Source organism: Hemicordylus capensis, chromosome 1, assembly GCF_027244095.1.
Source record: "Hemicordylus capensis ecotype Gifberg chromosome 1, rHemCap1.1.pri, whole genome shotgun sequence".
Taxonomy (NCBI): Eukaryota; Metazoa; Chordata; class Lepidosauria; order Squamata; family Cordylidae; genus Hemicordylus; species Hemicordylus capensis.
In genome coordinates this window covers 21,557,693-21,701,871 of record NC_069657.1, presented here as the reverse complement: position 1 = coordinate 21,701,871, position 144,179 = coordinate 21,557,693, and the positions used below count along the sequence as shown (strand labels likewise).

General features: G+C 46.1%; 2 long non-coding RNA genes across 8 annotated transcripts; one reads left to right on the top strand and one right to left on the bottom strand.

Annotated features, from left to right (window-relative positions):
- The first annotated feature begins 50,984 nt into the window (after positions 1-50,984).
- On the top strand, positions 50,985-140,948 carry LOC128332970 (uncharacterized). Of its 7 annotated transcripts, XR_008310798.1 has the most exons (6): positions 65,607-65,621; positions 66,084-66,147; positions 97,922-98,028; positions 120,173-120,270; positions 134,291-134,483; positions 140,396-140,948. It is a non-coding gene; the product is annotated as an uncharacterized LOC128332970 (long non-coding RNA). The 7 variants fall into 7 exon arrangements; XR_008310796.1 differs by lacking the exons at positions 65,607-65,621; positions 66,084-66,147 and adding an exon at positions 50,985-51,444; XR_008310819.1 differs by lacking the exons at positions 65,607-65,621; positions 66,084-66,147 and adding an exon at positions 51,990-52,009.
- LOC128332983 (uncharacterized) lies at positions 101,563-104,979 on the bottom strand. Its single transcript, XR_008310820.1, has 2 exons — positions 104,655-104,979; positions 101,563-101,710 (listed from the first exon to the last, which is right to left on the bottom strand). It is a non-coding gene; the product is annotated as an uncharacterized LOC128332983 (long non-coding RNA).
- Positions 140,949-144,179: the final 3,231 nt, after the last annotated feature.

Genomic DNA, 144,179 nt, shown 5'->3' with positions numbered 1-144,179 from the left:
AGAGCTGCTTCTGGCTGGTGCTGCGAATGCAGCGCCAGCCTAAGTTTAGTTCCCGAAGGGGCCGCACAGCCCCCACTCAGGAGCTAAACTACCGCCTCCGCGTCTGATGTCAGACGCGGGGTGTGTGTTGGGGCCGCTCTCGCGGCCCCTGATTGGTCAGCGGCCTGGGTTCTTTGAACCCGTTGGCCCAATGGTGGCTCCGCCCCTGGTTGAGAGACAGGAAACAGAGGGTAAGAATAAATGGACAGTTTTCACAATGGAGGGAAGTAAGAAGTGGTGTCCCCCAGGGATCTGTACTGGGACCAATGCTCTTTAACTTGTTCATAAATGATCTAGGAGTTGGGGTAAGCAGTGAAGTGGCCAAATGTGCAGATTGCACTAAACTATTCAGGGTAGTGAAATCCAAAAAAGATAGTAAGGAGCTCCAAAATGATCTCTCCAAACTGAGGGAGCAGGCGACAAAATGGCAAATGCAGGTCAATGGAAACAAGTGTAAAGTAATGCATATCACTTTAAAAAGCAACTTCACATAAACACCAATGGGGTGAGCTGTCACTGACTGACCAGGAGAAAGATCTTAGGGTCATGGTGGACAGCTCGTTCAAAGTGTCGACTCAGTGCGTCGCAGCTGTGAAAAAGGCAAGTTCCATGCTAGGTTTCATTAGGAAGGGGATTAAAAATAAAAATGCTAATATTATAATGCCGTTATACAAATCAGTGGTGCAGCTACATTTGGAATACTGCGTGCAGTTCTAGTCACCATATCTTAAGAAGGATATTGTAGGACTGGAAAAGGTGCAGAAGAGGGCAACCGAGATGATCAGAGGCCAGGAACACCTTCCTTATGAGACAAGGCTACAGCTTCTGGGGCTTTTTAGTTCGGAAAAGAGGTGACTAAGGGGAGACATGATAGAGGTATATAAAAATATGGGAATAGAGAGTGGACAGAGATAGATTTTTCTCCCCTTCTCACAACACTAGAACCAGGGGTCATCCCATGAAATTGATTGCCAGGAAATTTAGGACCAACAAAAGGAAGCACCTTTTCACACAGCACACAGTTAATCTATGGAATTCTCTGCCATGGGATGTGGTGATGGCGACTAGCTTGAATAGCTTTAAAAGGGGCTTAGACAAATTCACAGAGGAAGGTCTCTATCAGTGGCTACTAGTCTGGTGGCGATAAGCCACCTCCAGCCTCAGAGGCAAGATGCCTCTAAAGACCAGTTGCAGGGGAGCAACAGCAAGAGAGGGGGCATGCCCTCAGCTCTTGCCTGTGGACTTCTCAGAGGCATCTGGTTGGCCAGTGTATGAAACAGGATGCTGAACTGGATGGCTCTGGGCCTGATCCAGCAGCATGGGCATAGCATCCGTTGGACAAGCAGGGACAAAGGTCCCTGGGGCCAATGGGTCATGGGGGCCCAAAGAGGCCCCCAAAGAGACCACCCCACAGCCACAGACACCTCTGCCCTGTCCTGCACCGCCTCTGCCCCACCACTGCTCCCCCTGCCCTGCCACCACTTCTTAGCTTGGCCTCCGGGGGATGGGGGCTGATCAGAGCAGGGCAGGCCACCCCCACCCCCATGGCAGCGATGGGTGCAGCGGTGGTGGGCCTCTCTTCTCTCGCTGAACTGCACGCCTGCGCAATTCGACTATGGTAGACGTTGCATGCCTGTGACATCACAGGCATGCGATGTCCCCCCTAGTCAAATTGTGTTGGTGCTCAGTTCGGCCAGAGGAGAGTGACCCGCTGCCACACTCACTGCTGCTATGGGGGTTGGCCTGTCCCACTTGGCATCCCCCGGAAGTCAAGCTAAGTAGCAGCGGTGAGGCAGGGGGAGCGGGGGCGGGCAGGCAGGATGGGGGTGGCAGCGAGATGCTTGTTGCCCCACCCGTTGCATCTGACATCAGATGCAGGGGGCATGGCTTGGGGTGTGGGGGCACATGCACAAAACGTGCGTGATGGGGGCCCCCCACCCAGGTTTTGTCCCCTGGCCCCCAGAGGTCTTCCTATGCCCCGGTCCAGCAGAGCTATTCTTATGTTCTTATGGACTCCATGTGGAGCTTGAGCTTGGCAGTGGTGTGGGGTAGCAGGCAGGGGTGGTCTCATGGACCTTTAAAGGTATAATCAGTTTTCATTTCCACCCCTCCACCCCAGCCATGGGACACCAGAGTCATACTTCTCCTAGGATGCCCAAAAATCCTAGGGCCAGCCCTGTAGCTACACTGTAGCTATTTTTAAAGGTGGGAGAGAGAAAGGGTGATGGGGCAGCATCGTACTCTAGTCTAGAACATGGCTACTCAACTTTAGCCCTCCTGCAGATGTTAGGAACATAGGAAACTGCCATATACCGTATCAGACCTTTGGTCTATCTAGCTCAGTATTGTCTTCACAGACTGGCAGCGGCTTCTCCCAGGTTGCGGGCAGGAATATCTCTCAGCCCTATCTTGGAGATGCCAGGCAGGGAACTTGGAACCTAGATACTCTCCCCAGAGTGGCTCCATCCCCTAAGGGGAATATCTTACAGTGCTCACATGTAGTCTCCCATCCAAATGCAACCAGGGTGGACCCTGCTTTGCTAAGGGGACAAATCATCCTTGCTACCGTAAGACCAGCTCTCCTCTCTGTTGGCCTACAATTCCTGTGCTTTGTCACTCATGCTTTGCTAACATCCAGATTGGACTACTATAATGCACTCTGCATGGGGCTACCCTTGGAGACAGTTCGGAAGCTCCAGCTGGTCTAGAATGCAGCCACAAGGAGGCTTGTGGGTGCAAGTCACTTCACGGGTATCACACCCATCCTGCGGCCGCTTCATTGGTTACCAGTCCACTTCCGGGCTAGATTCAAAGTGCTGACCTTTAAAGCTCACTCTGAAGCAATAGTGCTCTTGCTGTCCTTGTCTCCAGCCTCCCTTGTGTCTGAACCCAGCCAGTAGCAGAGGCTTTTGAGCGTCCGCTTGTGCCCCCTGTTATTTCCTGCAGCTTTGGTCCTGTTTCTACCCGGTACCAGGCTCCCAGGCCCTGCTACCGCTGCCCAGTATCTGCCTTCAGCAGTCGTCCTTCTTGAACCTCCACTCTGCCCTGACCTGAGTCCTAATCCGGCAGCCTTAATATTGTGATCTCGCTCATGCATAGTAAACTGTGAGTGAGCACTCCTGGCTGAGCAGAGGCTTCACCAGCTTGCCAGGGCAGGTGCACATTATCTTAGAAGGACTTCACACAAGATGAAAACAAGTTGCCAACAGCAAGGTCAAAATAAACGGATGGCAAGCACCGAGCGAGCCACAATACATGGCCAGTGGGCAGCGTTCTGCTCTGTGGGCTGTAAGTCATGCTTATCTGATGTATGACAATGGAACCTTCATGCAGCACAAACACATTTCGATTGAGCAAAATGTGACTAATATGATGCTAAAAGCCCGCTGGGAGTGGAGACGGCAGCTTGTCAGAAATGAGTGGAGATTCTAAAATTTCCGAACAATAACATGATGCACAAAACAGCATCTCTGTGAAATTGGCACTCGCCCTTTCAGGCACTAATGGATCTATTGAAAGAACGTTAGCAGGGCAGGGAGACATTTGGATTCCAAAGCAACCACAAACTGTCAGCAGATCCTGCAAAGTGATGATTGGGGTTAAGGTCTGTGTTGGTGATAATTGTAGTGAGTTCTAAAAAATAACGTTGATGGCATAAAATAGCATCTTCAGGGAAGGAAGAAGAAGAAAAATGCACACTTCCCCTCCCTGTGCCTCAAAACAACCTACGTCTAGGGCTGTTCCTCTCCTCCCCACTATTCCTGCCTTTTCTGGTTGTGAGTTGGCTTCAGAAAAATTCTGGAGCTGTAGTTAAGGGATAAGTGGAATTGTATTGCACTGAAGCATTCCCACACTATGTTCCTGTGGGTGTTACAAATTGCTAAGCAGATTTCAAGTGTTCTTTTGAGTTGTGAGCTGCCGAATTTCTGCACATACTGATTAACATTTTTCCCCTCCCCACAAAGCACCATGGGCATGATCCTACAATTGTTGGTCCTATTAAAAATCAGGGTGAGGGGAATTTCCCCCCACCCCTTGATGAGGGTTGTAGGATTAGCCCCAATTAGCTGTGTTATAGGATGTAATTTGACGAATCTACTGAGTGCCACCACCTCTTGCTTGCAAAGGGATCAGGCATCAGGGAATAGAAAGAGACAATGGAGGCACCATTCAAACTGCCCACACAATACATACACAATGCAAGCCAGAGAACTCCATCTGACATTGTGCATTTAAGTACAACCATGATGTGAGCTAAAGTGGAGATGGAAGCCTAACTCCACTATAACACCTGTTTACACTGCCATGAAAACATCTCCTAGCTGAGCGCAGCATAGAAATAGAACCTCCGTTCTAATCACACCCATCCCATGTGTTGGGATTCAGCTCAGAGCAAAGGTATGGGTTTTTTCTGCCCAGACTTGCAATGCAGGTATCCTGTACTGTAGTTGTGCAGTAGTGTTACTCTGCCCCACCACAGAGAGGGGGGAAATTACTAGAGTAATCCATATTGTCTGGATAGGGAACTTTTGGGTTTACATGGAAACCATTCCCTCACCCCAGGCCAGAAGTAGGAGCTATCTGCAGAACTCAATGGAGAAATCAAGAATTTTTGTGTGGCTGTGATTGTGCGCAGTGTTTTCAGCTAGGAACAGAAGACAGCAGTAAAGGCAGGTTTTTTGGCTTACGGCCGCAAATAAAATGATTGATTGATTGAGTAAAGGCAGGAGTTAATATTTTTATTAACTTAGGTTTTATTTTGGGTAGAAAATGTGGAGTTTGTTTTTTTTAATTATACATTTTTTTAAAAAATGTCCTGCCAAGGTCAGTAGAGTGTGTTATCTCCGTATTTCAAGTTAAAAGGGTAGAGGTGTCCCATGGGGTGGGGCTGGGGCAATTTGGGATTATTTTATATCTTAAACTGATGGTGCATGTTTTGATATAATTTGTAATGTCGTAATTCAACGAAATTGTTACAAAATAAACATTTTTTAAAATTACAATTTAGAGGTTGTGCTGAGGCTTGTTTGGATTCCCAGCCAGAAATCCCACCCCCACAAAAAGTCCCTCAGGTTGCAACAGTCTGCTTCAGTTGTTTCCTCAGACTCCCTCCCAGCCCAAATCTCGCACTCGCAAGACAGAAGCCTTGCACGCCACTGATCTGCATGCAGACGGGTTGAGCTTTTGCATGTTTAAACAATTCAAAGTAAGGACTTTGTGATAACTCTTTTCAAACTCTGAAGGTTGGAGCCATGTGATATGAGGACAGCTGGCTGTTTAGTAGTGAGCATGAATTGTCCCATCTACTAAGCAGGGCCTGCCCTGGTTTGCATTTGGATGGGTGACTACTTCTGAGCACTGCCTGCTACGAGAGATTCCCTTTAAGGCAGGGCTGCCCAGCTTCAGTTCCTCAGCTGTTTTGGGGCTACAACTCCCACCACCCCCAACTACAGAGGTCAATAGGGATTATGGGGATTGTAGTCCAGCATCAGCAAAGGGGCAAAGTTGTGCAGCTACGGATGGGGCCGTAGCTTAATGGTAGGGCAGCTGCTTTGCATACAGAAGGTCCTAGGTTCCCTCCCTGACATCTCCAGATAGGGCTGGGAGAGACTCCTGCCTGCAATCTTGGAGAGCTGCTGCCAGTCAACATGGACAGTACTGAGCTGGATGGAACAATGGTCTGACACAATATAAGGCTGCCATATACTGAGTCAGACCATAGGTCCATCTAGCTCAGGATTGTCTACACAGACTGGCAGCGGCTTCTCCTAGGTTGCAAGTAGGAGTCTCTCTAAGTCCTATCTTGGAGAGGTCAGGGAGGGAACTTGGAACCTTCTGCTCTTTCCAGAGTCGCTCCATCCCCTAAGGGGAATATCTTACAGTGCTCACAATCAAGTCTCCTTTTCATATGTAACCAGGGCAGACCCTGCTTAGCTAAGGGGACAAGTCATGCTTGCTACCAGAAGACTAGCTCTCTTCCTTGTATGTGTATATATATATTCTGAATTATGAGATATAAAGAACGCTTTAAAGGCTGCCACCTCTCATATGAGCCTGGCTGGGCCCTCTGATCATCTTCAGAAATCCTCCTTTGAGTCCCCCTGCTGCTTTTTGAAGTTTGCAGGGTGGTGGGAGAAAAGAGAGTTCGTCCCTTCGAAGCCAAGGTGACTGATCTGGAAAAGTTCAGAGAGCCAGAAGTGCATGGACAAGACCTTCAGGGATGTGATGGAGGCATCACACTCCCAGGCTGATGGTGTCATGGAGATTCTCTGCTGTCATGGAGAATGGAGATCTTGGGGAAGGAGGACATCATTCAGAGGAAGAGAGAAACCCTCCCTTAGAAGGGACTATTTCCATGGATGATGAGCCTATATCCTCCTGCACAGGGGATACTTCTCTGGAAGGTGAAGGCCTTCTAGTAGTGGGTGGTTCAATCATTAGGAGTATAGAGATATGGGTCTGTGACCCAAGTATAGACCACATGATGACTTGCCTGTGGGGTGAGGACATCACACAGTGTCTAGATAGGTTGTTAGGCAGCACTGGGGAGGAGTCAGCTGTTTTGGTGTACGTCAACACCAGCGATGTTGGAAAATGTGGTTGGGAGGTCCTGGAAGAAACGTTTAGGCTGCTAGATTCTTTGCAAACAAGATCTCCTGTATTCGGGCCGACTTGGACTCCACTATTTCTGCAAGGTCTATGGAGGAGTTGTCCAGAAATCCTTCTTGCAGTATTAGGTTGGATCAGTTTCAATCTGTGACTCCTGAGGATGTGGACAAGCTGCTTGGGGCTGTGCGGCGTACCACCTGTTCTCTGGATCCTTGCCCAACTTGGCTGCTTCTATCTATCAGGGAGATTGTTGGAGGTGGTCTAGTTAATATCATAAATGCATCGCTGAGGGAGGGTAAGGTGCCTCCTTGTCTGAAGGAGGCAATGGTTAGACTACTTCTTAAGCCTTCCCTGGACCCTTTAGCGATGGGCCAATCTCCAATCTCCCTTGGTTGGGCAAGGTGATTGAGAGGGTGGTGGCCGACCAGCTCCAGGCAGTTTTGGAGGAAACTGATTAGCTAGACCCATTTCAAACTGGCTTTAGGGTTGGCTATGGGGTTGAGACAGTCTTTGTCGGCCTGATGGATGACCTTTACTGGGGAACCGACAGAGGGAGTGTGACTCTGCTGGTTCTTCTAGATCTCTCGGTGGTGTTTGATATCATTAACCATGGTATCCTTCTGGGTCGCCTGGGGGAGTTAGGGATAGGCAGCATTGCTTTGCTGTGGTTCCACTCCTATCTCTCGGGTAGATTCCAGTTGGTGAAGCTTGGTGACAGTTGCTCCTCAAAATGGGATATGGAGTCCCCCAGGGATCCATTCTGTCACCAATGCTTTTCAATATCTACATGAAGCTGCTGGGTTAGGTCATCAGGAGGTTTGGTGCTGGGTGTTATCAGTATGCTGATGACACCCAAATCTACATCTCCTTTTCATCTTCAAGAAATGGCACTCATTCTCTAAATGCCTGCCTATAGGCAGTAATGGGCTGGATGAGGGATAACAAATTGAAGCTGAATCCAAGCAAGACGGAGGTGCTCATTGTTGGGGCTCAGAATCTGAAGGGTGAGTTAGATCTTCCTGTGCTGGTTGGGGTTACACTCTCCCAGAAGGAACAGGTGCACAGCTTGGGGGTACTCCTGGACCCAGGCCTCACCTTGGTATCTCAGATGGAGGCCATGGCCAGGAGTGCTTTCTATCAGCTCCAGCTGATTCAACCGCTGCGCCCATTCCTTGAAGAAGATGACCTCAAAACAGTGGTGCATCAGCTGGTAACCTCCCGGCCTGACTATTGCAATGTACTCTAGGTGGGGCTGCCTTTGTGTGTAGTTTGGAAACTTCAGTTAGTTCAAAATGCGCAGCCAGGTTGGTCTCTGGGGTAACCTGGAGAGACCATATTATGCCTGTCTTGAAACAGTTAAACTGGCTGCCAATATGTTTCCAGGCAAAATACAAAGTGCTAGTTATTACCTTTAAAGCCCTGAATGGCTTAGGTCCGAGTTATCTTAGAAGGCTCCTTCTTCTGCATGATCCCCACCACATGTTAAGGTCATCTGAGGAGGTCCGTTTCCATTTACCACCAGTTCTTCTGGTGGCGACTCAAAGATGGGCCTTCTCTGTAGCTGCTCCTGGCCTATGGAATGCACTCCTAGCAGAAACCCGTAATTTGAGTTCATTACTGTCTTTCCAAAGAGCCCTTAAAACCTATCTGTTTGGCCTGGCCTTCTTAAAATGTTTTGAATTGTTTTGAATGGGTGCCCTGGTTTTCCAGGGTTTTGGGCTCTTTGAATGTTTAATTGGTTTTATTCTGTTTTTATAGTTTTGATTTTAATTGTTAACTGGTTTTAGTTGTTTTTATTCTGTTGTGGACCGCCCTGAGCCATTTTGGAAGGGTGGTACATAAATCGAATACATAAATAAATAGATAGATAGATAGGTAGCATATTGAAGTCTGAGACACCCAAGGTAGCAGTCTCAGAAATTCTACCTGCTCCTCGCACAGGGCCAGCAACACAGGTGGAGCTGAGGGGTTTCAATGTGTGGATGAGATGGTGGTGCCAGGAAGAAAGGTTTAGCTATGTCAGGCACTGGGATACGTTTTAGGACAAGATGAGCCTGTACAAAAGGGATGGACTCCACCTGAACCAAGATGGAATCAGACTTCTGGCACTTAAAACCCAAAAGCTTTTTAAAATGACACCTGGGGGATAGCGGATAGGAGCTGGGCAGGATCCGGTTGGGCAAATGCCATCCCTCAAGGTGCAAGGGTGTAAATGCTTCAGATAAACCAGAAGGGGATAGAGTAGAACCAGATAAAGAGCAGGCAAAAGGATATGCACGCTGTTCAAAGAGATCAATTGGCCATAAGAAAGACAGCACACACCAAGTAAGAGATTCAGCATATAAATGTTTATATGCCAATGCCAAAAGCCTCCAAGCCAAGATGGGTGAGCTGGACTGCTTGGTTGTTAATGAAAACATAGATTTAGTGGGCATAACAGAAACATGGTGGAACAGTGAGAACCGGTGGGAGACTGTTATTCCTGGATATAAACTCTGTAGAAAGGACAGAGAAGGGCAGATTGGGGATAGAGTAGCACTGTATGTTAAAGAAGGAATAGAATCTAACAAGCTAGAAAACCTAGGAGGACTGGAGTTCTCCACAGAAACTCTGTGGGTGACAATATGAGGCCTGAAAGGAAATGTGCTACTAGGAATGTGCTATCACCCTCCTGATCAAACTGCTGACAGTGACTGGGATTTGCAGAACTAGGGAGGTGTCAAAGAGAAACAGAGCTGTAATAATGGGTGGCTTCAATTACTCACACAGAGACTGGGTAAATTCTCATTCAATTAATGACAGAGGCCAAATTTCTAGACATGCTGAATGACTGTGCCCTAGAACAGCTGGTCATGGAACCAACCAGAGAGAAAGGCAACCTTGGAATTAATCCTGAGTGGTGCCCAGGACCTGGTGTGAGATGCCAGTGTTGAGGAACCTTTAAGGAACAGTGACCACAGTTTCATCAAATTCAGCATATATGAGAGGAAAGAATTGCCAAGGAAGACACTTCTCTAAAATTAGGAGTTTGGTGAAAATAAAATTGAGGTTTTCTAGTAAGAACTAATCTGCCAACTTTCCTTTCACTATTCCTACAACTGGACTACCTTTGGTCCAAATTGGTTAGGCAGTTCACAAGTTAGCTCACATATGCCTAAAATATTCATGCTTCCGCCATCTTGAATTGGGGTGGATGACATCATCACATACTATGTGTTTGAGGTGTCCCTATGTGTCCCTGCCCCTGTAGCAAATTCAGTTCAAATAAGTAGGCGGGTCACAAGTTAGCCCAATTGCGACTCAAATGTTCACATGTCCGCCATCTTGAATTGGGGTGCATGACATCTTCACAAAACACACTGTTGAGGTATCTCTGTGTGTCACTCACTACAACTGTACCAAATTTGGCTCAAATCAGTTAGGCGGTCTACAAGTTAGCCTCTTGCACCTCAAATGTTCATGCATCTGCCGTCTTGGATCGGGGTGGATGACATCATTACAAACTACATCATTGAGGTGTTCCTATGTGTAACTCACTACAGCGGTACCGAATTTGGTTCAAATCTTGAATTGGGGTGGATGGCATGGTCATCACAAACCATGCCATTGAGGTGTCCATGTGTGTCACTCACTACAACTGTAGCAAATTTGGTTCAAATAGTTTGGACAGTCCACAAGTTAGCCCACTTGCACCTCAAAGGTTGGGGTGGATGATGTCATCACAAACTATGCTGTTGAGGTGTCCTTATGTGTCCCTACTGTACTGTATCTGATTTGGTTCATATTGGTCCAGGCATTGTGAAGTTGAATGGGACACACACACACACACTGCCAAGTGATCTCATAAGCCTACAGGAAAGTAGGCTAAAAATCAAGAGAGTCACTTTGTTCCAGAATGCATGGAGTTTACTTAAAACCACAATAATAGAATCCCAGTTAGAATGGATACCAAAAGGAGGAAAGGTACCACCAAGTCCAGAAGGATGTCAGTATGGCTAACAAGTACATTTAAGGAAGCTATAAAGAGGAAGAAAAAATCCTTTAGAAACTGGAAAGCCTGCCCAAATGAAGAAAACAGAAAAGAACACAAACCTTGGCAAAAGAAATGCAAGGAGACAATAAGGGAGGTGAAAAGAGAGTTTGAGGAACATTTAGCTAAAAGCATCAAGGTGAATAAAAAACCTTCTTTAAATACATCAGAAGCAGGAAACCTGTCAAGCAGGCAGTTGGTCTGTTATATGATGAGGGAGAGAAAGGGATTATTAAGGAGGATATAGAGACTGCATAGAAGCTAAACGAGTTCTTTGCATCTGTCTTCATGGCAGAGGATAATGAATATACCTATGCCTGAACCGAGCTTCTCAGGGATCAGAGGCTAAAGAAGTGAGTCAGATAGATTTGATGAGAGATAACATTCTAAACTGTCTGGAAAAATAAAAAAATTAACAAATCACCAGGGCCAGATAACATCCACTCAAGAGTCCTTAAAGAATTCAAATGTGACATTGCTGACCTCCTTGCAAAAATATGTAACTTATCCCTACAATCAGGCTCCGTTTCAGAGGACTGGAGAGTAGCCACTCTAATACTAATTTTCAAAAAGGGATTGCGCGGGGATGGGAGGAGATCCGGGAAATTACAGGTTGGTTAGTTTAATGTCTGTGCCAGACAAATTGATGGAAAGCATTATCAAAAATAATATTGTTAAGCATGTAAAAGAACAGGCCCTGCTGAAGGAGAACCGGCATGGCTTCTGCAAAGGTAAATTTTGCCTCACCAAACTTTTGGAGTTCTTTGAAAGTGGACCTGGTCTCATGATCAGTGAGACCCGGTTTGGGGCAGTGAGTGGGGAGAGCAGGCTAAGCCCGCTCTCCCCACACACGAGTGGAGAGGGAGCCCTGGGTGGCCGGATTGGCCTCCCACACGATTGCCAGCTCTGTGAAGGAGCCGGCAGGGGCTGTGGGGAGTGGGGGCCGCAAGCTCCAGCATGCCCTGTGTGAGCGCGCAGGGCATGCTGGTGAGACCCCCAGAGCCGGGAGGAGGCTTTGCGCCTCCTCTCCAGGGGTCTCCTCGTGAGTAGGCACGGCGCGAAGCCGCGCCGCGGCTACTCATGATCTTCAAAACCAGGTTTGCAGAGCACTCACTCCGCAAATCTGGTTTTAGGGCAGGGGTTCTTGAGCGGGTTACCCGCTCTAGAACCACCAGGCTCGCAGCTGAGCCCAGTGGTTCTCACAATCGAAGAAAATTGGGCTAGCGGAGTCTAGCCTGATTTTCTTCGATCGTGAGAATAGACCCAATGTCAACAGGCATTTGGAAAAAGGTGATCCAGTTGACATAGTATACCTGGATTTTCAAAAAGCTTTCAACAAAGTTCCTTATCAAAGACTCTTGAGAACTTCGCAATCATGGGATAAAGGGACAGTTTCGTGTGTGGATTGGTAACTAGCTGAAGAACAGGAAACAGAGGATAGGTATAAATGGAAGAAATTAAGAAGTGGGGTCCCCCAGGGATCTGTACTGGGACCAGTGCTTTTTAATTTATTAATAAATGACCTAGAAGTTGGGGTAAGCAGTGAGGTGGCCAAATTAGCTGATGACACCAAACTATTCAGGGTAGTGAAATGCAAAAGGAACTCCAAAAGGTTCTCTCCAAACTGGGGGAAGTGGGCAACAAAATGCAGAGGTGTAACTATAGGGGGGGGCAGGGGGGGCACGTGCCCTGGGCGCCATCTTTTCTGGTCACGTGGGGGGCGCCGCCATGACCATTTTTTAAAAAAAAATTTTAAAAATTTTTGTTAATACAAATATTTCCTGCTCAGTGCTGCAGTGCTGCAGCAGTCAAGGGAGCGCATCAGTGCCCCCTTCCCCACGAGCGGTCCCTTCCGCACTGCCTGCACCCCCCCCCCATTGCTTTGCTGGCACCTGGCAGCCAGTCAGTGGCCTAGCTTGGCGGCGGCGGCGGGCGCTTGTGAGGAAAAACCTAAGTATAATGTGGTACGTTGGGGGGGGCAGGGGGGCACATGGGGGGGCGCCATTTCAGTGCTTGCCCCGGGCACCGTTTTCCCTAGTTACGCCTCTGACAAAATGGCAAATGTGGTTCAATGTTAGCAAGTGAATGCATATTGCATATTGTGGCAACGCCTCCCCCCTCCCCCCCCCCCAACTTCACTTATATGCTGATGAGGTCTGAGCTGTCAGTGACTGACCAGGGGAGAGATCTTGGGGTCGTGGTGGACAGCTCATAAGAAATATTGACACAATGTGCAGAGCTGTGAAAAAGGCCAATTCCCTGTTTGGAATCATTAGTAAGGGGGCTGAAAATAAAACTGCTAATATTATAATGCCCTTATACAAATCTAGGACGTGGCCACTTTTGAAGTACTGTGTACAGTTCTGGTCACCATACCTCAGAAAGGACACCATAGAACTGGAGAAAGTGCAGAAGCAGGCAACCAAGATGATCAGGGGTCTCTAGAGCACCTTCCTTATGAAGTAAGGCTACAACACCTGCGGCTTTTTAGTTTAGAAAAAAGATGACTGAAGGGTGACATGATACAGGCCTATAAAATTAGGCATAGTGTGGAGAGAGTGCAGAGAGAGAAAATTTTCTCCTTCTGCATAACACTAGAACCAATGTTCATCCCATGAAACTGATTGCCAAGAAATTTAGTACTGACAAAAGGAAGTACTTTTTCGCACAGTGCAGAATTAACCTATGGAATTCTCTGCCACAAGATGTGGTGACAGCCACCAGCCTGGATGGCTTTAAGAAGGGCTTAGATAAATTCATGGTGGACAAGTCTATCAATGGCTTCTATGAGGGCTATAGGCCATCTCCAGCCTAAAAGGCAAGGTGCCTCTAAATACCAGTTGCAGGGGAGCAATAGCAGGAGAGGGCATTGTTTTATAGGCTTCCCTCACAAATACAAAGTAATCTTATAATTGTTTAACTAAGGCTTTATTCCAGAAATAACTCCATTTTCTCCTTCTACTTTGCCTCCTTTTTGTTTTTGATTCTACCCCCCAGCTCTCTAAACTCTCTTTAAAGAGTCCCCACTTGGATGAAGTTCTAATCAACAAACCATAAGGACTACTAGATAGAACACAACAGGCATGCCCTCAGCTCTAACCTGTGGGTTCCCAGAGGCATCTGGTGGGCCACTGTGTGAAACAGGCTGCTGGACTACATAGAACTTGGGCCTGATCCAGCAGGGCTGTTCTTATGTGCTTAGGGAAGGCTTTCTCTGCTGTGGCACCCTTTATCTGGAATGCCCTTCCCAGGGAGGCTTACCTGGCACCATATCTGATATCTTTAATTTTCTGTGCCAGACAAAGACCTTTCTCTTTGCCCATGTTTTCTGGCATGTCTGTACTTTTTTTTTAATGTAATAGTTTTAATTAGACTTGCAGGATTTTGTTTTGTTGCTTTGTTGTTCCGGTAGTTTTAAATTGTTTAGAACACTTTTAAAATTACATTGTATTTATCATGTTTGTTCACCATCCTTCACGTTTTTAACCGAAGGGGGAGTTTAACTTTTTGAACAAATGAATGAAAGAAAACACCACAGAAATTAAAAGCGGAATTGTTTTCAAGTCCCAAGCAAAAGGGACCCATTGGCACTCTAGTGGCAGAGGAGACCGCGGTCTGTGCAAGTTCATACTACAAAATATTCTGGAGTTATATCATGCATGTTTGAGACTGATTAAATGCAGGGGCAACCCAAGACATTTTGCTGCTGGAGGCAAAGGAAATATGACTCCTCCACCACCAATTCTATGGACAGCTGCTCAGCATTCTCTGGCCAGTGGCGGCAGTCTGTGACTACTCTCAGACTATGCCCTCAAGCCAGACCGTGGTGGCAGGGGGCAGGGGCATAGGGAGCTTTGCAGAGCCTGGGGAACAAAATCAAACTGGTGGCTCCCCTGCCCCCCTGGGTATTCCTTTGCGCACACAAAGTGGGGCTCTTACAGCCCCGGCAGAGTTTCATTTCCCCTGTCAGCGGCTGGTGGAATCGCTGAAAGGGAGCTCCTTTCTTCTCCCTTTCAGCAATTCCACCAACGGCTGATGGGGGGAATGAAACTGTGCCATGGCTGTGACAGCCCTGTTCTCGGCACTGACACTGCCCCCTTGTGTCTGATGTTAGATGCAGGGGAGGGGTCAATGTCTGGGAGGAAAGTCCATCCCTCCCCAGCCAGTATTTCATTGAAATGCTGTCTGGAGAGGAGAGGGGCATGCCTCATGCTTCTCGACGGCGCTTTGCTTGCCAGCTGGGTGCAAGAGGGGGCAAGGGGTGCCCTGGTTGAGGGTGAGGGTGAGCCTAGGGGGGCGCCCAGACCCTTTGGTCCTGGGGACAATTGTACTCCCTTGCTCAGTGGTCACCACACCCCTGGCAGGGGTGTTCCTATCTCATGTTGGGTTAGGTATGCCCAGCAGTACAATGAAGGGAAAATGAACTTCCTCATGACCCAGTGGGCTGAGGAAGGAGAGTGGCAGCAGAGAGGCTGAGGGGCAGAACTATAATTGTGTGGCCGCGTGCCTTGAACATCGGCCACCAGGGGTCCCCATTATCAGCAGAGCTGCCATTGGGCTCTGTCACCACTGGGGGTGCTGCTGCCGCCGCCACCGGCCTACACTCACCCTGGGCCCTCCCGTATACTGCCTATGCCAAGTGGCAATGCCATTATACTGTACCAGCCGGCAATAGAAAGCTGGCTAGCCAATATGGGCAGCTTAGGAGGCTCAGGGTGAGTGGGTGCTGGCTGCTGCGGGTGGGTGGGTGGGCATATGACGGGGGCTGCCAGTGGTTGAGACTGCCAGTAGTGGGTTCCCCCCAAACTGACGGGCCCCCCATTTCTCTTCTTTTGAGCACAGGCCCCTTGAGAGATTGTTATGCCACTGGGGAGGCCTGCGGTGTTGGAGACGTGGCCCTTGTCACCCCTCATGCCTCTTGTATCCACTCCTGAGGTGACCGCCTCACCCTGCCTCATGGAAGGGCCATTCCGACTAAACGTTATTTCTATAGCCTAATTGTGTGTGTTTTCTGTTTCGATATCCAAATATTCTCCTTGGATGGAGCTCCTCTTGGGACCATAGACTGGAACCCTTCCAAACTGCTCTGAAATTTCTCTGTGGATATGCAGGAGGATATTTTTAAATTATTATTATTTATTTTTAAATGGTTGTGTGTCAGAATGATGATCCACCGAGATAATGGCTTGCCACTACATATATATCATGTTGAGAACAATGATAATGAGGTGAGGTGAAGGTCTGCAGGAGAAACAATACTCTGAGTTAAATGCTTGTTCTGTGCCCACACGTAGCTGTAGGATGGATGAACTGAATTCCCGTCCTGTTACTAAGCAGCTATCGCACAGTGTTGAATGCTAAGATAAGGTGATCCAATCCTGCACTTGAGAGAGAAAGCCGATCACAGCAGGGGTCAGGAAGCTTGTTTCTTTCCTCTCTTGCACCACATCTACCATTGCAAAACGGACTAGAAAAACAGAGAGGCCTTTTCTCTTCTTTCTGAAGTATCAGTTAGTACTGACAGAGAACTCAGGGCTTAGTGAATCGGAAGCACAACACCCACAAAAATAAATCCCACTTTCAAAAATGCTTCTTGTGAAAATTGCAGGTAGCCATGCGAGTCCATTAAAAAAAGTAACAATAGAGTACTAGCTTTATTCAGACCCACCAAAAGGTCACAAGAGAGCAAGCTCGTTTTTGACTGCATCATCACTCTTGATCAGAGTGAATGCTAAGCCAAAGAAAGAAAGAAAGTACAATTGTCTGGAGGGAGAAAAAGGGATTGCTATGCAAAATGAAGATGATTTGGGGAGGAGCCATAGTTCTGTGACAGAGCAACTGCTCTGCATACAGTGTCCCAAGTTCAATCCCTGAAATCTCCAGGTAGGGCTGGGAAAGACCCCTGCCTGAAACCCTGGGAAGCTGCTGCCAGTCAGTGTAGGATAATCCTGAGCTAGATGGACCAATGGCCAGACCCAGTACAAGGTAAATTCCTATGTCGCTTTTGGGAATGGGGCTGTAGCACAATGGCAGACCATCTGTTTTGCATGCAGAAGCTGAGAAAGACTCCTGTCTGAGACCCTGGAGACCCCCTACCAATGAGAGTCGACAAGGCTGTAATGGATAGTCTGATACAATAGAAGGCGATTGTATTCACGTGTGAATAGAGGCTATTCACACGTGAGTGCAAAACTGGGCTAAGGGAGCCCAGCCCAGTTTTGCATGCGCAGGTCAACCTCTGGGATCACATCCGATCCTGGCGACACCATGGCGGCAAACCCGCTTGTGGATCTTGCCCTCAAAATGGGGTTAGGAGAGTGAGCGTTGTGGGTCTGACTCGGAGGGGAGAGGGGATCCCAATAATGGGATCCCAATAATGCACCAGCGGGGTGGGGTGTCCCGATGCCCCAACCCTTGAAGCTACCGGCAGGAGCCAGTGCTTTGCTGGGCAGGCAATCTGCCCACCCAAGGAAGAAGGACTGCCATCTGCGGAGAAGGTAGGTTGAACCAGCCTTCCCCACAGCCTGGGACTTCCAGGGGCCAGGCAGCCCCCGATCCCCACAACCCCAACCGGCTCCATGACAGAGCCAGTAGTTGTGTGGGCAGCTGATTCAGCCACCCAGGGACAGCTCCCTGCTTGGGTGCATGGAAAGTGGGCTAAGCCTGCTCTCGCCGCACACCACCTTGAGGCGCTTCACTTTGATCGTGTGAAGCGCTTCACAGTTACCTGAGGGAAGGTCTCACTGGACACAGTGGGACTTCCTTCCTTCCAACTCAGCATATATAGTACTCTGCTGTTATTTGAGTTAGACCAGGCCTGCTCAACTTCGGCCCTCCTGCAGATGCTGGCCTACAACTCCCATTATTTAGCTATTATGGCTAAACCGATTATGGCTAAACCGCCTTGAGCCATTTTTGGAAGGGCAGTATAGAAATTACCGTCCTTGAAATAATAATAATAATAATAATAATAATAATAATAATAATAATACCCCGAGTGAGGCACTACCTTGGCGTGGTTGTGGGGCTTGTGTGCTCTGAGGAAGATGAGAGCTATGCCAGAGGTCCAACCATACTGGACAGGTCTCACCAGAGGAGCCAGACAAAGAGTGCCTCTCTCATCAACAATATGGTGAGACGTAACTTTAATAAATCTATACTGGATCGGCCGTTGCCCGGGTCAACAAGGACCGCGCCAGGTGCTATAGTCCCTGGACATCTGGTGGCAAGTGGGCAACAGGACTCAGGATCTTCAGTTGAGCAACCAGGACTGGAGACTGCAGGGTTACTGGAAGAAACGTCACTTAACCGAAAAAAATATACAAAAAATGCCAACAAGGAAATAATGATCTGCTATTACAAGTCTAGTCCAACTAGAAGAGGTTATTTAAAAAGAATGTACCAAATTTGGAAAGAGAAGCATCAAGATACAGAAATAACAGAACAAAGGCTAGCAGACCAGAGAAGATACATAATAAGAAATAAAGTATTCACAGGAGTTGAGCTGGAAGAATTGCAAAGAGCAACACAGGCTCAAGATATAAAAGAAGAATTACCACCAACTGAAGCAGATGCTCAGGCTCAGGTGGAGGAAGTGTTGGAAATACCTCCATGCCACTGTTATGCCACTGTTACTGAACTGTTTCAAAATCAAAACCATAATTTCCCCCAGAATTGCACTGTTTCTTCTTTATTTGGTGTTTCTCTGTTTCTTGCAGTTTCTCCTTCTATGCTTTGGTAGAAACGTCTCTGATTCGACTGGAATTGGAGATTCTGCCTGTGTTGTGTAATTCTGGCTTCATACCTGCTAATCTTCTTTGACACTGCTGTTATTTGATGCTTTATTATTTCCAGGACTTCTCTAATTTTCCTTGAATCTAGGTGGCATTTTTGGATCAGATACTGTTTGGTGTTTTCATTCTTCAGCTTCTTGTCTTTCATATCTTTCAATTTACTAGCATCTGATCTAAGCCTGGAGATTTTATTTTCTAATTGAATCTTCCATTTAGGTGATTTACTGCTTTCTTTTTTGACAGGTCCACTGATCTTATATCCGAGCTCTTGTGTTGTTATTGTTGCTGCACTGTACATTAGTTGGTTTGTTTCTTGCAAATTCTTGGTTGTTATCTCTGCAAGTGCAGCATTGACATCTTTTAATGCCTGAGCAAGTTGTTTTTTGGCAACTGTTTTTAGAGCTGGAAGTCAAACCCTGGTGGTTGTTTGGTTCATGTGCTCAGTTATTTTTTGCTTTAGTTCTTGTTACTTTTCTGTTAAACAGCATTTGGGTTTTTGAGGTGAAGGCAAAGGGCAGGTTGCCTGGTTTTGATTTTGAAACAGTTCAGCAACAGTGGCATGCTCGATTTCGAACTATTATTATTATTATTATTATTATTTCAATTTCTATACCGCCCTTCCAAAAATGGCTCAGGGCGGTTTAGCCATAATCAGTTTAGCCATAATAGCCATAATCCCTGGCTATTGGCCACTGTGGCTGGGGATTATGGGAGTTGTAGTCCATAAACAGCTGGGGGGGATGGCAACGTTGAGCAGGCCTAGGTTAGACCAAGGTTTCCTAAGCTTGGGTTTCCAGATGTTGCTTGACTACAACTTCCATCACCCTCAGCTGATGGGAGCCGAAGTCCAACATCTGGGGCCCCAAGACTGATATGAACACATGGTTGCTTCCACGTTAGCCCCATTTCTCAGGAATTGCTGTCCCTTGCTCGCTCACTTTTTGCAGCAAATCTACATGATGTTGCCTTCAACTATTGCTTTCTTGTGTCTCCTGTGTTATCCTCCCTCCCCGCCCTCTCCAGATCTGATTGGTGTTACTTTAGGTTTAGTCACACAACAGTTAACTGGGTAGAACCAGCATCCTACCAAATTTTGGGAACTGTGTACCCTCTAGATTTTTGGTGGTGTGTTTATAAAAAGCAAGATGGGAGGTGAGGAGTGTGATTGTCTGCACTCTGCAAGCCTTATCTGCATAGGATGTTGTTTCTTCCTATCTTCTTTAGAAGTTGGGGATGGAGATGGAGAAGTTGGGGATGGATGGAGCTGCTCTGGGAAGAGCATCTAGGTTCCAAGTTCCCTCCCTGGCAGCATCTCCAAGATAGGGCTGAGAAAGGTTCCTGCCTGCAACCTTGGAGAAGCTGCTGCCAGTCTGTGTAGACAATACTGAGCTAGACGGACCAATGGTCTGACTCAGTATATGGCAGCTTCCTATTTTTCCTATGTTTCTAACAAGCACACAGCAAAAATTGGGAGCATGCACAGCTCCTGAAACATTTCTTACCCAGTTAATGATCATGTGAATAAGCCTTTTATATGAGTTTGATTTTCTTGGCTATACAGTGCAATTACAGCAGCAGCCTTTCTAGTGTGGCCGACAGGCAAACTGCTCTTAAAGCTTTGGTGGGACACGGTTCCTTCAACAGTAACCAGGACCTTTGCTGATTGGCACTTACTTGCGAGTAGACAGTTATAGAAGGATCTTGACCCTGGGGAGGGCATCGCTGGTTAACACAGCATTATGCACTATGAGGAACCTCCTTTTCAATCCCACTTCCAGCTAATTGAAGAAAAGCAATGTGTCAACAGCACGAAAGGGTTTGAGTATGGATGCAACTTATTTGCCATGGGGGAAAGAACGGCTCATTCTTCCATGAGATTTATGTAACTGTCCCATGTCCCTATTTACCAGTTGCAGTGCAAATAGAAATACCCTGTCCATTCAATCGGCACAGTGTACCTGTTTAATTGGTGAAATACCTTTCCTTTTATGATGTGTTCCATTTGATATGGTGCCAAATTTTTTCTCATCCATTTCCACTTGGTGGAAGTAGGGAATTTCCTCTATTTTAGTGTGTGCATGAAGAAAGGGATGAAGAAAGGGAGAGAATGGAGGGGAAGAAGCTGAGATGTGCTGCTTGACAATGGACCTACTTGGATCGGGGAGTGTGAGTCTGACCTTGACTTAGTCAATGGAACAGGGCATGCATTCTGGTCACTGTTCATCTTGTGCCAGTTCAGACAAGTGTCTGGGGACTCATGTAAGAATATAGGAAGCTGCCTTATACTGAGCCAGACCATCGGTCCATCTAGCTCAGTATTTGTCTACACTGACTGGCTGCAGCTCTCCAAGGTTTCAGGCAGGATTATTTCCCAGGCCGACCTGGAGATGCTGCCAGGGATTGAACCTGGGACCTTCTGCATGCAAAGCAGATGCTCTGCCTCTGAGCTATGGCCCCATCCCTGTTTAAACAGGGTATTGTGGCATGTGTAGAAGGGTGATCCAGATGAATGCGACTCTGACACAATTAAATGGCATCCCAACAGTATGTCAGCATGTCCTTTATTAGCTGCCGGGGCGGGCATGTTCTCATTGCATCCCCACCCGCAATATGTGAGCCTCTGGACACTCATCCGAACCGGCTCATGTTTGGACAATGCCTTGTTCTTTTAGGTACTTAGAAATTATTATTCTGTTTTTTGCACTCAAGCCACTGATATAAGAGGCCTTGAGCAGGAGATCTGGGTATGGCTCTCTGGGTCATCAGGTGTTACCCTTATCCATAAGTAAGTATCAATATGACTTCATTCCCTGATTGTGCAGAACACATACCTCCGAGGGCATTCCAGGTTAAACTCTCAGGGGTATGTGTTCCATATTGAAAAAGAGGACTCAGTGATTCACCTGAATGAATCACCAGCCTATTTAGCTCTTCAGGCTGGCAGGTGGTAAGACATAGCTCTGAATGAAAAAGGCATTTGGCGATTCACTTGAATATTTCCCTATATTCATCACAAAGGGCCAGTGGAAATGGTCTTGGGTTTCTTTTTTAAAAAACATCTTTTGATAGGCTTTGACCCAAGTTATGCTGCTGCTCTCCAAAGGGAGAAATGAAGCACAGCTTCCTCTTGAAGCTCATAGAAGGACAGTAGAGGTATCCAGGCAACATTCTTGCTTTGGAATTCCGAGGAGAGGATGCGTATCGAGAAATATTTGCCAACTAGCCAACCCCGCACAGAGCATCTGTACGCTCTTTGGGGCCGGTGTTTACCTCTCCCCCCTCCCCCGCTTCTGTCCCAGTCTCCGCTTCTGGGCCCAGCCGCCTCTCCTCCCCACCTGCCCCCGCACTTTCTTTCCCTCCTCTTGGGCCTTGCCTCCATGGCCGGGCCGAGCCTGCCACCACTCTGGCCTCCGCAACCAGGCCCGCCGCGGCGGCAACCAATCCTCCTGGGTGCACGTCAGCCAATCAGGCGCATCCACCGCCCAGCCAATCAGCTGGGCTCTGGGACACACATTCCAAGGCACACTCAGGAGAATTAATATAATAGATGTCCAAAGATTTCAGGGGGTAAGGAGACTCCCCCCCTTTCCATTATTTCTCTGGTTCACTCTGTCCCACCGTCCCACTTCTCCTGACTTCTGGTTTAATTTTCCCCCTTTCCATTATTTCTCAGGTTCACTCTGTCGCCCTGTCCCACTTCTCCTGACTTCTGGTTTATTTTTAAACTTCTGGTTTAACCCCTGCTAATTAAGGAAAGAGACATCTTTTAAAGTGGTGATTCTCTTCTATTTATCGGGGGGAGAGCAACTGGTCATATCCAACCCCAGCACAGCATCCGTCCAGTGGCTGTTGCTGGTATCTACCTTATGTTTCTTTTTAGATTGTGAGCCCTTTGGGGACAGGGAACCATCTGATTCATGTATTATTTATTTTTCTATGTAAACCACTTTGAGAATTTTGTTGAAAAGCGGTATATAAATATTCATAGTAGTAATTTGTAAAACCAATTCTGGAACTGGTGCACAAGCACTTTCCTCCAGCAGTGAGTTCCTTCTGTTCACTTGCCGCTTTCTTTCCCCCTCTCCGTTGTCAATGAGCACACATTTAGTGATGAAATGCAGCAAAAAAAAAGCAATCTGGATGTGATCGTAGATATGAGAGTAAAGTTGTGTGTGCTGACTCAAATTTTGCTGCTTGAAGCAAAGCGTCAAATGGCCCTTCTCTGTCCATCCTTCCACTTTATCCCCCCCCCCATTAAAATCACACACCCAATTAATTCCTTCTTTCAAATCTTCCCTTTCTCTGGAAAAGGAAGGGGGAAGAGAGAAAAAGCAGCATGGTCCCATTTGGCCTTCCTTCCTTCGTAGACCATCCATGGAGGTTGTTGGGCAGGCTGCCTAGCCACCCTGAGAACTGGCCCACAATCCAACCCCGGAAGCAGCCTGTGTCAACCTGCCACATAGTAGGAACATAGGAACATAGGAAGCTGCCATATACTGAGTCAGACCATTGGTCTATCTAGCTCAGTATTGTCTTCACAGACTGGCAGCGGCTTCTCCAAGGCTGCAGGCAGGGAGAAAGGCCGGCCCTGCCAGGTAGCCTCTGTTATGGCTGGTAACATTACAAAGCAAAAGCAGCTCTGTTTACCTCTCCTAGGATGAGATCACGGTGCCCCCCCCCCACCAAGAAAAAAGATTAACTTGTCAACTGCTTCTCTTGTTCCGAGTGGCATTCAAGGGCTGCTGGTTGAAATAAAGGTGGCACACACATGCACACACACTCCAAGGCAACCACATCTACCAGTGGGAGGGGCTTTCTTTCTTTTCCTTTCCAGAATCTTTGAAGTATATTAAACCTTCTTTTGTCTGTAGTGAATTTGAGGAAGGGGGAGAGAAGGGCTTAAAGCTCTATTTAAGAGGGCATGAAAAACACTTGGTGGGAAAAGACACTGTATCCAAATTAGACTATTACAGAGGCATTAAGCAGCAAGACAAAAAGGCTACGCTTGCATCTGTTCATTGGTAAAGCTGTAAATCATGCGGTCTCCTCTGGTGGTTGGTGGAGTTCATTGTTTGTTGGGTAATTATTGTCCTGTGTTAGAAGCTAAGCTGCTAAATAGAATTTAAAAAGAAATAAGAAAAGAAAGGAACCACGCATACATAAATCATCCACCATGAGCAGTAGAAAGCCACCCAAGATGAGTAGCTGAGAACATAAACCTATGGAGATTCCATAACAGAAATTTAGCATTAGAAAATTAGGAAATTTTTACAACACCTTTTCACTGGCTATCGGCAATTTTACAGCCTTCCTCATTGGCTATTTATCATGGCTAGTTTGAGGTTTCATCAAGAATAAACGGCTAATAGCTCAATCCCGTGAACAGCTAAGGACTGCCAGGGCCGCACCAGAGCAGGATCAGGGCCGCACCAGAGCAGGATCAGGCCAGAGGGAGAAGCCAGAAGGACCTGTTGGTGTTGGTGGTGGGGTGTTGGGAGAAGTCCAGTGCGTTATGAGAGGAACTTTTCAGAATCTCCAAGTAATTTGGGAAAGCCAGGGGTACATACAGAGGGAAACCTTGAGGAATAACTCCTCACTTCAATGTTTTGTTTTTTCCCAGGGGGTGGAAAAACACTTTTGGAGGGAGAAAAAATATGTTTTGTGGGAAGAGTTCAATAAACGGAGGTGGGGAGGAAATCCTCGAATGCATAGGGGGGAGTTGCATTCCTGGAGGAAGACATGATGGGCTCTAAGCTACCCGGTGCAGCAGGGGCAGCCCTTTCATGAGGCAAGGTGAGACAGTAGCCTCAGGCGGCAGATTTCTGGGGCACCAGCAGGGCAGTGAGATGCTCTCAGCTGTTGCCATCTGTGGAGCTCTTTGGGACTGATTTGATCCCTGCAAACTTTGCAAGGAATGTCTCTTCTCAGTTGCTCTATTTAAGAGTTATACCTTTAGGTACCCCAGGTAGAGAGGATCAGCTGTGTGCCAACTAGCCATGCTTTTGGGGGGCACAATTTATCCCTGTGGGGAATCAGCCCCCACTGGACAGTCTTTGGTGGGGCTCTAGCCCCCACCACCCCCATGCTTCCAATACCCCTGCATTTCTGTGCATATATTCAGAAAAGGAAAACATTTCCTGGACTCTGTCACTTCAAGCTGTATGTGAATATTCAGAGAGAGAGAGACTGATTGACCATTAAAAAGTTAGCATTTCAAGAAGAATGGTTAACTTAACCTTCTCTCTACCATGATAGTTTTCCCCAGGCAAGGTGGAGTTTGTTAACTCTTACTTGCAGTCTGCAGTGGTGGCAGAGTCCAGGCAAAGCTTCACCGCTTGATGCTGCTGAGCATATAAACTAGGCCTTATAGTCTCTGAGGTTTCCTATCATTTTGTGTGTGTACATGGGTATAAACTTTATTGTTGATGAACATAACAGAAATACAATGGGCAAGGTTCCATAAAGGCTAGAGACGGCCCTGATGATGAGCTCCAAGGCCATTCCCTCTCCTCTGTGTGGATTCAGAATGTGTCTGTAGAGACAAGGACAGAATCCAAGAACATGAACTGAATCCCAGAACAATGGCTGGGTTTTCAGAAGGCAAGGAGAACGAACATCTCTCTGCGCTTGCCTCTGCAGACAAAAATGCATAATTCAGGGGGAGCAGGTGGTGTAGCCATGGACTAGGTTCACCCCGAGGGACCTGGTGAATTGGCACCTTCCCTCTGTTTCTGGGTACTCAGTACCTCAAAGTATAACACCTGAATAGGGCTTGTGTCAAATCTAATTGTGCCTTGAACTATCAGCCTGAAGTCAAACAGAAGGGTGAGGGGGGCGGGGGAAAACGTTTTTAAAAAATCTTCTTAATCCACAATGTTTTGTGAACATTGGCTTCAGAACAGACTAGAATAGCTACAATAGTACAAGCAGCAACAGAACAAAACTGTGCGCAGATAACATCAGATGTTATCTTAATTTGTAGAAATTCTGTTTCTGGCTATAGCCATGCCTAAACAGAGGGAAACTCGGGAGTTTAAAGAAATCTCGAGGCTATTCCCACGATCGCCCAAAAGCGGGCTAAGGGAGCCCAGCCCGCTTTGGGGCGATCGTATGCTGCCATGAGAGCCAAGCGGCTCCCAGCAGCTAGCCATAATAAATCCTCCTCCCTTTAAATGAGGTTAACGGAGTGATGGCTCTGTGAACCTTGTTGTTGTACTCGTGTGTCGCCGTGGCACATGGCCATGGCACAAGCAGCCTCCTGGGCTCGGGGGTCTCTCCAGGATGGGGAGTCTCCATTGGCGTCTCTTGGGGCTGCCCCCGCTCCCCGCAGCCCCCATTGGCTATGTGACAGAGCCGGCAGCCCCGGGGGCGGCCGATTTGGCCGCCCAGCTACGAGCGGCTGCTTGTCTGCGGGGAGTGTGGGCTAAGCCCATTCTCCCCACAGAACCCTGTCAGGCATTTCAGGCATTTCAACATGTGAAGCGCCTCCTCGTGTTTCCAGAAGAGCAGGCCTGCTCAACTAACCTACTTCACAGGGTTGTTGTGAGGAGAAACTCAAGTATGTAGCACACCGCTTTGGGCTCCTTGGAGGAAGAGCGGGATATAAATGTAAAAATAAATAAATAAATAGATAAATAGATAAATAAACTTAGGCCCCCCCAGCTGTTTTTGGACTACAACTCCCATAATTCTCAGCCACAGCAGCCAATAGCCAGGAATTATGGGAATTGTAGGCCAACATCTGCAGGAGGGGTGAAGTTGAGCAGGCCTGCAGAAGAGTAACCATATTAGCCTATTATTAGGTGCAAGAAGGCAAAAAAGAGTAGTGCAGCAATAAATTAATTAGTCCAGTTTATCTTGAGGGTTATTGTAGTTGTTGTTTTTGAACCTTTATTCAGGGACCCTACAGGTGAAACTCGGAAAATTAGAATATCGTGCAAAAGTCCATTAATTTCAGTAATGCAAATTAAAAGGTGAAACTGATATATGAGACAGACACATTACATGCAAAGCGAGATAAGTCAAGCCTTAATTTGTTATAATTGTGATGATCATGGCGTACAGCTCATGAAAACCCCAAATCCACAATCTCAGAAAATTAGAATATTACATGGAACCAAGAAGACAAGGATTGAAGAATAGAACAATATCGGACCTCTGAAAAGTATACAGTGTACTGTGCTTGATTGGCCAGCAAACTCGCCTGACCTGACCCCATAGAGAATCTATGGGGCATTGCCAAGAGAAGGATGAGAGACATGAGAACAAACAATGCAGAATTGCTGAAGGCCGCTAATGAAGCATCCTGGTCTTCCATAATACCTCATCAGTGCCACAGGCTGATAGAATCCATGCCATGCCGCATTAAGGCAGTAATTGCTGCAAAAGGGGCCCAAACCAAGTACTGAATACATATGCATGCTTATACTTTTCAGAGGTCCGATATTGTTCTATTCTACAATCCTTGTCTTCTTGATTCCATGTAATATTCTAATTTTCTGAGATTGTGGATTTGGGGTTTTCATGAGCTGTACGCCATGATCATCACAGTTATAACAAATTAAGGCTTGACTTATCTCGCTTTGCATGTAATGCGTCTGTCTCATACATCAGTTTCACCTTTTAATTTGCATTACTGAAATTAATGGACTTTTGCACGATATTCTAATTTTCCGAGTTTCACCTGTAGAAGTGTTTTCAAAGTGTGGGGGCTCAAGGGAGAGTATGTTAGCCGCTTAAGACAACTGATCCGTTCCCGCCATCTGTAAGCTGGGGAAGGCGGAAGAGGAGGCAGCAGGTAATGAAGTGGGAGAAGCAAATCTACTGCCCCCGAATCTGTTGACTGAGGGAGTACCTCAGCTGCTTCATGCACAGCCTTTTGTAATTGGGGAGAAATAACAATAACCTTTAGGTAGGACAAGAGGAGGGGAGAAGATTATGGGGTCATTCACACAATCAAAAACTGGTTTGGGAGCTGTGTCTGCTGGGCAGACGTGACTGTGTGGTAGCAAGTTAGAAGGGAAAGCTACCTTTTCCTCCTATCTTGCTTCCACACAACCAGAAACTGGGAGCACACACAGCTCCCAACCCCAGGTAAAACACAGTTTTTTGATCGTGAGAATGACCTCTCTATATCTGTTTCTGTTTATTCACCTTCCTCGCTTCCCTCCCATCACAGCATAATTTCCCCAGAAATGATTGAGGCCTGCACAGCCAGTGAACTGCAACCCCATGCACACTTTCTGAGGAGGAAGCCCTTCTGAATTCTATGGCACTTACTTCTGAGTAAATATGCATACAACTGACAGTTGGGATGAAATCTGCTCTGCTTCCAGGGGTGGTGCCACCATTGCGCTGGGTGTGTGTGTGTTCAAAGAACTCGGGCCGCTGTGTTCAAGGGCCGCGCTTGGTGCCCCACCCCTGCATCTGACATCAGATGCAGGGGGCGTGGCCATGTTAGTAAATAGGGCCATACGCCCTGTTTGCAAGTAAATTTAGGCCAGTGATGCGTTCATAGTGTGGCCGGGAGCAGTTCTCCCTGCTTGCACTAATGCGGCGCTGGCCAAAATTTACTTGCAAATGGGTCACGTGGCCCTGTTTGCAAACGTGGCCACTCCCCCTGCATCCAATGACAGATGCACATGAGCCTGACATCAGATGCAGGGGGTGTGGCTGGGGTGGTGGGGGCCACCACTGGCAAGCTGGACAGGGGCTGCAGGAATCCTCACTCTGCTCGTGTCTTCTTCAGAAGGTCAGGGCAACTTGTGCAGGCTGCAAATGGGTCCAGTTAAATTACAAACTACGTTGAAAGGTTATCTCAGTCAGCTGCACTGAAAAGACAATCAGCTTATGAAAGTTAACAGAAGAGTAGCACTGGACGCTTACTGCACTGTATTCCATGCGCTAGGCCCATGAATTTTTACCGTCAGTGTCATCTGGGTGTGGGTGTGTGTAAATGCTCACTGTGATTTTTAGCAACCTCTACCCCCCCCCCCCCGCCCCAGAGATGGAAAATAGGCGACAGTCCTGTTGCACCTACAGCTTTCTCTGTAGGTGCCCTTTCTTTATCCCTACTTCCAAACAATTCGGGTAAAATTGCAGTCATTGTTGCAGAGAGGTTAGGGTCAGGGTTAGGTTAACGATGAACAAGTTGTCCTCTCCCCATGGAGTAATCTTTGGAAGTCATTCTTGCCCATTTTCATTTCCATTCCTCTGACATCAATGAAATGTTATAGTAGTTTTTATGTTTGTTTGTTTGTTTGTTTAACACCATTGCAAATTTGGCTGCTGCAGATTCAATGAATGGTCAGGACAATGACACACTGAAAGCTGGAAGTCCTGCAGTACTATCACCTATTTTCCATCTCTCGGGGGGGCAGACCTTGTGAAAAACCAGAATGAGCACTTGATAGCCCCCCCCCCCATGGCAATACAGTAGGTCTCTAAATCTGACTTCAGGTTAGCTGAACTCCTCCCTTCACAGCTAAGCTCTGCTCTGCTCTACCTCTGCTCCTAGCCAAAGGAAGCAAGGCAGTCAGCTGCTGGGTCCTAGAGAGAATGAATTGCTCATCTCCTTGATCAGTTATTCAGCCATCCTTGGCTACAGGTGATTCCCCGCCCTCCCCGCTTCTGCTTAATTATCCCTCCGCCCCCACTGACCAGTCTTTGGAGCAGCTCTACTCCCATTGCTTCCGTGCACCTGGTGTTGAGGGGTGTGAGGAGAAACATTAAAGTCCTCACACAGCAGAGTATGCTCTGGTGGTAAAGAAGTTCAGCCCAAGAGACTATCTGGAAACATTAGGTTATATCCAGAAAAACAAATAAAGATTTTTTAAAAAAAGAAATTAAAACGTCGCATACTGAGAGAGACAGAGAACAATATGTCCAAACAGGCACTAGCCTTTAACAACAACTGGGCAATTCTAACTGACTCCTAATTGACCAAGAGAGACCTCATGTCTCTAGTGGCCAGAAGAGGTCACTGCAGTGCTAAGAGCAATGCTTTAGAAGTCTCACTTCTGACACCAGGACATGTTTCACACGGGGCTTTTGAAGCCCTTTAACTCGCATCTCCTCCTGAATGGAGGGGGTGTGTCCACATATTTCCCCCAAAGTCCCTGTGAGTCATCAGGGAGCAGTTCACACACAATTTGGGTTTTTCACTGTGCATTAGAGTGTAGCCCGATTTATATCCGGGGTAAAAAAATACATTATTTTCATCAGATTTGGGGGGACAACTTTGAATTCATAGTAAAGCCTCCCAGTAAACTTGTGGTAAGGTTTGCTGTGTGTAAAAGTTCCTGGGACCCCTGAATTTAAATGCATAAGTACAGAAGAATCACAGAAATGCTATTCCTGGACTCTGTCACTTCAAGCTGTAGGTGGCATGTTTGTATAATTGATTGCTCTGTTACGGAAAAAAAAGAGACTACACCAAAAACCTAGCATTTCAAGCAGAGCAGTTTAGCTCATCCTTCTCCCTGTTGCAGTAATTTTCTCAATGCAAAGTGGAGTTTTTCTAACCCTACTGGCAGCCTGAAGTGAGAGAGTCCGTTCAGAGAAAGCTTTACCACTTGATGCTGCTGAGTGTATAAACTGGGCCTGAAAGTTTCTAAGGTTCCCTATCACTTCTTATACGTGAGTGTTTGTGTGTGTATTTTTCCATATTGCATGCTGGAAGGAAAAGAAAAGGTCAACAGGCTCCCATGTATTTGCCAGCGCTGAACGGCAAGCTGTTGGGATGTGGTGTGATTTCGAACACGTTAATCCCAGCCTCCAGCACCACCCACAAGGAAATGGGCTGGCAGAGAGAGCAGTACAGATTGCTTCGAGAACTGTATGGCTAAAAAAAGTCACACCAATTTGCTGGGAACTGCAAGGTGACACCCACATCCCGTTGCCATTGTAAGTTCGGTTTGGCTTCTTGTAGGGCAGAAGACCAGAACAATGCTGCCAAGCCCCCTCTTTCCCCTTTCTCCCCTGCCCCACAGCCTAGATGCAGCCTTATTAAAGACTGCACATGGAGAATTGCCAAATCTTAGGCATTCTCAGAGCTGATGCTGCTGAAATAATTTTGTTCCAAGAAGGTAAGTGTGTTGGAAAAACTGCAAACAGGACCTGCTCAAATGACACCTGACATTCACTGTGTATAGTTTTCCTTTTCCCTCCCCCCCCCCCGCCATTAACATCAAACAGCTGCCCTGGCTATGATCTTCAAAGGCATGGCGCTATGCACGGCATCTTAACCTCTTTTAGCCTACTTTCCAGTAGACTTATGAGATCACCTGGCATTCTGTGTGGGGGTCCGTGTGTCTCCTGCTATCAATTTTGCAATGCCTGGACCAATATGAACCAAATTGGGTACACATAGGGGCACCTCAATGGCATAGTTTGTGATGATGTCATTCAACCCAATCCAAGATGGCAGACATGTAAACTTCTGAGGCCCAAGTGGGCTAACTTGTGGACCGCCTAACCAATTTGAACCAAAATTGCAACAGCTGTAGGGATACATAGGGACACCTCAACAGCATAGTTTGTGGTGATGTCATCCACTCCAGTTCAAGATGGCAGCCATGTGAACATCTGATGTGCAAGCGGTCTAATTTGTGGACTGTCGAACCCACTTGAACCAAACTGGGGACAGTTGCAGTGAATGACACACAGGGACACCTCAATGGCATCAATCGGTGATGATATCATCCACACCAATTCAAGATGGCAGTCACATAAACATTTGAGGTGCAAGTGAGCTAACCTGTGAATGTGAACTGCTTAACCAATTTGAACCAAATGTGCTGCAGCTGTAGGGACACATATGGACACCTCAGTGGTGTAGTTTGTGATGATGCCATCCACCCTGATTCAAGATGATGGAACCATAAACTTTTAAGGTGCAAGTGAGCTAACTTGTTAACTACTTAACCGATTTGAACCAAATTTGTTACAACTGTAGAGACACATAGGGATGCCCCAATGGTGTAGTTTGTAATGATGTCAACCACCCCGATCCAAGATGGCGGACACATGAACATTTGAGGTGCAAGAGACCTAACTTGTGGACCTCAATTTGCACCAAATTTAGTCCAGTTGTAGAGACAGTGAAAGGAAAGTAGACTGATTAGTTCTTACTAGAAAAAACTTGTTCTATATTTTTTGATCTAGAATCATTTCCCTGCTTTATTATAGACAAAAGAAATTGATGGAATGTAATTTCCTGCCTCATGCCAGACTAAAAAACATGGTGTAGTCTATAATAAGGCAAGAGCATGATTTTAGAATTTAGACCAAAAAAACATGAATTAAAAATAGGTGCATGGCAAGAAGGAACAGCATCTCATCTTCAGCATTTTTTTAAATCCACTGCTGCTGGTAGCAGCATGGACAAAATACTAAATCCCTCAGAACTGCATCAGTGATGTGCTCTCTTGGACACTGTATCAGTATACGTTGAGATCCTGATTTAGGGACTGAAATACCGGCCTACATGATGAGGAAAAATAGTTATAGTAATCCAATAGAAATGAATGTTCTTCGTCATGTAGGACGATTTTCTTCACCATTAGGCCACCAGAGCCTGGTCCAGACATTATCCCAAAGCCCGGCTATAGCTGTGTACAGCGGGGCGAAGGGGGAAAAAGTTCTGCCCCGCCATGTCAATTGCCCAGATGCCCTGCCACTCACTATTTCGACAGAGCTTGCCTGAAGAGAGAAACGCTCTCCCCGTGATGGCCGGCACATCTGTGATTGCACGGAGAGATCAATCCCTCTCCAGACAAGCCCTGTTGTAGCTCTGAACAGCAGGGTGTGTGGGTGAGTGATGCAGCAGGGGTGGGACTGCCTCCCCCTCCACCCCACCGCACACCGCTGCAGAGAGGCTTTTGGATAACATCTGAAAGAGGCTCATATTTTGCAAGGGCAAAATGTTCACAACAAGAAACTTAAGCAGCTCCGTCGGGCTGATAAATAAATCCGCCCAAAGTGGAGCAGGAACAGAATGCAAGTGAATGTCTTTCCCTGCCTGTCTGAGGCACAGCCGCGGGCAACCTAGGCCGGGGGGCACCCCTACAGGAGCCCGCAACCATAGGGGTGCCACACAATCTTTGTATTTCTGTAGGGCCAACCCTCTGGTTGGCATTTTATTTTCTCTGCATTTTTTTCTTTTTTCTTCATTCAGCGTACGGACAAGGAGCAGTTGGACTCTGTGATTCAACTTGGTGTTCTGCATGACAGATAAAAGAAGGCAGGAAATGCTGAGACACCTTAGGGGCTAACTGGCATATTGTGGCGTGAGCTTTCGAAGGCAGCAAACTATTTCATCATAGGCATGACCAGTTTCATGGCAGATGAAATTAAACCTCAGATTGTGGGACTAAGATAAGAACGCTGGCTCTGCTACATGTAAAAGCTGGAGGCGCTTTGTCTTGCTCTGAGTTTTGATTTTACAGGCAGCCTGTCCACCAGAGACAGATATACCACCTCAAGGAAGAAAGAGTAACTGGCACCATACAGAGGCTTTGTGCCAGAGAGCTCTACTCACAGCTTGATACGAAGCACTATGTACTAGGACTGGCCAAGATTTATCTCACTTGTTTTGCGGAAGGCCTGTGGGCAACAGTTCCCATAACACAGACAATGTGGCATTCTTGGAGGGCTGGTCTTGTGGTAGCAAGCATGCATTGTCTCCTTTGCTAAGCAGGATCTGCTCTGGTTTGCATTTGAAAGGGAGATTACATGTGAACACTGCAAGATATTCCCCTTGGAGGGTGAGGCCACTTTGGGTAGAGGATCTGCATGTTTGCATGCTGAAGGTTCCAAGTTCCCTCCATGGCATCTCCAAGACAGGGCTGAGAGGGACTCCTTCCTGCAACCTTGGAGAAGCTGCTACCAGTCTGTGTAGACAATATTGAGCTAGATGGACCAAGGGTCTGACTTGGTATATAGCAGCTTCCTATGTTCCTATGTTGGTCAGCTTCAGGAGAAACCGCCTTTGTGCTTCTGCCACCTGAAAAGCTCCAAAATAAGGTCTTACAAATTACCTTTGTAGGACCTTAATAAAATCATGCACATTGCACACTCTACTGTGCAAAATTTAGAAGTCTCTTTAACATGCACTACAATGAGCTGATACATTTTACACACCCAACCAAACTCCTTTCTCCATTCTTCATGATATTTCTGCATTCATCTGCCGTTTTTTTTTTTTTTGCTGGAGACTGAAAGGAGGTGCTATGGTGACAGTAGGCAGTCAAAAACTGTTTTAAATGCTTTCGAGCATTTGGGGGGGTCTACCAGATGTTGCTGAACTACTACTCCCAGCATCCCTGGCTCCAATAAATGGTGGCCGGGGATGCTGGGAGTCCTAGTTCAGCAGCATTTGGTGGACCCTATGTTAAGAACCACTGCTTTAGAGAGAAGGGAATGTCTTTCTCAAAATGAGCCACCTAGCTGCTCTGCTCCACAGAGACTTAGCCTCCCTCTCACTGCCTGCAGTTTTGGCTGCAAAAACAAGCTTCATGGGAGTTGTAGTTCCTTCCAAAATGTAGTCTGCTCTCTGGCCCACAGAGCTGAAAGCTGCTTTCTAGAGTAGGGGTTAGGGACATAGAAAGCTGCCATATACTGAGTCAGACCACGGGTCCATCTCGCTCATTATTGTCTACACAGACTGGCAGCGACTTCTCCAAGGTTGCAGGCAGGAGTCTCTCTCAGCCCTGTCTTGGAGATGCCAGGGAGGGAACTTGGAACCTTCTGCTCGTCCCAGAGCAGCTCCATCCCCTGAGGGGAATATCTTACAGTGCTCACACATCAAGTCTCCCATTCATATGCAACCAGGGCAGACCCTGCTTAGCTAAGGGGACAAGTCATGCTTGCTACCACAAGACCAGCTCTCTTCCCAACCTGTTCCCTTCCCAACCTCTGGCATTCCAGATGTTGCTGAACTTCGGTTCCTATAATCCCCAGCTACAATTTATTGTAAGCCACTCTCACGGTGTGTGCTGCAGTCAGTGGCCTGGCCAAGACTCAAGGTCCCCCCAAAAGGAGCAAACAGTGTTCCTTATGAACTTGAAAAGGAACATTGCATTCATCCTAAATAAGGAACGGTTCCTTGAAATAGGGAACAGGTGGCAGGCCTGGTCTACACACCAGGTCGCTTTCCAAATTACAAGCCACAACAGTGTTACTACGTGTCCGTTAAGGGTGCTTCCCTACTGCTTGTGTTTCGACATCGCAATCCCTGCGCTGTCAGCAAGGTGCCGTTCACATTTCCGATGCCTTCTTTTGGATTTTATCCTTGCGTTTTAGTCCTACAGTGTTGCATTGGCATCACACACACAAAAGAAACTGTATTTCCCATTGGAGGAGGGTTGCGCAAGCTATTTACGTTTTCAAAACGATCCTGCCATGCCAAAGCATTTTACAGATGAACAGCATGTAATTTGGAAAGCGCCCAGGCCTGGTCTGCATGCCTGGTCTACACATCAGGCCTTGCTCATCAGGCCTGGTCTACACACAGCACTAGCATGCTGTGGTGGTAGAATGGATCTGTAGCCTTCAGGCTACCAGTGGAAGACTCCATTTTTAAAAAAATGCTCCTCTACATTAAGAATGCCATACAAATATAAAATCAGCAGACAAAGGGCTAGGCTAGGACTTTTATCCCTGAACTCCTAGTTTTGCTTTGTTTTTACTTGCAGGGAGGTTTGTGTGTGGTTTTTCATTTTTTAAACATAGGGGAGCATTCAAAGCTGATATCCCTCACCTGTAGCCTGCCCTCAAGTGGTATAGGCTATTCCACCACCTCATTCAGCTGCATGCGTAGATCTAGCCTAGAATGAGGAGGTGCTGGAGGATCATCTAGGAACTGGATGCTGTAGGGAAGATGTAGGGCTCCCAGCTTAGCTTCTGCTTGTCTTAAAGCAGTCGAGTCCTCCTAGCATTCATGAACCCCCTGTGGCTCGAATCCACAGCTTCAGAATCAACAATCAGTGCAAGGGTGCCCAACCTGAGGTTTCCCTATGACTGTTGGACTACAGCTCCCATCATCCCTTGTTGCAATAAATTGTTTGGGGCAGGATGACTGCCAGGGGATGACTGTAATTGTAGTGCTGCAGCAGCAGCAGCAGCTGCACTACAGGCTGCCTACCCTGGCTGCCTACCCTGGACTAGGGAGGAAGGTTAATTCTTCTTGTTTCCCCATGGGTGGGAGTGTGTAGGAACAGAACCATATGGAGAGGTGCCAAAAAAAAAAACCCTGGAGGACACTTTTAGGTATAGACTATGCCAAGTTGGCCTTGACAAATTTTCTTTGGATCTAGGAGCCAGCCCCAACATTTATGAGCCAGGAGTTTTCCCAGACAGCAGGCTTTACTGTGGGTTTTCTGTGAGACTTTACTGCGAGTTCAAAGTTGCCCCCCAAAACGATGAGAAAAGTTGATTTTTTTTAGCCCTGGAAATAAATTGAGCTACACTCTAACCCTCAGTGAAAAACCCAAATTGTGAGTGAAGTGCTCCCTCCCCAATAGCTTGCAGGGACTTTGGGGTAAATTTGGCTGATATATGAATGCACCCCTCCATTCGGGAGGAGATGTGAACTAAAAGCCAGGTGTGAAAAATTTCCAGGCAATGGCCACTGGGCATAATTACAGAAATTAGTGATGGAAATAGTGGAAGGGGCGGAGGATAAATGGGATTCTCTTTATCCCCTTTACAAATAACACAGAACAGAAACAGGGCTGTCTATTTTAAAGATTGTATTAAATAACTTTATTAAATAAATAACATGTAATATTTAAATCCCCTGAGAAGTCCATAATGCTGGAAAAAGTTGAAGGAAAGAGAAGAAGAGGATGGCCAACAGCAAAGTGGATGGACTCAATTACAACAGCAACAAATGCACCACTGAGAGACCTTAAAGGCCAAGTTGCAGACAGATCATCCTGGAGAGAATCTATCTATGTGGTTGCTAAGAGTCGACACCGACTTGACGGCACGTTGTCAATCAACCAATCAATATTTAAATAAATGAATAAACAAACTCTGCTTCTGAATATCCTAGTTTAGGAGCTTCAGTTAAATTTCTAGAGGTAGTGGCCAGAGAGGGTGGCGGCGGGAGGTGGGTGGTGAGAGGAACCTTTAAAAATAAATTAGCCACAACACCTGCAAACTGTTTCAAGCAGTCGCGCTCTGCCCAGCATGACCCTGGCCTCTGTGTGTGCGCAGCGGCCATTTGCGTGGTCAGTATGGCATTGCTGAATGCTGCCCTCATGTGCTGCTGCTTGAGACAGTTTGCAGGTGCTGCGGTAACGCTGGTAAGCACCTGCTAATTTATTTTTATTTTTAAAGGTGCCTCTACCCCCCTGCCCCCCGCCTACTGCTGATTTCTAGGCACCATTAATCCCTGGCACCTGGGATTTGTTTAGCCTTGGACTATGCCTTGTCTCACATTAGAGGATTGGAGATTTATCTGTTAAGTCCCTTTCCATTCTGTGATCTATTAGTTTATTAGTAATAATCCTTCTGAACACCACTAGAATCTCCAGTTGGCTATTCCAGATAATTCTCTTGCAGCTTCTGCTGTTTGCAAACCTTGCCTTGGGTGAAAGTTCGGAAGCTAAGCTCTTCCTCTTGCACAAAAATGGGAGGTGTCGGATGTTGCTTCATAACCATGAGCTTTTGTTTTGATGCCTTTCAAATGCAACAGTATTATAATCCTCTCTGGATAGGTAGGTGGATTAAAAACAATCTCTTTGATGGAAATGTCCTACAGACTTTAATCAACAGGGTATAGCTAACTAGAGTGGATGGAAATGTCATGGCATTATTTGAAAGTGTCTCCAAAATGCTTCTAGTCTTTTAGAATCCTTTCTAGATTCACAGAGGACCATCTTATCCCTGCAGGCATCTTTTAAAAAAAGACATTTTGCATATATCTAACATTGGGGGACGTAGCTCTAAAGGTATGGCTTTAAAAACCTTTTTCCTTCAGGGAATTCTTACCAAATCTATTTCCTTACCAAATAACCACATCCTTCTTTAACCATTTATATCCTGCCTTTCTTCTATGATGGATTTAGTCAATTGGTCTCCCATCCAAGTGCTAAGCACACCTAGACCTGCTTAGCTTCAGGAAGGCTGCTCCTTCATGTGCCCTCAGACCTGGAAGGAACCTTTGGTGGGCACAAAGGATTCTGGGGAATGGTCAAGGCAGCACAGTCAGACTTCCTCAGCAGGGCCTGGAGGGCTTCAGTTGTGCCACATGCCCTATAGGGCACCCATACAGCTGCAAGGGATAACTGGGAGTGATGAGTAAAATGTTGCTAAGTGAAGCTTGTCTGCCATTACTGGTTTTCTCATGGAAGAATTCCTGACCAGTTTGGGCCTGATCAAGCAAGGCACTTCTTAAGTTGGCTGCAGCCCTTTCTGCTTCCACCACGACTGCCAGAGGCGTAACTATAGGGGGGGCAGGGGGGGCACGTGCCCCGGGCGCCATCTTTTCTGGTCACGTGGGGGGCGCCGCCATGACAAAAAATAATTTTAAAAAAATTTTTTGTTAATACAAATGTTTCCTGCTCAGTGCAGCAGCGCTGCAGCAGTCAAGGGAGCGCGTCGGCGCCCCCTCCCCCACAAGAGGTCCCTTCCGCGCCGCCCGCGCCCTCCCCCCATTGCTTTGCTGGCGCCTGGCGGCCAGTCAGTGGCCTGGCTTGGCGGCGGCGGTGGGCGCTTGTGAGGAAAAACCTAAGTATAATGTAGTATGTTGGGGGGGCGCAGGGGGCGCCATTTCAGTGCTTGCCCCGGGCTCCGTTTTCCCTAGTTACGCCTCTGACGACTGCCCACCGAGGCAATGACATGAATACCATTCCCACTGGGAGATGGGAATTCCCCTTGCCCCTCAATTGCCATCCACTGACCATTGGCAATTTCCCCAAGTGGACTTCCTCACTAGCCACCAATGGAACACAGTTTTAAAACTGCTACTCAGTGTGAGCAGTGCTCACACTTACAGTGGGGAAAGTGTGGGGGCGGGGAGGGGTCCCGCTGCCTCGCTGTCACTCACCCGCTCCTGCCCAACAAAGACTTTTTAAAAGCCTTCTGTCTAAAGGGAGAGGTACCATAAATGTGTTCACCAGCAATTCTGTGAACTGCAACATCAGTTGATCACAGTCACTTTAAAAGGTGTTTAGACCTAGAGGACAGTCTATCAATGGCTACTAGTCTGGTGGCTATAAGCCACCTCCAGCCTCAGAGGCATGATGCTTCTCAATACCAGTTGCAGGGGATCAATAGCAAGAGAGAGGGTATGCCTTCATCTCTTGCCTGTGGGCTTCTCAGAGGCAACTGGTGGGCCAATGCGGGAAACAGCATGTTGGACTAGATAGGCCTGGGGTCTGATCCAGCAGGGTTGTTCTTATGTTCTTAAGGGATTGGAACATAGGAAGCTGCAATATACTGAGTTAGACCATAGGTCCATCTAGCTACCCAGACTGGCAGCGGCTTCTCCAAGGTTGCAGGCAGGAATCTCTCTCAGCCCTATCTTGGAGAAGCCAGGGAGGGAACTTGGAACCTAGATGCTATTCCCAGAGCAGCTCCATCCCTTAAGAGGACTATCTTACAGTGCTCACACATCAAGTCTCCCATTCATATGCAACCAGGGTGGACCCTGCTTAGCTAAGGGGACAAGTCATGCTTGCTACCACAAGACCAGCTCTCTTCTCACAGTCGCAGTCCTTTCAATCACTTAAGACCACTTCATATATGTTGTGAGACAACCCTGAGTTGTACACTAGATATGCTCCGGTGCTAGCATATCAAATTAGGCTTGTTTCAACATTTTGCAAAGAGGGATTATGCCGGAGTTTTGGAAGTATGCAAATATTGCAGTAATCCCAAAACCAGATCAAGATTTAGTGCAAGTTAAAAACTACAGGCCAATCTCACCTTTAAATAATGATTATAAACCTTTTGCCGCCATTTTGGCAAGAAGAATGAAGGCCATATTAAGACTCTTTATTCATGAGGATCAAGCTGGCTTCTTGCCAAAGAGACAATTAAGAGATAATGTGAGAACAGTTTTGAATGTATTGGAGTATTATGAAAAACATAATGACAAACAGATGGCTATGATTTTTCTGGATGCAGAGAAAGCTTTTGATAACATTTCCTGGCAATTTATGTGGAGGTTATTAGATGCAATGGGCATTGGCAACAATTTTATTAGGGCTATCAAGACAACTTATTCGGAGCAATATGCTAAGATTATTGTAAATGGGGAATTATCAGATAATTGTAAAATACAAAAAGGGACTAGACAAGGATGTCCACTTTCCTCATTGCTTTTTATATTAGTTTTAGAAGTGCTCTGTAGAAATATTAGAGAAGATGATCAAGTACAAGGCCCGAAAATTGGGAAACAAGAGTATGAACTAAGAGCCTTTGCGGATGATGTTGTCTTCTTTTTAGAAAATCCATTGGACAAGATTGGAAGACTCTTGGAAAAAATACAACAATTTGGCCAATTGGCTGGGTTTTATATAAATAAGACTAAAACGAAGGTCTTGACTAAAAATATGGATCAGAAATCTAAGGATAGATTCTTTGAAATAAGTGAGTTGAAAGTGGAGAAGAAAACTAAATATCTGGGGGTTTGGCTGACATACAATAATTCTTTGTTGTTCTCAAATAATTATATTAAAATATGGAATACAGTAAAAACTGATTTACAAAGATGGTCTAATATGAATTTGTCTTTAATGGGAAGAATTTCAGTGGTGAAAATGAATGTCTTGCCTAAAATGTTATTTCTTTTTCAGACTATTCCTATAATCAATACTTTAACTTGTTTTAAGCAATGGCAGAAGGACATAACTAAATTTGTTTGGCAAGGGAAAAGACCAAGAATTAATTTTAAAAATTTAACAGATGCGAAGGAAAGAGGTGGTCTTACCCTACCAGACTTAAAGTTGTATTTTGATGCTGTTTGTTTGACGTGGTTAAAAGAATGGATAACATTAAGAAATTCTAGATTTCTTGATCTGGAGGGATTTGATAGAAGGTTTGGATGGCATCCATATTTGTGGTATGACAAAAGTAAAGTACATAAAGATTTTCTTAACCACTATATAAGAAGGAGTTTAATGAGAGTTTGGGTAAAATATAAAAAATGGTTGGAACTTAAAACTCTGTTATGGATATCTCCGATTGAAGCTTTAGCACATAAAGAGGTAAATATGCAATCGCAATGGGGTACTTATAGGGATCTGTTATATTTTCAAGAAAAGGACTGTAAGTTAAAAAGTTTAATTGAAGTACAAAATTTGGTTAGTGATTGGTTTCAGTACCATCAGCTAAATGAAGTTTATAAGAAGGATCTTAAAGTTGGATTTGAGGATCAGATGTCGAGATTTGAGAATGAGCTGTGTGAAAATGATGAAAAATTAGTTTCTAAAATGTATAAGCGCTTGCTTTTGGAGGAGAAAAGAGATGAAGTGGTTAAAACAACTATGGTAAAATGGGCTCAAGATGTGGGGTGCAATATAGAAATGGCAGCCTGGGAAAAATTATGGAAAAATGATTTAAAGTTCACTGCATGTTATGTTTTAAAAGAAAATTACTATAAAATGATGTATAGGTGGTATTTGACACCAAAAAAACTGGCATTAATGTATAAAAATGTTTCAAACAAATGTTGGAAATGTGGACACTCTGAAGGAACCTTTTTTCATATGTGGTGGACTTGTAGGAAGGCTAAGGCCTTTTGGGACATGATATATAATGAGTTAAAGAAAATATTCAAAATGACATTTCCTAAGAAGCCAGAATCCTTCCTGCTGGGAATAACACAAGGAGTGTTTTCTACAATTTAACATTCTTTATGTACGCTACCACAGCGGCCAGAATAATATATGCACAGAAATGGAAGAGTAATGAACTGCCTTCAAAAGAAGATTGGCTGATAAAATTTTTGGAATATGCGGAGATGGCAAAACTTACAGTACTGATAAGAGACCAAAATTTAGAATGCTTTAAAGAAGATTGGAAACCATTCTTATTGTATTTAAAGAACTATTTTCCTAATATTGATTTTACAACAGGGTTTGAAATTTAGTAATATTAGCAGTTTGGGTAGATCAAAATCGTGTTTGTAAGGTTTAGATCTATGTTTTGAATTATTATTATAGCAAGGGTTAATTCTATAGTTGGTGATTCACGAGGAGGTGTGAGCGGGAAGTCCATATTTGTTTAATGTGTTGTGAATGTTAATGTTAAGATATTGTTAAAATTAATAAAAATTTAATTAAAAAAAAAATTAGGCTTGTTTCACCAGAGTCACAAAGTGACCAGTTCTTTATACAGTGACCATGTATAGTCTGGGCACGAAAGCAGAAAGAAGACCAGAACACTCCCAAATAATTCAATGGGCTTTATTATAGAAAGTTGCTCATCAGGATAAAATTCAAACAGGTCATCTAAATTAGCCTGCCATGCTTCCGATTCAAGGTGTTGTGCAATGTGCCTGGCTATCACATGTGTGTGCAATCAATAATTACAGCTGTCTTACAAATCCTAATAAAACCTTTAGAGAGAAACAGAGAGAGACGAAGGAAGGGAGGGCTTAGGAAAGGGATGGCGGTGATTAGTAGGGAGGAGGGAAGGGGGAGCAGGCTGAGCTGTGCGTTGAATAGGCATCTCACCAGGTTCACAAAGAAGGCTTCAAAGGACTTGTTCATTGCTGGAGCTTGGGAGCGATGCAGGCTTCAAGCAGTCAGGCTGGCTGGTGGTAGATGCTCAGAGCAAGGCAGAGTGAGCGAGCACCATGGCTGGGTAGTCTTGACGTCTCACTGCGCAGTAGAGGTCACAGACGGTCTCTGTCCATGGAAAGAATTCCTGCTCTAGCCCCGCGGCTTGAACAGTAAACTCTGGGATCGCTCTTGAGCAAAGATCTGCTGGTTAGGCAAAGTTTTTTACTCTCTGTCTGGTGAGCTCAGTTCTTATAGTTTTTTCCTTATTAGAATCTATTCAAAATATTATCATCGTTCCTGGATCACAAAAGGTGACGATTTGCTGTTACCCTCTTGATATTGTCTTTTAATTATTGATATTAGTTCAGGATATTAGGTCAATCCAGGGTGATCAGGATCTGGGTCCCATCTCCTGTTAACTGTTGTTGGGCAGAGTATTGTTCTATTGACATTCCCAAAGCAAATCTGCATCTCTGAGCTTGCAAATGGGCATCTTCTCTCATCCCTAGATTTTCTAGCGCCTGGTTCCCTGATAGTGTTAAAAGGTGTTAGGCAGGAAAAATCAAGGCTATAGGTATGAGAGAGCAGTTAAATCATTTTCTTTTGTGTGCATCTACCTAGGGTGGAATTCTAAAGACAGCAATAGGATATAAACAATGCTTCTAATTCTACATAGCAAATATTTCCTCAGAGAAAGACAGGATTATCTCCTGGCAATTCCAGACAATTCACTGGATAGCAGAGCAATCACCAGTGATTGGTGTAAGCTTTCTGCAAGAAGAAATGCGAGCTCAGCTTCTAGCTTCCCAGAGATATTACCTGAGAGCAAGTCCAGGCAAATTTTAGGAGTTTAATCATTTTACTCCATTTGAACTCCTGTTGCAAGGACTTCAGTGGTACTGGCAAAGCTACAGAACTCAGCCTGGTCTGCTGGACTATGAGTTCTGATCCAACATGAATGAGCTGGGCACCAACACATCCAAATTGCTAGTGTGTGTAAATCTTAATGCCATGCATCTGTAAGGGCATTCCACAGTGATAGCATTTGGATATGAGTGAGACAGGAAAACGATACTGGCCATTGAGTCTCTTGATTACCTATTTCACAAACATTGAGAAACAATGCTAGATTACCCCTACCTTTACAAAGCAATTACCATCTGTTACCATGAGATCTGGGTGTCATATCAGTTCATCTGAGTTCAGGCATTAATTGATTCCTTAATAAAATGGAATCAGACAGAGGCCTGGATTCCACATAATTCTGGATTGGTAACTCTGGGTTTAATGTTGGAGTCAGGGTGTCCACAACACATAGGAACATAGGAAGCTGTCCTATATCAAGTCAGACACTTGGTCCATCTAGCTCATTGTAGTCTGCACTGACTGGCAGTGGCTCTCCAAGATTTCAAGCAGAAGTCTTTCCCAGCCCTACCTAGAGATGCCAGGGATTGCAATGGGCCCATTCTGCTTGCAAAGCAGATACTTTACAACTGATCTACATAGGAACCTAGGAGGAAGCTGGCCTATACTGAGTCAGACCATGGGTCTATCTAGCTCAGAATTGTCTACACAGACTGGCAGCGGTTTCTCCAAGGTTGCAGGCAGGAGTCTCTCTCAGCCCCATCTTGGAGATGCTGCCAGGGAGGGAACCTGGCACCTTCTGGATGCAGGCATGCAAATGCTCTTCCCAGAGTGGCCCCATCCCCTAAGGGGAATATCTTACAGTGCTCACAGATGTAAAGTTGTGTTGTCGAGTTGGTGTCAACTTATCCCATGGAGTATGAGATGATGCCTTTCAGCATCTTCCTATATCGCTGCTGTCCCGATATAGGTGTTTCCTATGGTCTGGGAGACATACCAGCAGGGATTCGAATTAGCAGCCTCTTGCTCCTTAGGCAAGTTACTTCCTTGCTGCGCCATTAGGTACTCACACATGTAGAGGCTATTTTCACAATGGGGGAGCCCAGCCCAGTTTTCTCCCAACGTGAAAACCACCAGGCTCATGGGCGAGCCTGGTGGTTCTCTGGTGGCTAGCCTGCCAAAGATGCCCTCCCCTTAACCCAGGTTAATGGAGCGAGTGCTCCGCTAACCTGGGTTTTCTGGTCGTGTGCCACTGTGGCACGGCTCTGCGCAACAGAGACACATGAGGAGAGCCCCGCTGGGAGGCTGAAACAAGCCTCCCAGTCCTGGGGGTCTCCCCAGGAAGTGCTGCGCACTTCCAGGGGCCCGGGCAGCCCCCGATCCCCGCCGCCCCAACCGGCTCTGTGATGGTAATTGGTAATCATGTGGTAATCATGTAATCATGCTGGTAATTGTGTGGGCGGCTGATTGGCCACACAAGGACGGCTCAGCGATCGTCTGTGGGGAGGGGTACATTAACCCACTCTCCCCGCAGTCCCACTGGAAGCTCTTCTCACTGATCATGAGAAGAGCTTCGTAGTTTCCCATTAAAATGCAGATCAAGGTAGATCCTCCTTAGCAAAGGGAACAATTTGTGCTTGCTACCACAAGCTCCATCCCTTCACACAAAACACAGACTGTAATGCACAATACATGCACACGAGTCTGTTTTGCCATGTGTGCACATAGATGGAAGAAGTGATGGGAAGCAGTGTGTGTGTGTGTGTTTCCTTTTGTCCCAGCAAAATAAATATGTGTTTTTCACATATTACAATGCATATGTGGTTTGCCTACACAGAGGTAGTGTCTGTGTTGGAAAACCAAGTTATGTAAAACAGCCCTTACTCATAAATCATCCCATTCAGTGATTTACATTCAGATGAACAAAGAGCTTGTGCGAATGTGTTGCATCAGTGTAAGGCTGTTGTGCCAAGTCTGGAGTTTGCATTCCAGTCTAGTGCTGCACTAGTGCAAACATTTTGCTCTTGCACAAGTGCACAACCTGAGGCATGCCTCATACGTTTTGCAGGGAACATTTCTGAGCACCCCTGTGTCTTCACACAGCTACAAAATCTTCTTGCACTAGTGCCACTTTGTTCAATGTTCAAGTGCTTCATTAGTCTGGATGTCAGCCAGTGTGTAGGGATGTGCACCAACCGCTGTTCAAACTGCGGTTCTAGCAGTTCAGAAGTGGGGACCAGGGGCTTTAAGAAAGAGAAGAGCAGACCACCACATACAGCTTCCTGCTGGGGCAGCACACGTCTTGAGAATCCCCGTGTGGTGCTAGCATGTACATGGCATCCGTGCATACGTGGGTGCCATTTGTGTGGTCAGCAACACCACGCTGATGGCCACTTCCAGCAGGAAGCTGTGTGGGGCAGCGGAGAGCAGGTGAAGGACATGTTTGCTTCTTTCTGAAAGCTTCTGAACTGTGCTCGAACTGCCGTTTGAACAGAGGCGTATCTAGGGAAAATAGCGCCTAGGGCAAACACTGAAATTGCGCCCCCTGTCCAAGCATCTGACACCCATCTTTCAGATAACTTTACCATAATATCAGCTGAAAAATACAAGTCAAGCTCGTTAATCTTTTAATATTTCAAAAACTATTTAGCAGTGGACTTAGCCAGACCAAAAAATGCTGGAAAACTACAAATTTCAGTATGTGGGGGCTCATGAAATACCCAAATACTATGTGGAGGTGTACTTGGAAAACTAAATAGAAGTGCCTGTCTAATTCTCTACTATGTATTGTAGCATCACCATTACATAAGTTTTAAAAATAAATGGGGAATTTGACTTTTCCCAGATACTCTGTAAATAATTAAAGGATATGCAGAGTAAACTGTGTCACTGCTTGGAATATATTCTAGTCTTTCAGAAAGACAGTTAAAACGAGAGAAAGAGAGCAGCAAGTAACTCCCAGTGGGCCTTAATATTAAGTATTTCACACTGGTTCAAAGACAAACTCACCATTAATAGCCATATTAGCAAGACATCACATTTAACTCACTTATCACAAGAAGCAAAGTAAGAGCAAATGAATACAATCCTAGCTCATAAGCGTCAGCTCAGTATTCACAAGCCCGGATTCTCTGTCCATAGTGCCAATCTGAATATGTGTACAGTGACCTATATTATATTTTTATTATTATTATTTTTACCTGTAGACCCTTTGGGGGGCTTCCTAAAGGATGGGGGGGTTGCAAAGGTTCCCCCTCACCCCGCTGGCCTCTAGGGCCTCGAAGGGACCATTTGAGCATGTGCAGTGGCCGTTTTAAAAAATAATCTTTTTTTTTTAAAGGCCACTGAAAACTAAATGGCCACCGCGCATGCTCAAATGGCCTCTGCAAAGCCTGGCATGACCTAGGGCCTCACAGAGGCCATTTGAGCATGCACAGTGGCCATTTTGTTTTTGGCAGCCATTTAAAAAAAATAATTTTACAAAATGGCGCCCCCCTTCAAGTGGCTCCCAGGGCATGTGCCCTGCCTGCCTTACCCTAGATACGCCCCTGCGTTTGAATAACAGTTCGTGCACATCTCTACCAGTGTGGTTAATTCAGAGAAAGCGAGTAACTCAGGGGTTCTCATACTTGGGTCCAGTGTGCCCTCTAATTTTTTTTCATGCGTGCAGAATGGGTTTTGTTCTGGGTGGCAGTATCAAGGCAGTGTGTGCACACATATATTCAGAGTGGGACCTTCCTGATTCAACCTGAGCGGGACCTAAAATTGACTGAGTGGACATTAAAAAAAACTTGTGTGCATGTGCACATGCGCATGCCTTAGAGGGAACACTGCTTGGGTCCCCCAATGTTGTTGGAATACAACTCTCATCATCCCCAGCCATGATTGCCAAATATGATGGGGATTGTATTCCAACAACACCTGGTGACCCAAGTTTGAGAACCCCCAGGCTAGCTAGTTGGGGAGAGCTGGTCTTGTGGTAGCAGGCATGACTTGTCTCCATAGCAAAGCAGGGTCTGCCCTGGTTGTATACGAATGGCAGACTTGATGTGTGAGCACTGCAAGATATTCCCCTCAGGGGATGGAGCCACTCTGGGAAGAGCAGAAGGTTCTAAGTTCCCTCCCTGGCTTCTCCAAGATAGGGCTGAGAGAGCAGGGGCGTATCTAGGGGTAGGGCAGGCAGGGCACGTGCCCCGGGCGCCACTTGAAAGGGGGAGTCATTTTGTAAAATTAATTTTTTTTTAAAAAAAAAGGCTGCCAAAAACAAAATGGCCACCGTGCATGCTCAAATGGCCTCTGTGAGGCTCTAGGTCATGCCAGGCTTTGCAGAGGCCATTTGAGCATGCGCGGTGGCCATTTAGTTTTCAGTGGCCTTTAAAAAAAAAGATTATTTTTTAAAATGGCCACTGCACATGCTCAAATGGTCCCTTCGAGGCCCTAGAGGCCAGCGGGGTGAGGGGGGAACCTTTGCAACCCCCCCAGCCTTTAGGAAGCCCCCCAAAGGGTCTACAGGTTAAAAAAATAAAAAAATAATATAAGACACTGTACACATATTCAGATTGGCACTATGTACAGAGAATCAGGGCTTGTGAATACTGAGCTGACGCTTAAGAGCTAGGATTGTATTCATTTGCTCTTACTTTGCTTCTTGTGATAAGTGAGTTAAATGTGATGTCTTGCTAATATGGCTATTAATGGTGAGTTTGTCTTTGAATCAGTGTGAAACCCTTAATATTAAGGCTCACTGGGAGTTTCTTGCTCTCTTTCTCTCGTTTTAACTGTGTTTCTGAAAGACTAGAATATATTCCAAGCAGTGACACAGTTTACTCTGCATATCCTTTAATTATTTACAGAGTATCTGGGAAAAGTCAAATTCCCCATTTATTTTTAAAACTTATGTAATGGTGATGCTACAATACATAGTAGAGAATTAGACAGGCACTTCTATTTAGTTTTCCAAGTACACCTCCACATAGTATTTGGGTATTTCATGAGCCCCCACATACTGAAATTTGTAGTTTTCCAGCATTTTTTGGTCTGGCTAAGTCCACTGCTAAATAGTTTTTGAAATATTAAAAGATTAACGAGCTTGACTTGTATTTTTCAGCTGATATTATGGTAAAGTTATCTGAAAGATGGGTGTCAGATGCTTGGACAGGGGGCGCAATTTCAGTGTTTGCCCTAGGCGCTATTTTCCCTAGATACGCCTCTGTGAGAGAGATTCCTGCCTGCAACCTTGGAGAAGCCACTGCCAATCTGTGAAGACAATACTGAGTGAGATAGACCAATGGTCTGACTCAGTATATGGCAGTTTCCTATGTACCACTGCCCATGAGGATTCTGCCCCACTTAACAAAGCCACTGCTGACTCCAAACTCCTTTTTGGAAGTCTGAAAAACTAAATATACCTGCAGTTTTCATTTCTGCTGTTGAATAGTGTCTTCCACTACACCTAACACACCTTTTCCATGACTAGACCAGTTTGTGTATTTGTACACGCTGCTGTTCACTCCTCAATTTAAATGTGAGTAAATATGAGCTATCTGGCGGAGGTGTGGTTACTCAGTTCTTGTGCATGATGGCACTCATTCATTCCTTGCCGACATTCTAGATCAGGGCTGTACAACTTTGACCTTCCAGCTGCTGTTGGACTACAACTCCCATCACTCCTGACTATTGGCCACTGTGGTTTGGGATGATGGGAGCTGTAGTTCAGTGACAGCTGGAGGGTCAATGTTGTGCAGCCCTGTTCTAAAATGATCCAGTATCTTGGAGTTGTGAAGGTATGATCTTTCAAAATAAAAGGTGGGATGAGTAGATCTTCCTGACCTTCCTGATTTCTGGATAAAGAACATGTGGCTTGCATGTGTGTCCACAGGTCTTTTTCCAGTGGGGACGGGGGGGGGGGCAGAGGCAGGGTAGGATGCAAAGGCTGTAATCCTATACCGACTTACCTGGGAGTAATTCCCATTGAATTAAATGGGAATGGTTCAATCTAGAGGAGGAATGATCCCCCCTTGCACCCCCCCCCACCCCCTGCGATGCCCATGATTGCTTGGCTGGAGCGGCTCCAAGTAAGTGATAGCAGTGATCTCCTTGCTCTGTATGTCAGGCACTTTGTTTTGCTAAATGCAATACTTTAGATAGGTGCTTGTTTGTTTTCCCCCAACAGAGAGGTTGAAAGCTGTCTGGTCTCTGCCCAGGATACCTCAGACCAAAGGTAGGTAACGTTGGGTCTTCAGCAGTTGTTGGACTACAACTCCCATCATCCCCAGCCACAACTGGAAATTGTAGTTCTACAACAGCTGGAGACCCAAGGTTTCTTTACTTCTGCCCTAGGCAGTTCTTCTTCACACAACACATAATTAATTGATACAGAATCTGCTGCCACAAGATGTGATGATGATGATGATGGCTTCTAAAGGGGATGAGATTAATTTGGGGGTCTATCAGTAGTTATTTCAAATCTCTCCCCCAGGGGCGGAGCTATCATTGGGTGAACGGGTTCAAAGAACCCAGGCTGCACCAATCACAGGCCGCGCTTTGCGGCCCTGACATGCCCTCCGCAGCTGATGTCAGATGTAGGGGTGCTAGTTTAGCTCCTGAGCGGGGGCCGCGCGACCCCTTCAGGAGTTAAAAGGCTGCCTAAAGCAGCCACCGCCTTAGTTTAACTCCCGAGGGGGCCGCACAGCTCCTTTGGGAGTTAAACTCCAACTCCTGAAAAAAAAAAACCTGTGTCTGATGTCAGGACACGGGGGTGTGATGTCAGATGCAGGGGGCAGGGTCAGCGGGGCAGCTGCTCTCCCCCTTCCTCCCCCCCCTTTTAAATTAAGAAGGGAAGAGGAAAAACAGTATGCTGTCATATTGACACCCCAATCTATCTCCATGACAACTTCATCAGGCGATTGCATAGCTTCCCTAAATGCCTGCCTACAGGCAGTGATGGGCTAGATGAGGGATAATAAATTGAAGGTGAATTGGAACAAGATGGAGATGTTCATTATGAGGAGTCGTAAATCTAGGAGATGTGATAGAGCTGCTGCCTCTGCTGGATGAGATTGCACTCCCTTAGAAAGAACATGCACACACTCTGAGCACTCCTGGATCCAAGTCTCTCTCCTGTTTCCCAGACTGAAGGAGCAACCTGGAGGGTCCATTGCTGGAAAGGAATAACTTCACAGTGTGGTGCATATGCTGGTAATCTCCAGCCTTGACTGGAGCAACAACATGTGCTACACAGGGCTCCTCCTCCTGCCACTGGAGGAATGTTGTGTTGAAGCTGGATAGAGTCAGTTGCTCTCCCGGTGCTAAATATAAGAGAACCATCACTTTAAATGGTGCCTCTGCTCAGTTAGCAGGCTTGCATTGGGATGGGTGACTATGGATGGGCAAGCGCAGTCTGCTCCAAGATATTCCCCTCAGGCGATGGGTCGGAATCCCAGATTCGCTCCCTGGCCTCTCCAGGCAGGGCTGGCAGAGACTCCTGCCTGACACCTGGCAGAAGCACACTGCCAGTCCGTCCGTGTAGAAGACAATACTAAGCTAGATGGACCAAGGCGAGCCTGACTTGCTATTAGGCAGCTTCCTATGTGCTTCTTATGAGCCTTAGAAGTTGGTTGCTGTTGCTGCTGCTAGTCAAAGCAGACCGTGCTGGACTTGATGCGCAAAAGCCGCCACAGTAGCCAGGGGTTGAACCTGGGACTTTCTGCATGCCAAGTGCTGCGGATGCTCTCCGCAGCCTGCCGGTGGGCTTCCTGGAAGAGGCCTCTGGGCGGGCCCAGGATGCTGACCCTTTGGGTCTGCGCGGGGCTCGGGGCTCTCCTTCTGCCACTGGCTCTTGAGTTTGCAAACTTCACAAGTCCCTCCCACTTCCCAAACTCGGCGTCAAGCGGTGCCCTGAAGCGCGGCGGCCGGGGAGGGGGGCGCGAGAGCCCGAACTGCCAAGGAGGAGGGCTCGGCTGCTGCTTGCGCGAATCCGGCCGCCCGGCTCGCCAGCCCCACGGCGTACAGAGAGCCTCAGGGAGCCCGGAGGAGGAGAAGGAGTGGTTTCCTACCGCGGAGCCTCCCCCCGCCCGCCCCCTCCCTCGTCTCCCTTCCTGGAAGTCGCAGAGTTGCTTTGCATGCCAGCGAGGTGCAGCAGCTGCTCCCACAGCGCGCGATGCTAGCAGCGAGCCCTGTTGGATGCCCGACGCTGCGGACCCGCTGCTGAGTCTCCCTGCGCGGCGGTGCATGGGCGCCCAAAAGCTGCGCGCCCGCTTGGATCGCCGCCTCCCTTCCTCGTCGCCCTCTCTCTGTAGCGCTCGCCCCGGCTGGGAGCGCGGAGACGCGCCTCGGATCCTCCTTGCGCCGGAGGCAGCAGCGGCGGGAGGAGAAGGTAAGCGCAGGAGGCTGCTGAACAAGACCAGCTCGCGCGGGCAGCGGATCTTTCGCCAACCCTCGCCGCAGAGGCAAGGGGCGCTTAGGCGCGGCCGGGGTCCCGCCGTCAGGCATCCAAGGGCAGCAGGAGAGAGAGACACCGGCGTTTCACAAGAGCTAGGAATAAGGGGGGAGAAAACGGTGGCGGGGGGCAAGGGATGGGGAGGGGAGGCCAGGGGGAGAAGCGCGAGCCGTGGGAGGGATGGCTGTGGGTGCTGAGGGGTCCGGAGGCACGGCAAAGGGGGAAGGAAGAGGCCGGGAGGTAGGCGACGGGAAGCTATGGGGCTGGGAGGACAGGCAGGCGGGCGGGCGGGGTGAGAGAGGGGCAGGAGGAGGGAGGGCTCCCCCTGCTGGGCCGGCCGGAAGGTCTCCAGCCATGACTGGCCGCTTGCCCCGGGAGCTTTTCTCTGATGTTTGTTCTCAACGGCTGATCGACAGAAGGATCCTGCCCCGGAAAATGAAGGCTCTGTTCGACTAACTCAAAGAGTTGGCGTGGTCTTTTCCTTTTGTAAGCTCTGTGCTAGGTAAAGTGTGCCGCCAAGTCGATTTCGACTCCGGGCGCCTCCAGAGCCCCGTGGTTGCCTTTGGTAGAATGGGGGGGGTACCATTGCCTCCTCCCGCGCAGTCTGAGATGATGCCTTTCAGCGTTTTCCTATATTGCTGTTGCCCGATATAGGACCAGCGGGGATTCGAACCGGCAACCTTCTGCTTGTTAGTCAAGCATTTTCCTGCTGTGCCACTTAAGGTGACTTCTGTGGTCAGGGGGCCATCCCATTTCACAGGGGTGTTGAAGCTTGATGGTGTGGAAGAAGTAGAGGCTGCAGGGCAAGCAGGGAGATGTCTGTCAGCCCAAACCTAGCTGTATTGACTCAGGAGTAAATCCCGTTTATTTTGGGTGGGATTAAAGCCCAGGGGTGAGCTTGGAGGCAGGTGATGGGGGAGCAGCTGGGGCTGCACAGGTGGAAGGAAAGGCCAAGCAGAAACTTAGGAGAAAGGTATAGGGTAACTGGTTCATGTGCAGGAGGGCAAAGCTGGAGAAGTGTGGAGGATGTCTCCTCCTCCGTCTTTAAGCCCAAGCCCTAGCAGTAACCCATCCATGACCAGGTGGTCAAATGCACACACCCCATCTGGCAAGCAGAGATTTGTGGCAGGAGGAAAAGGTGAAGACCAAGATGGCAGACTGCTAAAACTGAGGCAAGAAAGGTGGGAGGAGTGGGGTTGGGAGGAGAGATGGGACAGGACTATGGTTAAGATCCAGGAGCAGAACTAAAGACCTGGATCAGAACTCAAAGCATGGCATGGTGGGACTCAAACAACTCTGGTGGTTGAGCCAGGGCTAGTCTTGTTGACAGCTTTCTTTGGGAAGCCAGATCGGAATGCTGGAAATCTGGTAGTCTGTCTCTTCCCAACAGCTTACTTTCCCAGAACATGAAATAGCATGATCCCCACACTAGACCAGGTCTCATTGGGTTTTGTGCCCCTTGTGTATTTGCCTGGTTGAGTCATGTAGAATGGAGATTCCCAACCTGGGGGGGTGGGTCCCCAGATGTTGTTAGACTACAATACCCATCATAGCTGATTTGCATTGTTGAATCATTTAAGTTCCCAGCTTTGGGTCTCCAGATGGTGTTGGACTACTACTCCCATCACTCCCAGCCACAATAGCCTTTGGCTACTGCTGGGAATCCCTGTGTAGAATGCTGTGGAACTGAAGCGTATAGCAGAGAGTTAAAATTTCAGCATCAGTATATGAACAAGAATCCATCAGTGTGGAACATTTTCAGGCAGGAACTGAAGTGCAAGCAGGTGTGATGGAAGCCATGGGGGAAGAAAGCAGGATATAGACGAACAGACGCAAAACACTTGTGGCTCCGTGCACTCTGTGAATGGGTGCTGCCTTTCATTTGTGGAAATAAAATAGATCAATTTGCCTCTGTGTTCCTGCTTGAAAGTATTTTCAATAGGAATGCTGTTCAGATACAGCCCTGCTCCCTAAGTGAATGGCATCTGAATCTACAGCTTTTCATGCTTGCTCATGAAACATCCTGTATGCCACACAAGCCGGACAAAGAGAACCGGTGAAGATTGAAATTCGTAACTATGCTAGGTGAAAAGAAGTGATGTTGAACTGGATTTTGCAGGTATAGACATATTAATTATATGTATATCTCGCCATCTTAGAACTCAAGGCAGCATTCATGGGGTTCAGAGATGGTTGCCCATCCAGGCACTGACCAGGCCCAGACTTGCTTAGTTTCACGAGGGGACTATACCATGTGCCCTCAGACCATACCCGGGGAGTAAGCAAAATGCAGATGCCAGTGAAGTACTTGGATGTCTCCAATTTGCTGCTAGTCATAATTTCTATAGCACTCCTAATGCACAGAGGATTTAGCAATCCTTCACTCAGCTTATTTGAGGACGGGGCTAGAGCTCTGCAGTAGAGCATCTGTTTTGAACGCTGAAGGTGACTCCTGCCTGAAATCTTGGAGAGCTGCTGCCAGTCCGTGTAGACGATACTGAGCTAGAGGGAGCAATGGTCTGACTTGGCATAAGGCAGCTTCCTATATTCCTACTTGCCCCAGCACAGGAGCCTTGTCATGTGACCACTGTTCACATTTTACTGACAAGGAACTAAAGGTGGAAAAAAGTGATTTGCTTGTAGCCACCCAGAGCTGTTTCATACCTTACACCAGGGTGAGCAATCTTTGGCTCTCCAGCTCTTGTTGAACGACAACTCCCATCCTCCCCAGCCACAATCAGTTGTGGCTAGCGAGGAGGGGAGTTGTAGGTCAACAACAGTGGGACTGCCCAAGCTTGCCTACCCCTGCATGACACAATGGTGGATCCCGAATGGCTTTGGAGTGGCCAATTCTGGCTTTCTAGTTATTGTGCCTGTGTGGGGGAAATGTTTCTAAATATGTTTCTCACACTCACACGCTGCATTTTAAGGTGTGCATTTAAAAGAGAGGTGTGTGCAGTTAAGAAAGGTAATGTGTGATGCAGCTCCTCCCATGGTGATATGGTCGGTTCATCTGAAATGGGGATTTCCATGCTTCAGGCCAACACGCTGCCCATTAGAGCACCCATGAGGGAGGATGGAGGCAGGCAAAGGTGTAAAAGTTGGGGATGCGAATGCTGTATCCTTATAGCCACATCTCGTCAGCAGCACCACCACTTTCTGAATTGTACACCCACCTCTCCTTTTGCCTTGTAAGAGCAAAGTAGAGTGGGCGTAGAGCCTTCTATATTGTATCACGGCTCCTTAGAAAATGCTTTTTACTTCTCCTTTAAAGTTGTTCGGTTTGTAGAGAACCTAATGTGTGAAAGGACAATGGATGAGAAGGGCACCTGCCATTTCTTTAGAATGTGCTGAACGGAATGTTGGGGAAAGAAGGCGGGGAAATGGGGAGAGAAACGTCAGCAAATGAAGTGGCATTCATGGCGAGTCTTGAAAATTTTTCTTTGGATCTAGGAGCCACTCCCCAAATGTAGAAGCCAGACTTCGTGATGGACATTGTAGAAAGGGAGGGTAAATGGGCTTCTCTTGGTTTCCTTTACAAGCAGTGTAGTGAGAAAAGAAGGGCTGCCTGGGACGAATAAAGATTTTATTCAATAGCTATTTATATAACTAGTCTATGAGCATTAAATTTCTAGGCACCATGACTCCCTGGTGTCTGGGATTTGTCAAGCCCTGATTTATTGTTCCTTTGAAGAAGAAGAAGAAGAAAGAATAGTCTAGATGCATCCTGGTGAATGACAATCGTGTTGAATACTGTGGCTGGCTTCTAATGATCTTTTGAATGCTAGAGATGCAAGAAATCTGTTGCTTTATTTCCACAGAGTTTTCCGCTTTGCTTCGCAGTACTCTACTCTCTGCTGTCCATTGGAAGTCCATGCAATGTTTTGGATATGCTTGTTTTTCTGAATAAGGCTCCCCATCCCCACCGCCCCACCTGGAAAAAGTAGTTGTGCAAAACTGATGTGTATGGTAGCGATGGGCCAGGGCATGTGTGTTGACTAATTGCAAAAGTTGTGGGTGGGAATGTGCAGCACTGAGGGACACCAGCACGCCAATGTACATTCCAGTCTACTCTTTCCAACTAGCTTGTGCAAGAGTTTATCATTCAGCTGGTGGGTTTTCTGCTGATGGAAAATGAACTGGATACAATCAGACATAAGGAAGATTCAGGATAACTGTCCACATCAGTGGAATAACAATCACTGCAGCCTCTATACTGAAGGCTCATTTGTTCCCACTTTTCCCAATACAGAGACTTCAAAGAGTCCAAATTTGGTTGTATATCTTACTTCAGCTTAGCAGTGTTTTCTTTGTCCTTTGCAGTTAACCTGGTGGTGTGAAAATGCAAGCCTCCTTTTTTTTTTTTTTTTTTTAGCATTTGACATTTTTCCTTCAGGTTGGCAAATGTCACACCTACAATTACATTTATAGAAATAATGAATCCACTATACTCTGTAAAAAGGCAGTGGGTACATACTGAGCTTAAGGTGCAAACTTCCCCCCTCTGAATCCCAGAGACTGACTACCAACGCCCTCCCCCACCAAAAAACCTATGAATACATTTGCTTGCATTTTTACCTCCTCCTGCTAGAGAAGAAGCTTGTGTTTCCCCTGAATGGTCACTGACTTGGGGGAGGGGAGGGGATGGGGCTCTAGCTCAGTGGTAGAGCATCTGCTTTGCACGCACAAGGTCCCAGATGGGATCCCTGGCTTTTCCAAGTAGGCCTGGGAAAACTCTTTTGCCTGAAACTTGGGAGAGTCACAATTCTGAGCTAGCTGGACTAGTGATCTGATTCAGAATGAGGCCACTTCCTATGTTCTTTTGTGGGGGCTTCAGATGAATTCATTACATTGAAATAGGCTGAGTCTGTTGGGCATATTTTTCTGCTCAAAATTGCTTTTTTCATAGAGTTGAAGGTGGCCTGAATTAACTATCCCATTGCTGGCTAAGGTGAGCACACTCATTTCATTTGTCCCACAGCTGTCTTTGGTTTGTTTTTGCAGGTTTTGAAGCACTGTATGAACTTGAAAACCTTGTGAAAAAAATGATAGAGTTGTGGTGTTTTTTGCCCCACAGAACTTCAGGCTGATACGACACAGGAATGTAGGAAGCTGCCTTATACTGAGTGAGACCATGGGTCCATCTGTCTCAGTATTGTCTACTCCGCCAGTAGCAGTCCAAGGTTTCAGGCAAGAGTCTTTCCCAGCCCTACCTGAAGAAGCCACGGAGCAAATCTGGGACCTTCTGCATGCAAATCAGATGCTCTGCCACTGGGCTATGGCCCCATCTCCCAAACCGTAATTGCTCCTAAAAGTGGATATTCGCTGGGAGAGCACTCCAGAGCCTGGGGGCAACAACAGAGAAGGCCCTGTCCCTTGTGCATGCCAGTTTAGCCCCTCTGATAACCTTGTTGGGCGGGCAGAACTCCTGGGGAGCAGGTGGTCCTTCATTTCTCGTCAGCGTTACAATTTAGTGCAGGGTAGGAAACCTTGATTCTCCATCTGCTGTTGAACTACAACCCCCATTACCCCCAGCCACAATAAATTGCGGCTGGGAATATTGGGAGTTCAACAATGTCTGGAGGGCCAGGTTTGCCCACTGCGATTTAGTAGCTGTTGCAGCTGGGACATGGAAGATCCCCATTCTAAGGTCCTGTTTCCTCATGTTGCAAACCCTTCATTTGCTGTTAGAAGTAATAGTTTTTGTTGAGAAGCAGAGACTGAAATAACTGTTTTTGCAGCCAGAGTGCCTTGGGAGAGGAAGAAGGTGGAGGAAGGGAGCAAGGAAGCTTGTGCATTGCCCGCCTACACATAACCTGGACAAAGGCAGTGTTTTATGTCTCTGAGCTTGGTGAGCAATAAATGCAGTGCTTGGCAAAAGAGAAAAAATGTGTCGCACACCCTTTTAATAACTGTTTTTTCCCCTTTAAAACAACTAGTGGGCTTTAGAATTGGTATTATAGGCACAGAGTAAGCTGCCAGTCAGACATATTAAGGGGCTTGGCTGGTTACTCTGCCCCATGTCATTTGGGCAATGGCTTTTCCCTAATGCGGCCATACTAGAGTGCAGTGGGCAATTATCCCAGTTCTTTCTCTCACCCTCTTCCCCGCCAAACTTCCAATGTTTGAATGGCTGTGCCCTGTTGATTGACAGGATGAGAGGAACCTCCTTTCGGAACCTTCATTGGAGCATCCTGTAACCACAAAGCATCTGTGCTCTCTGAGGAGAGCTGGTCTTGTGGTAGCAAGCATGACTTGTCCCCTTAGCTAAGCAGGGTCTGCCCTGGATGCATCTGAATGGGAGACTTGATGTGTGAGCACTGTCAGATATTCCCCTCAGGGAATGGAGCCAGTCTGGGAAGAGCAAGAAGGTTCCAAGTTCCCTCCCTGGCAGCATCTTCAAGACAGGGTTGAGAGAAACTCCTGCCTGCTACCTTGGAGAAGCTGCTGCCAGTCTGTGAAGACAATACTGAGCTAGATAGACCAATGGTCTGACTCTGTATATGGCAGTTTCCTATGTTCTCCAGGGGCGGTTTTTGGTTCTCAGGGGGAAGCTCCAGGTTTCCCCTCACAAACCAACATTTTTGGGCATGCCTTGTGGTCCCTCCCAACACCCTGAAATGCCCCTCACCCTTAACAGGAGCTTCAGGACACTGTGCCTATCCACATGCTCCATTATCAGTTAGCAATATATTAACAGATAACAAACAGTGTGGGACCTGCACACTTAAAGTATCATCGTTTCTTGAATGATCCTACGCACTATCTCTTCTATGACCTGCTTAGATTTTGAGGGGAGGCCCTATATCTCAACGCTGGCAGATGTTTGCCCTAGGTAGTTCTGCTCAATGCTGCTCATGGTATAGTTTTTAGCACATGGTTTTAGACTGTTGAGGCAATTAAGAGTCTTATGAGAACCAGCTGCTTTCTAAAAACCAGCAAACAGGGTCCCTAGAAGCCAAGTCTATGGCTGCACTGTCACTTTAAGGTAGCATATTCACAAATATTCTATATATTCACATATATTCTATTCAAATATTTGCATATACAGGCACTCCCTGACTTACAGACAGCTGACTTATGAACGACCCATGCTTACAAACAAAACTCCATAATGTATTAAATTAATGAAGTCCCCAACTTACAAATGAGAGCCAGCATGGTGTAGTGGTTAGAGTGCTGGACTAGGATTGGGGAGACCCGAGTTCAAATCCCCATTCAGCCTTGATACTGGGCCAGTCACTTCTCTCTCAGCCTAACCTACTTCACAGGGTTGTTGTGAGGAGAAACTTAAGTATGTAGTACACCGCTCTGGGCTCCTTGGAGGAAGAGCGGGATATAAACTGTAAAAAAAACAACAACCCCAAACCAACAACAACCTGCGCATACAAACAAATTGTTCCCCATAGGAACTATATGCATTCTGAGCTATGAACATCCAATTTACAAATGAACTTTTGGAACGCAACCTGTTTGTAAGCTGGGGACTCCGTGTGTGTGTGTGTGTGTGTGTGTGTGTGTGTTGATATATTATATTCATGTATTCATATATATTCTATAGGCTGCCCACAGGGTTGTTACTTTAATCTCTAAGTAGGTAACAGGAGACTGTGGATTAGTTCAGATGATGCCATCCTTCAGCCCCTCTTACCATGCAATTAAGAACGAGTGCATGCATGACCAGTACCCTTATCTTACTTGCTGCTGAGCTTTACATAATCACACAGATGTGGAATTTCTGAACTTCCCCCATTCACATGCTTTAAATTTAACCACATGAGTAGGGCTGGAATGACTGGTTGGTTGCCGCAGAAGTTGGTGGGGATGTAGGAAAGGGCCTTCTCTGTTGTGGTGCACAGGCTTTGGAACTCCCCCATGCCAAATGAAGACTGTTTTTTTCCAGTGTGCCTATGGGCTGGTTTGAATGATAGTTGTTGGCCTTCTCAGCTCATTTGGTAAGAACGTGTGTCTTCATGACCGTGCCTGTCCTTATGTGTGGTGGGGCCAGTGGACAAAGTATTGTTATTTGGATTTTCATTAATTTCATAACTGCTGTTTTGCCAGTACATTTTAAAAATTTTTAATTTTATCTTATTTCTTTATAGTTGTTGTTTATTATTTTCTATGTGTGTATACTCCACCCTTTAAAACATAATTTCCCCAGCTGGATTATAGGGTAACAGTACGACTATGACGGATATTTATATACAGGAGAACCGCAATATTAGCGGGGCTTCTGTTCTCCACTACTAACGTGGATAAGGAAACCATGAATACTGGGTTATTGGTGCAATGGGATCGTGGTGGTTAGGTTCCAGGAGAGGGAAATTGGCTGAAAACCACCACCTTTTTCATTTTTCTGTTTAAAACGTGACTAAAAGGCCCTAGAAATATGGTGGTAGTGGCCTAGTGTCCCCCACGTGTCCCCAGCAGTCCAAAAATGCCCCCCAGGAGTTGAAAATCAGCCCCAAATCACAGTTTTTTGTCTTTAAAAAAACACACCAGAGCTAAAAGGCCCTAGAAATGCAAGGGGTGTGTGTGTGTGTGTGCGCGCGCGCACACGCGCCTACTGCACTTCGCAGGTCCCCAGCAGTCAAGCAATGCCCCCAATAGCCCCCCAAACCCACCAGTTCCTCCCCTTTTAAGAAGAGCCATAAAATGGCTCCTGATGTCAAAATGGAGGCTGGAAAGGACCTCTGTGGTCTTTTCTGGCCACCCTGACGCACAAATACGTGGATGTAACCCTTTTAAAACCTCCCTCCTGCATATACCGAGGTTGGGTGTCTATTACTCAATCGCGGTTACGTGAAACCGCGGATAGTGAGTCTGCTATTAACGAGGTTCTCCTGTACCGCTTTTCAACAGAAGTTCCCAGAGTGGTTTACGTAGATATAAACAGACAGACAGACAAAATGGCTCCCTGTCCTCAAAGGGCTCACAATCTAAAAAAGAAACATAAGACAGACGCCAGCAACTGGAGGGATGCTTTGCTGGGGATGGATAGGGCCAGTTGCTCTCCCCCTGCTAAATAAAGAGAATCACCACTTTAAAAAGGTGTCTCTTTGCTTAGTTAGCAGGGGTTAAAATCTATCATAAAACAGCAGTTTTAATCAGCAAAATTTTTAATATATCAAAGGGGATCTGTGTAAAATGCACATTAAATTAAATATAAGAGCCAGCACTAATAAAATCAGTCATAGGAATATAGGAAGTTGCCGTATACAAAGTCAGACCCTTGGTCCATCTAGCTCAGTATTGTCTCTACAGACTGGCAGCGGCTTCTCCGAGGTTGCAGGCAGGAGTCTCTCACAGCCCTATCTTGGAGGTGCTGCCAGGGAGGGAACTTGAAACCTTCTGCTCTTCCCAGAGCGGCTGCATCCCCTGAGAGGAATATCTTACAGTGCTTACATGTAGTCTCCCATTCAAGTGCAACCAGGGCGGACCCAGCTTAGCTAGGGGGACAAGTCATGCTTGCTACCACAAGACCAGCTCTCCTCTCTAAAAAAGATAGAGAGGAGATAATAAAAAACACCTTATAGAATCAGAAGGTTTTCAGAGTGTCTAAAAGCAGAAAGATAGGGAACTTGGTGGGCTTTTCCAGAGAGAGACTAGCTCAGTGGAAGAGCATTTGTTTTGCATGCAGAAGGTTCTGGGTTCAATTCCTGACATCTCCAGGTAGGGCTGGGAAATGTCCATCTGAAACCTTGGAGAGCTGCTGCCAGTTAGTGCAGACAATACTGAGTTAGATAGATCAATAGTCTGACTTATAAGGCAGCTTCCTATATAGAGTTGTGGTACTACCACCAAGAAGCCCCCATCAGTCAGTTCTGAATTCATGATGGGTCAGAAAGCAGAGACTGAGGCGGTTCTCATGAGCAGCCAAGCCAGGGCTGCAAAGAGTCATCTGGAGGAAGGTAGGTTGAACCCTGCCTCCCCCCCCCCCCCATGCCCGCCCAACTATGCGTGCACAGCCCCACTGTCAGGTTTTCAAATTGTGGTATTTGCTGCACTGGGTGTCCTGCTTATGTGATGGAAAGGTGGGATGTTGATATTTTAAATAAACAAGTGTAGTTAACTGGCACATTTCATTCCTGTGATGTTCCCAACCTGGGGCAAGCTAGAACTGGTCATCCAGTATGAACCCAAGTGAGTCTCAAAGCTATGAACTTCAAGAGCAGAATTAGTGTCTAATGGACATGGCAGGAACATTTTTTCCTGCAAAGAGCCCAGAGCAGTGAACATGGTTATGGTTATCCTCACAACAACCCTGTGAGGTGGGCTAGGTTGAGAGATAGGTTACTAGCCCAGAGTCACCCAGTGAGTTTTACAGTTGAATGGGATTTGAACTCGGCTCTCCCCGATCCTAGACCAACACTCTAACATAAGAACAGCCCTGCTGGATCAGGCCCGAGGCCCAACTAATCCAGCATCCTGTTTCCCACAGTAGCCCACCAGATGCTGCTGGAAGCCTACAGGCAGGAGTTGAGAGCATGCCCTCTCTCCTGCTGTTACACTCCTGCAACTGGTACCTAAAAGCATCCTGCCTTTGAGTCTGGAGGTGGCCTATAGCCCTCCGACTAGTAGCCATTGATAGACCTCTCCTCCATGAAGTTATCCAAACCCTTCTTAAAGCCATCTAGGTTGTTGGCTGTCACCACTGTACCACGCTGACTCTTATTATTTGCCCTACTGCTAAGGCCAAGGCAACCATTATCTTACATTTATTCAAACATATTTGTAAGCTGACTCTTGGTTGTTGTTGTTGTTGTGTGTTTTTTGGTGGAAAACCAGTATATTACCAATCTACTAAATATAAGTAATTGCTGACATCCACATTTACTCTATGCTAGTGCAAACATGTGCACTAGTGCAAAGATGTTGTGCTAGTTAGTTCCAAAGTACTGTTGCACCCTCTATGGTGCTTTTTGTACTGTGAAAATTCTTCCTCAGTTCATTTATGTTGCAGGGAATGATGCAAAGCTATCCGCTATCCTTGCACAAGATTGAGCAGCTTTGAGCAGCCACTCCGCTACTTGAGAGCGACACTACTACATACTGTCTCTTGCACTAGTGAAGTGTAAGTGCGGATGTTAGCCAGTACTTGGATCCTCCCATGGAGAGAAATGGCACCTTTAAACCCATTTACCACACAGGGGCACTTTTTTTCTCCCAAGGTAGAGAGGGATGAACTAGGATGGGAAACTTCTACTACCGTACGTCGTCTAAATCAGGGGTTGCCAGCAGGTATCCCTAGGGGTACTTGGAGCTCTCCTGCCTCCCCACACTGCAGCTGCACTGTTTATTCCCCACCTGAAGATCACTGGCTTGAAGCTGACACATCCTCAGTGATGTATATCTGTTGCAGAAGAGGAGGGAAGATTGGCTGACCATGTGCTGAAGCTTGGAGTACCCCTCCCCTCGGTCTGACAGGCTTCAGAAAATTAGTAAAACTTGTCCCATCAACTTCAGTAAGACTCCTTATGAGTAACTGTGTGGATGTGATCCAGTGACTGTAACAGCCTGTCTTCCTAACTGAAGATTTGCCACAGAAGGGGACACTTGTTTTAAAAGGCTGGGAACCCCGGGTCTAAATTAATAATGAGGCTCTTGTTCATACCTTTCATTACTCGGAGTGGTCCTGCTGAAATTTAAAGGACGTTAGGCAGTGCCTACTTGTCCTTTTAATTTCACAATGTTTAGTAATTTCCCTCCTCATGTCAGTCAATGAACCTTTCTGCCTGTGGGGTTTTCATCTGTACGGTGACTATTAAGGATTTGCCCTAACTATGCAACTACTTTCCCATCCTGGTAGACATTCAGTGCAGGCAAACACAGGTGGTTCTGAACTGTCCATGCTGCTGCCGCTACTAAAAATATTTATATACCGCTCTTTAACCAAAATTCTCAAAGCAGTTTACATAGAAAAATAAATACATAAATAAGACGGTCCCTAAAGGGATCGCAATCTAAAAAGTAACATAAGGCAGTTACCAGTAACAGCCATTGGAGGGATGTTGTGCTGGGGTTAGATGGGAACAGTTGCTCTCCCCCTGCTAAATAGAAGAGAACCACCACTTCAAAAGATGTCTCTTTGCTCAGTTACCATGCTGATGTGGGTATCTAAAGCAACACCTGCTGTGTTGTGTAAGAGTGCACTCTCTTGCACTTATAGTTAATATTGCACAACTGTACTTGTGCAGCACTATGTCTGTTAGAGATAATGGACTTAGCATTGTGCAACTGTGATTGTGTAGTTTTAAGTATTAGTGCACGAGTACTCTTGCACAACTCTGCAGGTGTTGCTTCAGATACATGCAGCAATGCAGGAAGTTCTGAACTGCACGTTAGCCTACTCTGAATGTCTGCCCCTATTTTTCGTCAGAGAGGATGCAAAACCTACTTATGGATGAACTCTTAACTTGATTTTGTTCCCCCCTTTGGACCTCTTTCATAAGAAAAAGACAGGTCAGAAGTCTTTGCATAAATAAGCAAATTGAATCAAGACTGCATTTACCTGAATCTAAGACTAGTCCCCCCGCCCCCAGGTTCTTTGATTTTAGAAATCAGCGGGTCATCTTAAATTCAGAGTCCTCTTTCTTTTGGCTAAATAGCGGTATGGCCTGTGTTTAGCCTCTAGTTTTTTTAAGAGGCTCATCTTAAATTCAGAGTTGTCTTGTACTCAAGTAAATACGGTATATTGTGAATTAAATTTGGTCATCTGGAATTGTTAGGAAATAAAATGATTTATCCAGAAGTAACTACTTGACACATGGATTGAGGCTAAAATTATGCTACTTGACACATGGATTGAGGCTAAAATTATGTTATCACCCAGCCATTTTTATGTTGCTTTAAATACCTTCATTAGCAAGGATGAATCTCTGCAAACAAATGTGAGAATCGGCTCAAAGCCTGTTTAGCTGACTGACTTCACTTTAACAAACATTTGTGGTACCAAGCATGGCTTGTCCCCTTAGCTAAGCAGGATCCACCCTGGTTGCATTTGAATGGGAGACTTGATGTGTGAGCACCGTAAGATATTCCCCTTAGGGGATGGAGCCGCCACTCTGGGAAGAGCAGAAGGTCTCAAGTTCCCTCCCTGGCTTCTCCGATATAGGGCTGAGAGAGACTCCTGCCTGCAACCTTGGAGAGCCGCTGCCAGTCTGTGAAGACAATACTGAGCTAGGTGGACCAATGGTCTGACTCAGTATATGGCGGCTTCCTATTATTATTTATTTATTTGATTTCTATACCGCCCTTCTAAAAATGGCTCTGGGCGGTTTACACAGAGAAATAATAAATAAATAAGATGGATCCCTGTCCCCAAAGGGCTCCCAGTCTAAAAAGAAACATAAGTTAGACACCAGCAACAGTCACTGGAGGTACTGTGCTGGGGATTGTTCCTATGTTCTACGTCATCTTCCACACTGAAATAATCCGTAAGTTCGTTATATTACTTTATATTCCTCCTCCAGATGCTTTCCAAGTTTAAGACCTAAGGAAACTGGCACAGAACTATGCCTGGAGTGAGGGAATGAGAAATAACTGACACTGCCAATTTTGTCTAATTACGTCTTATCAGCTTCTCTCACCTCTTGCTCTTTCCTTGGAAAGGAAGTTCTGCTGTTTCCAAACTGGCCTAGGATTCAAAAATCCCTGCAGATTGCCTATAAGACCTTGGGCAAGCTGATCTCTCTTGAGAATGGGAGTCTTGCCATTTTTCCTAGATGAGGCAAAAAATCCCCAGTCCTGCTCATTTGCAAGTGTTAATTGATTTAAATATATGCATCTCTTCAATTGTCTGTTGACTTGCAACAAAACTGACCTAGAAGAAACACTTTGTGAGAGGCAGGAAAAAAAAAGGCTTGCTGGGTAAGTGTAAAACAGGCCAGGTGGCAACTCAGCAGGCTCGATTTCTAAGGCTGAAAAGGCACTTAGTGGGTCTAACTACTATTAATTTCCAGTGGAAGACAGGAGAGCACGAGTGCCCGTCCCCTGTGCTGCAGAACTTTGTCCTGTTGCCACAGCAACCACTTGGCCTTCTTTGCATAGGGGCTACATCTCCGTGCCATTCAGTAGGCCTCACGCTGTTGGCATTACGCCCGTGCAAGCCGGTAAGCAAATCAAGTCGGATGTGGCCTGACATAGTTAACATGTGCTATCAGATAACATGTGACTTCCTCTTAAAAGTTTTGTCCCCTCAGTGTTGTTCAAACCTCCGTACCAAGAGTGCACAATTCAAATGCCCTGGTGGGCAGGAACCAACCATGACGTGATGTGCAGGGGGCTAGGGTCAATTTTATTTTATTTGTTACTTATTTATTAAATTTATACCCCGTCCAAACTTACGTCTCTGGGCGGCTAATATTTCCAGTGCAATATTACATTAAAGTGAATTATTAAAGATGTTAATGAAAGTATTTGTTATCTGCAGATCTTTCCCCTTTGTTCAGGGACCCACAATTTTAACTAAGAATGGTGGCCAGAAAACAGGCCCTGTCCTTGCTCATCGAGTGCATGCCAGCCTCAAACAAATGCCAAGTCCTCTCCTCTCCCTAATTCACTATTACTTTCAGGTTGCAATCCTAGGCACGCTGTGGGATCTGTTCCAAGTAATCATGCATTGGATGGTGCTGCAAGGTAGTTTCTTGAGAAGACAGAGCATGGCCCTCCTTGGAGAAGAGGGAAGTCTCAGATTTTTAACTGAAATTACTTTTAAACTGTTCAATTTGTTTTTATACAGAAGAACCTTGTTATTCGCGGAACTGCTATTCGCGGTTCCGTGGGGTGTCTAGTAGACATCCGTTTCCGGTATCTGCTGATACAATAGGGTTAAAACTCAAATGTCCATGCTTCCTAGAGGGCCGGAAGTGACCGTGGAAGTCACTTCCACCCTCCAGTTTGTCTCAAGGAGCCATTTTCTGGCTCCTTTCTTCAAAACACCGGACTTCCCCTCATGGTTTTTTGAGGCATTTCTTCCTTTGGAGAGGCATTCCTGGACACATTTTTCCCCTGTGTGCAGAATGAATTTTGTTCTGGGTGACAGTATCAAGGCAGTGTGTGCACACAAATATTCAGAGTGGGGCCTTTGTGATTCAACCTGAGCAGAATCTAAATTCAACTGAGCGAACATAAAAAATTGTGCGAGCGCAAGCACATGCACACGCCTTAGAGGGAACACTGCACGGAGCATGCCACAATAAGTTCTGGGCCAGTTTGGGGCATTTGTTTTGATTTTCCCCTGCACCTTGGAACCCAAACCCTCTCCCCATAGCTGTAATGCCTCATTAATCATGGTACTGTTACTGGCGGTAGTAGGTGAGGAATTGAACCCCCGTGAGTAACGAGGTTCTTTTGTATTATGAGATGGTTTTTGTTTTTATTTGGCCAGACTCAGCCTCTGAGCTTTATGTTGTGCAGGCCTGATCTATAACGTCTTTGTAATAAACTGCCAGTCTTAACCCAGAAGTTTGGCTCGTAAAGGAAAGACAATCTGAATCTGCTCAGATGCATGAGCGGGACATCACAAGACCATTTCTCAAACGAAGTTCAGTTACAGCCATGTGGGTCCATCTGCTGCTGTACAAACTGAGGGGACTGGAGGTGAAGAAAGGTAAAGCTGTGCCCTCAAGTCAGTGTCGACTCCTGGTAACCACAGAGCCATGTGGTTTTCTTTGGTAGAATACAGGAGGGGGTTACTATTGTCATTTTTTTTTAGTTTACATTTTATATCCCACCCTTCCTCCAAGGAGCCCAGAGCGATGTACTACATACTTAAGTTTCTCCTCACAACAACCCTGTGAAGTAGGTTAGACTGAGAGAGAAGTGACTGGCCCAGAGTCACCCAGCAAGTATCATGGCTGAATGGGGATTTGAACTCGGGTCTCCCCGGTCCTAGTCTATCACTCTAACCACTACACCACACTGTGGTTCATCTCCTGTGCAGTATGAGATTATGCCTCTCAGCACCTTCCTATATTGCTGCTGCCCAATATAGGTGTTTCCCATATTCTGGGAAACACTGGCGGGGATTTGAACCAGCAACCTCTTGCTCGCTAGGCAAGTCATTTCCCCACTGCGCCATTAAGTGGCCCCTGAAGGTGAATACTGACAGCTAATTTACCACATCTGCTTGTTTGTCTATATTAATGCAAATGTGGTATGGGTTTTTTAATTCCACCCATTCTGATCGGAAGTAAAGATTGTGGACCTTATCAGGTGGTAGGTCTTCCCCACATACACTGTTGGCAAATTGGTCAGCTGTATTACTAATGTGTGGTAGGTGACATTGATTGAGGAAGGTGTACCTCCAAGTTGTGAGGCTTGTTCTCACGACCCCAATTGAGGTGGGAGGAGTGTCCAGCCAGGCCAAAAGAACTGGGCGCGCTTCTGATCGGCAGTTGTGTGAACTTGCAGATCAAAGTAGGAGGTGGGGAGAGTGATCGCGTGGGAGGTGGGAGCTCAGTAGAACAGATTTCATCCATCCTCGGTAAATAGGGACAGAATGGTAGGAATGCTGGGGATAGAATGTCCTACCCACCTTCTGCCTTTCACATGATCGCTCTCCTCTTCTCCTATTTTGATCTGCAAGTTCACATGACTGCTGATCTATTTCTAAGTAATCATGCATCGGATGGTGCTGTAAGGCAGTTTCTTGAGAAGACAGAGGATGGCCCTCCTCGGAGAAGAGGGATCTCAGTTGACTCTTACCCTGGCTGGGTGCTTATCCTACCGTGATTAAGATCATGAAAATCAGTCCATGGAGTTTCATGGCGAGGGGATCCCGCCCATGGGTCCTCAGCTGTTGTTGGACTACAACTCCCATAATCCCCAATCACAATGCCCACCAGGGGGGATATCCCCCAATCCTCATGTGGTGCATTGTGGGATGCAGGAGGCTGCATCCTGCTTTCCCCCGCCCCCTTGCCACTCCTGGAGCACTCACATGCCAGTTGTGTGGGCATGCAGTGCTGGGAGACCTGGGAACAGTGCCAGACATGTGGGGGAAGGCAGGAAGGCTTGTGTCTTCCTCCCAGCCCTCCCCAGGTTGGGTGAGTTTTGATCGTGAGAACAACCTCTATATGTAACACAGAGCTGCTTCACATGCAATGTAGCAAATAAGTGGAAGGAAACTGAGGGCGCTTGTTCCCAGCGGGCGCTTGTTCCTCGTACTGCCACCTGTTCCATGATGTCTGAACCTGCCAATGTTGGGTAGAGAATGTTGGGTTCCCTCCTTTGCCTGACAGTCACCCGGTATTAGTAGCTAACATTTGAAATGGGGTGGAGAATGTTAGGCTGTGGTTGGTTACTGGAATTCTTCACCCAACATTGGCAGGTTCAGACATCACAGAAAAGTAACATAGGAATGGTATGGCTTGGCCTTATACCAAGTCAGACTATTGGTCGCTCTAGCTCCATATTGTCTATGCTGACTGGTTGTGGATCTCCATGTTTTTGGGTAGACGACCCGGTGATGCCAGAAATGGAACCTGGGACCTTCTGCTTGCAAGTAGATGCCTCTACCACTGAGCTACAGCCTCTTCCCTCAAAGAGAAAAGCTTGCACCAGACCGGTTACATGTAGTCACCCATACAAATGCAAACTAAGGTGAACCCTGCTTAGCAAAGGGGACAATTCATGTTTGCAACTGCAAGGTTACCTCTCTGCCTCAAGAGGCAGCAGTACCAGGAGTGTGCACCTGCCAGGAACAGACAGCCCCCTCCTACTTACTTGCCATATTACATGTGAAGCAGCCCATAGAATGAAGTGGAAGACTAAAGTGGTAGAAGTCTGGACTGGTGTGTGTGTGTGTGTGTGTGTGTGTGTGTGTGTGTGTGTGTGTGTGAGAGAGAGAGAGAGAGAGAGAGAGAGAGAGAGAGAGAGAGTTTTGAATATTCTTCCACCTAAAAATCGCCTTGCCTGTAGTAGAATTAGCATATGAGAGAGGGGACTATGCTAAATCTTTCTCCTTGATGTGCTAATTAATGATGTAGAGGGGGTTTTATACTGTGGTAGTTAGCATTCAAGGATATGACTTCAGTACTGCAGTGGCATAGTCTGGTGCAGTCCAGAATTCTAGGCCGGAAAAGATGATGGTGCCAGAACCTTTTATCTTGATACAAAGAAGACTATTAGAAGTACACAGATTTACTCACTTGCAAAAAGGCATCCACACAATCCCAGTACATTTTGGGTTATACAGCCATTGTTTGGGAGAGTATCACTGATCAGATTAAACTACAAGTTACTCTATTGAGAACTGATCTGCCTACTTTCACTTTCCCTACAACTGAATGAAATTTGGTCCATATCAGTTAGGCAGTTAACAAGTTAGCCCACTTGCACCGCAAACATTCATGCCTCTGCCATCTTGAATTGGGGTGGATGACATCACAAACTATGTGTTTGAGGTGTCCTTATGTTCCCTACAGCTGTACCAAACTTGGTCCAAATCGGTTCCGAATCGCAACTCAAATGTTCACATGTCTGCCATCTTGAATCAGGGTAGATGACATCATTGCAAACTATACCCTCTGGCCATACCTATGTGTCCCTACAGCTGTAGCAAATTTGATTCAGATCGGTTAGGCAGTTTAAAAGTTAGCCCAATTGTGTCTCAAATGTTCATGTGTTCGCCATCTTGGGTCAGGGTTAATGACACCATCACAAACCATGCCGTTGAGGTGTCCCTGTGTGTTCCTACACCTGTACCAAATTTGGTTCAAATCGGTCAGGCGGTTCACAAGTTAGCCCAATTGTGCCTCAAACGTTCACATATCCACCATTTTGAATCAGGGTGGATGACATTACAAACTACGCCCTTGAACCATCCCTATGTGTCCCTATACCTGTACTAAATATGGTTCAGTTTGGTTAGGTGGTCCACAGGTTAGCCCTCTTGTGCCTCAAATCTGCCATCCTGGATTGAGCTGGATGACAACATGACAATACAACACGATTGAAGTGTCCCTATGTGTGTACCTACAGCTGTAGCATTTTTTTTTCCAAATCGGTTGGGTGGCCCACAAGTTAGCCCACTTGGCCCTCAAACATTTATGTGTCTGCCATCTTGAATTGGAGTGGATGACATCAACACAAACTATGCTGCTGAGGTTTCTCTGTGTCCCTGCAGCTGTACCCAGTTTGGTTCATATTGGTCCAGACATTGCAAAGTTGATGGGACACACACAAAGAATGCCAGGTGATCTCAAGCCTACTGGAACGTAGGCTAAAAACATATTCAGCTGGGCATCATTGCTTGAGCAATGAGTCATTTAGACAGTTCACAGCTAAATAAATCTTCTGTGTCTAACCCACTGAGCCTGTTCATACTACCAAGAATGGGTGGTTAGGAGGCAGCAAACCCAGCTAGTACAGCCCGTGAGAACCCACGGGAAGCCCTCCAACTCAGCCCACTCAAATGTGGGTAGCCTGCATCCTGTACTAGCGTTTTTACTGAGGTAGAATGAAAAGCCATCGTACCTCAGTGTTTGCCCATGTGTCAGCTCTTCCTTTTCTCTGCAGCTTCCAGCAGCCTGGCAGCCATGCTTGTCAGAGGATGCTACAGCTAAGGATGTGCATGAACCTGTTCAGACGCCCTTTTAGGGGCCTCTGAACAGGTTGGAACACGGGGCTGGTTCGAAGTTCGACGGGGGGTGGTGGTTTCCACTTTAATGGTGGGGGAGGGTGCACTTGCCCCTCCTGCCGCTTTCCCCCTGCCTCTGCTCGTTACTGTTAAAAGCCTTTGGGGTGGCAGTGCACCTCCCTGCTGCCCTGTTGCCCTCCTTTGCTGGAAGTACCAGGTGCATGTGTGCCCATTGCGTGTGCTCCTGTCTGCATGCACACGACAGGTGCACGTGTGCCCGGTACTTCTGGCCAAGGAGGGCAACGGGGTGGCAGGGAGGTACGCTGCCGCCGCCACCCCAAAGGCTTTCAACAGTAACAAGCGCTGGCGGGGGGAAAGCGGCGGGAGGGGTAAGTGCACTCTCCCCTGACCTTAAAGAGGCACCCCCGCCGCCTTCGAACTGCCCAGCCGCAGTTCTGTGCCCATCCCAAGCTGCAGCTAGAGGGGCCAAGCAGAGGAGAGCTACTGGTGCAATGAGGGCTGCCTGTCTACTTGGGAGCACAATGCATTCTGGGATACCTTGGAGGACCCAGCTCCCTTTCCTCATAGTGGCGACCACGGCGGCACTGATAGTCTGGGTGGTGAGTTCACAGACCCAAATGGAGGCTCTGCGCATCTGTCGGGATCAAGTTTGTGGCTTTTCCCTCCCCTAATCCACCCCTAGATGATCAAGTGACATTATGGGTAACATTACGTGGACTGAAAGGAAATGTGTTTCTAGGGACGTGCTATCGCCCTCTGGATCACAACACTGAGAGGGACCTGGAGTTGGAGAAGCAAATAAGAGAGGCATCAAAGAGAGACAGGGCAGTAATAATGGGTGGCATCAACTACCCACACATTGACTGGGTAAATTCACATTCAGGTAATGAAAGAGGTACCACATTTCTAGACATGCTAAATGACTATGCCTTAGAACAGTTAGTCACAGAACCAACCAGAGGGATGGCGACATTGGACTTAATCCTGAGTGGTGCCCAGGACCTGATGCAAGATGTCAGTTGCAGACCCATTGGGTAGCAGTGACCATAGTGTGATCCAATTCAGCATATATGCAAGTGGAGAATTGTCAAGGAAGTCCAACACAGATGCATTGGACGTCAGAAGAGGAAACCTCTCAAAAATGAGGGGACTGGTAAAAAGGAAGTTGAAAGGGAAAGTCAGGAGTGTCAAGTCACTCCAGAAAGCATGGAACTTATTTAAAGCCACAATACTAGAAGCTCAGTTGGAATGTATACCAAGGAGAGTTAGGGAAGCTATAAAAGGGAAGAAGACTTCCTTCAGACGTCTTAACCTAAACTTAAATTGTACAAAAATTAAAAGAGGACTTTTTAAAAAAGGGGACAGGGCCTTAGCTCAGTGGCAGAGCTTCCACTTGACATGCAAACGGTCCCAGCTTCAATCCCTGGCAGCATCTCTAGGTAGGGCTGGGAAAGACTCCAGCAGCCTGAAACCTTGGATTGTTGCTTGCTGCCAGTCTGTGTAGACAGTACTGGGCTAGACAGACCAGTGCCTTGACTCCGCATAAGGCCGTTTCCTGTGTTTATACGGACTTGACTGAAGTGACCCCAGGCAAAGCTCGGGCACCTGCCACTCCAAGTTCATTTTCAGTGACCTCCATACCATAAAATGTCACTGAAAATGTTGAAAGTCTGATTAATTATGGGAAATCCTGCACTAAAAAAGTTTTTTCAAATCCAAAATGACTTTTCGATGAGGAGGGCAGCATATTCGGGTGAAAATGCTGCTGCTTCAAATGGTCCTTCGACAGCCTGAAACTCTACAGCTTCACCAATTGAAATAAACGTATGTATTTCTGTCAATGAAATCACATCATGGATCTGTACAGCCAGCACAGTAAGGCTTGGGATAGGGTGGGATATCCCACCTTGGGATGAGTTTTATGAAAGGAGGTATATAAATTGAACAATAAATAAGATTAAATAAGGCAGGGGTTCTCAAACTTGGGTCCACAGCTGTTGTTTGACTACAACTCCCATAATCCCCAGCGCAATGTCCAAATCTTGAAAACGGATTCTGAAAAGTTGCCTATTAGGTGGGGTCAGGGGTAGCAAGGAGAAGGTTTCCATAATGGGGGGGGGGGGGCGAGAAACCAAGATTTTTTAAAAATTGGATTTTTACATTTTAAATTGGATTTAACTAAAAACATTTTAAAAATAAATAAAATACTGAATTTCTAATATTTGTGTAAAACATAGTAAAATTAAATCTCACCACAAACATGCTACAACACTTATAGTTTCCTAAAAATGAATTACTAATGCTTTGTCCCGCACATTGAGTTACCCACCAATCAAACTAGGGCATTCATTTCAGTTCCATCTTATGAAAAATCACTCTAGCATAGCAACTCTTGTTTTTGGAAAATTTTGGGGCTTTCAGTTTCTGTTTCTAAGCCTATTTTTCATGTATGAAGATCCAAGCTGGATAATAGGGTGGTTCCTTTGTGCTGTGATTGGGCCAAGACAGAGGAGCTTAGAAACGGACACGGTACAGGAAAGGAGGTGAAGTAGAAAAACAGTGGGGGGAGGGAGAAAGGAAGGCATTATCCAGTATACATCTTCCTATATTGCCCCACATTCTGCCCCACATACTGAAAAACTGGCACCACTTCTGAGTGCAGGAGACACCCCCCATCTGGGAATATTTTGAGGAAATGAAGAATATGTTTACCATCTTCCCTTGGTAAAAAGGAAAATGTGTTAAATGTCAGCAGTCCAACAAGGAGATACAGAGCAGCTTGACACAGGTACTGAGAAAAGTATCCATTATATAAAAAAACCAGGTATTATGCACCATTTCCTAAATTGGTAGAAATCAAATTATCTTAAAAAATTGCATCAAGTATGCCTTCCTAGATGTTGTAAATACTCTGCTGAGTTCTAAATTTACATGTTTTAGAGATCAGATGTGCACCATTGTTTAAGAAATATGTGAAGATGCATCAACGGGGAACTTGATTTAAATTAATGATTTAAATCAAGGTTCCCTCCAGCCTTGGCAATTTAAACCATGATTTAAACCAATCCACCCTGATAATGGGCATTCTCAATAGCTGTTCCTGAGTTATGAAATGCACTCCCCACTGAGATGAGGGGTCTGACTTCTCTGTCGATCTTGGAATTTGGAGGTGTTTAATTTAATTTATGTTTTAACTGTACTGTTGACGTTTTAATTGTTCTTAATTTTACTTGCTGTGTTTCATTTTTGTTCACCGCATAGAGACCAGTTGTTTGAAGCATTACATAAAACAAACAAACAAGTGCATGCGCAGTGGTAGAGCATCTGCCTGCATGCAGAAGGTCTGAGGTTCAATCCTTGGTATTTCCAGGCAGAGTTGAGAGAGAATCATGCCTGAACCCTTGGAGAGCTGCTGCCCGTCAGTGTAGACAATACTGAGCTCGAGGGATCCATGGTTTGGACTTGGTATAAGTCAGCTTCCTGTGTTACACATGTAACCCATGCTGTGGTCACCACTTTTATCAGCAGCAGTACTTATCAAGGGGAGTGGGGGAGAGAGACCACCATGCCTAAAGCCACCAAGACAGGGTGTAGCAGTCCCTTTCCCCTTCTCTCCCACAACTAGTTGCTGGAGCATGCTCAGTAAGTAGCATTTCTGAAGTCAGCTGTTTGCTCTCAGAAAGTTCCAAGAGTATGATCTAGCACCAGAGAGAAAAGAGCTGCCCCAAAGAGAGCTCAAAAAGGCCTAAAAACATCATTGCATATAGACCTCCTTTTAACTATTTGCAGGACTCTGGCATCCAGGAATTACAATTCCACCTCACTACAGCCTGAACGACCAGCTCTCCTTTCTCTAAAGCTGGAAGACCAGCTTGGTAGGTATGTTGTAGCATATTCCTGCACTGAGCAGGGGGATTGGAATAGAAGAGCTCCAAGGTCCCTTCCAACTCTATAATTCTGCTATTCTACCCAATCTGTGAGTCTTATTCTGACCACCAGACTTGGATTCATAGGGCTATACAGCATTCAAGATACAAGGGCGGCCTTTCCATGAGGTGAGGCAAGGCAGTCAACCTCATGCTGCAAATTACTGCGGCACCTGCAAGGTGGCAATTTGCCCTTTGGCCCCCTGCTTTAAAAAAAGGGACGGGGGAGAGTATGCACAAGGGGGAGAAGGCATTTGGCACCCGACCTCAGGCACAAGGCGGCCTTGAGCCACCACTGTCAAGATATGTGTTCTTTTATAGTTCTGTGCAATCCTGCGGGTGCGGAAGAGAATTGTAACTCATTATACAGTTAGGTGGAAATAAGTTGCTGTAGGATGATAGCAATCAGATTGTACACACACATATTGCAAATTTCGTACATTGATTCCATGCCCCAAGTTTCATATAAAAGGTTGAATTTTTAAATTTAACACATTGTAAGAATATTTGTTATATTACCTCCTTAGTAATATAGTAATATAAACTCGGAGTGGTGGTAGCACAACCATGGATTGAAGTGCCATTATCAATCCAGACTGAACCGACCTACCTTCTTGGTAAACCGCTGCTAACTTGGTTTCCCCTGCTAACTTGCAAAGAGGCACCTTTTAATGTGGTGATTCTCTTTATTTAGCAGAGGGAGATTAACTGGCCCTATCCACCCCCAGCACAGAGCCTCCAGTGACTGTTGCTGGTGTCTATCTCATGTTTCTTTTTAGACGGTGAGGCCTTTGGGGACAGGGATCCATCTTATTTATGTATTATTTCTCTGTGTAAGCCGCCCTGAGCCATTTTTGGAAGGACAGTATAGAAATCAAATAAATCAAATAATAATAATTGATAATAAAATCCAGCCATCTCAGGTCATTTATTTATTTATTTTTGCATTTTTATACCGCCTTTCGTTTAAAAGATAGCCCCAAGGCAGGAAGGACTCAATGTCTGGATAAAACAAGCCAGTCAATAACACCTGTATGACTGTGTAAATAATTAATAATAATAAATAGTAAGGTCTTTCACTTAAGAACATAAGAACAGCCCTGCTGGATCAGGCAAAAGGCCTGTCTAGTCCAGCGTCCTGTTTCACACAGTGGCCCACCAGATGACTCTGGGGAGCCCATAGGCAAGAGGTATGTGCATGCCCTCTCTCCAGCTGTTGCTCCTCTGCAACTGGGATTGAGAGGCATCGTGCCTATGAGGCTGGAGATGGCCTACAGCCACCAGACTAGTAGCCACTGATAGACCTGTCCTCCATGAATCTGTCTAAGCCCCTTTTAAAGCCATCCAAGCTAGTGGCCATCACCACATTGCATGGCAAAGAATTCCATAGATTAATTATGCACTGTGTGAAAAAGTACTTCCTCTTGTTGGTCCTAAGTTTCCCAACCTTCAGTTTCATGGGATGATCCCTGTTTCCAATGATGTGTGTGTGTGTGTGTGTGTGTGTGTGTGTGTGTGTGTGTGTGTGTGTGTGTGAAATCTCTCTCTGTCCAGGCTCTCCACTCCATGCATAATATTATACACCTCGATCATGTCTCCCCTTAGTTGCCTCTTTTCCAAGGTAAATAGCCTTAGATGCTGTAGCCTAGCCTCATAAGGAAGGTGCTCCAGGCCCCTGATCATCTTGGTTGCTCTCTTCTGCACTTTTTCCATTTCTACAATGTCCTTCTTAAGAAACGGTGACCAAAGCTGTAGGCAGTACTCCAGATGTGGCCACACCATAGATTTGTATAAGGGCATTATAATATTAGCAGTTTTATTTTCAGTCCCCTTCCTAATGACTCCTAGCATGGAATTAGCCTTTTTCACATCTGCCATGCACCGAGTAAACACTTTCAATGAGCTGTTCACCATGACCCCAAGACCTCTCTCCTGATCAGTCACTGACAGCTCAGACCCAATCAGTGTATATGTGAAGTTGGGCGGGGGTGGGGGGTTGCCCCAATGTGCATCACTTTACACTTGCTTACATGGAACCGCATTTGCCACTTTGTCGCCCACTCCCCCAGTTTGGAGGGATCTTTTTGGAGTTCCTCACCATCTTTTGTGGATTTCACTACCCTAAATAGTTTAGTGTCATCTGCAAATTTGGCCACCTCGCTGCTTACCCAACTTCTAGATCATTTATGAACAAGTTAAAGAGCACTGGTCCCAGTACTGATCCCTGGGGTACCCCACTTCCTACTTCCCTCCATTGTGAAAGCTGTCCATTTATTCCTATCCTCTGTTTCCTGTCCTTCAACCAGATGCCAGATCCACACACGAACCTGTCCCATTATCCCATGACTGCTAAGTTTACTCAAGTGCCTTTTTGGGGGAACTTTGTCAAAAGCTTTTTGGAAGTCCAAGTATACTATGTCAACTGGATCACCTTTATCCACATGCCTGTTGACACTCTCAAAGAACTCCAAAAGGTTAGTGAGGCATGACCTGCCCTTGCAGAAGCCAGGCTGGTTCAGCAAGGCCTTTTCTTCTATATGTGTAACAATTTTGTCCTTAAGTTTGCTTTCCTTCAATTTAACCAGCACCTGTTAAGCTGACTGGCCTGTAATTTCTCGGATCCCACCTCGATCCCTTTTTGAAAATCTGAGTCATTGGCTACTTTCCAGTCCTCTGATAAAGAGCCTGATTGTAGGGACAAGTTACATATTTTTGCTAGGAGATCAGCAATTTGATATTTGAGTTCCTTTATAACTCTTGGGTGATGCCATCTGGCCTTGGCAATTAGTTAATTTTTAGTTTTTCGGGACAGTTTAGAACATCTTCTCTCATCACTTCAAAGTGGCGCAGTTCTTCAGCCGCTAAATCTGAAAAGCTCAATTCTGGAAAGGGTATATGGTCAGGGTATATGCTGCCACTGTGAAGACAGATGCAAAGAATTCATTCAGCTTCTCTGCAATCTCCTTGTCCTCCTTAATAATCTCTTCCACACCCTTTAAAGTTTAGGTTTAAAGGATCTAAGGAGAGGAGAGCAGATCTTGTGGTAGCCAGCATGACTTGCCCCCTTAGCTAAGCAGGGTCTACCCTGGTTGCATATGAAAGCGAGACTAGAAATGTGAGCACTGCAAGATATTCCCCTCAGGGGATGAAGCTGCTCAGGAAGAGCAGAAGGTTCCAAGTTCCCTCCCTGGCTTCTCCAAGATAGGGCTGAGAGAGATTCCTGCCTGCAACCTTGGAGAAGCCACTGCCAGTCTGTGTAGACAATACTGAGCTAGATGGACCAATGGTCTGACTCAGTATATGGCCGCTTCCTATGTTCCTATGATCAGACATGGTAATATCTGGGCAGCATTTGCATATAGTATAAGCAACTGTAGATACTGAAGGCATATATTGGCCAGTTTAGTACTTTCAAGTCCAATAATGGGACTCAGAAGTACTTTGCTTTGACTAGATTATGCCTTGTATTTTACTGTTTAGAAGTTTGTATCCCCACAGATTTATTCTGCTCTTTTTGCACCACAAATTATTTGCTGGTGTAACTGCTCTGTGTGTGGGATGATCAAACAGGAACATTCTTTTCTGAAGCTTTCCTGGAAAAGGGGTATGGGGGGCGGGGGGAAGGAAACATTTTGGAATCTATCTCATATTTCTTTTCTTTCTCTATTTTTTTTTGTCAATCTCTTGATGATTGTCTAGTCTTTGCTTGTGTTCCAAAAGACTTGCCCACACATCCTTCTGTTAGGGGGAAGCCATGTGTAGACATTTGGTAGTCAGTCTTCATATTCAGTAAGGAACAGCAAGCAGGCTTCTTGGTTGACGGATTGGGAACGTTCAAATCTAAAACCCTGTCAAGAAAGGAAGGGAGGTGAGGGAACCAGGATCTTGCCTGTCGTCGGCTCCCATAGCTCCTCAAAAATGCAGCACAGTCCAAACACAATGAAGATATAGGATGTGGCAGGTTGATGCAGACCTTATAATGACATTGGATGAGAAAAGTATGGTAATGGGAGACTACCAAATAATAAATACATAGAGAAGAGAATTGGGTTTATTAGGGCCTAGGTAGGTGCTGAAAGCTTGTGGCTAGATGGTTCACAGCTCTTTTCTGAAACTCATTTTTTGTATATAACGCTGATCCAAAAGATAATATCCAATACAAATAGTGCCCTGTATTGCAAGCATTGCAAATGCTATAATTTAACAAATACTGAATAATTAGGCACTGCCAATTATAAATAAATCTCTCTATGAAATATTTAAAATGAATCACTGTCAACAAACTACAGAAGATGATACATATTGTCAATGTCGTCCTCTGGTGTGTCATTCCAAAATGTGATGAGCACAGATATAGGCCATTTCTGAATAGAAAGAGGATTTTAAGCAGAGGTTTTAAGAGGCTGGAGGGCCATCTGTCAGGGATGGTGCAGTTTCTTGCTCTGAGCAGGAGGTTGGGTTGAGGAGGAGTCTGTGCTCCTTTACAGCTTGCACAACAAGCTGTTTTAGATATTATCTCAGTGTCTCAAATTCTGTGAAACTGTTTTGAGGGGCTAGATCAGGGCTGGGCAAACTTGGCCCTCCAGCTGTTGTTGAACTACAACTCCCATCTTCCCTAGCCACATGGCTGGGGATGATGGGAGTTGTAGTTCAACAACAGCTAGAGGCAGAGGCGTATCTAGGGAAAATAGTGCCTAGGGCAAGCACTGAAATTGCGCCCCTTGTCCAAACATCCAACACCCATCTTTCAGATAACTTTACCATAATATCAGCTGAAAAATACAAGTCAAGCTCGTTAATCTTTTAATTTTTCAAAAACAATTTAGAAAACTACAAATTTCAGTATGCTGGGGCTCATGAAATACCCAAATACTATGTGGAGGTGTACTTGGAAAACTAATGTCTAATTCTCTACTATGCATTGTAGCATCACTATTACATAAGTTTTTAAAAGAAATGGAGAATTTGACTTTTCTCTATTTACTCTGAAAATAATTAAAAGATATGCAGAGTAAACTGTGTCACTGCTTGGAATATATTCTAGTATTTCAGAAAGACGTTAAAATGAGAGAAAGAGAGCAAGAAACTCCCAGTGGCCTTAATACTAAGGATTTCACACTGATTGAAAGACAAACTCACCATTAATAGCCATATTATTAAGACATCACATTTAACTCACTTATCATAAGAAGCAAAGTAAGAGCAAATGAATACAATCCTAGCTCATAAGCTTCAGCTCAGTATTCACAAGCCCTGATTATCTGTACATAGTGCCAAACTGAATATGTGTACAGTGGCTTATATTATATTAATTTAAAAAAACAAAAACAAAAAATACCTGTAGCCCCTAAAGGCTGTGGGGTGGGTCTGCAAAGGTTCCCGCTCCCCTCGCTGGCCTCTAGGGCTTTGCAGGGACCATTTGAGCATGTGTGGTGGCGTATATATATATATATATATATATATATATATATATATATACACACACACACACATATATATATATACTGCTGAAAACAAAATGGCTGCCACACATGCTCAAATGGCCTCTGCGAGGCCTGGCATGGGGGCCTCACAGAGGCCATTTGAGCATGCACAGTGGCCATTTTGTTTTCAGTGGCCATTTTTTTTTAAAAAAAATAATTTTTAAAAATGGCGCCCCCCTTCAAGTGGCGCCCAGGGCATGTGCCCTGCCTGCCCTACCCCTAGATACGCCCCTGGCTGGAGGGCCAAGTTTGCCCACCCTTGAGCTAGATTCTTCCAATAATATCTGTAGCAGCATTTTACACAGCTTCAGGGGCAGTTAATATGTTGGGTGGGTTCAGACAACATGGGAAACGGATGAACCGCTGGTTCCTGTAGTTTGGCTAGCCTGATGCTTGCATTGGTCGTGTCTTGTCTGAAACCACCAGTGTTGGCTTATTCCACCCTTCTTGCAGTTCTGAACCCAACATCTGTAACTTTGGAATTTGTTACAGATGACAGATTCAGAACCACAAGTAGGGCGGAATATGCCAGCATTGGCGGGTTTAAACAACATGGCTGGAGGCCCACTGGAGGTCAGGCTTGCTGCTGAGCTCCAGGAACCAATGCATTGTATTGTCCAGTGATAAAGTGTTTAGAGATCCTGACGATGTTTCTGAGGGTTGAAAGCTGGCTGGGCATAATCTGAATGGGGGCCGAGTCCCTGAATGGTTTTGAATCTTTAAAAAGAAGTGAAGGAAGTGACTGAATGATCTTCAGCAAGTACTCTCAAGTAACTACTGCTCGTTCCACTCTTTAAATATATATATTTATTGTTTGTTTTATTTTTACATGTATATCCCGCTCTTTCTCTAAGGAGTCCAGAGCAGTGTACATGGTAATTATTTTTATCCTCACAACAACCCTGTGAAGTAGGTTGTGCTGAGAGTTAAGTCACTAGCCCTGGCCCAGAGTCACCTAGTGAGTTTCGTGGCTGAATGGGGATTTGAACTCGGGTTTTTAAACTCATATATAAATTTAAGCAGATTTAACAAAAACTTTGCACCGTTAACTGACAGCCAAGGTATCAGTTTTAGGTTTGGTCCATGGCATCTCCAGGTACAACTTGGAGAAACCACTCTCTGAAACCCTGTAGGGTTAGTCAGGTAGTGGGGCAAGTCTTACAATCAGTGAGACCCGCCGGAGGGGGTTCTGTGGGCTTAGCCCGCTCTCCCTGCAGATGATCAAAGCAGCAGCCCGGGAGGCTGGATCGGCGGTCACAGCTCTGTCACAGAGCTGGCGGGCTGCGGGGATCGGGGGCCACGTGGCCCCCAGAAGTTCCAGGATACCCTGAGTGAGTGTGTGGGACCTGCTGGAGAGACCCCCAAGCCCAGGAGGCTGCTTGGGGGTCCCTTCATGTGTTGCTGTGGCGCGGAGTCGTGCCGTGGCAATACACGAGCAGGAAGCCCGGGTTAGCGGAGCACTCGCTTCACTAACCTGGGCTAAGGGGAGGGCTACTTTGGCAGGGTAGCCTCCAGCGTACCACCGGGTTCGCCTGCGAGCCTTCTGGTTCTTCTGATGACTGGAAAGTGGGCTAAGCTCCCTTGGCCCGCTTTCCAATGATGGTGAGAATACCCTTAGTGTGTAATGCTGGGATAGATTGGCCAGTGGTATAACTTGGTGGCCAGCTTCATGGGATTGTAGGGAAGTTATATAGGGAACTGGGAGCACATGCTCTCGGTGGGCATGACATTTGCACCACATGGATTCGGAGGAGGGGAGCTGGTCTTGTGGTTGTGCCGTCGAGTCGGTGTTGACTCCTGGCGCCCACAGAGCCCTGTGGTTGTCTTTGGTAGAATACAGGAGGGGTTTACCATTGCCATCTTCCGCGCAGTATGAGTTGATGCCTTTCAGCATCTTCCTATATTGCTGCTGCCTGATATAGGTGCTTCCCATAGTCTGGGAAACAGTGGGGATGCGAACCAGCATCCTCTTGCTCCCTAGGCAAGTTACTTCCCCCTAGCGCCATTAGGTGGCTTGTGGTAGCTAGCATGAATTGATCCCTTTGCTAAGCAGGTCTGCCTTGGCTTGCATTTGGATAGGAGTCTACATGTGAGTGCCCTTTAGGGGATGGGGCCATAGCTCAGTGTAAGAGCGCTTGCATTCAGAAGGTCCCAGTTTCACTGCCTGGCATCTTGAGGTAGGGCTGGGAGAGAGACTCCGGCCTGAAACCTTGGAGAGCCGTTGCCAATCAGTGTAGACAATACTGAGCTAGGGTGCTTTCCAGATTAAAGCCTACAACCGTATCACTACGGATCTGCTAAGTGTGCTTCCATACGTTCTGTGTTGTGACACCGCAGTCCCTACGCTGATGGCAAGGTGCCATTTACACTTCCCATGCCTTCTAAAAAAAATTATCTTTGCAATTTAGTTGCGAGTATGTCGCAAAAAAGGAGCTGTATTTTCCCGTTGTAGGAGTTTGAGATTCTGGGGATCGTTCTCAATAGGATCCTGCCAAGCCGAAGCATTTTACCCCTATCGTTGGGTTTAATCTGGAAAGCGCCTAGATGGATCAATGGTCTGACTCAGTAAATAGCAGCTTCTTTGCTCCCAGTGTTCCTAACCTGCCTAAGTTCAGTTCTCGCACCGGAGTCCTGAGATCCACTCAACATTCTCCCAAGATTCTCCACCTAGCATCAAACGCAGGTTACAAGTGGGCAGAGAATCTTGGGAGAATGTCAAGTGAATCATAGAACTCTTAACCGCCCAGAGACGTAAGTTTTGGGTGGTGTTTTTATAACAATAACAACAGACTTGGGCATGTTCAGACATCACACATGCTGGGAGCATGCACTCCCAGTTCCTGACATTTTTCCTGACATGTTTTAGAGGTTATTGATTTTTACCCTCAATAGGTAAATCAGCAGAGCACTAAGGAATGAGCACACACTCCAGTTACAGAGTAGGTAGCAGAAGATGGTTCGGATATTGCAGCTATTTAGAGAAAACACATGGAGATCCTTGTATGACTAAACACTAAATATTTATTGGTTAAATACACTTAGATAGGAAAGACCTATCTCTAATCTAAAGGACTACATAGTGGATAGGTAAGGAGAGAGATAGATGTTTCCATCTGCTCTCTAGGAGGAAAGGAAGGATTGTGACTCAGCACAGGAAGTGCTGCAGAGTCAGTTCAGGGGTCACAGAGTAGGGACAGATAGGGAGACCCCAACTCACTGTCTCTACTCCCAATGCCCCTAGTGGTCATTAGGACAGTTGGTGCAAAAGGTCGATGCACTGGAAGTTCATCTCCAACAACATGTTCCCAGCTTAATGACTTACCAGCAGTTGAGTGAAGTCATACAGCTAGCTTCATATGTTCGTTTGTGTTCCAAAAAGATTTCTGCAGTCAGGTCACAACCCTAGAAATTGCCCATTGCCATCCTTATATGGAATCTCCCCAACCCCATCATCAAACATACTACCTTGGAATCTCCAAACAACTAGGTAGGATGTTCGGTGATGGGGTTGGGGAGATTCCATATAAGGAGCCCAGCCTTTGGAATGGCAGTACAGCAGAATGCCTCTGTCTGCTCTTGTTCCTTTCGCTGCCCCTTCGAACGGCAGTACGCTCACCAAAGAAAACCACAGGGCTCTGTGGGCGCCAGGAGTTGAAATCGATTTGAAGGCATGCTTTACCTTTACACTCACAAGAGTTATTAGGATCCATTCTGCAGCTTCTTCAGAGTAATTTGTGCATCGCCCAGCAATCAAAGTGCATTAGACTTAACTTAGCTGCAATAAAGTGTAATTATATGGCCGTTTCCTTAACTGCCGTTCGATGCAGGTATTGCTTTGACTGATCAGGCTATAAGCATCTTTCTGGTTAAAAGAACAGTGATATGCCCACATGTTTGGGAGGACACTTTCCAAGATGGGGCAGAGGCTCAAGAGGGCTCTGTTTCCCTTAAAGAAACATCCCCCCTCACCGATGTCCTGTGCAGTCTTTCCCTTCAGCCGAGGCTTTGCACATGCCCCATAAACCATTGGCCAGGGAGCTGCACTTATTGCTGGCAGGAGCTGCCACTGACAGTGAAGAGCAAAGCACCAGCACAACTTTGTTCATTGCGCAAGTACAACTCAAGTCGGATGTCAGCCATAATTTTTAAAATTAATAACCCCCCCCCCAAAAAAAATTTGCGGGCGTTGTGGACCCACCCATCAACACCTGTAATACAATAGCAGCCTCTCAGACTCAGGCTGCAGTCGGGGTTATTTGAAATATGGAAGCCGTGTTGTCTCCAGGGAATGACACAGAATAGGAAATTAGCCACTGATCTGAAATATGCCGTATTTCTATCTCTGTGTGTAGCAGAAAGCCTCTTCTGTTTTCTCCACAGTGGAGAAGATTGTGTTGGCTGTTAAATGCATTTTCAGACTCCAGAACATTTGTAGATCAGTGCAGGGTTTGTGTGTGTGAGGATGTGTGTGTGTGTTTTCTAAAGCTGGGTGTCCTCCAGAAAGAGTTGCCTCCCACTCATTTTCGCTCTCCAGAGCCACATGCTGCGTTTCATTGGAGATGTCTGAATCTTACATCAATAAGTCACTTTCTCTCTTTGCCTTCGGAGAGGCATCAACATAACTAATCTACACATCTGTGAAGAGGAAGGCAGCTCCGGCCCTGTGGAGCGGTGGAGAACTGTAGTACAGCGTGGGTGGGAAAGAGACGAGATCAGCTTCTGGAAAGAGAGAACAGAATAGAACTCTCTAATTTGTAGTCTCTGACATGTCTCGCTTTCCTCAGTTGCTTAGGAGGCGGTGGGGAGCGGGAGGGAGCAAGATTTGAATCCAAAAAGGAGTGGGAGGTTTTAAACAGGATCCTCACACATGAGTAAATTCCTCTTTGGTGGGTCGTGTTCGAAGCATAATTTGCACATTTTGTATCCTACCATTGCTTTCCGAAACAATCCAGGGACTAAATGTTCACATCTAACTCTACCATCTCTCATCAAAGTGCAACCAGAGAAAAGTGCTCAACAGCCTATATGGATTGCTGTTCTGGATCTTATCAAAGGTCAGAGGAGACCAGAACCCAGTGACCAACATCCTAACTAATGCTGTGTGCATGCAACAGGGCAATTATAATGCCCTTATACAAAACTATGGTGCAGCCACACTTGGGAGTACTGCGTAAAATTCTGGTCACCATATCTAAAGAAGGACATCGTAGAACTGGAAAAGGTGCAGAAGAGGGCAACCACGATGATCAGGGGCCTAGAGAACCTTCCTTTTGAGGCAAGGCTACAACACCTGGGGCTTTTTAGTTTAGAAAAAAGATGACTGCGGGGAGATGACTGCATGGTGAGGAGAAAGTGGATAGAGAGAAATTCTTCATAATACTAATACTAGAACCAGGAGTCATCCCATGAAATTGATTGCCACCAAATTTAGGGCCAACAAATGGAAGTATTTTTCCACACAACACATAATCAACTTGTGGAATTCTCTGCCACAAGATGTGGTGACAGCCAACAACCTGGATGGCTTTAAGAGGGGTTTGGATAACTTCATGGAGGAGAGGTCTATCAACAGCTACTAGTTGGAGGGCTATAGGCCACCTCCAGCCTCAGAGGCAGGATGCCTCTGAGTACCAATTGCAGGGGAGTAACAGTAGAAGAGAAGGCATGACCTCAACTCCTGCCTGTAGGCTTCCAGCAGCATCTGGTGGGCCACTGTGTGAAACAGGATTCTGGACTAGTTGGGCCATGGGCCTGATCCAGCAGGGCTGTTCTTATGTTCTAACCCAAAGAAGCACAAGTGCAGTGGTAGCACTCCCAAATGCAAAGTGCAGGAGCTTGCAGGCAGGGAGGATGATTTTTGTTCATATCCCCTCCCCCCAGAAGCACTCTGTGCAACCCGCAATTGTGCCCCTGACAGTCATGTAGAGTGCTTCATGCGTGGGGGGGGGGGGGATAAGTAGCAATTCTATTCTACTGCACATGTGCTTTTTTTGCTTGCGAATGTGCAGCTTTAGTCAGGATGTCGACCAGTGCCCCTTTCCCAGTATTGCTTATCAGCTCTAGTAGAAGCAGCTTTTCTTCATCTAATTAGACCACCAGAATACAGGAGGGGTTTACCATTGCCATCTTCCGTGCAGTATGAGATGATGCCTTTCAGCATCTTCCTAAATCGTTGCTGCCCGAGATAGGTGTTTCCCATAGTCTGGGAAAAATACCAGCGGGGATTCAAACTGACAACTAGTTTGGCTTGCTAGTCAAGTCATTTCCCCACTGCGCCATTAGGTGTCAGGGGTATTTAATTAGCATAAAGCACCTGTAGATACTGGTTTGGAGGAAGAGCTTGTATAGAGCTGTAACGAAACAATTTGGGCCTCAGGTACTTTAAGGAATACCTGCTCCCAGCTAAATTTGCCCTCGTGACTAGATTGGTCAGGAGGGCCCGGCTCTGTGTGCCTATGCCTGCTGAAAGGGAGAAGAGAGCTGGTCTTGTGGTAGCAAGCATGACTTGTCCCCTTAGCTAAGCAGGGTCTGCCCTGGTTGCATATGAAAGGGAGACTAGAAGTGTGAGCACTGCAAGATATTCCCCTCAGGGGATGGAGCCGCTCTGGGAAGAGCAGAAGGTTCCAAGTTCTCTCTCTGGCTTCTCCAAGATAGGGCTGAGAGAGATTCCTGCCTGCAGCCTTGGAGAAGCCTCTGCCAGTCTGTGAAGACAATACTGAGCTAGATAGACCAAAGGTCTGACTCATATATGGGCGTTTCCTATGTTCCTAACTTGTTTGTTGAGCACATGGGACAGGGCCTTTTTAAGGATTACCCCCAAGCTGTGCAACTTGCTCTCAGATGAGGTCCTCATAGCTCCCTCACTCCAGTCTTTTGGATGCGACTGAAGATTGCCCTTTTTATTCAGACTTTTGGCTAGTGGGTAGTTGTCCTCTGACTGCCTTCTAGTTGATTTTGTAGTTGTGTCCACTGTTTTTTTGGGTTGTGCTTTTAGTGATCAGCATCCTCACTAACAGTTGCTGCCTGCAAAGTGCTTCCGCAGTGTTTAGTAATCGTGCTGTGTGGACAGGGATCATTTCTGCTGATCTCTCCTTCCCCTGGAGGTGTTTTTTAACACCCACAGATATGTCCCTTAAGGTTGCGCAGCCCTTTGGGACATTTCTGCATGTTAAAGATCGCTCCTGGGAGAAAGAGAGATTGACATAAATTATCTCCTGCCTGCACAGGGGGACTCTGGATTACTCAATGCTATGGAGCAGCGATCTTCACTGTTTTTCAAGTAGGGTCCACTTTGGCAACAGCCATCAATGTGATAGCCATTCCCCACTGTGTTGACCTCCACACACAGTGCTACACTTTTCTCAGTGCTGGGAGGTCCCTTTAAGAGAGATGGAGCCCTCTCTTAATAGGTCTATAGGGAAAGCACCGGGAAGAGCAACAATTCCTCTCAGCCGGCTGCAGTAAAGGAGCAGCTCTTTCTTGATACTTCCTGCCCAAAACGTCCTGTTCCCTTCCTATCTGCTTTCCCCTTGTGAACCTGAGTCTCTCTGTCTAGTTCCACTACTCAAGATACCCAGGAAGGAGATGAAACGATGTTTTTTCTAGTGCATGTGTGCATATGCTATTATTTGCATGCAACACTTTTCTTTTTTTTAAGCACACCCAGCAGTGTTCCCTCTAACAGGGATTCCCAGATGTTTTTGACTACAACTCCCAGAAACCCCAGCTGCAATGGCTTTTGCTTGGGGATTATGGGAATTGTAGTGAACATCTGGGAATCCCTCGTAGAGGGAACACTGGCACCAGTATCTCCAAAGGACAAGAAACTATGACAAAATAGGGACTGTATTTACCAGCGGCAAGTAACAGAATGTAGGGATGGAAACAGACATTGGAGCATAACTCAATGTAGCATGTAAAGCAGGACTGTACAATTTTGGCCCTCCAGCTGTTTTTAGACTACAACTCCCATCATTCCCAGCCACAGTGGCCAGTAGCCAGGGATGATGGGAGTTGTAGTCCAGCATCTGCAGGAGGGCTGAAGTTGTGCAGCCCTAATGGTTCCTGAACTCTGCGGTGGGTGGTTGTGCACACTCTTTGCCTGGGAGAGAGAAGCACGGTCTGTTCCAAAGCCTGTGATACTGGTGTGGCTTTTAAAATGTACAACTTCCAATTTGTAACTCTGAACTATTGCTCCAAGGCAACCGCCTCTCTAAAGACACTTGCCACAAGGCAAATTCCCTTTCAGTGCAGTGATTGTTAGGCTATTATGCTAATGTTTCCCTATGATACATGGAGGAATTATTAGCTTGCGGCTCTGAGCCGTGAGTCAGAATGGTGCTGTTCTCATCATTAAAGTTGCTGAAAGATCAGATGTTCTCCTGGTGGAGCAGGGCAATTCTTGTTCTTTTTCTAGCAACTCTCAGGTGACAGGTAAGGTCTTGACGAAGGTATATTTTATTGGAGAGCAAGGGCCAGATGTTACAATTAGCAGAACCAAGGAGTAAAGCTTTCCTTAGACTGTGCCTGGCCTTGCCTGGCCTCAGCCTAAAATCCACTGGGCAAGGCAAAGTTCTAGGAAGAATAACCTGGCTGTATGGGACCCCCAGGAAAGCAATAGTCAAGCCAGCAGTAGCTTGAAACAGGTAGCCAGCTTGGACCTAAGACAGCTGCATAGGAACATGCAAAGCTGCCTTATACTGAGTCAGACAATTGGTCTATCTAGCTGTGTTGTCTGCACGGACTGGCAGTGGCTCTCCAAGGCTACAGGCAGCGGTCTGTCCCAGCCCTGCCTGGAGATGCCAAGGAGTGAACCTGGGACCTTCATGCAAACATGCAAATGCTCTTCCACTGAGCTACAGCCCCAACTCCGAAGGGGAATCTCTTACAGCGCTCACGTGTAGTTGCCCATCCAAATGCAAACCAAGGTAGACCCTGCTTAGGGACATAGGAAGCTGCCTTAAACCGAGTCAGACCCTTGGTCCACCTAGCTCTGTACTGTCTACACAGACTGGCAGCAGCTTCTCCAAGGTTACAGGCAGGAGTCTCTCTCAGCCCTGTCTGGAGATGCCAAGGAGGGAACTTGGAGGCTTCTACATGCAAGCCTACAGATGCTCTTCCCAGAGTGGCTCCATTCTCTATGGCAAATATCTTACAGTGCTCACATGTGGTCTCCCATTCAAATGCAAACCACGGTGGACCCAGCTTAGCAAAGGGGACAATTCACGCTTCCTACCATAAGACCAGCTCACCTCCCGCAAGGGAGGAAAACATCATGGCTGGTAAGATGCTTCACCAAAGGCCAGGGTCAGACTGAGCATTTACATTCTAGAGTAGGTCCTGCAGGCCCAGCTGGGCTTCATTTCTCCTAAAAAAAAGCAGGGGTTGGGGGGGGGAGGAGCATCTCCTTCAAGAACGTGCTTGGACCATTGCACTTTTTCAGTGCTCAGAGACCTCTTGAAGGGTATTTTGGTAACCCTGGCAAGGTAATCCAAGTGCTGGTGATCTTTGAGGCAGATCTTCAAGGGTCTCTGGTTGACGGTAAAAGGGGCTGCCTTGCTAACTGGGGTTTGAGACTTGAGGTGGTTCCCCTCCACAACTGTTTTCTCACTGGTACCTCAGTGTTAGGGGTCTAGACCAGGGCTGCGCAACTTTGTCCCTCCTGTAGACCTTGACCTACAACTTCCATAATCCCTATTGGCCACTGAGGCTGGGGGTTGTGGGAATTGTAGCCCAAAAACAGTTAGAAGGGCAAAGTTGTGCAGCCCTGGTCTAGGCACGCTGGCTGACATCCAAAATAGTGCTGCATTAGTGCAAACATGTGGCACTAGTGCAAGGATGTAGCACTAGCTAGTCCTGTTAACCTAGATGCTTGCGTTCTAGACTAGTGTTGTTTTGATGCAATAGGGTGTACTTGCAGAGCCTGGAATTTAGGAAGCTGCCTCATCTTGGCAAAGAGGCACCTTTTAATGTGGTGATTCTCTTTATTTAGCAGGGGGAGAGTAACTGGCCCTATCCATCCCCAGCACAGCATCCCTCTAGTGACTGTTGCTGGTGTCTCGCTTATGTTTCTTTTTAGATTGTGAGCCCTTTGGGGACAGGGATCTGTCTTATTTATTTATTATTTCTCTGTGTAATCCGCCATGAGCCATTTTTGGAAGGGTGGTATAGAAATCAAATAAATAATAAGAAGAAGAAGAACAGCCCTGCTGGATTGTGCCCGAGGCCCATCTAGTCTAGCATCCTATTTCACACAGTGGCCCACCAGATCATGCCACTGGAAGCCTACAGCAGGAGTTGAGGGCATGCCCTCTCTCCTGCTGTTACTCCCCTGCAACTGGTACTCAGAGGTACTCCTGCCTTTGAGGCTGGAGGTGGCCTATAGCCCTCCGACTAGTAGCCGATGATAGACCTCTCCTCCATGAAGTTATCCAACCCCCTCTTAAAGCCATCCAGGTTGTTGGCTGTCACCACATCTCGTGGCAGAGAATTCCACAAGTTGATTTTACGTTGTGTGAAAAAGTACTTCCGTTTGCTGGTCCTAAATTTCCTGGCAATCAGTTCTTCAGACAATTGGTCCACCTAGCTCAGTATTGTCTTCTCTGACCACCAGTGGCTCTCCAGGATTTCAGACAGGAGTTTTCCCCAGCCCTCCCTGGAGATACCAGGGATTCAACCTGGGACCTTCTGCAAATGCTCTACCATGGATCTACATTCTTCCCCAACCTGAGGTGCGCCGCCTCCTGTGACACCTCTTCCTCAGTCCATACATGATGCAGGGAATGGTGCAAAACTATCCACGATCCTTGTTGCGTAAATGAATCATGACTGCAAGAGACTGAGCTTCTTGGCTTTTCCACCTAGCTATGTGACCTTCTTGTGTGGGTACATCTTTGTTCACCACACTATAAAATCATTAGTCTGGATGCCAGCGAGCCAGCATCTCCTCTTTGGGATCCATGTCTGACTCATTTCATGTCATGGGGTGACATGGATCTCAAACATGACATGGGACCACAACCCTACTATTTCAGCCTGCAGGCCTGTGTGATGGGGAAGCGGGTGGAGGGGTTGTATGTGTGGATGCTCCCAATGAATTATAGGGTTGCCAACTTGTGGTTCAAAAAATACTGAGGCAGAGCTGAAGCAGGATCTGCTTGTGTCTCTGTTGGGGTGTTGCCTGGAATGAACTGGACGGTAATGGGATGGATCCTAGCAAATAATAGGGAAGGCTGAAGTGTTTTTAAAGTATTTAAATTGGTTTTAAATGGTTTTAATTGCTTTTGAATTGTTTTTATATTGTTTTTAGCACTGTGTTTTGAATTGTGCATTTTTATGTCTTTTAAAAGTTGTTGTGCACTGCCCAGAGCCTTTGGATGGGGTGGTTTATAAATGTAATAAATAAAATAAAGAAATAATAAATAAAACGTGCAGAAAAGGGCAGCCAAGATGACAAAGGAGGCTAGGATATCTTCCTTACAAGGTAAGGCTAAAACATTTGGGGCTCTTTAGTTTAGAAAAAATGGCCACCTAATGGCGCAGCGGGGAAATAACTTGCCTAGCGAACAAGAGGTTGCTGGTTCAAATCCCTGCAGGTATGTTTCCCAGAATATACTGCCCCGATGCTTTGGAACATGCTCTCTGCTGAAATAAGAGCTTCCCCATCTCAGACAATTTAAAAAAAATCTTTAAAGACACATTTGTTCACCCAGGCTTTTAATTAAATACCATTTTAATAGCTTTAACTTCATTTTAAAATATTGTTTTAAGGTTTTAAATTCTTATAATGTTTTGACTTTTTGTTATTTATTTTAACCAATGTTTTCATTTGTCATTTATTTGTTTTAACTAATGTTTTAACTTTTTGTTTTTGTTATAAACTGCCCAGAGACATAGGTTTTGGGCAGTATAAAAATATGTAAAATAAAATAAATAAAATGGGAAACACCTATATTGAGCAACAGCGATACAGGAAGGTGCTAAAAGGCATCATCTCACACTGTGAGGAAGGATGCAAAGGTAAACCCCTCCTGTATTCTACCAAAGACAATCACAGAGCTCTGTGGTCACCAGGAGTTGACACCAACTCGAGGGCACAACTTTCGCTTTAGTTTAGAAAAAAGGTGACTAAAGGGAGACATGATAGAGGTTTTTGAAAATCATGCATGGTGTGGATAGGGATAATTTTTTCTCCCTCTCTCACAATACTAGTTCCAGAGGTTGTCCCATGAAACTGATTGCCAGGAAATTTAGGACTGACAAAAGGAAGTACTTTTTCACATAGGTGCATAATTAATCAGTGGAATTCTCTGCCATGGATTGTGCTGAGGGCCACCAGCTTGGATGGCTTTAAGAATAATTCACGGAGGGCCGGTCTATCAGTGGCTTCTAGTCTGGATGGTTATAGGCTAACTCCATGTTCAGAGGCAGGATGCCTCTGAATTCCAGTTGCAGGGGAGCAACAGCAGGAGAGGGACCATGCCTTCATCTACAGGTCATGGGCTTCCCAGAGGCATCTGGTGGGCCACTATGTGACACAGGGTGCTGGACTAGATAGGCCTTAGGGTCTGACCCAGCAGGACTGTTCTTGCGTTCTTATTAAGGGTCTACAAAAATTAATGGGATCTACCTTAATATCCTTAGCAGATCTAGAAATAGTTCTGTAGAAACAGGGAACTAATAGATCACATATCCCAGGGCAGTGGAAAGTAGATAGTTCAGGGGTGCTTCGAGTGCATTTGCAGGGTAAATATCCAGGTGTTCCTTGGGTAGATCCCAAACAAGTGAGAGATGATTTAATTAGTATTGCTCATACACAAAACCATGCCTCTTATGCACAAGTGCTGCACACAGCTTTTTGGCCATCTTTTTTCTGTTTGTTGGTGTTTATTGGGGTTTAGAAACCCAAACTGGTTCTCTCTCTCTCTCTCTCTCTCTCTCTCTCTCTCTCTCTCACACACACACACACACACACACACACACACACACACACACACACGAGCAGTAAGTGCAATAAATAGTCCTAGATTTCAGATATTAAACCCTCTGCCTCTTAAGTCTCATCCAGACTTATTATTCCATATACAAGGGCTTTTGAATTTTTTAAAAAACATTTATATCCCATTCTTCCTTCGAGGAGCTCAGAGTGGTGTACATAGTTATTTTTATCCTCACAACAACCCTGTTAGGTAGGTTAGGCTGAGAGACACATGACTGGCCCAGAGTCACTCAGTGAGTTTCATGGTTGAATGGGGATTCAAACTCAGGTCTTCCTGGTCCTAGTCCCATACCCTAAGCACTAAGCTGTGCTGGCTGATCTTGCTGATCCTTTCCTCAAGGAGCGACATTAAGGTAGGCTGGTACCAGCAGAATGGTAATGGATGTTGATACGAAAAGCTGTCTTTTGGTGGGCAGAGATATCCAGCTCTTCTGTCTTTTGGTATTTTGTCTTGTCCCGTCTTGCTGCAAACTGAATGGGGCAGTGCATTTCAGACGGAGGAAAGATGTCATAGTCCTTGATTTGACGATTGGCAATGAGAGTAAAGTTGCCTAGAGCTTTTCTAGCTGAATTCTGGAAAAGGACGGGTGCTGTGAGGAGGGACAGGATTAATGTTGGTTTGGAAATGCAGAGTTAATTGCTGTGCCCCAGGACGACCCGCCTGCTGCCTGCTTGCGCACTCTAATTGCAAGGGCTGTGGGCCTCTGGGCAGAGAAAAAACATCGCAAGACAAGGGACAATTTTGCCCAATCACTCTTTTTGAATGAAATCAGTGTGTAGTTAATCTACTATTATGAATTCTGGCAGAAAGGCTTCCTAAACAAGAAGGGTTGTTTAATCGTTTGGGCTGGAATCCAAGTCACTGGAGGGCAGGCGGCTCACACATGGCTGCAATTCGCTCCGGTGAAAACACCTTTTTCATGTCTGAGGAAATAGCTGTGGCTGGCATAAAAATATTTTTGGCAAAGGTGTTTTTTTTTGGGGGGGGCGTGTGTGTGCTGGGCCCAGATGTTTACTGACTTTCATAACTGTGACTTTTCAGGGTTTGTTTTTTCTTTGCTCATGAACGAATTCCAGCATAACGGAGTGACATAGCACAACAGTGTATTCTGGAGTGTGGCTAGGAAACCATCAGCTTTGGGTGCTTTCTGTCTTGAGAGGTTGGAACTAGTTGTGTGATGGCCATCACCGGGACCAACCCCAGGACAGGTAGTGCCCTAGTGGAGGAGCTCCTTCAGGGGCCCCCCGCCCATGGTTAGTTTATCAGCATCACTGTGTTGTGTGTGGCTTGTGCAGGATTGCAAAAGCTCAGTGGCAAAGCATCTGCTTTGCACGCAGAAGGTCCCAGCTTCAATCGCTGGCATCTCCAGGTAGGGCTGGAAGTCACGCTTCCTGAAACCTTGGACAGCTGCTGCCAGTCCGTGTAGATCAGGGATAGGCAGGCTTGGCTCGGCAGCCGTAGCTGAACTGCAACTCCCATCATCCCCAGCTGCTGTTCATTGCAACTGGGGATGCTGGGAGTTGTAGTTCAGCAACAGCTGGAGAGCCAGGGTTGCCTTCCCCTGGTGTAGGTAGTACTGAGGTAGGTGGACCAATGGTCTGAGGCAGCTTCCTGTTTTCCTAGGCTCCTGTTTCCAGGCTTTCCCAGCAAGGCTGAGGAGAAAGGCCCAGAGCTCTAGGAATTGGCTGCTTCGTGGCCAGCACTTCCCTCCTCTAGTTCTGGGATCCCTCTGAGATCTCGCAGGCCTCCTGCAGCGGCTTCTTCAGTCATCTTCAGAGGCGTATCTAGTGAAAATAGCGCCTAGGGCAAGCACTGAAATTGTGCCCCCTGTCCAAACATCTGACACCCATCTTTCAGATAACTTTACCATAATATCAGCTCAAAAATACAAGTCAAGCTCGTTAATCTTTTAATATTTCAAAAACTATTTAGCAGTGGATGTAGCCAGACCAAAACATGCTGGAAAACTACAAATTTCAGTATGCTGGGGCTCATGAAATACCCAAATACTATGTGGAGGTGTACTTGGAAAATTAAACAGAAGTGCCTGTCTAATTCTCTAGTATGCATTGTAGCATCACTATTACATAAGTTTAAAAATAAATGGAGAATCCAGCTTTTCCCAGATACTCTGAAAATAATTAAAGGATATGTAGAGCAAACTGTGTCACTGCTTGGAATATATTCTAGTATTTCAGAAAGACAGTTTAAATGAGCGAAAGAGAGCAAGAAACTCCCAGTGGGCCTTAATATTAAGGATTTCACACTGATTCAAAGACAAACTCTCCATTAATAGCCATATTATTAAGACATCACATTTAACTCACTCATCACAATGTAAGTGGGGGCTTCTTAAAGGCCATGGGGGAGTCTGCAAAGGTTCACCCTCCCCCCACTGGCCTCTAGGGCCTCGCAGGGACCATTTGAGCATGTGCGGTGGCCACTTTAATTTTTTTTTTTTTAATGGCTGCTGAAAACAAAATGGCCACCACACATGCTCAAATGGCTTCTGCGAGGCCTGGCATGGCCTAAGCCTAAGCCTTAGGCCATGCCAGGCCTCACAGAGGCCATTTGAGCATGTGCGGTGGCCATTTTGTTTTTGGCAGCCATTAAAAAAAATTATTTTAAAAAATGGCGCCCCCTTCAAGTGGGGGCCTGCCTGCCCTACCCTAGATATGCCCCTGGTCATCTTCACTCCCCCCCCCATTCTTTTGCCACTCTGGTGTGTTTTCCCTCTCCCTCTCTCCTGAAGAGAGAAATTGGGCAGGGGAAGCTCTTCCCCACTTCCATGTTTTCTCTCTCTCTCTAGCTCAGTGTCAATAGTATACCCAATAAACAGTGAGGTACCAAATGGCGCAGTGGGGGAGTAACTTGCCTAGAGAGCAAGAGCTTGCTGGTTCGAATCTCTGCTGGTATGTTTCCCAGACTATGGAAAACACCTATCTCGGGCAGCAGTGATATAGGAAGGTGCTGAAAGGCATCAACTCATACTGCGCAGGAGGAGGCAATGATAAACCACTCCTGTATTCTACCAAAGAAAACTACAGGGCTCTGTGGTCGCCAGGAGTCGACACTGACTCGACGGCACAACGTGGCTTGACTTTACCAAGCTCAGCCCAGCACCCCCTTCAGAGAGGTGCCCTTGACGACCAACCAGCTTCTCCACCCCAGGCCGACCCCAACCATTGTGTATGTGTGAAGCCTGGCTGCCACTTCTCTGGGGTAAAGCAGTGGCAAGGAGAGATTTGCAGGGGAGATGTGTGAAACATAACAACATAGGAAGCTGCCTTATACGGAGTCAGACCATTGGTCCATCTAGCTCAGTATTGTCTACTCTAACTGGCAGCAGCTCTCCATGGTTTCAGGCAGCAGTCTTTCTCAGCCAAGATTGAACCTGGGACCTTCTGCATGCAAAGCAGATGCTCTGCAGCTCGACTACAGCCCCATGTGGCTGGTGCTTAACCTTTCACAAGCCTGTCACTCTCTCTGCCGCTTCACCCTCCTCCGGCTGCAGTTCCAGAACCATTTCCCCATTGCACTGATGTGGAATGTGGAAAGATTAAAAGTAGGAGTGTCCACCAACGAGTGTTAACTCGTTGGGATCCAAAAAGGATCCCATCTGACACCTTCCTTTTTCTCCTCCGCGCTCCAGGCAAAGTCTGTCTAATTGACCCGGGCTCTGGGCGTGGTGAAGATTAATTTAATCCCCTGCATTGTTTGTCTTTTATGTCATTCTGCAATTTCTGCCGTTTGCTCAGAGTCAGTTTGGTGTCTCGATCTGGTTTACTAACTGCTACTTGTATTTAACTGCTGCCCTTTAAGAAAAAAACAATGTGTATCTTTTAGCTCTTGTTCTAGGTGTCTTACACTTGTTTAGAAATTTCTATGGATTTTAGATGTTACTAGGAATTTTAACAGTAGCAGCCAGGACAAGTGGATCGAGGGGGTGGTAAATGAGCCTCCATTAAGGCTCGTTCTTGTTCTTGTTCCTCTCACCCGGATCTCTCTGGCTTGTTCTCCCTTGCCTCATCTTGCTGCAGCATTAACTCCTCGCAGGTGGGCTGGTCATTTGCCCAGTTTCCCAGTCTGGTCCCAGATGAGACTCTACAGAGGGGATATGATGATAGGTTTTCTTGTTGAGTGCCAGTAGAACCGACAGTGGTCAGGTGGCATTTCACCCGTAATAGCCCCCTCAGTTCAGAGGACAATCTAACAGGTTTTTCATGCACAAACACCAGGGAACAGCTTTTTATTTGACACTGGAAATGTATGAAACTTCCAAAGTAGGACTTAATGCTCCCTACTCCATCACGTTCCTCGTACTTATCCTTCATAGCTGTTGCTTCCAGCTTTGTCACTTTCACGACATCCTCTGATTCACTCCACTGTTGTCTGTTTCAGATACGATTTGTGTTTGACGCAATTTGCCCAACACTTCCTCGGCACAGCGACCGTTGGCAGCAGGAACAGGTTTTTCTGGAGACAACCTCCATTCATGTGATTAGAAGGTAAATGTGATATTCATTATGCTGTCTCATTTCCCTGGCTGGCCCTGGCTCAGATGCTGTGGCTGTTATCATGCGCTGAGCCTCCCCTTCCTGTTTTTGTCAGAAGGATCAAAAGAGCTGCCTGCTGTTTTTATCTCCAGATCGGATTCTGTGCCCTCCTGACAGGCTGCACTCTGAAAAGTGGTTGCTCCCAATAGCAACCTTCACTTCGTCTTGAAGGAAGAAAGAATGCTTGCTTATACCCTGGCAAAAGGAGCAAGGCACATCTGGCTGTGTCAGAGTGCAAACATTTGGCAGTCAGTTGCCCCTGAACCTCAATGAAGGCAAGACACATGTGGATGGGATCAAACTAGGGCCGTGCTTTATTAATGAAACTATTGGACATCTGCAATGGTACACCACTGAAACATAGGAAGCTGCTTTATACCAAATCAGACCACTGGTCCATCTAATTCAGTATTGTCTACACAGACTGGCAGCTGCTTCTCCAAGGTCGCAGGCAGGAGTCTCTCTCAACCCTGTCTTGGAGATGCTAGGAAGGGAGCTTGGAACCTTCTGTGTGCAAGCAGGCAGGGGCTCTTCCCAGAGCGGTTCCACCCTCTACGGGGAATGTATTACATTGCCCACACATGTAGGCAAGCATGATTTGTCCCATTAGCTAAGCAGGGTCTGCCCTGGTTGCATTTGAATGGGAGACCACATGTGAGCACTGTAAGATATTCCCCTCAGGGGATGGAGCCGCTTTGGGAAGAGCAGAAGGTTTCAAGTTCCCTCCCTGGCTTCTCCAAGTTAGGGCTGAAAGAGATTCCTGCTTGCAACCTCGGAGAAGCTGCTGCCAGTCTGTGTAGGCAATACTGAGCTGGATAGACCGATGGTCTGACTCAGTATATGGCAGCTTCCTATGTTCCTAAATGCAAACCACCGTGTACCCTGCTTAGCAAAGGAGACAATTCACGCTTGCTATCACAAGGCCAGTTGTCCTACCTATATATTCTCTCTATGTATGTATGTTAAACATACATACTAGATGACTAGAGTGCAGGCTACTCCATCCCCAAAGGGGTCAGCCTCCTAATGAGGACTACTTACCCACTGCTGGGCAAAGCAGTCGGCATTGGAGGATGCCAGCTGTCCAAACAGCACAGCATCCTCCCAAGCACACAGTTCCCTGCTTTGATGAGGTAGCTGCCCAAGTCACTACCCCTGAGCTCCACGGCTCTGAGAAGGTGAGTTGAGCAGCACCCCAAAGGTAGCCCATTCCCAGACATCTTGGGCCACACAACCCTAAGAAGCTGTTCAATGGAATCCCATCTCACCTGTTAAACACTTCTTCTGCATGATCCCCACTGCACATTAAGGGCATCCAGAGAGGTCCATCTCTGGATGCCGCCAACTCATCTGGCAGCCACTCATCTGGCAGCCTTCTCTGTAGTTGCTCCTGGGCTGTAGAATGCACTCCCTGTAGATATCAGTGGCCTAACAGCTTTTAAATGAGCCCTTTAAGATGCATTTTTTAAATCCTGGCTTTTAGTAATCTTTGAATGTTTTGTTTTAACTCCTTGTTGTTTTAATAATTTGTTTTATAGTGTTTATGGTTGTGAACTGCCTAGAGCCTTGGAGTCAGGTGATATAATTAATTAATATAATAATAATAATTAATTAATCAATTAATTAATTAAAAAGGTGCCGCTGGCTAAACACCAGGTTGATCTATCTTCCCAGGCCCACCTTCCCTGCCTGTGGAAGATTCAACATCTTCCACCCCTACCTGTCAGGCCTACTTTAAAGTAACTCTGAGAGGCAGGTGGAAAAATTTCCTCCCAAAGCCAACCCAGAGGAAATAACCAATTTCTACTGAGTTGCAAATGGTGCTCAGTTACTCTCCTACTGAAGAATGGGAATGTGGATGGGAGCAGTGTTCCCTCTAAGGTGTGCACATGTACGTGCACACACAAGTTTTTTAATGCTTCACAATGATAGGAGGAGCTGATGACCTCAAAGGATCAAAAAGCGATGTCGCTATGAACGCTTGACCGCCACAAGCCAGTTATCCCTGTGGTAACTTTTCTGACACCTCTTGCTTAAAACTCCAAAAGTCAGAAGGATCGTGAGGCCCTGCTTTCATGGTCTGTATTCATACGGAAAACGAGATCAAGTGAGCTTTTGCTCCTCCGTTCCACGGGAGGTTTCTGTCCTCCCTGAGCTCGCCTTAGGACACCTGCATTATGGTTTAACACGTGTAACGCCCCAGTCAAACTCCCCACCTAATACTGTTCCCAAAGCGGGTTGCACCCAGCCCACACCGGGCGCTTGGAGCCAGAAGCGAGAGCCCCTTGGGGCTCACCCCCCCCTCGCCTCACTGGGTAAGTGAAAAAACGATAAGAAAAGTGTTGACTAATTTTTATATATAGTTTTATGTTCATAGTTTCAACTTCTGGCTTCTTCTACTTATTATATTTATAGAAACTTATTATTATTTTGTAGGAGTAGAATGTTTGAACTGTTTTTGTCTATTTTGCTGTTATACTGGTCAAAGGCTGAAATAAAAACTATGAATCAGGAAGGCCCCCACTCTGCATATATGTGCGCACACAGTGCCTTGATATTGCCACCCAGAACAAAACTCATTCCGCACACACATGAAAAAAGTTAGAGAGAACACTGGGTGGGAACCAGGATCGCTTCACACAGAGCGGGAGAAGCAGGCACAGCTATAAAGCTCTCTCTGCCCTCACTCCCCACTGGGCACATCACAGCAGGTGCTCCAACGATCGGAAGAGACAGGTCTGCCTTGCCTCCCTCGAGACTGAAGGCAAACCTGCTCCCTGCCAGCCATTTTAGGCACTGGGGGATTGGAGCAGCAGTTCAAAGTTCCGTGAGATGCTTCAAAAGGAGAGTTGGTCTTGTGGTAGCAAGCGTGACTTGTCCCCTTAGCTAAGCAGGGTCCACCCTGGTTGCATATGAAAGGGAGGCTAGAAGTGCGAGCACTGTAAGACGTTCCCCTCAGCAGATGGAGCTCCTCTGGGAAGAGCAGAAGGTTCCAAATTCCCTCCCTGGTGGCATCTTCAGTATAGGGCTGGGAGAGATTCCTGCCTGCAACCTTAGAGAAGTTGCTGCCAGTCTGTGGAGATGATACTGAGCTAGATAGACCAATGGTCTGACTCAGTATATGGCAGCTTCCTATGTTCTTAAAATTCTGTGAGATTCCGTGAGATGCTTCAAAATTCCGTGAGATTCCACTGCCAAAAGTGCAAGCCATGTATTTGCTCCTGTGGCAGATATGAATCCTGAGCAGAAAACCAGCTTGCACATATTGATGTATTTACATCAAATTTGTAATGAAACCACTTTTTTTCTTTAAAAAAATCCACACAAGGCAGTTAGCAGTGTTAAAATCAAATACAAAATATAAACACGGACAGCCTAAAACAAGAACAATTCATCAAATTAGCAGCAAGCCATTTCACTACAGCAATTAACATTTCAAGTTCATGCCAGATGTCACACTGAAAAAAAGGAGACTGAAAATAAAACTGCCAATATCATCAGGCCTTTTAATATGGTGTGTCCATATTTGGAACCCTGTGTCTAGTTCTGGTCACATCTCTAAAAGGATATTGTAGCGCTGGAAAAGATGCAGAACAGGGCAGCTAAAAGGATCAGGGAGCCTGGAGCACTTTCCCTATAAAGAAAAGGGAACGCATTTGAGATTTTTTTTTGTCGTTTTAAAGAAAGGAGACAAAGGGAAGACATGATGGAGATACATAGAAATTATGCACAGTGAGGAGAAACTGAGTAGGAAGAAGTTCTTCCTTCTCTCCTAACATTAGAACCTGGGGTCATACAATGAAATTTATTGGCAAAAACTCAGGACTGACAAAGGGAAGCACTTCACAGTGGTTAATTAATTTATGGAATGGTTTGCCAGAAAATGTGGCCATGGCCACTAGCTTAGATATCCTTAGGCTTGTGCATGGACCATTCATAGAGGAGAGTAGTATCAATGCCTATTAGTCCTGATGGCTGTATCTTCCTCAGAGGCAGGGATGTCTCTGAATACCAATGGCTGGGTAGGAGTGTCAGGAAGGGGCATAGCAAGGTTGGAGGGGGCCCTGGGACAAGAAGTAAAGGTGGTCTCCTGTCCCCTGCCCCCTTCTCCTCCATGCCCCCTGTGTCTTTGCTGCAGAAGAACTGTAAGACCGTGTTGGAAAACAATGCCACGCTCCTCCTGCATACACTTTCCCACACACACATTTGCACACGTGCATCCCCTTGGCTCAGAAATACATTTTTAAATATATATACTTCTTGGACAGAGTCTGTCTTGCTTGAAGATAAGATTAGCCTTTCAGTCAGGAGTCAGCTGCGTGCCAGTGAGTCGGGGAGGCAGGAAGGGAAGAGTGAGCCCCAGGACATTTGTCCCCCGTCCCGTTCCCATGATAGCTACACCCTCGCTAGCAGGAGAATGGTATTGCATTTTCCCCCTCTCTGGCTTGTGAGCTTCCTGATGATGTTTAGTTGGCCTCTGTGGGATGTAAGGTGCTGGACTAGATAGCAGGGCTGTGCCTTGAAAAATCCAGTCGTGATGCATCTGCAGCATCCCTCCAGGTGCCACGCAGAGGTGACTGCTCCAAGGGCAGCCATCACCACACAGTTCGGTGGCCTAGGGAGGGCATAGGTGGCCCATGTTTAGGCCGCTTGCCCTCCGCCCCACGGCCCCCCTTTTCTCCCCAGTGCGCATGTGCAGTGCCCCTTCTCTCCCTGCCGTTCCGGCAGTGGTGGCGGCCTCTCTGATGGACCAGCCTTGGGTAGGTTGCCCTGCTCCTGCCACTCAGCTGGCCACTGTGCACTGTGCCAACCACTCAGCTGGCTGTTGCGCATGCGCAGCAGCCTGCTGAGTGACAGGGACAGGACAGCCTATCCCTGGCTGTTCCATCAGGGAGGGCGCCAGCGGGTGAGTGGCGCCATGGGGGGTGGGGGTGGGTGGGAGCCCACTGCTGGGTGACCGTTGTGGCAAGCGCAGCTGTGGAAGAATTACAGTTCCGCCCCGGACACAGTTCCCCACACTTCTGGCACTGGGTTGTCTCCTACAGGAAACGGAGCACGCAGGGATGCTGGGAGGAAATTTGCAGGGAGGCTGGGAAGCAGCACACAGGCATGTTGGGAAGCCGCATGAGGCCATTTAGGAACTGTAGTTCTTCTCAGGGCTCTCACCATGGATTGCTTGCTTTCTGGCATCCCTGCACACACGGGCTCTTGAAGAAGAGCCCCTCCACCGCCCCCATGCCAGAAATGTGGAGAGTGGTGAGGTGATGGCCATCTCTGCGCAGCGCTCATGGGGGTGCTGCAGAGTCCCTGGGATTAGCTGCCCCAATGCACAGCCCTACTAAATCGGCTTTTAGTGTGGCCCTATAGAGTTCTTCATGTCATGCCCCGTCCAAAAGCATGTTGGAGCAGTACAGTCTTCATGCATTTATGAAATAATACATAAATAATAATATGGTTCCCTGTCTCCGAAGGGCTCACAATCTAAAGTGAGCCCACAATCTAAAAAGAAACCCATCAAAAGACTCACAATCTAAAACGAACCCATCAAAGATACCAGCAACAGCAGATGGTATCCATCCAACAGATGGATGCTGTGCTGGGGCTGGATAGGGCCAGTTGCTCTCCCCCTGGTAAAGATAAGAGAATCACCACTTTTAAAAGTTTCTCTTTGCTCGGTTAGGGGTAACTCATTTCTGGACTCATTTGTCAAGGTTGCTAGCATTAGGGAAAACATTTTATACACAGGGGCGTAACTATAATAGGGCAGGGGGAGACAGTTGTCTGGGGGCCCACTGCCTTGCCCCCCCCGAGGCAAGTCACATGACTGACTCCCCCAGCCGGGCACCTGCCCAGGCTTCCTTCAGTTGTATTCATCCTCCAAAATTGATCTGAGTGTTAAGACCTGGAGCTACCAGAACAGCATGTCTTTCTCTAGTACCATTCAATGTCTTGCATCGTCCACAATTTAAATTTTACTATGCTTTTTGTTACCACTATTCAGCCTCATTTAAGATGATGTTCTATTGCAGCACATAGGTTTATACATATATAAATTTACTATGCTTTTTGTTACCACTATTCAGCCTCATTTAAGATTTCTTTACTTCATGAGCTGAGCTTCAGTGAGGGGGGCCCATTTTAAAATCTCTGAGCCCACTCCAACCTTGCTACGCCCCTGTTTATACATCTAAGAAAAAAGAAGCAGCTTTGCAAACATTAATGCATTCAAGCTTAATTAGATCTACAGGAAAGTAAAAACATCTCTGCATTCACAAGTAGAAGAATATTGAGGCTGACGTGCAAGTAATTCATCTGCAAAAATAAAATGGATGCTTTTCCTTTGTAAAATGTCATTTATTGCTTTGCTTTGCTTTCCATTGCTATGGCTACTATTTATCATTAGCAATATCGGAACATAAAGTGAATGAATGAGCCATTTAAAAAGAAACTTGTCATTGAAAACTGAAAATCTGCCACTGCTATTACTGTTAACATTAAAAAGTACTAGAAAAGAAAAGAAAAACACTTCTAAACAAAATTACACTTGTACAATCTTCAGCAGTCATATTCATACTTACTTTGGAGTAACATCTCATTGAACTCAGTGGGACTTACTTCTGAGTAAGTATGCATTGGATCCGATTGTAAGAGAAATGTGCTCAAAACCGAGCCATGAAGTAGGTTGATAGATCATTAACTAGTGTGCAAATAAACAACTCTATTTTAATGACCTTGATAGGGATGCAGTTCAGTGGTCTAATGATTTCAGAACCACTTTTTATTTTCTCTAATGTATATGTTTTCTTTTTTTCATACTTTATTGTAAGATTTGAAATATCAAAAACATCCAGTTCAAAGATTATATTATTGAGAAGAGTTCATATGGCTGTACAGAATACATGCACTTGAAGTACTGAATATATATCTAGATACAAATTTCTCTATTGTATTCTCAGTTTGTTTTCTATTGATTTGTACTTAAATATTGAAAGCTTAGTCAGACTAATTTTTTGAAAGGAAAACCAAAGCTCACTCCTATGTTTATCATGCGTCATTCCATAAAGACTGTTTGAGGTGGATGAAGCACCACAAAAAATGCTTCAGTGGACAGAACATTGGACTTGGACAAGTAAGTCTTGGATCCAAATTCTGATCAGCCAAAAGGCTCTGTGGACAAACCACTATTTATCAGCCTAAGCTACCTTACAGTGTTGTTTCCTTACATAGCAACATAGAAAGCTGCCTTCTCCTGAGTCAGACCACTGGTCTAGCTAGCTCAGTATTGTCTACACAGACTGGCAGCGGCTTCTCCAAGGTTGCAGGCAGGAATCTCTCTCAGCCTTATCTTGGAGATGCCAGGGAGGCAACTTGGAACCTTCTGCATGCAAGCATGCAGTGCTCTTCCCAGAGCAGCCCCATTCCCTGAGAAGAATATCTTACAGAGCTCACATGTAGTTTCTCATTCAAATGCAAACCAGGGTGGACCCTGCTTAGCAAAGAGGACAAGTCACACATGCTACCACAACAAGCAGAAGGTTGCCGGTTCGGATCCCCACTGGTATGTTTCCTAGACTATTGGAAACAGCTATATTGGGCAGCAGTGATATACGAAGATGCTTATAGGCATCATCCCATACTGCGTGGTAGGAGGCAATGGTAACCCCCTCCTGTATTCTACCAAAAGAAAACCACAGGGCGCTGTGGGCGCCAGGAGTCGAAACTGACTTGACGGCACACTTTACCTTTACCACAAGACGAGCTCTCCTTCTCCTTGGCCTAGCACACAGTAAGCATCACAGGCCAAGAGAACAAGGGAAGGAAGCCTTAAGTATTGATCTAATGCCTGTAGGTTGTGCAGAAGTAACACACACCCCTGTACTCCGTTACACAAAGGCTGCTAACCAGACTAAATTACTCATAAGTAGTCCCATTGAAATTGATGGGACATTAGTATCAATGTGCTTCATTAATTTCAGTGGGACTACTCATGAGTCATTAAGTCTGGCTATTGACCATTATTGGTAATGCAGCACCTATCCTTTTGTGTATTTATAAGAAGGTGGTTATTTTTGTTTTTAGATTCAGAATAGGTTCTGGCTGCAAGATCTTTCTTTTCTCGAATTTATAGAAGGCTCTTGACTATTGGACTGGCTGATTGACTAAGATTCTTTTTTACTTTTTGGTCTACAATGTAGTTGATTTCTAAGTGTTTCTGGCAGTTTCTTGGTTATGCACCTTTTCATGATACATAATTTTATCTTTTTATGTTAATTTTTTCTAAGATAATAATTTTAAGATTCCCTCTATTTCTTTTTTTCTCTCCCTGCCTCTTTTTTTAGAATGTACTAACTAAAGAAAAGCTACATTGAAGTAATTATTTAATGTTTGTTGGTGAAAATCGGTTTGATATCTGAAAGAATACATAAACCAGTCCTAAATCTGATTGCTTTCGCATGATCAGTTCTTATGGTATAGACAGTAAATCTGTATTTCATCAATTGTACTTTACCATAGTATATAGAAGTCTAGAGATGGCTTTTATTTTTTTGATTCAATTCCCCCCCACCTTGCCTTTTGTACTCTCTGTATTAGAAATTAATAAAAATCTCAGGTTTTTTTTTTTTTAAAGGTAATGCAGATCAGCATCCCTACTGTGCCTGTAAATCAGGGCTGTGCAACTTTAGCCCTCCTGTAGATGTTGGACTACAACACCCATCATCCCTGATTATTGGCTTCTGTAGCTGGGAATGATGGGAACTGTAGTTCAAATTCTGCTGGAGGGCTGAAGTTGTGCAGCCCTGCTACAATTATACATGGAAAGGGTGGCAGGATCCACACTTTTACCACCCTGACCTTGAGCATGCTCTCTTAATGGATTTTTGATCAAGAGGAAGGAGCACTAATTTAAGAAAATGATTAGGTGCTATCAGAAGTTAGTTGAAGTTAGCTTAAAAGCAGAGGTTACTAATTAACACCTTAATCTCAAACCACCCTTGCTGTGGGGTAAATTACACAGAAATCAATATAACCTTCTTCTTTCTTCTTCGTTTTTACATTTATGTCCCGCTCTTCCTCCAAGAAGCCCAGAGCGGTGAACTACAAACTTGAGTTTCTCTTTCACAACAACCCTGTGAAGTAGGTTAGGCTGAGAGAGAAGTGACTGGCCCAGAGTCACCCAGCAAATCTCATGGCTGAATGGGGATTTGAACTCGGGTCTCCCCGGTCCTAGTCCAGCACTCTAACTACTACACCATGCTGGCTTGTGTCTATGTTTCCTTTTTAGATTGTGAGTCCTTTGGGGACAGGGATCCATCTTATTTATTTATTTATTTATTTATTTCTCTGTGTAAACCGCCCTGAGTGGTATAGAAATAGAATAAATAATAATAATAATTATTATTATTACATTTATGTCCCGCTCTTCCTCCAAGAAGCCCACAGCGGTGTACTACATAATTGAGTTTCTCCTCACAACAACCTTGTGAAGTAGGTTAGGCTGAGAGAGAAGTGACTGGCCCAGAGTCACCCAGCAAATCTCATGGCTGAATGGGGATTTGAACTCGGGCCTCCCCGATCCTAGTCCAGCACTCTAACCACTACACCACGCTGGCTCTCTTCTTCTAGGATCAGGCTGTTATGCTTCTATGTCTGAGTAAAATCTGTATTCTGTGCTTAACAGTTGCTCAGGCCCAATTCAAATGTGCAGAAATATGCTATGGTTCTTTTTGGACTGCCCCACTTTATGATGAAGATGGGGTACTGCCCATTTGAGCTGCCCATGTTAACTGCCCACCTGCCCCTGGATAGCTTGCATGCTAGGGATAATTGTTTCGTCCTAACCATCTTGTTAATGTGCTAAATCAATGCTCATTGAATTTTAATATGGGGAGGTGATCCCTAAAGTGGTACAGTCCAGAAAGGGCCCACATTATTGCAGCACGATTACTTCAACCTTCAGATCACAACGGATCAAGTAACATTAGCATATATGTGATCTCTGCAGCCCCACTAAAGGCAGATAAACAGTTCAACACATGCATTATTAAATGTGTGTCGAGGTGAGAGGAAGTTGGAGAGAGAGTTGGTTCTTCAAGTACCACTCAAAATCTTAGGCTTACATTGTGCAGCGTTGCATGTGCATTGTAATGCTGTGTACACACATTTGCGCAAAACTGCTGTTTCGTAAATGCCAGCAATTATGCAGAGACAGTTGCACAAATAATGTCCTACTATTAGGTAACTGCATCCATGCAGTTCCCAGCTTTGGTAAAACACTCCTGTACAACTGCATCCACACATCGTAGCAGTGCATGTGCAGCGCTGCGCATTGTGTCAGCCTGAGATTTTAAGACACTCTCGGGGTTCCCATTTGCCAGAACTCAATCCCAGACCCTGATTTTGATCCAGACACCTGTGATTGGGAAGCAGGACTCCCAAGAAGCCCAGCACCTCTCTCTCTTATTGATAACCAGTTTTCATTTATTCTGCGGTTTTAAGAAATTCAGCTCACTCACTCTTGCAGCTGACATACATGGCACTTTTCTCTGTCCCTGGGTTCTCTAAAGCAATTAAATTCTCTGTGCCAATGTTTCATATCAAGACACAAGCCAAGTTACAACAAGCTGTATTTCCTGGAGACTCGGCCAGAAGCCCACATCCTGCTCTCCTCCCGCTCTAATGGCTTCTTTCCTCCCTTTTGCCAGCTGCCCATCTATTCAAATTTTCTCTTCAGCTCACGGCTCCCTCAAAGACTAGAGGTGTGCACGGAACCGGCGCCTGCCAGTGCGAAGGTGTGTGGTGGGGGATATCTTTTAAGAACGGGGGGAGGGTGCTCCTAGCTTCCCACTAGGGGTGTGCATGGAACCGCCAATTGCGGTCCGGCACTGGGGTGGGGGGGTCCCTTTAAGAGCGGCGGGAGGGTTTACTCTGTGACGTGCGCGCGCGCGCAAAGGACTCCTGGGAGTCTTTTGAAGCAACGTCGGGGAAGGGGCGGCAGGGAGGTGTCCTGCCGCCCCAATTACTCTACGGATTACGGCGAAAGATCGGGAAAGCGGCGGGAGGGGTAAGTAAACCCTCCCACCGCTCTTAAAGGGACCCCCCACCCAAACTGGACCGCCCAGGACCGGTCCAGGCCCATCCCTACTTCCCACCGCATTTCTTCCACCGGTGCTGCCTTTTAAAATGGTCCAGTGGGACAACACACGCCCTGGGCACTTCCGGCCACTTCTGGTCCGATGAGGCACTGGGGCAGCAAGGAGGTACGCTGACGCCCTGCTGGACCATTTTAAAAGGCAGCGCCAGCGGGGAAATGCGGCGGGAGGGGTAAGAGCACACTTCCCCCATCCTTAAAGATACACCCCCCCACCTTTGAACTGGCCAAACTGCCGGATGTTCGAACTGGTTTGGAGGCCCGTAAAAGGGCCTCTGAACTGGTTCATGCACAACCCTATCAAGGACTGGAGGAAACATTCTAGTGCTGGAGGTTATGGGGCTTCAACCTTGCCCTGTTTCCTATCCAACTCTATAGTCAGGAATTCAAATTCAGTGGTGATCTTCTGTAAATATTAGGAATGTAGGAAGCTGCCTTATACTGAGTCAGTCCCTTGGTCCACCTTGCTCGGTCTTGTCTACACTGATTGGCAGCAGCTTCCCAGGGTTTCAGGCCGGAATCTTTCCCAGCCCTACCTGGAGATGCCAGGGACTGAACCTGGGACCTTCTGTATGCAAAGCAGATGCTCTGCCACTGAGTTTAAGCCCCATTCCCAATTTCTAACAGGCCCGGAATTGTTTGTTATCTTTCAGTTGCATGGATGAGCAACTGCCCTTTCCTCAGCAATTTTAGTTCTGCATAATATTTTCCAGGCAATACCTAGATATTTAAGCCTCGCTGCTTCTGCAGGCCACATTATCTGCTCTGGCTCTTCTCCACCCTTCCTCCCTCAAAAGCATTTCTATGTGGAGCTTCTGAGCAATTCTAATCCACTTCAGCGGAAACCTTGTTCTCTGCCACATATCTGGTTCTCTGTTCTTTTTCTGGAATAGCAGAAAGGACAAACCGTCTTGCCATCTTGTGCCACAGAATCTCCCCCTTAACATCCCAAGGGAGGGGGGGAGATCTAATTTCATCATCGTGGAAGCTGATTCATGCAGTCATCTGTTGTGACACCAGCATGGCATTTGCCACTTTCTCCCTGCCGGAGTCATTTGTCTCTCTAATTTTGAGGATGTTGCTACCAGCTGTTTTTCTTTTAGGAATCCTTCCCTAAATACACTGCAAACAGCTGATAGAGACAGTTTCGTATCACAGGCTGTAGGGCTTTGACTGGTTCTGCTCCCAGGTTTTATTCTTGGGAAGTCAGTGCTTCCGTATAAGTGGTCCTCGTTATTCACGGGGGCTCTGTTCCCACCAATTCCCGTGGATAACAAAATCGTGAATAAAGAGATTGTGAATCTATGGGGCTTGGTGGGGTAGGTTCCTTGAGTTAAAAAAAACACTTTAAAAGCAGGGAGGGGGAGAATTTTTTATTTTATTTTATTTCATTTTATTTATCAAATTTGTATACCACCCCAAACTTCCATCTCTGGGCGGTTAACAATAGCATAAAACCAGTTTGAAACATATACAAATACTAAAAACAATGTAACAATTTAAAAACAAACCAGAAATTAAAACCTAAAAATTTAGGAAGCTGAGAAAGCTTGGGCGAAAAGATGGGTTTTCAAGTGTTTTTTAAAAATTGCCAGAGATGGGGAGGATCATATCTCAGCAGGGAGCACATTCCACAGTCTTGGGGCAGCAGCCGAGAAGGCCCGTCTCTTTGTAGCCACCAAACGAGTTGGCGGTAACTGGAGACGGACCTCCTCAGATGACCTCAATGGGCGGAGGGGCTTGTAGTGAAGAAGATGCTCTCTTAAATACCCAGGGCCTAAGCTGTTTAGGGCTTTGTAAGTTATAACTAGCACTTTGTATTTTGTCCAGGAACCTATTGGCAGCCAGTGTAACTCCATCAGTAAAGGAGTAAAATGGTCTCTCTGAGATGACCCAGAGACCAACCTGGCTGCCACATTCTGAAACCAACTGAAGTTTCCAGACTACGTACAAAGGCAGCCCCACGTAGAGCGCATTACAAAAGTCAAGTCTGGAGGTTACCAGCAGATGTACTACTGTTTTGAGGTCATTGATCTCGAGAAACGGACGCAGCTTGTGTATCAGCCAGAGCTGATAGAAAGCACCCCTGGCCACCCACCTCAACCTGAGAAACCAGGGAGAGGTGTGAATCCAGAAGTACTCCCAGATTGTGAACCTGTTCCTTTTGGGGAAGTGTGACCCCATCTAGAACAGGTAGATCAACATCATCTCTAGAGATCTGACCCCGCAGAATAACTACCTCTGTCTTATCTGGATTCAGCTTCAGTTTATTCTCCCTCATCCAGGCAATTACTGCTTCCAGGCAGGCATTTAGGGAGGATATGCCAGCTCCTGAAGAAGTTGACATAGAGAAGTAGATCTGGGTGTCATCAGCATACTGGTAACACCCAGCTCCAAATCCCCTGATGATCTCTCCCAGCGGTTTCGTGTAGATGTTAAAAAGTATTGGAGAAAGTACGGAATTAAGAGTAGAAAAGCATAGTACCTTGTTCTCCAGGAATGCCCCTCAAATCCTCTTTATTTTTTATTTGAAATCCTTTAAAAAAAACCAAAAAAGTGCCACAAAATGACTTTGCATTTCAAAATGGCAGCCAAAAATGACACCGGAAGACCTTTCTGGCCACTCAGGAACCACAGATAGGCAAAAACTGCCTATATTCCATGCCGCAGATAAAGAACCTGAGTCTCTACGACCCATCTGCGGCTATATGAAGCTTCAACCCGCGAAACCATGGATAACGAGAGCCTCCTGTACTATGTTTCTCATTTAAACCAGATCTGGGCTGTTTGTGACTCATTCAACTGAATGCAGCCCACATGCCCTGTATTATGGCTTGCCAGGTGGTTGATGCAGACAAAAGATGACTTCTCAGTTCTCTGTCAGCTGTGAAAGTGGCAGCTACCACTTTAAAGGAGGTGATCCGCATTGCAAAATACACAATGTACAATGTGATCCCTCTTGCCTTCCTTGGCAAAATGCTTTTCAAGAGAGAACTGTAGAACCATAGTTAGAGGCAGCCTGGTAGGCTGTAGCTTAGTGGTAGAGCATCTGCTTTGCATACAGAAGGTCCCAGGTTCAATCCTGGCATCTCCAGGTGGGGCTTGGAAAGACCTTGGCGTTCTCCTGAAACCTCCTCCTCAAACTTTGAAGAAGCCACTGCCAGCCTTGGTAGAAAGCACTGAGGTAAATGGACCAAAGGTGTGACCCAGGATAAGAAAGCTTCCTATCTTCCTTTGCCGTTCCTAGGCCAGTCCCTTGCTTGATGTAGAAAATCAAGAGTTAGACTATCCCCAAGAGATTTCTTGTCCAGCCTCTGCTTGAAAACCTCCAGCAAGGTCAAGCCCGCCCACCCACTTGGTAATTGGTTCCATTGAGTTTCAAAGAGGAGGAAGGACTGAGATATTGGTTTCTCCAGGGGCCAATGTTGTTTCTGTGAATTTCACAGTGTGGAGGGGGGGCTTGTCTTTCAGCAAGAACACCCCCCCCCCCCGAAATGGGAATGCCAACCTTACTCCCATGTTGCCAACTCTTAGGAGCTATCAGTGATTAATTAATGCCAGACATTCTCCTCCCATCCCAGACATTGCTTTTCGTTACTCTAATATGGGTTTTTAAAACCATTATTATTATTATTAGTTGGCACTTTATTCACTTAGTAGTCTTTACAATAAAGTAAAGTTGTGCCTTCGAGTCGGTGTCAACTCCTGGTGACCACAGAGCCTTGTGGTTGTCTTTGGTAGAATCCAGGAGGGGTTTACCATTGCCTCTTTCCATGCAGTAGGAGATGATGCCTTTCAGCACCTTCCTATATCGCTCCTACCCGATATAGGTGTTTCCCAAAGACTGGGAAACATAGTCTGGGAAACAGACCTGCGAGGATTCGAACCGGCAACCTCAGGTTTGGTAGTCAAACCATTTCCCTGCTGCGCTATTAGGTGGCTCAGGACCTTATAATTCACGAGGCCCTAAGCAGCAGCTTCCTAACTTGTGCCTAAATCCAACACTGCACTGGAGGAGTGCTGTGCTGGGTTTGGATAGGGCCAGTTGCTCTCCCCACTACTGAATATAAAGAGAATCACCACCACTTTATAAATCACCACAATATAAACATAATCGGAACAATATTAAAGATAATCGGAGAGCCAGCGTGGTGTAGTGGTTAGAGTGCCAGACTAGGACCAGGGAGACCCGAGTTCAAATCCCCATTCAGCCATGATACTAGCTGAGTGACTCTGGGCCAGTCACTTCTCTCTCAGCCTAACCTACTTCACAGGGTTGTTGTGAGGAGAAACTCAAGTATGTAGTACACCGCTCTGGGCTCCTTGGAGGAAGAGCGGGATATATAATGTAAAATAACAACAACAACAACAACAACACCTGGGCTGTACCTGTTATCAGATACACTGCAGGAATAATAGACTGGACCCAGGCAGAGCTAGAGACGCTGGATTGTAAGACCAGGAAAATAATGACCATTAAACATGCTCTGCACCCCTGCAGTGATGTAGATAGGCTATACCTCCCTCGCAGCTCAGGTGGAAGAGGAATGCTGCAAGTCCATCAAACAGTAGAGGAGGAGAAAAGAGGCCTTGAGGAATATATCAAGGACAGTGAAGAAGATGCATTTCAAATGGTCAAGAACGAGAAACTATTCAACACCAATGAAAGAAAGCAGGCCTACAAGAAAGAACAAGTCAAGAACCGAGCAGAAAAATGGAAAAATAAGCCCCTGCATGGTCAATATTTGCACAATATAAGTGGAAACTCAGACAACACCAAGAACCGGCAATGACTTAAGAATGGCAACTTGAAGAAAGAAACAGAGGGTTTAATACTGGCTGCACAGACTGACTACAAACAAAGGCATGACAAAGTAGCAGGGATGATACACTGGAACATCTGCAAAAATATACAAGCTACCTGTAGCCAAAAATTGGTGGGACCATCAAATTGAAAAAGTGGTAGAAAATGAAGATGTAAAAATATTATGGGACTTCCGACTACAAACAGACAAACATCTGCCACACAATACACCAGATATAACTGTAGTCGAGAAGAAAGAAAAACAAGTGAAAATAATTGACGTATCAATATCAGGGGATAGCAGAATAGAAGAAAAAGAAATAGAAAAAATCACCAAATACAAAGATCTACAAATTGAAATTGAAAGGCTGTGGCAGAAAAAGACCCAAATAATCCCAGTGGTCATTGGCGCCCTGGGTGCAGTTCCAAAAGACCTTGAAGAGCACCTCAACACCATAGGGGCCACAGAAATCACCATCAGCCAATTACAAAAAGCAGCTTTACTGGGAACAGCCTATATTCTGCGTCGATATCTATAACAACTGACAATAAAATTCAGCCATCTCAGGTCCTTGGGAAGGACTCGATGTCTGGATAAAACAAACCAGTCAATAACACCTGTCTGACTGTGTAAACAAGAAATAATAATAATAATAGGTACGCTGGGCCTGTAACATAGGCCAGTTTTTTCAAACTGTCATTTTTATTTGCCTTATTTTGCATGAAGAACAGTAATGGCAGGAGGAAATCTGTGGTTAAGTGGCAGATAATTGGATGTCTTGGAGGAGGAACATGAGCAGAGGCCTGTGCCAGGTGCCAAATTTTCCCATATAAATTCCACACACAGAGAAGTGCAGCAATGTACAGCTCTGGGGACATGCTTCACAGAATCCGTGGCGATGAACTGGATGCATATTAACACAGCCAACAGGCTGCTAGGCATGACAGTAATTATTCTTTGTACTGAAAACATTTTGCCATTGGAATCAAAATTACTTTCCACGCTTTCACAAAGGCAGTGCGTTGCTTGGGAGACTAATGTGGTGGTGGTGGGGTGATGAAACTTAAGGGAGTGGGTGTTAGTAACACTCTGATTATCAGCACACAGAAACTCCTGTCATTTTGGTGATGGGTGTGGGACATTGTGTAGCTTTCTGGGATGAAGGGGAGGATTGTCCTGCCATCTGGGTCTGGATTCAAGCTCAGTTATAGCAGGAGATTTTCAGTCCGCTTCCTGGTAAGAGTCCCTAGCCGAGGGGTCCTCAACCTGTGGTCTTCCAAATGTTACTGAACTACAACTCCCATCATCTGCCGTTATTGTGGCTGGGGACGATGGGAGTTGTAGTTCAGCAACAGCTGGAGGAGCACAGGTTGGGAACCACTGCCCTAGTAGGGATGTGCAAACCGGCTCGATGTCGAGCCGGTTTGGTTCGACGGTCCAGGGTCAAACCGAACCACCCCGTTAGGTCCGACTCCGGACCAAATACCCCCTGACTGTTCGGGGATTCGTGGACTTTTCTTTCTCTCTTCTTTCTTCTTTTTTCTATTTATATTAAAAAATATTTTTATGTCACTTACCCCCTCCGGGGGAGTTGTTGGAGGCGGCAGGGTGGTGTCTGCGGAGGTTCCCCCTCCCCCCTCTGGCCTTCCCTGCAGCCTGAACTGGCCCGATCTGGTTCGAGTCTACTCTGGACTCGAACCAAACCAAGCCAGCCGGTTCCGTGCACATCCCTATGCCCTAGCTCAAGAAAGCACTGACTGACATCCTGACAGTGTGTTCATGAAAGAACAAAATTGCGCTGACGCAAGAAGATCACACCAGTGATCTGAATCAATGGGAATTTTTGGGATTGCGCTATTATGCTATTGCACAAAGGTTTCCATAAATGAGACGTGCCATGCAGGTTGCGCACATGTTTCCACAGTGCGACACTAAACTGGAATGCAAACTCCTGATTTAGCACAACTAGCTAGCACAGCAGCTTCGCACTAGGGCAACGCCCTTGTGCAAGCACACTGTTAGTATGTTGGCCACTGTTTCAATCTCGCTTTTATCCATGTATCCCCAATTAGTTTAAAGAGTGTGTATCATGGGGCGGCCGGGATGGGGGCAGGGGCTAAGGTTTACTGATCCTTAGTTGGTGGAGCAAGCCAGTCCCCCCCAAATGGGAAGTGTCATCTTGGCCAGATCAATTTTTATAAATTTAAAAACTTGTTTTAATAATTTTATTCTATTGTTTTTATTGGCACGTGTTTTAATTTGTGACTTTTAAATATTTTAAAATTTTTACAGCACATAGAGAGAGAGAGACGTATCAGGTGGTATAAAATATGATAGCTCAATAAATACAATAAAATAAATTCACCTATTTTAAAGCACTGTCAGATTTAATACGGGGACTGTGTATCATTTGGAGCAAATCCTCTAAGAAACTGCAGTACCAGGTACACGGTGATCAGCTCCGCCCATTTTCAGCGGTTCTATGAGAAAGAGCCCTAGGCCTGTAGGAAGGACCTTATCTCAGAGATCACATGCTTTGTGTGCAAAAGGCCCCAGGTTCAATCCCTGGCATCTCTAGGCAGGGATGGGAAAGGCCCCCGCCTGCAACCCTATCTGCACTGACGGGCAGCAACTCCTCTAGGATCCTGTCCATATATTAACCTAGTGAGGCCTTGCTCCGTATGCTGGCACCTTCAGAGCCGATACTGGAGACAGGACCTTTTCTGTTTGCAGTACCCTCCCTGCCTATATTTGCCACATGCTTACGTTGTTTACTGTTGGGCACCAAGTGAAAACACTGCTGTTTCCCCAGTTCTGACACCACTTCAGAAGCACTTCACTTGTACTTTGTTATCCCTGGCTGCAGGAGCTTCATTTTGCTTTCATTGTTCTTCTTCCACTATAATAGGTTTTATTAGTAGTAGTTCTGTTGGTGTTAGCTGCCTTGGAGGCCTAGATCTGATAGAAAGCCAGGATGTAAACATCTGAAATAACTTAAGCCCATGGGCTGCATCCAGCCTGTCCTGGGCGCTTTCCAGACTAGCTACTCAACAGTAGCAAAATGCCTCCATTCAGGCAAGTCACATTCGAAACGTAAACAGCAGGGGGAGCAGTCTCACGGAAACTAACCACCCGAAAAAACAGCGACTTTCTTACACTGGATATACGACGTCCTCGCTGTATATCGCAGCGATTAAATTTGAAAAAAAGCATTGGAAACGTGAACAGCACCCTGCTGTCAGTGTAGGGACTGCGGTGTCACAACACAAGAAGTGTGGAAGCACACTCCCAAGATACGACGTGATCTCATTGCAGGGTCTAATCTGGAAAGCCCTGATTTTTCTCATCACATGCCACTTCACCTAGGAAGCATCAGGTGCAGGGCTATTTACTTCACAGCCATCTTGTTTATTTCCTAGGAGGGGTGCCTACAAGAGAAAAGAACAGGTACTTTCCCCCATGGTGAAAATAAATTCTGCCTAGAGAGTTTGGTAGTGGGCAGTATACAAATATGTTAAATAAAATAAATAAATACTAGCCGACTCACACAGAGTATCTGTGTGCTCTTTGTGGCCTGCTGTCCCCCCCCCTCCTGCCCCACTCTCTCTTGCCCCCCTCCCCCTCCTTCCTGCCACCACAGCCAGGTCCTCCTTACTGGGGTGGCAGTGGGCCGAAAAGGGCCCTACCGCCGCCATTCCTCCTCTCAGGCGGCGAGCTGGGAAGTCTCGCCGTCCGTTTCCCTCCCACACTGGCTTCCAATGGGTGCTGGGGCTGCGCCCCACAACCCGTTTCCTCTTACTGGTGCCTCCTCTTCCCTCGCCTGGGCCTGGCTATCCCACCGCTGCCTCCTGCTCCTGGCAGCCAGGCCAGACCCAGCTGGGCTGTTGCCTCTTCAATACCTGGGACGGCCTGGCCTGACCCGGCCAGGCCGTCCTGCTGCTCCCTATTGCCAGGTCGGGCCGCCGCTGCCGCCATTTGCATACCTGGGACAGCCTGGCCTGACTCGGCCAGGCCGTGTTGCTGCTGCCTACCTCCAGGTCGGGCCACCACTGCCGCTATTTGCATACCTGGGACAGCCTGGCCTGACCCGGTCAGGCCATCCTGCTGCCGCCTACCGCCAGGTCGGGCTGCTGCCGCCGCCACCGCCATTTGCATACCTGGGGTGGCCTGGCCAGGCCAGGCTGTCCCACCGCCTCTGCCTCACACCAGGTCGGGCCGCCGCCTCTTCCGTACCTTGGACAGCTTGGCCGTCCCGCCGCCTCCGCCTCCCAGTGGCCAACCAAGGCCACCTCTTCTGGCCGTTTTGCAGCCTGCCACCATTTTTTCTTCCCTCTCAACTCTCGCCCAAGGCCGGAACTCTCACAATGTGTCTAGGAGAGGAGAGCTGGTCTTGTGGTAGCAAGCATGACTTGTCCCCTTAGCTAAGCAGGGTCTGCCCTGGTTGCATAGGAATGGGAGACTTGATGTGTGAGCACCGTAAGATATTCCCCTCAGGGGATGAAGCCGCTCTGGGAAGAGCAGAAGGTTTCAAGTTCCCTTCCTGGCTTCTCCAAGATAGGGCTGAGAGATTCCTGTCTGCAACCTTGGAGAAGCTGCTGCCAGTCTGTGAAGACAATACTGAGCTAGATAGACCAATGGTCTGACTCAGTATATGGCAGTTTCCTATCTTCCTATGTTCCTATGAGAGTTCCGCTGCCAAATTCAGGACACACATGCCAGCTAAGTGAATTAATTATATAGATACCCTGCCACATAGACAATACATTGGTTGGCATACAACCTGAACGGAGCTTTGTGCAGTCACATGCAACATGCACACAACTGCACAAGTGTGCTCTCGTGCAGATACGAAAATCATGCAAATGCAGTTGCATGATGGTACGGCCATTGGAAAGAGTGGTCTACCATCACACAACTGTTTGTGCAATTTTTGTGTTTGTGTAAGAGCACAGTTGCGCAACAGCATGCATGTTGCATTACGACTGGCTCAGAACTTTGCACAGTATTCGAGCCAGTGTGTGCCAGGGATTCTCAGATTCACAACACATAAGAAGAACATAAGAACAGCCCTGCTGGATCAGGCCCAAGGCCCATCTAGTCCAGCATCCTGCTCCATGCCAACCATGTGCATCTGGTAAGCCTGCAAGCAAGGGAACGAGGGCAAAGCCCTCCCATGGGTGTCCCCTAGCACCTGCTGTTCATGGCCATGTCTCCTCTGATCTTGATGGAAATATACAGCTATTCAGGCTAGTAGCCATTGATAGCTCTATCCTCCATGGATCTGTCTAATCCTCTTTTAAATATGATCCAGATTGGGGTCCATCACCAAATCTGGTGGCGGCGAGTTCCATAGTTTAACTACTTGCTGAGTAAAGAAGTGTTTGCTTCTTTCTATCCTGAATCTCTCCCAGCACGTAGCTTCAGTGGAAAAAGCAATGAACACTGTATTTGCAATGCAGTGGTTTGCATGCTACACTTCCTTATTGTGATGCAGATTATCTTTTCCCCTCTAGCCAGCCTGCAGGTACAGAAAAAAAGGACTCTGTTGTCCTGGGTGAAACTAATGAGATGGTGTATATAGTAGCTACCCTGCTTTAAACAAAAAAGGGAGGAGGTCATTTTAGACCCGTGCCTGGCCCTTATGGAGCCCACAAGGGGAGTGTGAGTGTATGTGCGATTACCCTTGCCATAGGCAGAACTGCCCCAGCTCACTGAGGCCACTAATGTTTTGTGAAAGGGTGCCCAAACAGGTGGAGAAGGAGACAGGTGATGGCAACCTGAGCCCTGCTCTGTGTTCCCTCATAATGAAATGCATGAGACCAGTGGGCAGAACTGCCAGAATTTTCATCAGCTTTTTGCTGCAGGCTGTTCTATGGGGCAGAACCTCATAACCGCCTAGAATAGCATCAGCGTTCCTGAGAATTCCAAACAGACATCATAATGGTAGGATTCTTAAAGCGCTCCCCGCAGCAGACCCTGGCCAGAACAGCTTGGATCCTGCTCTGAGGGCGCCCTGAACGAGATGGTGCAGGGGGCTTAGGAGGCATTGGTGTCAAGTCTTTCCCTGTGGTTTCAATCAACGGGCATAGCATTTTTATACTGCTTTAAACATTCTAAACAGAACTTGTCCAAATCTGTTCAGATCTTTGCAGCATGACAGAGGTGATGAATACACGCGAGCCTGTTATGGAGGAATTTACCTTGAGCCAGCCTGAGGAAGAAGGAGGCACTTCTAGCCAGGTAATTATATGCAAATAATACACATACATACTGTATACCTTGCTAGCTGTGCAAAGAGGCACCTTTCAAGGTGGTGGTTCTCTTATATTTGGCAGGGCTAACCCTCAATGTAATTAAAAAATAATAAATATTCATCCCAGCATAGAATCCCTCCAATAGGTATTGCTGGGGTTTCTCTCATGTTTCTTTTTGGGTTCTGAGTCCTTTGTAATAGGGGTGTGCAATTCAGATTTTTTGTATTTCAATTTGGATCCAAATTGAAACACCCCCAATTTGTTTTGGGGTCTGAATCTGACCCATCCAAATCACCCCAGATTCAATTTGGATCCGAATAAATCTGAATCCGAATCGATTTGGATCAAAAAATGGGTCCCAGGGCCAAAAGAGTGGGATGGGGTGGTAGTGCCTAATGGGTGGAGGATACCACCCAAATTGCAGCGGATTTGGGCAAAGGTCTGATTTTTGGTGAATTGTTGAAATTCTGGGTGTAGATTCTCTGGTAGCAAATGAGATTTTCAATACAAACCATGAATCCACTCTCATTTGCTATTAGAGAATCCACACTCAGAACACCTCAGAAATAACAGAACCCTGTACCCCATGGGTTAGAAACCCATGGGGGTGGCTGGCACCCTCTGTTCACTACACTGCCACTCACTCTGGGTCACCCCAGAACCCCCCAATTTCAGTTATGGGGCTGCTGAAACCTACATGATTCCCTATGGAGAAAAACCTTAAAGATGTGTAAACTTCAACAAATCACCAAAAATCAGCCCTCTGCGCAAATCTTTTGAAAAAATTCTGGTAGCTTCCTTGCCCCCCTTGGGCACTACCACCAACCCCACACCACTCTAGGCCACCCCTCCCCCCCCCAACATGAAGCAATACACCTCCATTATACCTTGTAGGGGGAAACCTTAAGGACACGTAAAATTCAACATTTCACCAAAAATCAGCCCTTTGCCCAATCCCCCTGAAATTTGGGTGGTAGCCTCCACCCATTAGGCACTACCACCCCACCCCACTCTTCCACCCCAGATCCCACTTTATGACCCAAATCTGCCCCGAAGACACTAAAACTTCAACAATTCACCAAAAATCAGCACTTTGCCCAATTCCTCTGCAATTTAGGTGGTAGCCTCTACCCATTAGGCACTTAACTTAAACTGAGTAGTACCCTACTGCCTTGTCGGTGGGAGTGGGGTCTAGCTGGCACATGGCAGTTGACAGTTGGCGCTGTCGAAAAGACAGTCAAAATGAATAGAAGAAATGAAGGTGTGTAATGAATCCTCATAAGGATTCATTGAGTGAAAGTTATTATACACCAAAGAATCCAAACACTTGAAAAATAGTGACCACACATTTTGCTCCATAACTCCATTTCTATAAGGGCTAGAGCTTTGCTTTTTTTAAAAGAAAGAAAGAAAGAAAGAAAGCTGGCAATCTGGGGGAATTAATAGGAGGGATCTGAAACTTGAATCAATTTGAATTGAATCAGGTGCGATTTGATTTGTACCTGAATCTAGCCAATGGACCACAGGGGTGATTTGTTTTGTCTCCGAATCAGCTAGGTTTGGGTACAAATTGATTTGTATCCGAATCAATTTACACATCCCTACTTTGTAACAGGGAACATTTCCCCCCTTTCATTTTCTCATGCCCTTTGCTAGGTAATACCTTGTGAACTTCCTGGGTTGGAAATCTGTATATAAATATTCTTAACAACAACAATAAAAACAGCTTGTTTTATGCTTGTTTTATTATTGTTGGTTTATCGTAAAGCTGTTCCAAATAGCAATGTGTTATAGGGGCAGGCTAGACATATTTTATTAAATAATAAATAAAAGCCAGTGAGCATTATTTTGTTTTAACATGTATTATTTAACTCTGTAGAACAAGCAAGAGGTGGACACTGCATGCACTTAATTCTAATTTAATATGAAATTAATATGAATTAAATATTTAAAATCTGATCAGGACTTAGGTGCCTGCATTTTTGTTTACCATTCTCTTGAAGCTGGTGTTTAAATTCCTTTTGATTTCAATGGAAGTTAACAGCATTCCATGCAAAGCAGGACTGGCATTGCTGCTCTGAACAGAACCAGTGAGGTTTACCACCAACCAAGTGGAGATGTAAAATACATACAGGCTTTTGGACTGAGCAGGCAGTATTTCAGATGTGCAGCTCATTACTGCTGCAACAATTTTGCACAATGTTACGAAGTGAAGACAATCATGCCATTGGTTAACCTTGCTGGTTAGCCTTTTGATATTATTTTACAGTAACAATCCCTGACAACTTTGAATTGAGATGGATATTTATGTGGAAAAGTGATGCATTTGAGGGTCGTCAGTTCTCCAAGTGCAAGCATAATTTCTACAGATAGGTTTGTTTCCTGATTTATTTGTTTGAGATCCGTGGCTCAGTGCCCCGCCGCACCCCTAGTGTAGGACATAGGAAGCTGCCATATACCGAATAAGACCTTTGGTCTATCTAGCTCAGTATTGTCTACACAGACTGGCAGTGACTTCTCCAAGGTTGCAGGCAGGAATCTCTCTCAGCCCTATCTTGGAGACACTTCCAGAGAGGGAACTTGGAACCTAGATACTCTTCCCGGAGTGGCTCCATTGCCTAAGAGGAATATCTTACAGTGTTCACATGTTGTCTCCCATTCAAATGCAACCAGGGTGGACCCTGCTTAGCTTAGGGGACAAGTCGTGCTTGCTACCCATAAGATCAGCTCTCAGATAGCAGAGCGATGAAGATCTTCTGTCTTAAGCCTTGGAGAGCTGCTTTCTCTCATGGATGATAGACATTTATAGGCACAGGACCGCACACTATGGAGGAATAGGATCAACATGCAAAAGAATAGTGAGTTTGGTATTGTCAGATGAAGGCTCCATGGCTCTCCAAGATGACTTAAAAAACAATTTCTGCAAATGGACTTTTTCAGATAGGAACATAGGAAGCTGCCTCCTACTGTGTGAGACCCTTGGTCCACCTAACTCAGTAGTGTGTACATGGATAGGCAGCCTCTCTCTAAGGTTTTAGGCAGGAGTCTTTCCCAGCCCACCCTACCTGGGATTGGGGATGTGCGAACAGTTCGAGTGGGGTTTGGTTCTACATCGAAATGGTTCGGTTCGACGGTTCTGTGGTAGAAACAACCCCAAGCCCCATTTGGGCCGACCTTGGGCCGAACCCCCCTGACGGTTTGTGGGGTTCATGATTTAAAAAACAAAAAAAGAGTTTTTTAAAAAAATCTTTAGCCCCTTCAGGGGGCTTGCTCTAGGCTGTGGAGGGGGTCAGTGAAGGTCCCCCCCCGCCGGCCTCCCTCATCACCACTGCAGCCCGTTCTGGCCCTTTTTTTGGCACGTTTGGCCTCTGTATTTTTGTGCGGTGGCCATTTTGCCCACCGCCGCACATGCGCAAATGGCCTCTGTGCATGCATGGCAGCAGGCAGAATGCCCATCGCGCAAAAATATGAAGACCCAAACAGGCTGAAAACAGGGCCAGAATGGGCTGTGGCGGTGATGAGGGAGGCCGGCTGGGGGAAGGGGAACCTTCACAGATCCCCCCGCAGCCTAGAGGAAGCCCCTCAAAGGGGCTAAAGGTTAAAAAAACCCTTTAAATTAAAAAAAAAGTGAAACCTCCCCCACCCAGTCCGGACCGTACCAGGGTTGTAAGGGGCGCTGGACCAAACTGGTCCAGTCAAGTTCGAGTCTGGTCCAGACTGGAACCAAACTGGGCAGCCGGTTCCATGCACATCCCTACCTGGGATTGGGCCTAATAACTTCTGCATGCAAAGCAGTTATTCTGCCACTGAGCTATGGCCCCACAGTGCCCCCCACTCGGGAGCTAAACTAGCACCCCTGCGTCTGACGTCAGACGTGGGGGGGGCGTGTTGGGGCCGCGAAGCACGGCCCCTGATTGGGCATGGCCTGGGTTCTTTGAAGCCGTTCGCCCAATGATAGCTCCGCCCCTCTGAAGCTTCACACAGGCCCAATAAGCAGTTAGTCAGGGTCTACCACTGGCTCCCTGCCCTTGCAAACAAGAACGTGTATAAATTCATTTATTTTTAGCACCCTGGTTTAAATTTAAGAGCGGGATTTAATGTAAAAATAAACAAAATAAAATTTAGAAAGTAAAAGGCATGTTCCTCGGACACTGCATAAGACCTTGACGTCTTCTCATGAGGAAATGCGTGTGTTGCTGGGATATCACGTTGATGGCCGATGCTTGTGATAGCGCTGGTATCAATCCCATCCTTCTATGCCTGCTTAATTAATGCCCCCCTCTCTCTCTCTCTCTCTCTCTCTCTCTCTCTCTCTCCCCTCCCCCCTCCCTCTCTCTCTCCACATGTGCATGCACGCATGTGGAGTATAGTTAAGTGTCAGAATATTGTTAACACTTATTGGTAATTCTTGAGCTTTTAGGTGGCACAGTGGGAAATATCAGAAATGTCACAAGGCTCATTTTTAACACTTATACCCCATGACATGCTGAATGTCTTCTACAGATACATGATAGAAATGAAAATGACATTTGGACATTTGCTGATGGCAGTCAGAACACTTTAAGGCTTCCTGATAAATGTCTGAATTTTCTGACACTTCCTTCCAGGCTGCTTAAAATCTTAAGAACAGCCAGTGTTATCTACTTTCATCAGCGCTCTGAAATGAAGAGAAACATAACCTGTGTGGGTGTGGTTATCTCTCTACCTATCTACCAGTCTACTGTGTCCCGGAAACAATGCCATCCTTAATGTTACACTTTTTACAGCATAGATCCATCGTCACTTTATAAAATGGATTGGCAAGGGGGTTCAGGGTGGACAGGCAAAAGTACTTCTTCACCCAACACATCATTAATGCATGGAATTCCCTGACACAGGATCGCCCCTGGCTTGTGCTTGACAGATTCACCATCTGAATGCCGAAGGTCTATGCCGAACTTCCATGTTCAGAGGCAGTATATCTGAATAACAATTGCTGGAGGGGAAGAAAGAGGCCTCTTGCCTTCATGTCCAGCTTGTGGGCTTCCCAGAGACATTTGATTGACCACTGTAGGAAACAGGATGCTGGACTTTTCATCTGAAAAGGTGGACTTTTGATCCCACGGGGTCCTTGGAGTGCTTAGAGCAATGAGACTAAGAATGACTGTCATTGCTACTTAACAGGTGGCCAGACAGACTACACAGACTTATTTACACTGTTCTATTGCCAAAAATATGCTTGACACATCTCAGACATTCTGAATGAGACATCCTCTCTCTGGCAAAGTAGCATGCCTTCTCCAGATTAACACGATATGACGAGCAAGGATGACAGCAAGCCATGGAATAAAGGCGCACATGGTGGTGCAGGAAGGAGAGCTGGACTTGTGGTAGCAAGCACAAATCGTCCCCTTTGCTAAGCAGGGTCTGCCCTGGTTTGCATTTGAATGGGAGATTACATGTGAGCTCTGTAAGATATTTCTCTTAGGGGACTGGGGCTGCTCTGCGAAGAGTACCTGCATGCAGAAGGTTCCAAGTTCCCTGGCTGGCATCTCCAAGATAGGGCTGAGAGAGATTCCTGCTTGTAACCTTGGAGAAGCCTCTGCCTGTCTGTGTAGATCAGTGGTTCCCAAACCAGGGTTCCTCTAGATGTTGCTGAACTATAACTTCCATCACCCCTAGTCACAATAAATTGTAGCTGGGAATGATGGAAGTTGTAGTTCTGCGACATCTGGAGGAACCTTGGTTGGGAACCACAGGTGAAGACAATACTGAGCTAGATAGGCCAATGGTCTGACTTGGTATAAGGCAGCTTTCAATGTTCCTCTGGTAGTTGGGGGACAGTTTCAGAGGCTGGCCTTTGTTGCCTTGTAACAAAGTGTTCACACAACTGTACAAGAGCACTCTTGTGCAAATGCATGAAATTGCACGGAGTTGCATGATTGACAGCCATTATTTCTAGTGGCTATCCATCAGTGTTCCCTCTTACAGGGATTCTGAGATGTTGACTACAACTCCCAGCATGCCCAGCTGCAATGGCCTTTGGCTGCGGATTATGGGAGTTGTAGTCAACAACATCTGGGAATCCCTGTTAGATGGACCACTGCTGTCCATCATGAAATACCACGTCCGCAATTTTTCAAGTCTGCTTAAGAGCGCTCTTGCACAATTGTGCACGCACTTCATTACAAGGCAAATGAAAGTGTGCTCAGTATGTCAGCCACCAAAATCAATCCAGCCCTTACTTTGTTGCATCATGAATGAAGGAGTATCCTTTTATACACCAGATTTTCATCTTAGTCCCTCTACTAGCAACAATTCAGCAGCATTTCTTAGTAAGAGACAATCTTTTTTGAAAGCACACTTTTCAGGATAGAAGTGCACAGCTGCACAATATAATTTTGGGATTTTGTGCAGCTGCACTTTTGTGTGTGTGTGTGTGCAGGTGAGCAACTTTGTTATATGTGACTGGGGGGCATAATCAGTGGTGTCGCCCAAGTTCTCCGAGCTTGAAACTGGAAATGAGCTTTAGGTGTTCAAAAGCCTAAGCTTGGAGAAGTTTGTCTCTTCATGCCAGTCCTCTGCATTAGACCTCTAACCCCTGCAACATACTGAGCCCTTTCTCGTGATCTGTGAGAAGGGCTTGGTGGGCAGGTGGGGAGGAAAATTTCATTCCCTTCCCTTCCCTACAGACGATCCATGGAGGGCGCTGGGTGCGCGGATCACATAACCAGACGATCCTCCCCTACCTCTAACAGCACTGAGTGTCAGGGACTGGAATGCATTATTTCTCCCCCCCCCCCCGCCCCAGAACTCCCACAATGCACCATGCAATGCATTGTGGGTATCCCCCAGTACCAGCCTGGAGCCCCACAGTCTGCCAGCCCTGACTGCAAGCTGCCGGGGCTGGCAGAAGATGGAAAAAAACAGGGCTAAAGGAGCGCTTGCTCTTTTAACCACATTTAAGCTGCAGACTCCACAGGTGGGTTTGTTGTGGTGGCACCAGCAGTCGCTTTCCTCTTGCTGCTTCTCACGAGCAGCCAAGAGTGGGCTTGGCTGCCTTCGCCCGCTCTTGGCTGCTCATGAGAATAGCCTCACCCTATGCTTCCTGGAGTGAGGAGCAGGGAAGGGCTCCTCCCCTCTAGGTTGCCGTGGTGTATGGTTTGCCAAGAGTAAAATGTGGGACATGCACCAGACTTTCCCCCCTCTTTTCCCCACTTCGTTGCCAAGATGCTGACATGCTGAGTTCTCAACACACTGGGGCAAATTCCTCAGGGTCCATGGGAGTTATAGTATTTGCAAGAGCTCTTAAAATGGCAAGAGCCATTGGAAAGACTACACTTCCCACCAACCCTCTGGCTTTCTTCCTGATCAGCAGCGGAAGAAGAACATGAGGAAAAAGATGTTTCAGTCACACATTACCCGAGAGAGATGGAGGGAGACTGAGCCACCAGCAGCAGCATCTACATGGCTCCCCATCAGGGGCATAGCTATAATTGAGCGAAAGGGTTCAAAGAACACAGGCACCCACCTCCTGAGGGCCCTCCAGATCCACCCTCCCTATTTTCTTCATTATCTACCTCACTCGGGGGGGAGTAGTGCCAGAGAGAGGGATGAACACGGGCCCCCTCTCCCCTAGCTACGTCCCTGCTCCCCATAATGTGTGGTTTGGGCTTTCATTGAGTCAAACTATTTTGTCTGCCTAGCCCTACTTTTTAAATTTTGTCTACCTAGCCCCACTCAGACTGTCAATGACTCTCCAGAATTCTTACTTCCCTTACCTGAGCCTTGGCAGTTCCGTCCTGCTCTTTGACCACCTCTGACTTGGAGATGCCAGATATTGAACTAGAGGCCATATGTATGCAAAACACCTACTTTTTCAATAAACATTAGACCTTCAAGGGAAGTCTTGTCTTACATGAGAATTTTATTCCATTGTTTTTGTGGGGTTTTTTTGAGGGAGAATTCCCCCTCCAAAATGACCAAATGTACTGAAAATGTTGAAAAGGTTTCAACTAAGTAATTTGCTTCAAAAATTATCTGGTGAACTTTGTTTCAGAAACCTTCAGTTTTAAGTTCTGGTGACCAAGCTTTCTACATTCTGCAAAATATCTGTGTCAATTGAATGTAATAGCTGATGCTTGGCTTTGGGCTGGGATTGTCGCCCGTTTTCACAGAGAGTTATTAAGTATTGGATTTTGCATTGCACAATATTATTCATCAGACTGACGCAGCCTAGATAGCCTGTCATGGCAAATAACCATCACCCAAATAAATCATGAATAAATCAGAGTGTGGCAATGCCGGGGAAGCACAAAGGGTTGAAGATGAAGGTTTTGATTTAGCAGCGCAAATGTCGTCTTTTGTTTCCCAAGATCAGCGGTGAATGTGAAACCCTTTTCCTCTTGCCATTACCTCCATGACAACCGCATCTGGTCAGCAACTAGTTTTGCCAGCAGGCCATGTTGAGGAAACAGTGGGAGAGGTGGACCAAAGTCTTCAGAGGGCAGGCGCGTAACAATGATAGGGCAAGGGGAGACAGTTGTCTGGGGGCCCCACTGCCTGGAGGGGCACCCCAGGGGCACCTCATGTGACTCCCCATTGCCCCCTGCCCAGCCCCATAGCCTCTCAGCCACTTGCCCTCTTCGCCATCTCTCCTGCTTGTTCTGCTGGCCCGGAATCCAAGCTGCAAAGAGCTCCTTTTCTCCCGCCTCTCAGCTGATCGGCGGGTGGGCGGGGCTTCCACGGAGGCCTCCGTGTAGGCCGCAGTGAAGCCTGAACTCGAGTAGGGCCCAAGCAAGCTAGGAAGGAGGAGGCAGCCAGAGTGTTCTCTGCAGCAGAAGACCTCTTGCTGCCCTGCTCAACCCAGACCAGCATTTGCCAGGTAGAGTGTGAACTCCTTTTTGTGGTTACCTTTCCCGCCCCCCCCCCATATATAGGGATCTGCTTGCCATAGGGCTTGGATGGGGGGGGGGAGGGACCGAGAAGTCTCTGAATATTTATTTTGAAACAGCTTTGAAAATTTGCTGACTTAAAAAAAACTATCTAAAAAGTCCTATAAGTGGCTTGTTTCATGGCAGAAAATTGCAAAAACTTCTGGAACAGTATTTTATTAATTTTATTTATTCATTCATTCATTTATAAATGCACTTATGTTCAAGTTGTTTTGCAACCCAGAAGGTCTGAGTGAGAACTGTGAAGCATGTGTGGTGCTTTTATTTATTTTTCTTGTGTGTGAACTGCTCCCCAATAATTTGCAGGGACTTCAGGGTAAATCTGGCCAACATGTGAATGCAGCACCTCCATTCCAGAGGAGATGTGTCTTAAAGGGCTTTAAAAGCCTCCTGTGAAAAACCTCCTGCAATCAAACTTGACTGAATTTGTTCAGAATTCTGGGAAAACAAACATAGGTTCACCCTGCATGGTTGAAAGTCTCCTTTGCTAATCTGCAGCGAGGGGCCCATTTTAATAATTCATCTTTCTAGTGTGTTCTAGGCATTAAAAGTAATACAAATGTATAGTACTCAATGTATATCACTATATATTGTGATGTGTGTGTGTGTGTTCAGTGAAATGTATTTGCAGGCAGCATACTTATTTTGGAATATCAGACTTAAATCCTTGGGGGCCTGGGGTGTGTGGAGGCCCTGGACTTTGGTGGGGGGGCCCATTTTAAAATCTTGTCTCTGGGCCCACTCCAACCTTGCTACGCCCCTGTCAGAGGGTAGTTTCAAATAGCTTATTTGTGATGTGACAATCACTTTTAAAAAGCACGGTGAGGCAGCTCTAACTGGAGAGTTGGTCACTATAGCCTCTGACAGCACTCGCCCAAGAAAATTGGGTGCAACCAGAAAGGGATGAGGCTTACACCCCACATCAGAATGTAGAGAAGCAAACCCAAGAGGTGCCAAAAATATTTATTACAAAGCTGATTTCCCTATGTTCTGACATGTTTCAAGTATACATGTTCTTCCTTGGTTGAAGCAACTCAACATCAACATGAAGATCATGGCTGACATCCGTGTAACGGCCCTCCTGATGGGTAGGCTGGCTAGCTCCAGTGCTACCCCCTTTTATAACAGCATGCCCCAAACAACTAAGCTGTGGGGAGTTTCGGGATTAGACACGCCAAACACAGTCCAGCAGTTACAAACCCAAAAGGTGGTTTATCTTACTAAAGGGGTAATTGCTTGGGTTTGAAAAGGGGTGGGGGGAAGATAAGTTAGAACACCACACATTAAACCACATGTAATAAAGACGCTAACTAGCTGGAACTAGCAGATCCTTGCGGCCGACTCGGTGGGGCGGATTAAGCTTTTTGCTCCCTGTAGGTAGTCAAGGATTTTCTGCCCCTCTCTGGGGGATGGTGGCAGCCACAGTGGCTGTGGGGCGGGTGAGGGGAAGGTTCTCCCAGTTTTACCTTTAACAAAACACCACTGCGTGGTGGGTTGGAGGCAGTAAGAGCTCCTTTGCAGCTCCCTTCCTGCCTTCCAGATGACTGCATGTGCCGGTCTGCATTCCATTTGGGGCCTTTCTCTGCATGTGGGTGCTCAGAGAGGCCCCAAATGAGATGCAGACTGGCACATGCAATCATCTGGAAGGCAGGAGGGGAACAGCAAAGGAGCAGAGGCGCTTTGTTAAAGGTAAAAGGGGGGACTTTCAAGGGCTCCATTAGAATCCAGAGGAACAAACTGCTTGCTGGAAGATGCTGCACCACCACAAAACATTTGCGCTAAGTCTGGGACTAATGTTGCACTACTACAAGCATGCCTGCCGTTGTGCAGCTGTGGCCCAACTCCGTTGTTCTAATGGGGACACATGCACAAGAGCACTACAGCACAGGGTTTCTTAATCTTGGGCCCCCAGATGTTGTTGGACTACAAGTCCCATCATCCTCAGCCACAAAGGCCAGGTCTGTGGGTGATGAGAGTTGTAGTCCAACAACATCTGGGGGCCCAAGATTAAGAAACCCTGCTATAGCACACCGCTGCAATTGTGGAAATCCCCATTTTTGGCACAACTGCAGTTGCCGACTGTAAATTTGCCCGGTCTACCAGCACTTAAGGAAAGTGTGCCATCAAGTCGATTTCTGCTCCTGGCGCCCACAGAGCCCTGTAGTTGTCTTTGGTAGAATACGGGAGGGGGGTACCATTGCCATCTCCCACACAGTATGAGATGATGCCTTTCAGCATCTCCCTATATCTCTGCTGCCCGATAGAGGTGTTTCCCATAGTCTGGGAAACATACCAGCGGGGATTCGAACCGGCAGCCTTCTGCTTATTAGTCAAACATTATTCTGATTTGAATTCAGTCTCCTTCAGCTTAGTCCAGAGCACAGGGGTGTAGCAAGGTTAGACTGAGCCCAGGGACAAAAACTAAAGATGGACTCCTGTTACCCATCCGGAGAGTCCCTCTCTCTCTCTCAGGGGGAGACATTTGTTTCCCCTTGTACAATTGCAGCTCTACCCCTGCCAGGGTAAAAGATCTTGTTCAGCAATTGACCCAGTTGTAAGAAAACATGACATTCTAGTTTACCGATCAGAAAGAAGCTGCTTTCCCCACAATCAGATCCACCACCACCACTACTCCTCATTTCGATGCTGTGTAGCTTCCCTCTTAGGAAGGTCATTTGTGTGTGTGTGTTTGGAAGTTCTCAGGCAGTTTGGAATAGCAGGTCATTCAACTTTTTGACCCCTATTGGTTGTGTTTGATGATCATTCCAAGCGGTTAAGAAAATGCAAATGGCACACCACTCCCGCTAATTAACGGGGGAGGGGGGGACACAATCCACCAGGAACTTCTCTGTGTGGGTCTGGCCCAGATGTCCTTTGAACAGAACTTTCAGCTTGAAGTCGGGGGTTTGGGGGGGGGCGGAGTTTCCCAAACAACTTTCCTGGCTCGCCCTTTTCGCCCTGCCGTGGTATGTTTTCTAGTCCCAGCAGGCAGAGCATCAGACAAAGGGAGGACAAGAAGTCCTCACTTTGTCCTTCACTCTGTGATTGGCTTCTGTCTTTTGTTTTTCACTCTCATTGGCTTCAGGACAGTACAACAGGATGTGGAGTTCTATGAATTTGTATCTTTTTTTGCTCATTTATCTTTTATTGTAATACTGAATGTTAGTATTTTGTGCCGGGTCTTATTGCAAACTGCCTTGAATATAGCTACCACCAGTGCATCTGAGTGGTGACCCGGCAGCCTTCTCTGTAGCCGCTCCTGGGCTGTGGAATGCACTCCCTGCAGAAATTCATAGTCTGGATTCTTTATTGGCCTTCAGGAGAGCCCTCAAAGCCTATCTGTTTGGTCTGGCCTTCCAGGGTTTTCAAATTGTTGTGAATGGTTCTAACATTGTAACCTGGTTTTCTCAGGGTTTTTAATCTGTTTTGAATGTTTTAATTGTTTTATGGTGTTTTACAACCTCTGTTTTTAACTGCTAATTGATTTTAATTGTTTTGTTTTAATGTAAACTGCCATTAGCCATTTTGGAAGGGGGGTATAGAAATCGAATAAACAAACAAACAAAATATATTAGCTGACATACCGTGCAAGGGTATGTCAGGCCGGTAACATCATGTGCATTCAAGCTGTGCAAATAACACAAACACAAAAATTGCACAAATGATGTTGCAGCAAATTAAGCCCATTGGAAATAACAGACTTACCCTTGTGTGACATTTGCACAGCTTACATGTGTGCAATGTTACTGGGCTGATGTACCCTTGCAGGATATGTCAAATTATTATTATTAATATTATTATTTCTTGTTTACACAGTCAGGCAGGTGTTATTGACTGGTTTGTTTTATCCAGACATCGAGTCCTTCCCAAGAACCTGAGATGGCTGGATTTTATTGTCAATGTTGTTGCTGCTATAGATATCGTCGCAGAATATAGGTTGTTCCCAGTAAAGTTGCTTTTTGTAATTGTCTGATGGTGATTTCTGTGGCCTCTATGGTGTTGAGGTGCTATTCAAGGTCTTTTGGAACTGGACCCAGGGCACCAATTACCACTGGGATTATTTGGGTCTTCTTCTGCCACAGCCTTTCAATTTCAATTTGTAGATCTTTGTATTTGGTGATTTTTTCTATTTCTTTTTCTTCTATTCTGCTATCCCCTGGTATTGCTATGTCGATTATTTTGACTTGTTTTTCTTCCTTCTCGACTACAGTGATAACTGGTGTATTGTGTGGCAGATGTTTGTCTGTTTGTAGTCGGAAGTCCCATAATATTTTTACATCTTCATTTTCTTCAACTTTTTCAATTTTATGGTCCCACCAATGTTTGGCTACAGGTAGCTTGTATTTTTTGCAGATGTTCCAGTGTATCATCCCTGCTACCTTGTCATGCCTTTGTTTGTAGTCAGTCTGTGCGATCTTCTTACAACAGCTGATGAGGTGGTCCACGGTTTCATCTGCTTCTTTACAAAGGCGGCACTTGCTGTTTGTTGTTGATTTTTCGACTTTGGCTCTTATTGCATTTGTTCTTAGTGCCTGTTCTTGTGCAGCCAGTATTAAACCCTCTGTTTCTTTCTTCAAGTAGCCATTCTTAAGCCATTGCCAGGTCTTGGTGATGTCTGATTTTCTCCTTATATTGTGCAAATATTGACCATGCAGGGGAATTATTATTATTATTATTATTATTATTATTATTATTATTATTATTATTATTTAATTAAATATACTGCTTTTAAATGAAAAAAGTGCTCAAAGTGGTTTACATAGAAAAATATAATAATAATAATAATAATAATAATAATAATAATAATAATAATAATAATGTTTCCCAGTCCCCAAAGAGCTCACAGTCTAAACCCACACAAAGTAAACATCAGCAGTAGCTACTAGGAGGACACTGTGCTGGGGCTGAATGGGGCCAGTTGCTCCTCCCTGCAAATATGAGAGAATAACCACTTTATCCAGTTAACAGGGTTATAATCAACAGATTAGCAAAAATGCAAGAGAGAATTTGAAAACAAACAATAATGATTTTTTAAAATGTATATGTAACATACATATATCACTACTGTCTTAGGCTTTTCCAGATGCACACGAAAAGTACCCTAAGCTGTCGAAAAGATTACCATCCATTGTGGTAGAGCCATCTGAGACAGGGGATGTCGAAAGTGGAGAACTCCGTTGGCCGCCGGATGACCTGAAGTCTGATGAGAAAAAGGGTCTTGCTAGTCAGAGGGTCTGTGCTCAACAGCAGCAAATGGATCTTGGAAGTATGCATAATATTAACTAACCTGGAGAGCAAAAAAGTCTTTTGAAATAATGCAAGGGTATGACTGTACCACCTCACTGAATGATGAGCTGGTGAATCCTCAGGCCTTCACTGGTGGACCTTAGTGAATGCTCCACTTCCTGGTTTCTTTATGTGCATGAAAGTTAGTCCCACATGGAACAAATACTTCTCTTACCCAAATCAGAACAGCTTCACGATTTATGTGGCTGTTGGATACACCAATGATCCACTTGTTTTGCACACCTCTTTTATACGTTGCATATAAAGGGAAAGGGGAGGCATCATCATACCACATTTTGTATTTTGGCTTTACTGTTGAATTTACTGTGTTGTGATTGGTGTTCCTGGGCTGCCCTGTAAAACATAGGCAATCTCTTTGGTCTGAAGTGTATGTTTAGAGGCAACTACAGGTCAAGGAATTTATTTAAATATATTTACAAATTAATAATTCTGGGCCCCCTTCCCATTTAGTTGAAGTACCCACAACATACAAAACTGTAATAAAATAATTAAATCGCTGATAAAAAGTCATCAACAAAATAAATAAATGCACACAGAATACATAAATAGCAGCTGATAAACACGTAAAATGTGCAGTAACAGGGAGTGATTATAGCAGCACTTGAACTAGGGCTGCACAACCTCAGCCCTCCAGCTTATGTTGGACTACAACTCACCATTCCCAGCCACAGTGACCAATAGTCAAGGATGGTGGGAGTTGGAATCCAACATCTGCAGGAGGTGCAGCCCTGAGTTAGACCCCTGATAAAAGCCAGGTGAGACAGGAAGGTCTTTACATGGCAGCTAAAAGCTACCTATACCCCAGACACCATCAAAACTCCCAGTATCACTCCCAGACACTAATAAAACTCCACACACCAAATAATGGCAGCTTATGACACCTACACCCCAAAACCATCCTTCTACCAGCCTAGACCCAAGATACCCACTCCCCACAACTTCCTCAACCCATGAGAAATCTCAGTTCTGTTTCTCTGCTGCAAAGCATGGGGGTAGAAAACACAGTTTCTCAAACACTACACAGCCACCCCATTCACATGAGCATATGTACCTGGGTAGAGCCTCTGACCTGGGTATGCATGGTTGTGTGAATGGGCGTGTATGTCTGCTTGTAGAAGGACAGTGCCATCTTGCTATGATTCTCACATACATCAGTCCAGGTTGCATTTCCTCACTTGATGCTGCAGATATGGATCAGGAAAGCAGAACTGGTAGAAAAGTAGCAGCAGGAAGGGTCTGCGGGGGAAAGTGGCAGGCAAAGTTCCCAAACCTGTGGCTTGTTGGCAAACATGTCATTCAGCTCTTAGAACAGATGTCTGACAGTTGCCATCATTCTGATGACTGCCTTGCCCTTCCTCCTTCCATCATGGAGGTCCCCCCTCCTCTGCTTAAAAAGAAAAAGAAAATCTTAAGGTGATTATACATGAAAGTTCTCATAAAGCTAATCCATATTAACTTTGGTGCCTTCCGTCGGTGTTTGCATGACTTGCCTCACGCCAAAAGGCAGCACTGGCTGCCGGAAAACCTCCGATGCCACTCGCAGAAAGGGTTGCGTGAATTGGCGTATATATACATCTGTAGCTTCTCTGGGGCTTGCTACAAAGATCCCTTTCATTTCCAGAGCCGAGGCTGGAATGGCAGGTTGGGCTTGTGAAAGGTGGCACTGTTCTGGAAATAGACCTTTGGCTTCCCCCCAGCAAAGAGCTCGCCGTTTTGAATGGGGCTGGGGCCGCTGCTCAGTGGGAGAGCCTCTGCTTAGCACACAGAAGGTCCCAGGTTCCATCCCAGGTTGGACTGAGAAAACCTCCTGCCTGAAGAAGCCCTGGAGAGCCACTGCCAGTCAGAGTAGAGAGTGCTGAGCTTAATAGACCAGTGGTCTGACTCAGTAGGTGGCAGCTTCTTATGTTCCTGATTCTTGAAGGAGAAGTGGCTCCCAAGTTCACTATGGAGCTATTCACACGACTGGGCAGGCAGGGGGAAAGCCTGCGCAGTCCTTACCTTCCCAGCAGACAAGCGGGCGATCCCTGCTAGGAACGCTAGCCATGCTCCCACACGACCTAATCTCCAGAGGCCGGGACAATGGGTCCTGGCCTCCGGGTATCCCACTGTGCATTGGGAGGATTCCACAGGCAATGGCGCGCTTGACTCCCATCTCTCTGACGGCATGGGCTGCAAGCAGCCTGCGCAGTCACATGATCCCAGAGCCTGGGTTAAGGGAGCACTTGCTTCCTTCACCCCGGTTTAAAGCCAGGCTAGGCAGCGCTGCCAGGCCAGGGTTGGGTCCGATCCCAGTGGTTCCCACACGCCACCTAACCCAGGCTCGCCTTCCCTAGCCTGGGTTAGGCTGCGTGTGAGCACAGCCTCAGTGTGTGTGTTCATGTGGCAACTGAGGCTGTGTATGGGCAGCCCTCTCAAATAAGCTGGCCGACATGCTGCTCAGCTGGGCTGCAGCTGATTAGCATGATGGCAGCTTATTGGACAAGACTAGGCACATGCACCCCTGGCTGTCAGATCAGGCTAGGGCAGGAGTTCCCAACCTTGGATCCCCAGATTTCGTTGGACTACAACTCCCATCATACCCAGCCACAGGTCATTGCGGACGGGAAATATGAGAATTGTTGTCCAGGAACATCTGGGAACACAATCCGGGAAGCCCTGGGCTAGGGAAACCTATGCATGGCACCTCTTTGTGCATGTAATTTCCCATCTACCTAGGGATGTGTACACAGAAGCCTGGTTCTACACATTAATGGCCCCTAAGTGGATCCAACTGGAACAATCCAGCCAAAGCTACGGACGTGTGATCCCACTGGAACACTAGGGCAGATGAAATCAGGGGAGGGGCTCTTGCTCAGTAGTAGAGTACATGCTTTGCACGCAGAAGGTCTCAGGCTCAATCCATGACATCTCCAGGTTAGGGCTGGGGAAGATTCCAGTCAGAAACCGAAACCTTTGGAGAGCTGCTGCCAGTCAGTGTGGCCAATACTGACCTAGAGGGTCCAATGGTCTGACTCAGTATAAGGCAGCTTCATAAGCATGGTCCTTAAGAGACTTGATTTTATTATTCATTCATTCATTCATTCATTCGATTTCTATTCTGCCCTTCCAAAAATGGCTCAGGGCGGTTTACACAGAGAAATAACAAATAAATAAGATGGATCCCTGTCCCCAAAGGGCTCACAATCTAAAAGAAACACAAGATAGACACCAGCAACAGTCACTGGAGGTACTGTGCTGGGGGTGGATAGGGCCAGTTTTTTGGCTGGATTGTGTCCTTTAGTTCCTCTCAATTTTCAAGAATGGTCCATTGCCAGTTGCTAGTATGAACAGTAAACATGGGCTGAGGAGCTCTTGCTCAGAGTGTGTGTATGGTATGGGTGTGTGAACAGCTCAGTGGCAAAGCAGGTATGCATGGAGAAGGTCACTGTTTCTAAAGATCGCAGGTACCAGCCTTGGGAATGACCTTGGCCTCTGACCTTGAGGGATGCTGCCAATCCGAGTAGGAACAGTGGTTTAGAGCAGGGGTAGTCAGCCTTGGCTCTCCAGCTGCTGTTGATCTACGACTCCCATCATCCCCAGCTACAGTTTATTGTGGCTGGGGCTGATGGGAGTTGCAGTTCAACAGCAGTTGGAGAGCCAAGATTGCCTATTCCTGGTCTCTAGGAACCAAAAGTCTGACTCAAGCCTGAATTAGATACTGCAACGCAGCTGCATGTAATGTTAGTCTGAGGGCTGCTTCCTCGCTTCAGTGCTTGGAGAAGGGCAGTTTGAGCAGAGAAACAAGGGGAAGGGTCTCAGTCCTCCCCCACCTGCCACTTCCCCCTGAAATGCCTCCACTCTTGTAGCCAACTTTATTTTATTTGTTTGTTTCAGACATTTTTTTATCCTGCCTTTTTAGTAGGTCTTTCAAGGCAGCTGAAAAGAAGTGGAGCGACACTTAAAATAATGTGTTCAAGTGACTCAGTACAAAACATAATTGTTTAAAGCAGAATAAATCGGCAATTAAAATAGCAATAGAACAGAAAAGGTATAACCAGCAGCGCACAAAACCTAACCATCCACTAAAAAGCCTGGGAGAAAAGTCAGGTCTTGATGTTACCATACAATTGCCTCTAGTAAGGCAGTTCTTTGCTGGGGGGCCTCCCCAGAAAAGGCCCTGACACTGGTTGCCAGCTTTGACTGAAACAATTCCTGAAGATTCCTCCCCCCACTCCCCGGCCCCATTTCCCCCAATATTTTTCATACTGTCAAGCCCTTAAAGTATCCAGAACTGCTTTCAACGGTCACCTTGGAGACTGATGCCCATCCCTGGAGGCTCCATGCCAATCCTGCATGGAGGGTTGACCTAAACCCAGTTCTCCATGCAGAGTACCTCTGACCAGTGTTTCCGGGAATAGGGATTCCCAGATGTTGTTGGCTACAACTCCCATCATCCCCAGCTGCAATGGCCTTTGGCCGGGGATAATGGGACTTTTGTCAAGAACATTGGGGAATCCTTGTTGTAGGGAACTACTGCCTCTGATCCAGTTCACCGGTGCCCGGGTCAGGACCTCTGATGACGATGTCAAATAATGGACATGGTCACATGGGAGCAGAACGTCCTGTAGACACCTTGGTCCCAGGTTATCTAGAGCAGGGATTCTCAACGTTGGGTCCCTAGATGTTATTGGACTTCAATTCCCATAATCCCCAGCCCCAGTGGCCCTCAGTTGGGGATTATGGGAGTTGAAGTACAATAACATCTGGGGACCCAACGTTGAGAATTCCTGATCTAGAGGACCTTCTGCTTCCATGTGAACCTGTCCATAGATTCTGGAGCCCTGTAGGAATGTGCAGCTCTAGAAGAACCTTTTCAAGAGAAAAGGTTATGCTTCTCCTCCAAACACCAGGCAACATCCAGACTAGTCAGTCATGACTAAGAGCCATTGAAATCAATGAGACAAATTAATCACCTCTAACTTAAATCCCAGTAATTTCAATGGGACTTAGTCTGGATGTTGTCCACTGTTTCTCCATAGCAAATCACCCCTTCCCAAGAGTGCTTCAGAGAAGCAAGTAGCCACCAGGCTAATGTTGCAGTGCTTTTGCATTTCCATATATATCTTGCAAAGCTGGTATCTAGGAAGCTACCTTATACTGAGTCAGAGCATTTGCCCATTTAGCTCCATATTGTCTGTACTATCTGGTATGGTCTCTTCAGTGTTTTAGACAGGAACATTCCCCAGATCTACCTGGAGATACCTAGGAATGAACCTGGGACCTTCTGCATGCACAGCAGATGCTCCACCACTAAGCTTCAGCCCCATCTATCCATCCATCCATCCATCCAGTCTTGGCTCTCAATATAAGGTTGTTCATTATGTTCATATGAACCTGCTGGGGCCCTCTGCTCATCATCTCAGGCCCTGCTCATGGCCCCGCCACTAACAGAGATCTGGTTGGCAGGGACTAGAGACAGGGCCTTTTCGGTTGTGGCCCCTCGGCTCTGGAACACCCTCCCTTAAGAGCTTAGCCATGCTTCCTCTCTCAGTGTTTTTAAGAAACAACTAAAAACACATCTTTTAAAAAGAGGCTTTTTATTGTTTCACCTGCTGTATATATCTGGTAGGCTCTTTAGTTTTTCGTTTTTATAATTCTTAGTTTTTAGCTTTAAGATTTTAATTTGGGATTTTAAAAGCTAATTTTGGTTTTGGTTTTAGCTTGGATTTTTAACTTGTTTAATTTGGTTAAGTTTATTAGTCTGATTTAATATTGTAACTGTTCTATAAATGTTGTGAGCCGCCCCGAGCAGTAATGTACTGGAGGGGCAGGGTATAAATATTTTAAATAAATGAATAAGAGTAAACATCCAGGAAACTATTTTCTCCACAGGTGCTCTAGCACACCAAGAAATGGGTGACAGTACAGAATCCGCTGGAATCAGAACTGAAGGCGACGACTAATGACAGCGGCCAGAAGTTGAAGCTTTGGTGTGAACCTAATTGGAAAGCTAGCACATTCCGAAGACCTGTCAAAGCGATCTATTTTAAACCTGGGAACGGGTTTCTTGTGATTAAGTTAGTTACCTGAGGAGGAGTACATGGGCTTTAGAACTGTTCCTTTCAATGTGTACCTTTTCAGGCTGGGATTCTTATCATTTACCTTTTCTTTGGAAACAATGGAGCACCTTAGCGAGTGCCTTCCAGTGACTACTATGAAATCCACAAGGGGGAGGGGGGAACACTCAATTTGTTGCAATTAGCACTTTGAAGTGAAATTGCCTTATTAAGGGAGAGCTGCTGTTGGGTATTGGCAGCAAGGCAAAGGGTTTGCATTGTTACATAACGGGACACCTTAAATCGATTAAACCTCTTCTGTTTAGCCATTTGAAAAACTAGCACTGTGATATTATGGATAATAGCTGTAATATAATGTCACCACCTGACTTTGTACCTTCTTTTGTGTAGAGACACGAGTTTCACTTTAGAATCTGGGCTATATGAAAATTTAAGGCTGCCTTTTAGTGGTGCAGAACAGGGACTCCTATTTATCCCTTTGTCCAAACCTTCCCACCCCCCACCCCTCTTTTTCTTTTTTTTGGGGGGGGATGCAAATTCAAATCAGCCAGCTGTTTATTAACTCAACACATGTTAAAGAAAATGAGTCAAAGATTAAGGAGCTCTTTAATATGTACATTTCTTGGACGCAAATAGCTATTCATCAGTGTTTGTAGAGTGAATCCGTTTCGTGTCAGTTTGATTGGCTGGATTTAGCTTATATTTGTGCACATAACCCATGGTCCATATTCTGCCCTGGTATGACCAGGTGCCATCTCCAAAGAAGACAGAAAGAGATGATCACTATTTTCATCAAGGCTGAATGTGCTCCAGTGTTGATATTATTGCTATTTTCATGACATTTTAAACACACACACACACACACACACACATATATTTGCACAGGTCAGCCCTTGTCTGATCCTGCGAATAATTTTACATACATTTTGGGATGTGAAGACTGGGCCGGAACTGGCTGGAACAGATGGGAGGGGTGCATCTTGTGATTAATGCTAATATTATTCCTCACACCATGATGTCTTATTTTGATTATTTAACCTGTGCTGAGGGTGTTTGTGGAACTTCTGCTATATTTGAGGCACTATCAGATGCAGTGAATAGAGCCACAAATGCTAGAATCTTGGCTTAAATTGGTTTAACCATAATTCCCTCTCTCCTGGGAATTCTGTTCTATATGCAGACTTCTGGGCAAGCTCTGCGGATCTCTTAATGAAAAATTGTCAGTACCCTTACCAGATTATGATCCCCAGAATTATTTGGGGAGCAGTGTTCCCTCCTAACAGGGATTCCCAGATGTTGTTGACTACAACTCCCAGAATCCCCAAGCAAAAGCCATTATAGCTGGGGATTCTGGGGATTATAGTGAACAACATCTGGGAATCCCTGTTAGAGGCAACACTGTTGGGGAGTCCGTGACTATTAACTCAATAGAACTGATATAAAGCCAATCGATGTCAAATGGCATATATCACAAGAGTGGACCCCAGTCAGAGCTGATTCTTTTATGTTCATTTTGACTTCACAAACTTTCCCTTTGTGACTTTCCTTATCACTTTTGCACAAAGAACCTTTTCTTCTGAACACAATCCATCAATGTAGTATTTGGAAACCCAGTGAAAACTAAAGTTCTCCAGGGCATGGTAAATACCACAGTTCGTGTGTGTGTGTTGATATGTGTCGGATTCCAAAGAAAAGTTCATCCTGTGAAAATGGAGAAGAAAAACCTAATATTTTGGTGACTTAGCCATATTGAAATGTAAATAGCAGACCACAGAAGTGACATGAGAATTGGCCCTTAATCTCCTTACATACTGGCTAAGGGGATTCAAAGAAGTATTCAGGATTTTTAAAAGTTGCTTCCTGATTAAGGTTTCACTGTGTATTTAAATACATGTATACTCCTACCTTCAGGAAATTCAGTGCTTGTTGGCAGAGGCCCATGGCCGTTAACCCAGTTTCCATGTGTGCCATATACACATGCCTTTATTCCCTAGGACCAACGAAAACATCTATCAATGTTGCAAGCTTTGTTGAACTGGCAGCTGGACCTGTATCCAGACCTGGAGTGAATAATCTCCAACTCAGGGTTCCTTGAGGTCAGGAGCTGGTGCCTGAAATGCAACAGACACGAGGCTCTGTCCTGTTGACTAAGCAAGGATAGGAGGCAATGGCTCTTAGTAGCTGTACCATTCCCTGGCCAATCCAGAGACTTAATACTGCCTGCCAATTGCAGGGGCTGATATTCCACACTCCTATGCTCTTCTTGTGCTTGAAGAGGCCTGGTACACCCAGTCCCAGGTAGCTCACAAGGCTACCTCTCACCCTCGGTGCCTCATTCAAGTCCTGAAGTCTCTGACATTGAGTCTTCTAGTAAAAGAGTCACACACTCCATGGGTGCCAATCCATAAAACTCCATTGCAGCAAGGGATGCCGTGCATTATTCCAAAGGATTTCACCATCTGTACTGAAAAAACGTGTTCATGATTTGTGCCATTAAAGTTTTCCGCATTTTTCTTTCCACAATTTCATGGAAAGCTCTGCCTTTCCCAGTGGTGCAAACAATCAGCTTATAAAATAGAACTGAGAGATGATCTTGGAATGTGCATGGCTACCAGCTAGGACTGTACCACAAAGTGCAAAAGGACAGAATCGACTTTCTTATTCAGAACCAGGATGTCTGGTTTATTTCATTTTTAATGTACAAGGTTCTAATCCTCTTGACAAGGAAGTAGAAGCTGAATGTGTACAAACTATATCCTGCTTTTAAAAAGATTGGAGAGGGGTGTTCAGGAACAATTGTGTGAAAAACTTTAATAAATACAGCTCTTATTCATCCCCCTCTTCCCCCCGCTCCCCACTATCTGTTGCAGCTCTCTTTCCCAAGTCCCTATAGCAGTATCTGAAAAATAAAGGTGAAGGAAGATAAAATATTTTACAAGTGGTGAAAGCAGGTTGATAGCACCTTCAGTGTTTTGTAAACAAATATTTTCTTTCTGTTCTGGAAAACCCTGATCTGAAAGTTTTCATTCTGCTTGAATAGTGAAAAGCTAGCTGTAAGGGTGCCTCTTGGCTAGTGCCAGTGACATTACCAACTCACCCTCTCCCAGTCACTGCAGCAGTTTTGCTAAAGGTTTTTAAATGTTTAGTGATTCTTTTTGTAAAGTGTGGGATGAATATATATACTGCTAAATGTACATGTGCTTATTTTTTTTAAAAAAACAGTTCTGAGTTTTTGTGACTGCTCTTAAAATCCTACATCTGTCTTCGCCCTAAACCAAATGGATCATTCTAAGTTCTGCAATACCTTATCCAACAGAATAAAGGAGGCCAGTTAAACAAACTCGAAGAATTGGGATTTGGGGATCCCAGAGCCAGGGACTTAACAGGATTCTTGTTCCTTCTTTCTAGCATGTGGCACAAACTAACATAATTCCTTCCAACTTGCTTTCAAATGAAATATTATGTCATTGAAATTGTATTTTTGGGTTCTTTTCCAGTGTGTGGGGATCACTAACATTTATTGGACAAAAGTTTTAATAAGGCAGTTTTATATATATTCTTAGTAACAAAATTTTAATATACTTAAAGACATTCTGTGC